The sequence below is a fragment of the Meriones unguiculatus genome, chromosome 10 (genome assembly GCF_030254825.1).
Source record: "Meriones unguiculatus strain TT.TT164.6M chromosome 10, Bangor_MerUng_6.1, whole genome shotgun sequence".
In the NCBI taxonomy this organism is placed as follows: Eukaryota; Metazoa; Chordata; class Mammalia; order Rodentia; family Muridae; genus Meriones; species Meriones unguiculatus.
Window position 1 is genome coordinate 102,363,265 of NC_083358.1, and position 144,179 is coordinate 102,507,443.

Sequence of the window (144,179 nt, forward strand, 5' to 3'; positions counted from 1 at the left end):
CCACCATCACCACCAACAAAATGAATGGGATCCTATAACGTGCAATGGGGGTGTGTGGGAGGACCCTATTGAAGCTGAGAACTTTGAACCTTCAGATTGTCAAGGGTTTGTTGCAGAATATTTGATTCCATTGTAAACCAGGAGATTGTAACAGTATGATTCATGAGACTCAACATATTATTTACAGATACCTAGGCCATACAGCTAGGCTCTTCTCTGACTAGCTCATTACTTAAAAGAACCCATTTATTCTGATCTACATTCTGCCATGTGGCTGGTTACCTGGGATCAGGCATCACGCATTTGTCCTTTTCCCCCACATCTTGCCCAATGAATCTCCCACATCTGGCTATACCCCAGAATCTTTTAAGCGTGCCAGATGTCCCATCTCCTATTTCCTGCTTCGGCTACAGACCATCACAATTTTTATTGACAGTTATTGCAGCCATACAAACACAAGATATTCTCTCAACAAGTGCCACCATCGAGGATTTGAAAGATGCAGGGGTGGTGGTTGCCACCACATCTCCCCTTAGCTCTCCTATCTGACCAGTGCAGAAGACAGATGAATGATGCAACTCTGATTGTAGCTGCTGTACCAGATGTAATGTTCTTACCGGGTGTTCTTACATCCGGTACATGGTAGGCAGTTACTGATTGAGCAAATGCCTTTTTCTCAATACCTGTCCATAAGGATCACTAGAAGCAATTTGCCTCCAGTTGGCAAGGTCAGAAGTATATCTTTACAGTTATACCTCAAGGATATAGTAAGTCTTTAGCCCTGTGTCATAACTTGAAAGGGGTCTTGATTGTGTGTCTCTTCCACACAGTATCACATTGGTGTACTGTATTGACAATATTGTGCTGGTTGGGTTAAGTAATCAGGAGGTAGCAGCCACAGTGAACTCATTAGTAATATCAGAGGATGCGAAATAAATCCAACCAAAATTCGAGGGCCCTCTACCTCAGTACAATTCTTAGAAGTCCCTTGGGGTGGGGCATGCAGAGATACTCCTTCTAAGGTGAAAGGTAAGTTATTGCACCTGGCCTATTCCGCCAAGAAAGAAGCATGTTTAATGGGCCTATTTGGATTCTGGAGACAGCACATTTTTCACTTGGATGTGTTACTCTGACCCACATAACAAGTGACTCAGAAAGCTGCTAGCTTTGTGTGGGGTCTGCAACAGGAGGAGGTTCTTCAACAGGTTCAGGCTGCTATGCAGGCTGCTCTACCACTTGGATCATATGATCCAGCAGATCTGATGGTACTTGAGGTGTCAGTGGCAGATAAGCGTGCTGTTTGGAGCCTCTGGCATGCCCCTATAGGTGAATCACAGAAGAGAACTTTGGGATTTGGGAGTATGCAGACTACCATTCTCCCTTTGAAGGACAGTTCTTGTCCTTATTGGACAAGATATTGGACCTTAGTGGAAACTGAACGTTTGATAATGGGCCTCCAATTACCCTGTGACCTGAGCTGGGTGTTATTGGACCCACCAAGTCAAAAAGTAGGATATGCACAGCAGCAATCTCTTATCAAATGAAAGTGGGATATATGTACGGGCCTCAGTAGGTCCTAAAGGCACAGGCAAGTTACATGAAGAAGGTAGCCAAATGCCTGTGGTGTCTACTCCTGTTACAGTACTGTCTGTTCCCAAGCATGCACTTAGAGTCTCATGGCATGTTCCCCATGATCAGTTGACTGAGCAGGAGAAGACTAGGGTTTGGTCTACTTGTGGTTCTGCATATTATGCAGGCACCACACAGAAGTGGACAGCTGCAACATTACACCCCCTTTCTGCGACACCCCTCAATATCCAGCAAAGGGAAACCTTCAGTGGGCAGTCATTTGGGCAGGACACATGGTATTATAGTTTGTTTGGAAGAAGAAATGGCCAGGTATGTGATTGTTCATTGCTGATGGGCTGTATCCAATGGACTGGCTGGATGGTCATGGACTTGGAAAGAGCATGATTGGAAATTTGGTGAGAAAGACATCTGAAGAAGAGTATATGGATAGGTCTCTCCAAATGGGTGAAGGATGTGAAGATACTTGTGTCCCATGTAAATGCTCATCAAAGGATGACTTCAGCTGAAGAAGAGTTCAATAATCAAGTAGGTAGGATGACCAATTGTGTGGATAGTAGGCTTTTCCCCTCAGTCATCCCTGTCACTGCCCAATGGGCCCATGAACAAAGTGACCATGGTGGCAGAGATGGGGGTTATGCATGGGCTTGACATCATAATCTTCCACTCATCAAGGCTGACCTGGCTACAGCTGCTGCTGAGTGTCAGATATGCCAACAGCAGAGACCAATACCGAGCCCCAGGTACAGCACCATTCCTTGGGGTGATCAACTCAGCCAGCAACCTGGTAGCAGGCTGACTGCATTGGACCACTTCCCCCATGGAATGGACAATTCTTTGTCCTTACTGTAGTAGATAGTTACTCTGGTTATGGATTTGCTTTTCTGTACATAATGTGTCTTCCAAAACCACCACCCACAGGCTTACAGAATGAGTTATCCAGCATCAGGGTATTCCATACAATATTGCTTCTGACCAAGTCACTTCAGAGCCAGAGAAGTGCAACCGTGGGCCCACGATCATGGAATACACAGTCTTCCCATGCTCCCCACCATCCTGAAGCAGCTGACCTGATAGAAAAATGGAATGGCCTTTTGAAGACACAGTTACAGTGCCAATTTGGTGGCAGCAGCCTGGAGGGCCGGGACAGGATGTGCAGAAGGCCGTATGTGCTTTGAATCAGTGTCCAATACACGGTACTGTTTCTCACATAGCCAGGAACCACGGGTCCAGGACTCCAAAGGGTGGAAAAGCCAATAGTGACACTCACCATCACTCCTAGAGACCCACTAAGAAATTGTCTGCTTCCTGTTCCTATGATCTTAGGTTCTGCTGGCCTAGAAGTTTTGATTCCAGAGCGGGTGTGTGTGTGGGGGCCACTCCTGCCAGGAGCCCCAACAAACACTCCATTGAACTGGAAGCTCATGATTCTCAAGACAACAGGCCAAGAAGGAATATAACAGTGTCAGGAGGGGTCATCGGTCCAGACTACCATGGGAAATTGGATTCCTTCTCCACAGTGGAGTGTGGGAGACTGCAGAGAATGGAGATGATTCATTTTCCCGCCAGGCTTATAGTTTCGAAGTTTGTCTGATGTGTGTGTGGGGTGGGGTGGGATGGCGTGGAGAGTCGTTTTCTCCCCGAAAGCCAAACAGGTTAGACCAGAAATGACGGTTGCTTTGCTGAGCCTGTCCTACTTTTCCTGCCAGAGCCCTTGTGCCGCTGTGACTGCTGCTTGGCTGGAGTCCTGCCAGTGATGACTCTGTAGGACCTACAGCGTGGCAGATGTAGCTGCTCTCAAACTGTTCGTGCCAGCTAAGCCTGTGGACTAGTGGGTTAGGCACCTGCTCGCAGCAGAGGCGTGCTGCCACTGGGCACGTGGGCGTGGGAAATGCCTGCGCAGCAGCTTCATTCCATCATGTATCCCTGGAGCTCTGAGGGTGTAGACTGTAGACAGGACAAAGCAGTGCTGAGATGGGGCGAGGCGAGGTCTGGGTACTGAGTGGCTTCCCTCCTCACCTTATTGTTTCTGTTGCAAATTTAAAGCTCAATGTTCCTGGCTTTCACCTGGTCTCTGAGTGTCCTCCCTTGACTGTCACACTCTTGATGCTTTCCTTATTGCGCACACACACCTTGGTGCAGCCAAGTGCCTCTCCGGTGTGCTGTTTGAGGCTGATGGAGGCACTAGAAGGTGCCAGTGTCTCTAACCCGCCGCTTTAACCAGTCCCTGCTAACATAACTTTATGACAGCTCAAGCTTCCCAAGGTGTGCTCAGATATTACGAACTTCCTTCCACCTCGTTTCCAAACAGTCCCAGTTCGCGATCTTTAGCCGCTCATTTCCGGTCAGCTTCTAATCATGCTGAGAGTGTTAGCATCGGTGCTATACTCACCGCCTCCCCCAGCCCCCAAACCTCAGGAAAGAATAGTCCTTGCACGATATGGGATAAAGGGGCGTGAGGTACTGGGTCTTTATTTATTTATTTATTTATTTATTTAAACTTCTTGTTGAATTTTATGTAGGCTTACGTCAGGAGCAAATCGACTCCCTAAGTCACAAGAAATCACAAAGCAAGCCCAGGCACTATGCTCCAACCCGTGTCTTTAGTTGTTTACATCCTGACACTATTATTTGTTAGGTCTCAAATCTGGCACAAACTACCTGAGGTGCCCAGTAACATATCAAAGTTGACCTGGTCTCCGGCTTCTCCCAGCATGCCTCAGTTCCTACCTGTTATAGGTTCCCCCTTCAGGCACCCTATCCTGAACTCTCCAGCCTGTTGCTGGGCCTGCTCTTCCACCAGCTGCCCTTCCTGGTATAACGCAGCCATTTTGGTTATTGTCCTTTTACCCTTTTACCTCTTTGGCCTCTTGGTCTCCTGGTCTCCTATCTCCCCTCTGTTCTCTTATTTGGACACCTCCAGATGTCTCTGACTATGCTCTCCTTCTTCTCTACAATAAACTCTCTCCTCCATCATACCTCAGAGCAGTCATGCCCTCCCTTTTTATTTCTACTGGGGTCTAAAGTTCTTCTTTCCTATGAAATTCATTCTAATTACTATACTGGTCAATCGCTTACACGTTGCAGAATTCAGTAGGAACTTTCTCCTTTCATGGTATCACTTTTTTTATATTTAGCTTCTAGAGTTCCACAACATTGGACATCTTTTCCATGAAGCTTATTACCCCCTCGGTCTCTCTTTTTGTTTGTTTTTCAAGACCATTTCCTCTGTATAACAGCCCTGGCTATCTTGGAACTCACTCTGGAGACCAGGCTGGCCTCAAACTCACTGAGATATGCCTGCCTTTTCTTTCCAAGTGCTGGGATTAAAGGCACGGACTACCACAGCCATGCTATCCCCCTTGGTTTTTTTATATAACTCAGTTTGGCTTATTTATTTTATTTTTAAGCTACTAAATGGAATTAGCATGGTGGCTTGTAAATTACCATTTAAATGTTGGGTTTCTTCTGGCCACACCTTACTACTGCTTTCTTCCTAGACTTTGTTAAATGCTTCTATGGCTTTAAACTATGTCAACATCTTGAAAAATGTCCTGTATATTGTCCTAGGCGTTGGCTTACTTTCTAAATTCCAGCTTTAAGTATCCAACTCTCTAACTTTCTAGACATTTCACAAATGTTTTAATCTCAACATTTCCAAAATTGATTTTTAAAATTGAAAAACAATTTCTCCTCTTATTTATCTTAGAAATTTTTCATGTAATCCACCAGCCAGAAATCTGGAAGTCACTTATAATTCCTGTTTTCTGTTTTTTATAATGTGGTAGATATGAGCTCTCTTATTTGACCTTCACTGCAATACATTTCTTTATACTTGAAACTTGGGGAAATAAAGTAATCATTTTTAAGCCTGCAACTGAGCAATGAATGATACGGTTTTGATCAAAAGTCAAAGTGAAAATAATGTTCATGTAAAAGATTAGGAACAGAGGAGATTTAGCCCACTTTGACAAAGAGCATCTACAGAAATCCTTTCACCAATGTGAGAATGGCAAGACACTTGAGTGCTAGCTGCATGTGGTGATACAGGACTGTAATCTTTGGCAAAGGTGGAGGGAGGCAGATCATTCAAAGCCAGCCTGAGATGCCTAGGGAGTTCAAGTCTAGCTTGAGCAGTATGTCTGAAAATCAAGAACTTCCAGGCATGGTGACACCTGCTTTTAATCCCAGCACTGTCGAGGAGTTCCAGGCCAGTCTGGTCTACACAATGAGTTCCAGGACATGCAAGAGCTATGTAAGAGACATACTGTCTCAAACAAAAACCTAAGCCAAAAAAAAAAAAAAAAAAAAAATCAACCAGCCACTCCTCCCCAATCAGTGGACTTGGAAAGGGGCAGGGAAGAGATGAGGGAGGGAGGGTGGGTTTGGGAGGGAATGAGGGAGTGGGATACAGCTGGGATACAGAGTTAATAAAATGTAACTAATAATAAAAATAAATGTCAGAGTAAGCTGTAAAAAAAACTGTTAAAAATATTAAAATATTAAAAAAAAAATCAACCAGCCAACCAACCAATCTAACAGCCAACAAGAACGAAATAAAATGGTTTTTTTTCCTCTTAATGAGAATAAAGCAAGGATGTTTCCTATGATCATCAGGAATATCATTTCTATAAAAACTCCACTGAGATAGTTTTTACAGCTTATCTTTAATTTTGAAAATTACATTAGAAAGTAGAGGGTATAGAAAACTGAACCTTGACAGGATGATAAAGTCAGTTACATGTATATTTACTGTAACACGTTGCAGTGATGAGAACAGTCTGGAGAACAATACAAATCTACACAATTATTCTCAACTGAATTTTGGCAAATTTGCAATTCAGTGCAATGAAGAAAAATATCACCTTTTCAACAAACGATTTCAGCAAATATCACCTTTCTAGCAAAATGGAATCGAACATTTGTGGACAAAACTCCCTGCCCCATGAGATCCCTTAACCTGAAGCTAACATCTTATAAAAGTGTGACCTAGGGGACTGCAACCTTTGGCTGCTCTTCCAAAGGTTCTGAGTTCGATTCTCAGCAGCTACATGGTGGCTCACCACCATCTGTGATAAGATCTGGTGCCCTCTTCTGGTGTGCAGGGATACATGCAGGCAGAACACTGTATAAATAATAAATAAACCTTTAAAAAAAATGTGACCTAAATACAAGTGAGAGACTGAAATGTAAAACTTAAAAAATAAGGAGAAAATTGTTCTCTATTTAGCACTAGGCATAAAATCGTTAGGTTTAATGTTAGAAGTAGGATCTGTAAGGTTGATTGTAGACAATCAAAATGAAAATGTTTTGCTCTGCAAAAGGCTCTTTGGAGAGGATGGAAAGATAAGCTACGGCCTGGGACAATATTACAGCTCACAAATGCAGCGAAAGGCTGGCTAATATCTAAAGTTTAAACACCAACAGCAAAAAAATAAACCATTACAATGCAAATAAAAGGAGAGACCAGTGACAAATAAGACCTGAGATGTTCAGCATGATTAGGCATGAAAGAAATGCAAATTAAAGTCACATGAGATCATTTCTACACAGCAGCTAATCAAGTAATGATATTGAACACAGATACATAAATAAACAAATGGGTTAGATTTCCAGCCCTGCAGATCATTGCCGGCAAGGCAACAGTGTTAATATTTATCATAAACAAATTTCTGTCTATTTAGGATGTCTGTGTACTTATTGACAGTCTAAATAGAGTGAGTATTAAGAGAATTTCTCACCCTTTTGGGGCACATCTGTAAACTCTGTGATTATAAGTATGCAATCGACAGTGGCCTGTTCCTGTGCAAAATTTGGAAAGCATTTTGCTTCACTATCTACAAATTACATAATAACGATGCAAAGTAATTTTGTGTTGTTGGGGAAGAATTGAGGGCATGCGTTGTTAAGACAGTATGTTGCGGATATAAACGTGTTTTTGTTTTTGTCCCAGGTGTGGGATGTGGGACTGATTCAGATGGTCCACAGCAGCAGACTGTTTGCTTCCGGCAGACTCTGAGAAGCACTCTTTGCCAGCTGTAGAGTAGTTTAAATCTTAGCAGAGCCCAGAGAGTGTGGCGAGAGGAGAAAGAACAAGGCTGCTCCTGCTTGCCTCTTGCTGCTCCTGGTTGCTGTTGTGAGACAAGAAGTTGGAGATCTCCTGAAATGATGATTGGATTAGCTCCAAGGGTCCTTAAGACCCTAACCAGCAGGAAGCAGCTAAGAGAACTGCTCTCTCTTTCCCACCAAACCTTTCTCTCTCCTACCTGGAGTTGGGGTGGAGTAGATAGAAAAGGATAAAAGAAATGTAAATAAAAGTGTTTTTTTAAAAAAGTATGCCTACAAATGTCGCCCAACATGGGGTCTCTACCTGTTGATGTAGATTTTTTTTTTTTTTATCAAACCTACTTTATTTAGGGTTCTTAAACATCTCCTTTTTAAACCCCCAACACTGGGTAGGTGGACAGGGGACGGAGTTCTCTTTGCTAATTCCCACTGGGTAGGGTCGTAGGATTCTTTCGGGGGCAATACCAGTGTCAGTTGTCAAGAAATCCAGAAGTCCAGGTAACCAGCAAATCGTCAAACAGAAGATTCAGCAGCAGAACTAACCAGCAGCAAGCAGCCCTCCTCCAAGCAGCCGCGCCTTCTTCCTCTGGGCTGTCATAGTTATACCCCCTTCTCAAAGTCCACAGGATTCAACTAATTCCATCTGGCAAAGACCACGCTCACAGGAGTGGATAACTAAAATCCCAACTTGGAATTAATAACAAAAAACATGTTTACATATCATAAACCAAAACGTCCACATCAGTATGATTAAGAAAAGTACTGACATTGGTGGATGATACAGAATTTTATTTATTTTTACATTTACTTATCTTATTCTGTGTCTATTTGCATGCGTGTGTATATGATTGCATTCAAGCAGGAGGGGGCATGCCATAGCGCCTACATAAAAGTCAGAGAACATCCTGTGGGAGTCACACTCTCCCTCTGCCATGTAGGCCCCAGATCAGCAGGTTTGGCAGCCAGTGCCTTTACTCACTGAGGCATCTCCCTGGGCATGTATGTATGTATGTATGCATGCACATATGTACATATGTATGTATCAAGAGACTGTCCTTGAATTTGTATTCCTGATGTCTCTACCTTCTGAGTATTGGAGGATAACAGGCATGTGTCACCACTCTGTATTACGTTAATACAACAAAAAATAATCCTGCTTCTCAGTAGAGACTGAAGTTGGGAATAACAAAAAGAAAATAATTTAAAAATTAATGCTTATGATTTTTTTTTTTTTTTTTTGCTTTTTTACTTTTTATTTTTCCCGAGATAGGGTTTCTCTGTGTAGCCTTGGCTGTCCTGATACTCACTCTGCAGACCAGCCTGGTCTTGAACTCAGATCTGCCTTTCTCTGCCTTCCCCAGTGTTGGGATTAAAGGCATGTGTCACCATGCTCAGCTGTGCTTTTATATTAATAGTCAGAGTTCTCTTCAGAAGATAATTTTGTTCAACAAGGAAATGTTCCTGTTGAGGATGAGGAGGCTTACATATAATCCCATCACCAGGGTGGCTGATGCAAGCAGGCCTCAAGTTCAAGGTCAACTTGGATTACATAGATACTTTGTCTGAAAGAAACAACAAACAGAATGAGAAAAAGTAAATACAAATAAATACCCCTGATGCTTGAGGAACAAATCAGTTAGGGCCTGTTGGTTTTGTTATTCTTTTTCAATGTAAGGTTGTCAGTTTTTAGAAGTTCGTCCATTGAGGCACTTTATTTATATGTGCACATTTTGTATCTCCAGGAAAAGAAGGCCAACATCTTCCCCCTTCAGTGTTTTGCTATTGCTTCTTAAGGCCACTAAGGTCGTTAGTGTGCTGAAATCAAATGGACATGGTGCGTGCAGATCATGCTGCCATTTGTCTAGGTCTTTTGACTACTCGTCAGATCTGGGGCTGGTCATTCCACAGCTGTTTAACCTGCCAGTGAGGTTCAGGCTGCTTCTCCCACCTCTGTGCTCATCAATAAGTGCAATTTGCCAGCATACCTGAGGTTCATTGTGATAGAAACTGGGAGATGACTTTGGAGCACAGCCAGGTAGGGGCCTTGCACTTTCTTCTTTTCAGCAGTGTCTGCCATGTTCTGGTGTCATGGAGAGAGGACACAGGGAGGAGCGTTAACTCCCTTAAACAGTTAGAGTCTCTCTCTGGAATAATCAATGCAAAAGGAACCACAATACTGTGATTGTATTCATTTTTTTCTTAGTTCTTTGTTTATTTGTTTTAAAACCGTGCAGCCCAGGCTGGCCTCGAACTCATGATCCTCCTGCCTCTGCCTCCTTCAGGAAATCCTACCAGCCTACACCACCACAACTGGTGACTGTATTCTTTGGTGCATAGACTAAAGGTTTTTCGAAATGGGACCTACTATTAAGATATTGGTTTGCCTTTAATCCCAGCACTACTGAGGCAGAGGCAAGCAGATCTCTGAGTTTAAGGCCAGCCTATTTTACAGAGTGAGTTTCAGGACGGTCAGGGCTACCCAGAGAAACCCTCTCTCAAAACATACAAACAAACAAACAAACAAAAAAGTTGTGACCAGGATTGAGGGAGGGGGCTACGGTCAGGATATAAAGTGAATAAACTGTTTTAAAAAAAGTTGATATGGTTGTTCCAAGCCTGTAACTCCAGAGATTGGGAGATGGAGGTAGGAGGATCAGAGGTTCAAGGCCTCCCTGAGTTACATTGCAAGTTTGTGGTCAGCCTCGGCTATATGGGACCCTGTCTCAATTTAAAACAAAAAACAAAGACAAAAGCAGCACAGTTTAATGTGCCGTGACTTGGAGATTTCATCATGAATTCTTCCCTGTGGAAGCAGGAGCTAGATGAATCCAGCATGACTGTAACAGCTGCCAGGCCTAAAACTGGACTAAGAAAGAACAAAGCAGCAAATCGGACAAAACAGGTGAGTCTTCAGATCGGAGAAGATGTGACCAACAGAATCAGAATTGAACGGTGGAGCTTCACGTAACCTGCAGCTTAAGAATGCCAGGAAGCCGTGGTTCTCAGCCCGTGGGTCACCACCCTTTCACAGGGGTCGCCTCAGACCATGGAGAACCACAGATATTTACATTACGAGTCGTATCGGTAGCAGAATTAGTTATGAAGTAGCAACGAAAATGATTTTATGGTTAGGAGTCACCACAACATGAGGAACTGTGTTAAAGGGTCGCAGCATTCGGAAGGTTGAGAACCACTGCAATAAAGGGATGAGACCATGAGCCCAGTGTCCAACGCACTTTGTTTGCGTAAGTGACATCTTACGAAATGATAGCGAAGTTATTTAGATATCTTGCTTGGCTTTTATGGCATCTAGTTTTTCACTAATTAGCTATCCTCATAGCAAGCACTGGTGCCTGGTATCTATTTATTTATATTACATTTTTTATGGAAGAGGAGAGAAACAGAGGATAATACATACCCTGAACATTGTACAATTTTTTAAATCATTATTCATACATTTAATTGGTTTGGCAACTTCTTTTTTTTTTTCAATGTGGACCCCACCTCTTCTTGCACCTCCCCCCCCCACTTCTGCATGCATTACCTACTCCCTTGCAGAAACCCTCTGTTTTATAGCTGGAAGTGGAAGAATATCAAATTCAACCAAGAAAACAAAGCATTTATTAAGTAAACAATAAGGAGCGCTGAAGAGTGGGACCTGTGTATCTCAAAAGCCCTGACCCCTGATGGGCCGGTTACATTTTGATTTATGTCAGCCTGTAATTGCCCCTGTGTGACCCAAGAGAGGATCGTGTGGGAAGTTTGTGAGATAGAGCTGAGGCAGTGCTCTGCAGAGTGTCTGGAGCCTAAATGGATGCCGTGTCCCCTGCCTCTGATAAGCAGGGAGAGTGTCCACTCTGCTCGGCTGGGAAGTCAACGGAGTTGCTAAATCTATCTTCTCATTCTGTGAGGAAGAGGGCAGATCTTAGGAGCACCAGCCAATTGTGAGTATTTTGTTTTCTCTAAAATAAGACAAGTTTTTACTCTTCTGCCCGAATTAAATATGAATGTTAATGTTGTTGCCACTTTAAATGTTCACTAAACGTTACTATGTTAACAAAAAGGCATTTTTCAGATCCTTACCCTCTACCATCACAAGTTTCTTTCTTTGCAAAATTGAGGAAGCTGATTGTTATTATTAAAGTTAATCCCTAAAAATCACTTTGCTTAAAAATAACAATTTTGTGGATACGGTGGATTGCACAGTAACTCCGTTCTTGCCCGTACAAGCTCAATGCAGTTTTGGCCTACAGTTGCGCTTAGTTGCCATTTGATTTAAGACTCTGGGTGGTCCAGGAATGATGCTCACTGTTCCATTTACTAAGTGAAACCTGTTTTTAAGAACTTACTGATACTGTTTTTAGTCTTGAAAGGCTAGGTTGTAAGTAGATTCAAAACAACATGGAATATATTCTGTATACGATATCTCTGTTGAAATTGTTATAATAAGTACAAAGACTAGATTAGGGAAATAGACCCAAATTATGTTTCTATAGTTCTGAAATATAGAATGCGTTAATTTCATAGTTTCGCTAATTTTCTAAATATTAGCATGTTTCTCTTCTGCTATCATTATTACTCTATTAAATTATTTGAGGTAATATGAATTAATAATTATTTTTTAAAACTATATGCACTACTGTATGGCTCTTTTTGCGTGAAATATCTAGACTAAATGAATGTGATGGCAGGTGTTTGGGAAAGAGGGTGGGGGTGACTCATGTTGGATTTGAGGTCTGAGGAAGGTATTAAGGTGCTTTGGAGTTATGTGGTGATGACAGTTGCATAGGATATGAATATTCTGAATTCTATAGTTAAAGCTGAATTTTATGGGTTAATTATTTGTCAATAAATTACTATCAAAACTACAGGTTAACTATATACATCGGAAAGTGCCTTCTATATTGCCAAGTACAAACTCCCATAAAGGAATTAATAAACCTTTATTTCTGTTGTTGTTCAAAGACATTCTTCTCATTTTCTCTGATTAGGGTAAATTCTGACAGGAGAACCTTAGGGCAAAGATGCATGACCATGCAAAATTGTTTCTGATGATTTTGCATCAAAGAACAGCTCTGCCCTGTAAACCACTTTTACAAGTACTGTTAACAATGAAAACATTTTTCTTTTAAAGTAATCTCCTCGGCTAAATTAATTCATATCATTCATTTATTCACAATTCATGTAGTGACCCACACTACACGAGAAAAATCTAAAAAATCTGAAATTCTCACTATGGAATCTAGTTCTCAAGAATTGGTGTTTCTTTTTCCTGTTAAAACTTTAGATAGATGAAATTCTTTGAGACCAAGTTTTGATTAAGGAGGAGAAAATGCAAAAGAATTAAGCATCTTAAAAAATATACCAATCACAATTTGTGAAAAAGACCCTTTTTAGTAAGTTATATTTATAATATATAAGTTATATATTTATAATACATATTATATTAAGAAAAAACAGATTTTGTCCATGGTGAGTTGATTATCTTGCTAAAAGGTTCTCTTCTAGCTAAGCTATTTTGTTTTAAATAAATATTTACAAAAAAATATTTACTAGTAAAGATAACAAGACAGATCTATGGAGAACTTTCTCTCTAGCAGTACAGAAACTTTCTTACACATCTAGTTTATCAATAATCTGCTTGAGTCTTTTTAAATTATATCATGTTCTGTTTACTTATCTGTGTTGTTTGTGAGTGTGTGCACAAATGTACTATAGAGTGGGTGTGGAGAACGATGGCTGGGAGGGGGTTCTCTTTTTCCATCATGTGGTATCAAGCCATCATACTTTCCCTTTCCTCTCAGAGTCTTCAGAATTAAACTATCTGCAGCTGGCAAACACCACGCCCCTCTCCGAGCCCACCTGAGGCAATCAGATTTAATAGCTGCGGACGATCTAAAAGCAGCCTCATATTCCACACTTGGTATTAAAACAAACATGTACTTACATAACATAACTGAGTTTTCAAAGAAACCAAGACTTCCACTACATGGCTGAGGCTGGCCTAGGACTCACTGTGTAGCTGAGGCTGCCTGATCCTCCTGCCTCCACTTCCCAAGTGCTAAGGTTACGGGAAGATGCCACCACATTCAGCTCAGAATTGTTTTCATAGGGAGAGTCAGTTGAATTACAGAGGTAGAGGGACAACTGACTCATGGTAGTGGAGAAACAGGCGTGCATGGTGATGTTATTGGTGGTATTCTACTCAGGGGAAATTTCATATTGAAAGTTCACTTACCCAAAGGCATTGTTCCTGCTTCATTCAATACTGTCACTGTCCCATCTGCTCTTAAAGGGGGCTAGCTCCACTAGGCAGAATGGGACACAAATTCTTGCCTTCCTTCCTTCTCTTTTTTCCCTCCCTCCCTCCCTTCCTTCCTTCTTTCCTTCCTGCCATTCTTTCTTTTCAAGACAGAGTTTTTCTGTGACCTGGACTCACTCTGTAGACCAGGCTGGCCTCGAGCTCACAGAGATCTGCCTGCCTCTGCTTCCTGAGCGCCGGGATCAAAGGTGTGCATCACCACACCAGGCCCAGGACACAGCTTTCAGACATATCACTTTTGGAATAATCTTCATGCAGGGAGAAATGTTAGCTATGGGGCTCACATAAGTAACACACCAAAAATAATTTCAGATACTCAGGCGTGTCATCTATATGTTTTTTATTTTATTTTGTTTTTATTTTTTTTATTTATTTTTTTTTTTTTTTATTTTTTATTTTTTGCTGGGCATGGTGGCACGGAGATCAGTAGTCGAAGGCCAGCCTGGGCTACATGAAAGTCTATCTCAAAAAACAAACCAATGAAAACAACTTACTAAAACTCCCGTAAAACAACAAAAACCATCTTCTTTGCTGTTTCCTTTTGAGATGATGTTTTTCCTCCTTTTTGATTCTAGGTCTCTCTATGGTTCCAGGCGGCCTCAAACTCACACATCCTCTGCCTCAGCCTCCGGAGGAATGCCGGCTCTCTGCCAGCTCCTTATCTTGTCTTGGAGGGGATAAAGCTACAAGTATGACAGCCTCTATGGAGGTCTTCTCTCAGCTTCAGAACTGTGGTTTCCTGGATAGTGCTATTTAAAGACATTTCCTTTTTGGAGTTTCTTCCCAGGAAATAACAAAAACATACAAATTACCCATAAGGACTAGGCTTAGATTTTTGATAATGTTTTTCTTATAGCTTTTACCTTTTGTGTCTTCCCATTCGAAGTAAAACTGATGAACTGCTGTCATTGTTCAAGCAGTGCCAACATTAATCTTTCACTATTTATGGTATCAGAGTGCTGGAGAAAAAAATATTTTCAAAAGACTTGGATGGTTAGAAAATGCCAGGAAAGCTATTGTTTCCCACTCTTTAACTTCCTTTGTATTCATGAAAAAGCCTCGTTTTCTCTGTGTTTCACCTTAATTTAAAACATGGTGATTTGGAAACCATTAAAATAATTTAAAAATTCTATTTCTTTATTTTGAGACAAGGTCTCATTATGTAGCCCTGCCTGGCCTGGAACCCTTTACTAGACCACGTTGGCTTCAAATGTGGAGAGATCTATCTGCCCCTCGCCTCCTGAATGCTGGGTTTAAAAGCATGTGCCATTATGACTGTGTGAACTACAACAAAAAAAATCCCCCCTCTCTCTCCCTCTCTGTCTGTCTGTCTGTCTCTCTCTCTCTGTGTATTTGTGTGTGCGTGTGCGCACGTGTGCACCCGAGAGCACGTAGGTCAGAACAGGGTGTTGGATTGCCTGGGGCTGGTGTTGTTAGTCAGTCATGAGCCTGAAAGCAAACTTTGTCCTATGGAGAGCAGTGAGTGCTCTGGGCTGCTGAGCCACCGCTCCAGTCCTAGAGCAGCGGGGACTGTTGAGAGCTGTGCTGAGTTTCACAGACACCAACAGCTTTGCTAGGAGAGTGCTGGTGCTACAGCAGAGGGCTGAGGTTTCAGAGAAGTATAAAAAAGTCACCCACAAGTATGCGTGTGAGTTCTAACCTCAAATTTGGTGTGCTTCTAATGGTTATTGCTAAAGTAATTTAAAGACTAAGCAATAAGAAATTGGCAAAATTGAATAATTTGGTGTTTGAAAAAAAGAAAAATTTCTTGATTAAAGGGGAAGTATAAGTCTCCTACAAATTCTGTAAATTTTCACTGTTTTTTTTTCTAAGAAATTGTTATTGTGTGAGAGAGAGAGATGGTGGGCACACATGACAGATATGGGTGTGTGCATGTGCCATAGGACACAGGTGGGGGGCCGATGACACCCTTGAGGAGTTGGTTCTCTTCTCCCATCTTTGCCTGGGACTGAACTCAGGCTGCCAGGCTTCTGTTATAGGCTTCCTTACCCCTTGAGCCATCTAACCAGCTCAGACTTTGTATTAACAAAATAAGCCATTGTAACTTGTTGTTGTTTTCTTTGGGACAGAATCTTGCTTTGCAGCTTGGGTTGGTCTTGAACTTTACTACTGAGTCCTGGTTGTTTTACAGTGATGATCTTCCTGCCTCTGTCTCTAAAGTGCTGAGATTACAGGCATGTGCCACCATGCCTGGCTTTACACTCTACTGTGATGACGTTCTAAGTGGTCTGTTGCAATTTGCCCCCTCAGGTTTCATTCCCAAAGTGTCTAGCATCGCCCAAGCTGGACTAGAGAATGGCAAACACCTCTGTCGCTGCATCTGACGGCTACTGTTTTGCTGATCCCACCCAGTATTATGGTATGTAATAAAAAACTGCAGTACAACTGTTAATAGAATATTTTGTGTGTGTGTGTGGCTAGATGGCTCAGCAGTTAAGAGCATTGGCTGCTTTTCCAGAAGACCAGAGTTCGAGCCCCAGCACCCACATGATGGCTCACAACCTCTGTAATCCCAGCTTCAGAGAGTCGGATACCCTTCTGTGGCCTCCTTGGGCACCAGGCATGCAAGAAGTGCACAGGCATACAGTAATGTGAAATTCTCACCCACAAAGTAAACAAATCTAAAAAAAATTAAATTAAAAAAGAATTAACTTGTAAAAATTGAAGTTAATTTTAAGGGCAAATGGAGGCGAACTTCTGTGTTAAACTGTACGTGAACGGTACAGTGGTCGTGCTTGATGAGTTTTTATTTTTTTTAAAGATTTACTTGTATTGTTTTGTGTATCTGTGTGTGTGATTATTTGCAGTGCAGGTTCCCATGGAAGCCAGAGGCATTGGGTCTGCTTGGAACTGGAGTTACAGGCATTTGTGAGCTACCGTGCTGGGAACCGAACCCTGGTCCTCTGCAGGAGCAGAACTCATTTTTTTTTTCCCCTCTCACGTATTACATCCCAACCACAGTTTCCTCTCCCTCCCCTCCCCCAGTCTTTCCCACTACCTCCCTTCTCCCTCAGGTTCACCTCGCCTCTCCTCCCCTCAGAAAAAAGCAGGCCCCCCAGGGACATCAACCAAGCATGGCATAAGAAGCTACAGTAAGACTGGACACATCCCGTCACCCCAAGGCCGGACTAGGCAACCCCGTAGCAGGAAAAGGTCCCACAAGTGGCAAAAGGGTCAGAGACATGTCAACCCCACCCTAATCTCAGCCAATAAATTAAATGAGAAATTCAAACAAAAAAAAGGCTGTTTGCTGTTGTCTTGTTTTGTTTGAAATTCGTGTTTTGTTTTGTTTTTTTTCTTTTTTTCTTTTGGGGAGTTAATTCGTCAATTTATATTGTTTCTGGCCCGTTTGTACTGACAACAGTTGTAACTGTTAGGGTTAGAGACAGGTGTGGCTCTCGACAGGTACACGGTGCTGGATCGTTCTTCGGTTAAAAGGTTAACCAGAGCTGACCGGGGTCAGCAGACTTAAGGAGCACAAAGCACATTTTTAAATTTTATTTTATCTAATTAAAAATGTTGTTTGGAGACAAGGGTGTTCTTTTAAGGTCCCTAACTGGGAAATCTGGAGGGGGAGGTGTTGTGCCCCCAAGAAGTGGGTCCCAAATTGACATCACCAAATGAGGCCAAGAGGACTGTTGTGTGTGGCTTGGGCTGGGCAGGTGTTTGGAAAGTCCCAAGAACATTTTGGTTAAGGAGCCCACAGCAACGGGCCTCGTTAAAACAGGACTAGTGGGCTGAGGCTGTGCTCATCCTGCCTCTGGGCCTATGTGCAGGATGCTGAAAGTGGTCTCTGCTAATATTGTGACAATAACCACATGCATAACTTAGGGGGGAAAAAACTCAATTAAAAATCCGGGAAATAGTCACGTTTCCTCAAGGAGAGAAACTAGATTGGTGCCTGTAGCACTAGCAACCAATGCCCTTCCTGCTGGCTCCTGGTCCACCTCTGTCCACCTCTGGGGTGTGAGCATTAGGTCTGATAGTTCCATTTACCGTGTTCCCGTCATGCTAGGCCGCAAGCCCTGTGATGTCGTGGATGTGTTGAATGAACTTTCTGTTGAGCATAAGACATCATTTTGAAGTTTGAAAACAATTATGAACTTTTGACTTTTTATGTTTTATTCTTTTTTTTATGTTAATGAAACTAGATTTTCTGCCAGAACAAGTCCATTCTGAGCTGTGTGATTTCCAAGAAGCCCCCTGTTGCCAGTATTCTGGCCCTCAGTTCCCTCCGGCTTTACCGTCCCCGTCTTTGCAAAGCCATTTCAACACTCTCGGCTTGGATCCACAGTACAGCGGAGGCGGCTGGTGTGTACGCGACGCTCCTGAATCAAGTCAGTCTGCTTATGTTCGTGATGTTGAGGACGGATTCCCTGGGATGCCAAGGTCCAGATCAACCTTTTCTTTACGCTGGAAGGGACGAGATGAGCTCTGCACGGTCTGTGGTGATAAGGCGTCAGGGTATCACTACAATGCACTTACCTGTGAGGGCTGCAAAGGTAAGGGGTAAGCGCTGCACACATCTGGTGTACACACACACACACACACACACACACACAAATGCTTTATAAAACATGAGAAATAAAACTAGGGGGAAGCATGTTAAAAGGGCCAACCTGTGTGATTAAAGGCAGGCAAATAAAATACTAAGTTTAATGTTTGTTTCTTGTTTTCTCTTTCTTTTTTCTGTTTTTGAAATAGGGTCTCAGTATGTAGCCCTGGCTGGCCTAGAACTCACTATGGAGAGCAGGTTGGCTTTGAACTCACAGAGATATGCCTGCCTCTGTCTTCTAGGTGCTGGGATTAAAGGTGTGGGCCACTATGACTGTCCCTGGTCAATTTCTTTTCTTTTCTTTTTTTCCCTTTCCTCTCTTCTCCTTTTCCCTCTCTTCCTTTTCTTCTCCTCCTCCTTATCTTTTTTTTTTTTTTTTGAGAAAACATCTTTCTATGCAATACTGACTGTCCTGGAACTCACTGTAATAACCAGGCTGTTCTTGAACTCTCAGCAATCCACCTGCCTTTGTCTCCCAAGCATTGGTATTAAGGTTCACTATTGGGTCTGTCTTTTTTTTCGTTTTTGATGAAGACTTTTACATTTCAGTGCAACTCAATACATGCAAGCAAATGTTTCCCTAGTTCAAAAAGAATTGTGGTGCTGGAACAAAACATTACATTTTATAAGGATCCGAATGTTAAGCATGACATCTTTTTATGTGGTTGATACAATTTACACACTTGGAGAAAATTTGAAATAAATGACTTCTATGATTCTAAGTCAAAAGATTTTTTTAAGTGCTTGGTAAAGAAAGAGAACAAACTGAAAGTCTGGAAGTGAGGGCCAGTGTTTGCAAAGAGCAAACTGTTACAACTGATTCTAACAGTTCTGAAGCACTCCAGCACATCATTAATCAGAAAACGTAAGGATGAGGCACTTAGCACCTAGTTTTGGATTTGATCTTAGCACCCTCAGAAACAAAATAAAACAACCCAAAAAACAGAAAAACATGAATAAATGTGTTTGTTCAGGGTAAAAATTTACCCCTAAGTCTTATAACTCAACACTTGCAAAAAATAGCCAAATGATGACGACTACAGGAAAGATGACGGCTATAGGAAATCCTGAGCAGAGTAGCTGGGCAAGGATGGCCTGCTTTTGAAATCAGTACCTCACTGTTAAAGCTGAGCTGAAGAGCCTGGCAATTTTGAAAACCTGAGCTAAGCTTTTACTTCCTTTGTTGAACTGAAATGGCGAAATGCTCTTAAGTGTCTACCAGAAGAGATATAAGGCGGGGCAGGATTACTGTACTGAATAAGGCACAAAGGAGAGAAAGGGAAGAGAAAGGCTTTCCCAAAGGGGAAGCTAAATGGAGAGGGGTAGTCTGCACGGGCATTCCTGCCCCTGTGCCCAAAATCAAACTGTGAGGGCTTAGAAAAGATACGCTTTTCTGACATTTTTATTTTAGGTAACCATGTATTCTCTCCAAGGAACCTTGAGAGAGAATGCTTTGTGGGATCTTGAGATTCTGAAAAATAGTTTAAAAAATTCTTATAGGTAATCATTTTACCGTGATAAGGGTACTCAAGTTTAATCTCCGGACATTATCATGAAAGAGACAACATCAGGATGGAATGAGTATATCAACTGGAAAGAATCACATAACCTTCCACTTGATAATACACAATTTAATACACAATAAGTATATTACAAACTATTGAGAGGGAAACCCCTTCATTTTATGGAAATAATCTGGTTAACCTGATTCTACCTAATGTTAATAAAAATAAAAATGAGAAGTAACTAAAAATATCAATGCTAAACTTTGACGACTTTTGTTGTTAGGTTTCTTCCGACGTAGTATTACCAAAAACGCGGTGTACAGCTGCAAGAATGGCGGCCACTGTGAAATGGACACGTACATGCGTAGAAAATGCCAAGAGTGCAGACTGAAAAAGTGTAAGGCGGTGGGGATGCTGGCAGAATGTAAGTGCCGTTGTGCTTGTGGTTTTGGTTTCCGGAGGGGGATTTAATTTTTCGCAGCCTTACTTCCCTGGCAGGGACGACATCGCGGTAACGGTGGTGGTTCTCCCGGGGCCAGGCTCATCCATTGCACCGGGGATGTGCTGACCTGACCGCTCTAATTTCCACAAAGGTGGGAAACTTGGGTCGTAATCTGTGTTAGTGGGAGGCTGCGTGCTCCCCTAGCACAGTCAAATTTAAAAATAATAAAATAAAAAATTCCAGCCTTACGGAGAATGTAAAGCGTTCTTCAAGAGTTATTTTGAATATTGCCGTATTCACTTCTATAAGTCCACCACACACATATGTACAGCAGCTGCTCAAATGGATGGCCCGTTATCAACTTAAGTAGTGATTTCCACGATGTGGTGCTGTACTGTATTGCTCTAATTTTGGAACCAGTCATAATTTTGTCTTAATTAGAAGTTCTTTGGAGGCTGGAGAGTTAGCTCAACGGCTATGAGCACCTGCAGAGGCTCTGTGCCCAGTTCCCAGCGTCCACATGGCAGCTCTAACTCCAGTTCCAGAGGATCCCGTTCTTCTGGATCCTCTTCTGAGCTCTCCAAGTACCAGGCATGAATGTTGTGTGCACACATGCATGCAAGCAAAACACTTACACACGTAAAATAAAATAAATCCAGATAATAATTTTAAACAGATCTTGTATTTTTATGTTACTTAGCCTAAAATTATACACTGAACTGAAAAATTATATTCTGAATTTAAGTGCAAAATTTAAAGCTAGTAGCTCCCAAAAGCCTACCTGCTATCCAACTGCGGGTGTCAGGACCTGTGCCCCAGTACCATCACATCAGAGGTTAGCGCTTTAGCAGAGAGCTTTGGGAGACACAACTCAGTCCAAAGCAACACTTGAAAAAGTTGTCTTTTATTTTATTTATTAATTCAATTTATAGACAGGATTTTATTACGTAGCTGACCTGGATCTTGCTCTGTATGCCAGGCTGGCCTCAAACTCAGAGATTCCCCCTGCCTCTGCCCTCCAAATTTTGGAACTAAAAAATGTGTGCTACCACGCCTGGCCCAAAAGTTGTCTTTTCACCTGTATCAGGACATGTCTGTACAAGGGAACTCGGAGGGACTCTATAAATTAAGTAAATCATCCTTCACTTAGACTCAAAGGGATTATGGCCAGATGAAGCAAAAGAAAATGGATGAGTTCAATCATTGTGATTGGTGAGCATGGCCTCTTCACGTTATCCATGCATCCTTGTCTTGCCACCATTGCTGTAGATCTTCCTTTACCCTTCAACTGTTCTAGTACTGTCACGATGCTCAGGTTTCCCAAGTTAGACCATCTACCGCTTAGCTATACACACAGACTCTCTTTCCACTTAAAACAAGTGAAGACAGGGTCTGTCTGAGCTGCCAAGGCTCGTATTTGGCATGTGATCTTCTTGATACAGTCTCTTGAGCAGTTGGGGTTACAGGTGTGATACACCTGTGTTACAGGTGCATCAAATACATGCCCAATATTTGATATGTTTAAAATTGGCTTCATATTTTTTGTATTCCTTTTCTCTGACAATAAATAATAAAATAATAAAATGATAAATAATAAAATAATACAGAAGGGTTTTAAGGTTTTGGTTTAAGGTTAAGGTTTTGGTTCTATACTCCAGCTCCTCATTAATTTTTATTTTATTTTTCATTTTACTAGGGTATGCTTTAAATACTTATGAAAATGACAGATATATTAATACTTGCATAGTTTTTAGTATTGATTTATGGGAGCTGCTGCTGGTCCAGTAAAGCTACAACTTGAGGATTAAACACTCTATAAAAACAACCATCCCCAGGCTGGAGAAACAGCTCAGGGATTAAGAGCACACACTGCTCTTGCAGAAGACCTGACTCTGGGTCCTAGCACCCACTTTGGGTGGCTCACAACCAACTCTAATTCCAGCTCAAGGGGACATGCCCCTGTGGCATCCGTGGGCACCTGCCCTGCTCGTACATTCCTACACACGGGCTCACATAAATAATTAAAAGTAAATCCTTAAAAACAACAAACAACAACAATCCTCAAGTAAATGTTATTCACGTTTGAAAGAGTTAAATGCTTTTTCTGGTTTATAGGAAAAATTGGCTTAGTTTAATTTGAAAATCCCAAGATAGTCTTTCTTAACCTTCTTACATAAAACCAGTGATGATAGTTATAGATAAGGCAATTCTACTGTTCTATAAAATGACAATCTATCTCACTTCCAAGATGAAATTAATGTGTGAATTTATTATGTAAAAATCTACACATAATTTGGAAATGAAAAATTACGTTTTAATCTTTGTCTTCTATGACTTTCTATGACTATGATTTTCAAGCAGACAAGGTAGCTATGAAGGGAAAAAGGAACATTAGGAAATTTAGTTGATGCATACACGCATAAGAGACGCCTATGACCTTTTACTCATTTAAGACCATTTCCATCAAATCCTACAGTGTTATTTTCTGAGTGAAAACAACAACAACAACAACAAAAAACCAACAACTGTGTGTCAACTTTGTGCTGTCCCAGGTTTGCTCACGGAGATCCAGTGTAAATCGAAGAGACTTCGAAAGAAGGTCAAGAACAAGGCTGCCCTTTACTCTGACATCCGATGGGAAGATGAAGGAGCAGACAGCCGGCTTGTATCGTCCACCACTACACCTGGAAAAGGGGCAAGCAAGGCTTTCCTTCCACACGGCCTCTTGTTTCCTCATCAACAGCACGTGTAAGAGGCATGTATAACAGGCGCCCTCTGTTTCCTTACAGGTTCAGGGCAGCATGACACTAACCCAAGAGGAACGCCGTCTCATGAATACCATAGTGACTGCTCATCAAGAGTCCATGATTCCCTTATGGGAAATAAGTACACTTGTATGTATTCATTGCTGGCAAGACATAACTTGTAATTGGTGAATGTTATTGGGAAATGACAGTAAAAACGGTTGAAAATTTTCAGTAATTATCTGAAAGAAAATACTATTCATCATTTTTATTCCTCTCTGTGGACTAGGTGCAGGAGTGTTCCAACCCTGAGCTGAGCTTTTTGAGACTCACAGAGGCAGCAGTCCTGCACACACAGGGGCTGATGAATTTTACCAAGGGACTCCCAGGTTAAACTCTCATTATTTTTTTTTAAGATTTAATTATGCTTATGGTTATGTGTCATGCATGTTTTTGCCTGCAAGTACATATTGATACCACGTCCATACCATATCGTGGAGGCCATAAGAGAGTGTAGAAACTCCTGGAGCTGGGGTTACTGATGACCATGAGCCACCATGTGGCTGCTGGGGACTGAGCTCGAAATCTGTGCAAGAGCAACAGAAGCTCTTAACTGCTGTCTCTCCAGCCCCAAATTCTCTGTTTTTAAGGTAAAGGGCTATAGTATAGCAAACAAAAACTTCTAAATGTGGAACTGGGTATACAGCTCAGTGGCAGAGTGCCTGTCTAATGTGTGTGAGGCCCTGGTTTCAGCAATGTTACTTCTGACCAAAAAAAAAAAAAAAAAAAAAAAAATCTGAATATCTGCAAAAACTATTATAATGATGTAGTTTTTTTTTTTTTTAAAGATGAAACAGGGATCAAAGAAAGTTCCCTGTACAATACTAGAACAAACCACAGTTGGCCAAAACTTTGTTATATATAACCCAGCTTTACTATATATTTACAGATACAGAAACTCTTTGTAAAATTACATTCTTCTTCAAGGCTAAAGCAACTGTGTTAGATTTGTTCTTGCCATAAGCAAAGTGTCACCTAGTCCTGATAAGAGGGCCCTAAAATAAATATTACCATGTAGAAGCAGGAATTTTATTCAGATTTGAATGTATATACAGTGGTTATTCCCAAGAAGCACTTAGGGTTGATAAGTAAATAGATATTTTCAAGCATTTGGTTGTGAACATGATGCTTGGATAATCGGTGCTTTGTTTTAAGGGTTTGAAAATCTACCCAGCGAGGATCAGACCGTACTGCGGAAGGAGTCGGAAACAGAAGTGGTGTTCCTGCACGCAGCCCAGCTCTGCCGTGTGAAAGACTCACCCTCTGCAAGTAAGAAGGAGAAAAAGAGCTTTTTCTTTCCTTTTTTCTGCTTTTCAAGACAGGGTTTCTTTGTGTAGCTTTGGCTCTCCTGGACTTGCTTTGTAGACCAGGCTGGCCTTGAACTCACAGTGATCCTCTGCCTCCCAGAGTGGTGGGATTAACGGTGTGCACCGCCATATAACTTTATTTATTTATCTATTTACTTATTTATTTATTTTCATATTTTAAAGATTTATTTATTTATTTTATGTGCTTTATCTGCATATACACCTGCATGGCAGAAGAGGGCATCAGATCTCATTATAGATGGTTGTGAGCCACCATGTGGTTGCTGGGAATTGAACTCAGGACCTTTGGAAGATAGTGTTCTCATCTCCTGAGCCATCTCTCCAGCCCTGCTGCATAACTTTAAATAACACATACATGTTAAATTTAGCAACAAGTTATGCCACATTAAGCACACACACACACAGACACACACACACACTTTTTTTGGGAGGGGTTCTCTGTGTAGCCTTGGCTGTCCTGTAGACTGGTTTATTGGTTGTTCTTCCCTGCATGCACTAGACTCTGAGGTTGCTAAAGGGAGGCCCCTGATGACACTAGTCTCTGATTGCTTGAAAAGCGTTTACTTCGTAATTTCCACAGCCTCTGATGAACTGAGCGGCGCGTGGAGGGATATGTGTTTCAGAAAGTCATTCTCTATGGCTCATTTTGGAGGGCCTTCTATACAGTCTTTCTGTGAAATATAAACTATTATATGGTTTTATGTTACAGTAACAAAAATGTTGCAGATGTCATTTTAGGAGATTGTTTTTCACATAATAGTTATGCAGGATTCTGAAGCGATACCGAATTTGTTATCTATATAATGGTTAGGAAAAAATAGCAGACTTCGTATTTTTCTCTTTTGCTAGGTACTGTGAGACCACCAAAGCCCTCAGCTCATACACTGGAGGTGCATAATCGAAGGGGTGATGAAAATGTTCGTTCTTTGGAAAACTTTTTTCAGGAAGGCTCCCCTTCTGCCACTCTAACTGGTAACATTGTACAATATAACATATTTTGGGTGGGCATGCTTCCTTTTCTCCCTTCTTTTCCTCTTATTACAAAGAGAGCGCCATGGGCTTTTCTCCTGCTTCACAGCTTTCTCTGCTAAGGGTGTTTCGGTGATGGTGAAAGCATTTGCACAGTCTATGCCTTTGTTAACGTTAGGCAGGCCACCAGTGAGCATTCTATTTGTAACCATTTTCTTATTTTGGCTACAACATGGCAATTCTTTCCCTAGTTGGGTGGGAAGCTATTTGGGGACTCCGGCTCATTCTTTGGGGTGCTTTTCACAGTTTCCCAGGATGATGATGTTGTAATATATAGCAAACATCCCAGTATGGATAGACGGGAGAGCCTTACTGTGGAAAACACTGAAACACCCAGAGAGGGGCCTCTGCAGGCCGAAGGCTCTCAGTCCCACAGTCTCCTACTTGGTTTGCGTGGTGACACCCTGCATTGTTCTGGTCTTCCTTGGTAGCAAACCTAATGAGCCCCCTATTGAGGTTCCGGCATGGGCTTCAAGGACACAACAAAGGGAACTGCCCCTGCTGGGCACCACGCCAGCAAGCCATCTGAGAGGGAAAAAAGGATGATCACAGTGCGTTTGCTTCTGTGCTACAGTCTGATGAAAATTCACCTATATCAATCCTTTTAGGTATTACTAAAGAATTTATTGCCTCATTGTCTTACTTCTACAGAAGAATGAATGATCTTAATGTAACGGATACCGAATATGCTCTGCTTACGGCAACAACAGTGCTTTTTTCAGGTAAAAACCCTGAGCCCTACAGCCCTCGCTGACGTCTGGATGGGAAGCCACAAAGCTCTTGCTTATTGAGCTACTAACCGAGGTCAAATGTACTCATTTCATTCCTTCGCAGTTTGCTCTATGGCATTCCTTTAAGGTCACTACCGTGTTTTAGTTTCTTGCATCTTAAAAAAAAAAAAAAATGCTCTTTTGCCCTCACCTTGGATATACTCTCCCAAGTCCCTGGTAGAGAAAGTTTCTTTAGGGAGCTAGCTATATTCCAGTCTGTGCTTTGCTCCTCTTACCCATGATTCCTCCGCAGTCAGATTTCATACCGTCCTCTCCAATCCACCACAACCTGTCAGTAGCTTCAGGATCTTGGCATTGCTGATCCTGCAAATCAGTTCTTGGTCCTCATTTCGCTTGACCCGTCAGCTGTGTTTGGCAGAGATCGTAAGCACTTGGAAGAGACCGAGGGGGCAGCCTGCTTCCGGTGAGCCCTTGGGCGGAGTTTTGAAGCCATGGTGCCGATCTCCGGCACGTTAGGAGGGACGCCTCTTGCTTGACGCTTCTTGACATGCCTGTAACCTGCATTACACAGTGGCTCCAGGTGGAGGTGAGACAGTCGCTTAGCATGGGTAACTCACTGCTCAAGCCAAGGAAATCTTCCTAGTTCATGCAAAGAACTGCAAAAACATGGTAGTCTAAAAAAGTTTCTACTCCAAATTAAACCACTTACTCATACATGTAGGGTTTTTTTCTGTTAGACATTTGAGTTTTATTTATTTGTTTGTTTGTTGTGTGTATATACATGTCATGCATGTGGAGGTCAGAGGACAACCTATGGGAGCTGGTTCTGTCTTCCCACCACACGGGTCCTAGCGGTTGAACTCAGATAGTCAGGTTTGGTGACAGGGTCTTTTCTTGCTGAGCCATCCCACTGGCTTTCACAGCTTTATTATTTCACTGAATCTCTGGATCATCATCCTCTCTTGATTTTTCCCTGCTGGTTGGCTATTCTTTAGGAGTCTCCTTTATTCTGTCCTCTTCCTCTCTCACAATGGTAAACATTGAAGTTGTTCTGGGACAAAGCTTTCTTTTACATTATTTCAATATTTTATGTGTATGTTTTGTCTGCATCTATGCACCATGAGTGCCTCGTGCTGCTGAGTTCAGAAGAAAGTGTCTGATCCCTTGGAACTGGGGTTACAGGTAGTTGTGACAAGGCCCAGTTTTCTTTTGCACTTCCTTCCTTCATGGTCCTATCTTGTCTCTTAGCATTAAAGGCCTGTGTGTATTTGATACTTGCAAACTTATCCATGAACTTGGTGTGCTCCTTTAGAGTCCGTTAGACAAATAGCCTCCTCAAGATTTCCATGTGACTGCCAAATTTAACAGGCCCCAAACTGAGCTCCTGAGACCTTTCTGCGTCACCCTTTCATATTTCTCCTCCACCCTACCACGCTGTATCTCCATCTTCCAAATTGCACACACAAGTTTTTTTTTAACCCTTAGTTTCTTTTCTTTCTCCTATACTCATATCACACATCTGTTCACTCAACCCTCATATACACCCAGCACTTAACTGCTTCCTGCTGTCTCTGGCCCGAGCAGCATAACTGATGCACGTTTCTAACTGGCTTTTCCAATTCTTTCCTCTATAGACTCCCTCCCTCTATTAGTACCCAGAGGGATTCTCTGGAAATGTCAGACCCTGGCATTGCTCTCTTTGTATGTGTCAATGGCTTTCTGTTTTGCACAGATTAAACCCAAAGCTCCTTCTATTATTCTTTATTGCTGATTTTTCGTCCTCTACCCAACAGCTTTGCTTTTGACATAGAAGTCTCCTGAGTCCTGCAAGTTCTTGCTATAGGTTCTACTGCTGTTGATGCATCCTTTGCCCCTTTTGTTCACATGCCCACATGATGCCATCTTTCCCCATTTTGTCAAATAATTAAGAATTACTTTTTTCTCCTTCACCATTTTGGGTCTCTGTTAATGTTGTTATATCCCTGATTAGTCTCTGCAAAATAGCTATCATTCCCCAGCCCAGAGTCTTATCTATTTCCCTGTTTACTTTTCGTGATAGCACATCATTATTTTTGCTATTTTAAAAAAATATTTTTATTCATTTATTTTTATTGATGTGTATGCCTCCTTTGTCTGTAGGGGCACTCCATGTGTGCAGTGTCTGTGGGTCCAGAAGAAGGTGTCAGGTCCCCTGGAACTGGAGTTACAGATAGTTGTGAGCCACCATGTGGGCAGGTGAATTGGAATCCAGTGCTTGGGAAGATCAGCCAGGTCTCCTAAGTGCTGGACCAGCCCTCTATTTTTACTTTTTTTTTTTTTTTTTTTCCCAAAACAGGGTTTCTCTGTGTAGTTCTGGAACTTGCTTTGCAGACCAGGCTGGCCTTGAACTCACAGGGATCTGCTTGCCTCTGTCTCCCGAGTCCTAAGATTAAAGGCTTGCCCCCACCACTGCCTGGCTCCTTTTTTTTTTTTTTTTTTTTTAATACTTTTTAAGTTGTGAGTGCCAGCTGGTTGTGGTATTTCATGCCTGCAATCCCAGCCCTCAGGAAGAGAGAGGCAGGTGGATCTTTGTGATTTCAAGACCATCCTGGTCTACAAAGCCAGTCCAGGACAGCCAAGGCTACACAGAAAAACCTTGTCTCAAATAACAAAATAAAACAAAACAAAACAAAACAAACAAACACACAAAAAGATGTTTCTTTTTTCCCCATTCCTTTCCCTGAGTACAGTATTAAATCAACATTAAGAAAAAGTTTTTTTTTTTTTTTTCAGATCGTCCATGTTTTAAAAATAAGCAGCAGGTAGAAAACCTAAAGGAACCAATTCCACAACTTTTGTTTAAGTATTCAACATTTCACCTATGAGCTTCATTGCAGTATGGCTAGATGAAGGCTTTCTACACCTTCAGAAATTCTTGGTTAGCTTATATCTTACAGTAGGGACCCATGAAGTCTGCGCTTTATTTCCTGTTGGCTGTAGGAGGATCACTACTGTTTCCAAGTTTCAGGCAAGCCCATCATAGCTGTTCTATTCCCAACAGTACTCACTGATCCTTCCCATATGACTTTATGGAAATTACTTAACTCCCTCCATTTCAGGGAGCTAATCTGAAAAATGTGATAAAAATAGAATATAGCTCAATAGAACATCGTGAAGATTAAATAAAATAACGAACAATTTAATTGGCGAATCTAATGTGTATTAGGATTCTGTAAGTACTTTCAATTTGTATTATTTAATAACTGCATTATTTTAAGTGCATTCACTATTGCCACCACTTTAAATCAACGTTAAGATAAATATGTTTTTCAGATCGTCCATGCCTTAAAAATAAGCAGCACGTAGAGAGCCTACAGGAACCAGTTCTACAGCTTTTGTTTAAGTGTTCAAAAGCGTACCATCCAGAAGAGCCACAGCATTTTGCTCACCTTATAGGGAGGCTCACTGAGCTGAGAACTCTGAGTCACAGCCACTCGGAAAGCCTTCGGCGTGGAAAACAAAGGACCCCAGATTGGTTGTGTTCTCTGAGAAATGGAATTTGCACTCACTTTATTAAAAACTTACAGTATTGAGGCTTCTCTTAAAATTTCAAAACCAAAATTGGATGACTGATTTGAAAAATGTGAAAAAAAAATCACTGTGTCGTCATATAAACTGGAGATCTGAAGGGCTCATCAGATGTGTGAAATTCTGGACTCAGCAGATGAACACCCTAGGATTCTTTTCACGATTGGATGCAAAAGAAACAATGGAGCCACGAGGTGGCACGATCCCTGTACTTGGGAGATGGAGGCTAGAGGATCCCATGTTTAAGGCAATACAGGGCTGTGTAGAACTCATCTCAGAAGAAGAAGAAGAAGAAAAAGAAAAAAAAAAAAAGAGAACTGATGGTCATGGTCAATTAAATTTTTTTTTTTTTATTTAGCTGAAAATATATAGCCTATAAATGTGAACAAAGTTAGTTATAATTAGGTAAGGCAGTTTGGATGCCTCTCGGATTAAGGACACATTAACTTAATAAAAGCTAATGCTTAGCACCTCTTTTCGTCACAGCACTTCATGAATAATCAAAGAGGAAGAAAACCTTTTCAAATTGTTTATCTGCTTCATATTTTTAAATAAGTCTATGCTAGTGAGTTTCATCATGAAAATGTCATACATGTATATTAGATATTTCTTTCTATTTACCACTACCCCATACTACTGATGCCCTCCTTGCCCCCCCCCCCCAATAGTTTCCTTTTACTTCTGTGTCCTAAAACAATAGATTCATACATGCAAGAAAACATTTTATTCTAGTCTGAGTCTGGCTTATTTTCTTTAAAAACAAAGACCCCCCCATCTATTTTTCTGCAAATGACATAATTTCATTCCTCTTATGGACTGAACTGTGTGTGTATCTGCATATATTACATTTTACTTATCCGTCCATCTAGTGATGGCATGGAGTTGGATTTTGTATCTTGGCCACTGTTAATTGGGCTGTAATAAACACAACTGTGTGGGCTTTGTGATTTTATGTGGCCCTGGATTCCTTCAGGTGTATTCCCAGAAGCGGTATGGATTATATACATGGTAGGTCTGTTTTTAGGTTTGGAGGTAACTATATAGTGCTTTTCACAGAGACTGCCTTCTTTTCAACAGCATATAAAGATTTCTTTTCCTTCACAATTTTTGCCAACATTTGTTGTTTTTTTCTTTTGAATTAAAAAAGAAGTGTGTGTGTGTGTGTGTGTGTGTGTGTGTGTGCCAAAACACATGGACTCCAGGGGACAGTTCTGTGGAGTGTGTTCTCTCCTTCCACCTTTATGTGTTTCATGGATTGTCAGGCTTAAAAGACACAAGTGCCTTTATCTACTGCTGAACTACTTCCCCTACCTCTACCCTGCCATGCATAGCCTGTATGACTTGGTTCTGGAAGCCTCACTGGGGTGAGGCTCAATGAAAAATGATAGACACAGAGACACAAGTACAGAAAAGTTGGGATCTTAGTTTCTTTTCTAGGGCTGTGATGAGACACCATAACCAAGGTAACTTATGAGACAAAGCATTTAGTTGGGGGCTTGCTTCCAGTTTCAAAGGGTGAGTCCATGATGGTCATGGCAGGTCCTGGCACGAAGCAAGTAGGTATGCCCTGGAGCAGTAGCTGAGAGTCTACATTCTGATCTACAAGTTGGAGGCAAGGGAGAGGAGAAGGGGGCTGACTGGGCCTGGCATAGGATTTGGAAATCTCAAAGCCCTTCCCAGTTGACACTCTCACCTAGTCATTTTCAAACAGTTCCACCCAGCAGGGACCAAGCAGTTAAATAGAGGAGGGAGTTGGGGCCATGCTCGTTTAAATAGCCACACGTGGACCCCTCTCACAGGGGGCATCAACCACACCACAGCCTAGAAACTTAGCACATTTATTATGTGTAGCATACGGAGTCAGGTTAGCTGGTCTTGGTCGACAGTCTCTGTAGCTGGGCAATCTCAAGATGTCGCCCCGGAGGAGGAAGCTGTGGTGCTAGTTTTTGCATACACTGTCAATATCCAAACATGGAGCACAGGATGGCTTTGCTTTTTTCATGGGTCTGAGCCATTGGTCCTTGACATGGCTGTACTCCTGGTAATAATCCACATGCACTTAGGATTTCCTCTGATTCATACTGATAAATTTATTCCACCAAAGGAAATAGCAGCAAAAGATAAAGGAACACATTTTAATACTCTCTTATGTCATACATACAAATAACTGGAATCAAACTTTTCTCTTTAGAGTACCCAGTGCAGCTTGATTTCCATAGCTGAATTTTAAAAGGAAGATCTGAAAAAAAATAATGCTAACAAGAGAAAGTTGGGTATTGTACTTGTTTCAGCACCGTAGTAATGATATATCTAGTTAACCAAGCCTGCTCCTTTGATTTCCCTCCCTTTAACTTAAGTTAAAACACACTAATTTGGCCTGCTCGTTTTATTTTCCAGCTGTCACCTCGCCTTCCCCGCCCCTGTGATCACTCATGTCCTTATATCTTGTCTAGGCTATTAAAACTGTCTCACTCCATAAACTGGAAGCATTCTTCATACCATGCATTTTCTTCCAAATCTGATCATTCCAACCCTGCTGCTTAAATTTCCTCATACCCTCATCTGTGACATCCAACCTCCCTCCCCCTCCCCCCGGTTTTTTGCCGTCATCTCTTCTTTTTTATTTCCAGTCTTATTTTCCCACCCAGTCCTCAAACAACTGTACCCTACTTCTTGATCTCATTTGACTCACGGACAGCTCCACTACTTGCCCAGCTTGTCCTTAGTTGGACGTATTGATTGTGTAGCCGCAGCAGAAGCAGTTAGAAAAATATCTAGGACCTGGGAAGTTCCCTAAGCCTGAACCTCAGCACCACTTCCGGGCGTCTTCAGGGCTCCTTAGAAACGACTCTTTTTATGTAGTTTATTGCCGCTAGCAGAGGACCCATGTTTGGTTCCCAGCACCCACATGGCAATAACAACCATCTGTAACTCCAGGTCCAAGGGATCCTACCCAGCCCTCTTATGGCCGCCCAGGACACTGCTTGCTCTTGGTGCACACAAAACACGCTTACGCACAAAACAGAAAGTAATAAATCTTTATTATTATTATTTTGAAAAAAGAAACGACTCCTTTAAATGGCCATTTGGCAAAGTGATCGTTGGCACGGTAAGGCCGTGACCTCCTCAGCTCTTCTGCCCGAGCGCCGGGAGAGCTTCCCCAGGGTTCACAGAACGCAGGCTTGGTGGAGCCTCCGAAGCCTGGCGCCCGTGGGAAGTCGCGCGAGACCCGCCCACGTGTGCGCGAGATCCCGGCCAGCTGCGGGGCGGCCCAACGCTTATATATAGCCGTTAGCGGTCAGTCGCCCAGTCGTGCGCGCGGCCTGCGTCGGGTGCGGCCGCGCTCGGGCCTTCCAGGAGATTCTGCGGTCCCGTTCCATGTTTTCCTAGAGAAGCGCTCCCGGGGCGCGGAGCCCGCCGACGGTGAGGGAGTGGAGGGCTTCCGGGCCGGGGTGTCCCCGAGTGGAGGGCTTCCGGGCTGTCGCCGACCCGCGGGGTCGAGGCCTTCAGAGGCCGCGGCCTGGGCCTTCGAGGTTGGGGCGGGGCCTGTGGCCGCGTGGCGGCCCGGGCGGCGAGGTGGTGGGACCCCGCGGGTTTTTACCGGGTAGGCCTCGGGCGCCGTGGGGCGACCTAGCTCACTGTGCTCCTGTCTTGCTCACCGAGCCTTGTGAACTCTTCCCTTCCCCCGAGGCCTAGTAGACACTATGGAGAAGCAAAAGCCCTTCAAGTTGTTCGTCCCACCGAGACTGGGCAGCAGTCAAGTGTCTGCGGTAAAACCGCAGACCGCTGGAGGAGACTCCACCTACTTCAAGGTCGGTTTGCACATGCTTCTTGCCTTCCTCTCGAAGAACGTGCCCCGGGCACGTGACATGGCTGGGTGGGGAAGGGCGCTTGCAGCCAAGCCTTAAGGCCAGAGTTCCATTCCTAGAACCCTCATGGCCAAGGACAGGAAGCAACTCCGGCAAGTTGTTTTTCCTGACCACCACGGGCACATACGCTAGTCGACACAGACACAAGAAATAAATGCTAATAAGAAAAGCATGCCTTCTCACTTTGTATGTTATAGTAATAGCTGATATACCCAAGCATTTTGAATAGCTTTATTTCCACCGAATAAAAGGCCTTACTCTGTGTTGACAACATTCAAACTTTAAAAGCATTCTTGCTGGCGACACACACCCACACACCCCTACACCTACATACCTGCACACCTACACACCTATACTTACACCTTAAAATCTTTAAAAGAATTGATGCTGTAAAATTCTGCGTAAATAGAATTTGCTTATTCTCTGGTGAAATGATTTGAAACTATTTTTAATGTTTTTATTAGTAGTAATTGTAGGTAATGAGTTTCAGTATGATATTTCCATGTATGTATATTATACTTTAAATACTGCATGGATATCAAAGGGTTTATAGTATACATATATATTATGTATATAATATATATAAGCACTGTTGAATATCAAAGTGATGTTGAAGAGAATATTTACAAGCCTCCCATTACCCTCTGATTCCTCCCCCACTAATTCTTTTATTCTTCCCAACTAGTCTCCCTTCTACTTTCATATTTCTTGTGTGTGTGTGTGACTCAATGTTTTGCATTAGAGCTGCTTACTACTGCAACATGAACACTTAACTAGTAGCCTTACCACTGAAGAAAATATCTCTCAGGATTTGAGACAATTTATGAGGAAAAATATGAGATGATTAGGAAAATTAAGATTTTTGGACAAACTGATATATGTTGGTAGTAATTGTGACTGAGCTTCTGGTAGATAGGGTAAAAGGGAAATTAACTTATTTAGTAAAATTCTAATTGAAAAAATTACAGCAGATTTCTCAGGCGAAACACTATTATTTAAATTTCTGAAGTGGTATTTTTATATTGAAATAAGGATGATGCAGTTAATATTTTAATTTTACACGTTGCAGAAAATTTCTGCTGTAGCCAAGACACATCATTGAAATTTGATTTAGTGAAGATCTCAAATTGAAGGAGATTGAAGGAAACCATATACTATTGAAATTACTGTTACTATTTTAGAATATCTATGAAGCTTTTGTTATGTAATTTATAGCTTAGGTCCATCTTTCTAGGGGAAATACATAATTAAAAATTTTGCTTTGTTTGGGTAGCAGAAGCATTTGATATTTTAACCTATATGTCAAAAGACTTACAATTACTGTGGCTTTTTAAAGTAGATATTGGATACTATAAGTATGTGTTGCATTGTTATGTGCAATATATATGTGTATTGCATGGGTATCAAAGCTGTATTGAACAGAATAGTTAAAGAACCTCTTTGTATTTCTAGACTGTCAACAAATGTACAGAAGTTGATTTTGATGTTCCATTTACAACTTCCAGTTTCTCAAAAAGTAGGGAAAACATTGATACAGGTAGGCTTGGACAAACAATGTATCAACTTTCCTAGACAAATTTTGTTATATACGTTATCAGTTACTGAAAATACAACATAGGTGTTACATTGATATTCTTGACATTCAGTTGGTTAATATAAAATAATGTTCTCATTTTAATACCAGTTTCTTATTTTTCAGATCCTGCTTTACATTTGCCCTTACTTGAACAGGTTAGTAAGAATGTGCAATACAATCTGTTAGATGTTGAATTATTTGAAGGAGAAAAAAATTGGTAGTTGTAGAATTAGCAGTCTCTTGTGCACTATAATTTTTATTACATTTATATGTATGTGCGCTTATGTGTGCTTGTATGTGTGTGGGTGTGCACATACCATGGTATATGTGTGAAGGTCATACTACAACTTGCAGACCTGTGCTCAAATCAGGTTATCATTGTGACCAGCATTGTTACTCACAGAGCCAACTTGTGTATTTAGCTGTCATTAGCCCTGAAAATATAATCTTACTGGAAACACTGAATTTGTTTTTTTTTTTAGGTTGCAGATTCTGGCAGTTGCCACTATCAGAAAGGAGTAAATGACTCTGATTTTGAGGTCAGATTTTTTTTTTTCATATTGAAATTTCATTTATTATATGAATATACCTTTTTAAGTTTCCAAAGTATTAATGTTTGCTTAATGTCTTAAAATATATTCTTTGAAGTCTTTCTTTTTGTGGTTCTGGGGGATGAACCAGAGCCTCATGTACCTTAAAGTGACAACTATTCTATAACAAAGTTGCACTGTGACTGCAGATATTTTTTTCCTCTTAAAGTATTTGAAGTGCAGCTGGTCATGATGCACATGCCTTTAATCCTAGCATTCAGGAGGCAGAGGCAGTAGGATTGCTGTGAGTTTGAGGCCAGCCTGGTCTCAAATTGAGTCCAGGACAGCCAAGGATACACAGAGAAACTCTTATCTCCAAAAACGAAAAACAAACAAACCAACCCTGAAATTTCTCTGGCATTTATAATATGATTTGGATAAAAAAAGGCAATAAATTTAAATAAAACCTCAGATATAATAGGTAATTTTCAATGAGCCTGAGGCAGTGAAAATTACCTATTACATCTGCTACTTTTCTTTTTATATTTTAAACATCATGCTCTTAATTCTCACATTCTCTAATCAAATGCTTTACGAGAGTTAACATTTATGTAATTCCTGTGAAGTGATGTATTTTAGCTTTTATTCAGTTCTCTTATTGAATCAAATTGTTTCTAACTTAAGAATTTTTCAGTCTTGATTTTATTCATTTAATGAAGTAGCATATGATGTCTTGATACTATGAAAGAGTTAATCCTGCTAGAATATAAATTGAGTCGACAATTTGTCACCATTAGTATGTGTGTATTTGTGGTAGGTAACTATAGTTATATTAAAATCTTAACTAACTTTTGGGAATCTTTTAAATAGAATTCAGAGCCAATGAGCAGACTGTATTCAAAGCTGTATAAGGAAGCTGAAAAGTTAAAAAAGTGGAAAGTGAACATAGAAATGGAACTGAAGCAGAAAGAAAATAAGTTGCAAGAAAACAGAAAGATAATTGAAGCCCAGCGAAAAGCCATTCAGGAACTGCAGGTATAATGAAGTTTTAAATTATAAATATGGCAAATATTATTTGAATCAAGTATAAAAGAAAAAAGGCAAAAATATGGTACATAGTAAATATTAGCATAGTATTTTTAGAAATAGAATATTAATTCAAAGTGAATTATATTAATTTTGTTTATGTGACAGATATTTTGAGAATAAGTCTTTTTGAACTTTCATTAATAAAAGTTATAGTTCAGATTTAGGAATGAATATAGGACAAAATCCATAATTAATGAAGGTGATTAAGGAAATAATTTTAGATATGACCAATTTAATGACCTTCATTTAGTACAAAGAGTTTAACATTTTATTAAGTTTAATTTGATGTAAGTGGTATATATCAGAATGTATTTATATACAAAACCTTGAAATGTTTGATTTTGATATTGCAGCATAGAATGTTCAAAAGCCAAAGTACAGGGAGATAATACACTTCAACATTATTAGAGAGAAATTGTGCTAAATATTATTGAATGCTTTTAATGGTAATCCAGCAAATTTTAAGCTGATGGAAGTGAAAGGTTTCTCCCTTTTTGCATTTATTTAATGTTTGATTATATGTGTGTCTGTTTGTGTGTAGGTCAGAGGAAAACTTGTGGGCTTCAGTCCTCCTGTATCATGTAGGTTCTGTGGATTGAACTCAGATTGCCAAGCATGGTGGCATATGTCTTAACTTGCTGAGTCATTTTGTACTTCCCTTCCCCTTTCTTAAAATAAAGTTTAGTTTTGTGTAGTTCAGGCTGGCCTCCAAATCACTGTATACATGAAGCTGGCACCAAATTCCTGATCCTTATGCCTCCCAGGGAGACTCATATATTTATGGAAAATTCACAAGCTGTAACAAAAATTTCCTTTATGTGGAAAGAAGAGAATATTATAGAATTTTTATAATAACATGCTAGTATTAAAAGCTTTCTTAATGATTGTACTCACTGATTTTAAGTGAAATGTGATTAACTTTTTCTATTTTGTAAATTAGTTTGAAAATGAAAAAGTAAGTTTGAAATTAGAAGAAGAAATTCAAGAAAATAAAGATTTAATAAAAGAGTAAGTAATAATTTTACTTCCAAATTTATTATTTAAATATTTTTTTATTTGTTGAATACTCTCTTATGTTATATAGCATAACAATAATAATTTCTGAGTGTGTGGGGAGCCAAGAAAGCCCCAAGTAGTTGTGGAGGGAGTGGGTAAAGTTCTGAGTGAATGTGTATTGTTTGATACGGGCACAGCCTCAGACCTTTGGGAGTGGCAAACTTTCCCAGGGTGAGGTGTGGGGAATAACAAAGCCTTCCTGTAGGCTGAGAGAAAATGTTGACTGCATGCAAGTAAGAATGTTTATGTTGACTAGTGTGTTTAAATGTAAGTAACTGTAGTTTCTTCCTCCTGGATGATGAAAGCCTGAGACTCCTTCCTACAGAGTTCTTCTGCCAAGACTAACTAGCTCCTCCTGTGTTGTAGATAACATTTATCATGTTTATTATACAAATAACTTAATATTTAAATTATTATAGAACATATTAATATATAACAAAAATATATTTATATTATGACCAAATAGTTATGTAAATAATATATTAATAAAATATTATTACATATTTATATATGAACATAATATATAAACAATACATTTCATATAAAATACAAAATATATAAATTATATTTATATAATATGAAATTATAGTAAATAAATTAAATTATTTCTTACGTACAGTACAGTTGTTGCATAGTTGATGCTGTTCCATCAGAGTGAATGCAGCCCACCTGATTCTGGCCTTTCTGTATTTGTGCCTATGTGTCCTTTCTTCATCCTTTTGTTACCTCAGGTTTCCAGGACCAAGCCAGGTCATTCCAGGTCATGGCATGAGTTTTATGTAAAAGAGAAACCCATTCTATATTTTTAGGTTTAGCAAGCAGGCTACTGATGAATAACTTCTCACTTTCTAAAATGTCAGGTGTCAGGAAGAATCATTTCCTAGAATCAAAAGCCTGAAATTCAGTATCTACTTTGGCATATTGTCCATCTTCTTGTGTCACTGTTGCCCTAGAAACAACACTTGTAAAATAGTCATCGCAATTTGAAACTGCATTTTCCTCTCAGATTTTTTTTTTTGGGTCAGTATAATAATTCATTTGTACTGAAAAATTGTATATTGAAAATTAAACCAAATTGTTCTTTATATTAATAAATTAATATGGATAGAGATCTTATTCTCACAATGAATTCTTTGTTTTGTTTTTTGTTTTTGTTCTTTTGAGACAGCGTTTCTCTTTGTAGCCTTTGCTGTCCTGAACTTGCTTTGTAGAGCAGGCTGGCTTCCTGAACTCACAGAGGTCTGTGTCGCTGCCTCCCTGAGTGCTGCTCCCAGCTATGAATTCTTCTTTTTAAAAATGTTTTCTTTATTATTATTATTATTAACTACAATTTATTCACTTTGTATCCCAGCTGTAGCCCCTTCCCTCCTCTCCTCCCAGTTTTACCTTCCCTCCTTCCCCCCCCCCTTATTTCCCTTCCCTAGTCTACTGAAAAGGGAGGTCCTCTTTCCCTACTATCTGCTATCTGACCCTAGCCTATCAGGTCTCATCAGGACTGTCTGGATCCTCTTTTTCTGTGGGCTAGTTAGGTCACCTCTCCAGGGGGAGGGGATCAAAGAGCCAACCACAGAGTCCATATCAGAGACAGTTCCTGTTTACATTGTATATATAATAAATAAATCTTTGGGCTGGAGAGATGGCTCAGATTTTAACAGTTATGAATTCTTATTGAGAAAATTAACCTTAATTTTGGTTTTGAAGGTTAGGCATTGTTTTTTTTTTTTTTTTGTCAAATTGATACAAGCTTGAGTCATCTCAGATGAGGGAGCCACAGTTAAGCAGTTGCCTCCATCAGATTGGACAGTGGCAACTCCGGTGCATTTTCTTGATTGGTTATTGATGTGGTAGGATCTAGCCACCATGGGCAGTGCCATTCTTTTCAGGTGGACTGGGCTGTATAAGAAAGCAGGCTGAGGGGCTGAAGAGATAGCTGAGTGGTCAAGAGCATTTTTCGTTCTTCCAAAGGACATAGGTTTGATTCCCAGCACCCACATGGCAGCTCACAGCTGTCTGTAACTCCATAAGTTCCATAGGATCTGATGTAAGTTCCATAGGATCTGATACCCTCACACCAACCAATGCGTATAAAGTAAAATTAAATAAATTATAAAAAAGAAAAAATACTTAAAAAAAAGAAAGCAGGTTGAGCAGGCTATAAGGAGCAAGCCAGTAATCAGCACTGTTCCATGGTTCTTGCCTTTGCTCTTGTTAGTGTGTGTGTTTTTTTAATCAATTTATTTATTCACTTTATATCCCAATAGTAGCCCCCTCCCTCTTTTCTTCCCTTTTCTCCTATCCCCCTCCCCTCCTTTCAGAAAAAGGGAGCCTTCCTACTAACCCACTCTGGCCCATCAAGTTGGTCCATCAAGTCGCATGAAGACTGAGCACATCCTTTTCCACTGTGGCTGGGCAAGGCAGCCCTGCCTGGGGGAAATGATTGAAAAGCATGCAACAGAGTTCTCATCAGAGACATCTTCTCCTCTCGCCTTACTAGGGAATCCACAGGAAGACCAAGTGCCTCTTGGCATAATGCTCTTATGGACTGTGTACAGTTTACTTTTGTTCATTCAAATGCTGATTTCTCTACTCCATTATGTATTGTGATGTTTATTCTAAGCATCTCCTATCTCAGGTTTGTGTAAACGTGCCACCATTTGTTCTCTGTATTGCCAATATAGCCAACCAGCCAATGCTGAGCAATGCAAGAGAATAGGCTGGCACATCCTGGCCTGGTGAGGGTTGGAGAAAAGGAAGGGAAAGTGCAGGTTGGATCCGTGAGGAAAGGACTGAGAAGCATCAGGAGAAATGAACTGGATCTAGGAGTGACTGAAAACCAAGTATAATGTGGGAAATCTGAATGGGAGGAAACTATACTAGCTTAAAGTTTTAGGATAGATTAATTATTGTGCAGCATTGTGTTCTAGGCTAATTAAATCCTAGTCTCTGTGTGGTTATTTAGATATACAGCTGGCTAGGAGGTAACTGCTGCTTTGCTTAAATAGAAATGAATAATAAATATTAATATTCATCCAACAGTGCCCATCAGATATGTATGGGGCCTAGGTCCAGTGCATGAATGGTCCTTGGTTAGTGCTTCAGTCTCTGCAAACCTCCCCCCAACTCCCCGGGCCCAGATTAGCTGGGTCTGTTGGTTCTTCTTGTGGAGTTCCTGTGCCTTAAGGGTCCTTTTGTCCTTCTGCATTCTGCCCAGTGTTTGGTAGTGAGTCTTAGCATCTGTTTCTATCAGTTTTTGAGTGGAGCCTCTCAGGACAGCCATGCTAGGCTTCTGTCTGCAAGCAAAGCAGAGTGTTGTTAATAGTGTCGGGTTGGCTCTCTCCCATAGGGTGGGTCTGTGATGGGCTAGCCTTGGTTGGATATTCTCTCCAATTATCTTTATCCCTGCACATCTCATATGTAGGGTAAATTTTGGGTCAAAGTTTTTGTGGGTTGGTTGGTTTTCCCCTCCCTCCCTCCTTCTGTCTAGAATGTGGCCTCTTTGTTCTCCATGACTCCCACTACTAGGGGGTCTCAGCTAGAGTCACCACCATATTCTCTCATGAGCCCACCCTGTTGTAGGTCCCAGCTAGTCTCAGAGGTGTCCCCACCCACAGTTTCTGTTTTCTCTGTAAGTCCTGTCTTCCCACCCCGTCGTTCTTCCTACATCTGATTCCATCTGTACCCCCTTTCCTGTTCTGTTCCATCTCTTTGGCCACTTCTGGTGTCTATTCTGTTTCTGAGTCTATTCACCCTTTCTGAGTGAGATTCAAGCATCGATGGTTCAACATATGAAAAATCCATCAATATAATCCACCATATAAACAAAATAAAAGAAAAACACCCCCACATGATCATCCAATTAGATGCAGAAAAAGCCTTTAACAAGATCCAACACCCCTTCATGATAAAAATCTTGGAGAGATCAGGGATACAAGGTCTATACCTAAACATAATAAGGGCAATATATAGCAAGCCAATAGCCAACATCAAACTAAATGGAGAGAAACTCAAAGCAATTCCCCTTAATTCAGAACAAGACAAGGCTGCCCACTCTCTCCATATCAATGGCAACATAGTACTTGAAGTCCTAGCTAGAGCAATAAGACGAAAGGAGATCAAGGGGCTACAAATTGGAAAGGGAGAAATCAAAGTATCTCTTATTTGCTTGGACTTTTTCCTGATTTCCCTCAATGATTGACTTTGATAAGGGCTCATAAGTCAAACTCTGGTTTTTCTAGTTGCTTTTAGTCATGGTATATCAAAGCACTAGAACAGGCATCAAGAACAGTTTAGGAAAAATTAGTAAATGAAAAGTTTAATCCTGTCTTATCTATGCTTTCTCCAAGACAAATGTGGAACTTTTTTTCTGAGAGGGTGTTCATAGTAATAGTAACTTGGTTGAGACTGGGAAGGAATTATTCAATTATTTGACAATAGCATAATCTACTTTTTCTTGATATAATTGTTGCTGAGTGATATACTGTATATACAAAATTAATGTTTTAAAAATTTCTCTGAAATTGTAACTGTTTCATAACTCAGGTATGATTTTGCTTTAAGATCAGGTTACACTTAGGGAAACTTTTTTTTCCAGGAATAATGCTACAAGACATTTGTGTAATCTACTCAAGGAAACCTGCGCTAGGTCTGCAGAAAAGACAAATAAATGTAGGTATCTTATTTTATGTGGTTTTTATCAGTTTATTACTCATTTAATGGTAGAGGCAGGAGGAGAAATTGCCTTTTTAATGTATGGAATTAATTTTGATTTCAGTGAATTTTATGTGTCTCAGATGTTACCTTTTAAGTAGTAGCTAAATTTTCTCTTTTTGAAAGGTAATAAATACCAAGAAATATATATATTTGCAGTTAATACTCATTTCATTCATAAAAGTCTGATTTAAAAAATTTTTTTTGAGACAGCATTTCTCTATAGCCCTGGTGGTCCTAGAACTCACTGTGTAGACCAGGCTGGCCTTGAACTCTGCCTGCCTCTGTCTCTGCACCACCATTGCCCACTTTAAAGTGATTTTAAGACTAGCCTTTTCTATCTAGAACTACCAAGACATTGAATAAAGAATAAGATACATAGCCATGTTCATAATAGGACATAATAATGCTGTGGGGTAGGGATGGTATACATTTTATAAGTACATTAAGTCCAATAATAGTGCACATAGGACATTGGTACTATAAAAATACAGAAGAATTGAAAAATTTCATCTTGTAATGGACCCTTTATAACACTGTAGCAATGCTGCTGTAAACAAGTCTCTGCATTGCTAGTTGTAAATAGTATATATTATGTAATATCTGATGATAAACAAGCATATTACTACTTTTTAATTTTCTAGACTATTCAGGTTTCTATTTTAATGTACTTTCATATTTAAAAAAAGTTAATTTTAAAATAGCCTCAAGCAGGTCTTCAGAGTTATTCTAGAAGAAAGCACTGTTATCTTAGGAGATGAAAGCTCTATGTGTGTTCTTGCATGTGAAAACTTTACAGTGGTACAAGATATGCGAGTAGAATACAGTGATATTTATATCTTGATACTGTGTATGCCTCATTCGTATCTTCATTTTTAAGAAGAAACTTTAAAAGTAAAAGAAAAAAAAAAGGATTGAAAATACTAGGCATGGTGGTACATGCTTTTAATCCTAGCATTTGGGAGGCTGAGGCCAAAAGATTACAAGAGTGAGGTCAGTGTGGGCTATTTAGTGAGATTATGTTTCAAAGGCCCAAGAAAAAGTATTTATAAAATAAGAATATAAAGAAGCTGGGTGGAGTGGCACAGTCCTATAATTCCAGCACTCTGGGAGGCAGAGGCAAGCGGATCTCTGATTCATCCATACTTGAGTGTCTAGCAATATCAGTTACAGGTCAACTGTTATGGCAAGTGAGTGCTGGTTCTGCTTCCTAGGGTTTTCTGTTCCTGCCTTCTGCTCGGATAAGTTGTAAACTGATTTTGCCTATATCCATGTCACTAATTATGAAGGCAGTGGCTTGCTCTGGACCTTGCTTTTCTTGGGGTCAAAGAATTTTACCTTCTTTCTTTTTTATAGAATAGAAACTTCCAAGTTTCTTGTATAATCAAAACCCAGACTATTTCTGATGCTGTTTTGAGAAACTCGGTACTGAATTATATACGTACAGAATTTCAAACATTATGTTTTTCTTAGATATAAGTATTGTTTAGATGTTATTTTTTTAGATGTTATGTTTTATATTTTAATTTTGAAGTTTTAAAATGGTAATTACAGATGAATTTGAACGGGAAGAAACCAGACAAGTTTATATGGATCTAAATAATAACATTGAGGTAAGTATTAGTGAAAATATTTTAAGTAAAAGAATTTCTAAGCAGAGTGATAGCTATAAACATTTTTGTCAACTGTAAGTGCTTAAAGATTATTATTATTATTTATTGATGCAGGATTGAATCACTAGTAAAACTCTGAAGGTTCTAAATTATGAATACTTATATTTTGTATATAGTAGTCTTTTCTGGAGGGGTGATAGGAGACATATGTAAGTCATACAAATGTATGGTCTCGCTGTATAGCCAAGGCTCACCATGTTCAGGCCTCAGCATTCTCAGTGCTGGGATTATATGTGTATAGCACCCTGCAGGATTGTAGGAGCTTCCCCCTCCTCTTCTTTTTTCTTACATTTGTTTGTATGTTCACGTGAGTCTCGGTGCATGTCGTTACGTGTACATACATGGAGGCTCAAGTTGATGTCAGGAATTTTCTTCCAGTCTCTACCATCTTATCTTTTTAAGCAAGGGTATCTCAGTCAAACCCAGATCTTGCCAACATGGCTAATCTCGCTAGCCAGCTTGCTTCAGGGATCGCCTCTCTCTGTGTTCAAGGCTGGAATTACAGGGAGGCCACTGCTGCTGCTCCGAATTTATATACATTCTAGGGAATCAAACTCTGGTTCCCTTGCTCTATGGCAAGTGATTTTGCTGCAGAACCATCTCTCCAACTCTGTAATACCTCTCATATTAACATGTTAGAAACACAGCTTAATTTATTAAATATTTATTGATTCTGTGTCTGAGACTAACACATTGTGATATATAACCATTAATTTGAAAAAAAAAGTATTTGCATTTGTATTTCTGCTTATCTTTGTTGTCTCATCTTATATCCATTCACTGCTTGTTTTCTGCTATAGTTTTGTTTTAGAGACAGTTTCTGTGTATGAGTCTGTAGACCAGGCTGGCCTTGAACTCAAAGAGATATGTTTGAGTGTTGAGATTAAAGGCACACACCACTGCACTTGGCCCTTGTCTGTTTCTGTTTCTTAGCTTTATCTAATACTTTCTGATTTTAATTCTTTGTGTTTTCCAGAACTTCTGTATTCAGTCTCTTCTGTGTGTATTTGAACTTTTTCCCCCCTAACTGCCCTAAACATCTTTATTCAGTTCTCTCTGTATTTCATTTAACTTTATTGAAGAATATTTAAAAATATATGACACTTACTTAATAAACATGTTTATTTTATATGTATGCAATTTTTTCTCATACTCAATATGAAATTTCCAGTCCTTTGGGCTTTGTGTTATATCATAAGTGGCTAAAATAGTTCCAGACAGACAATAGTCACTCAGTAAATACTTAGTGGATGAGTGAATGAATAAAATAATTTAATTTTGCAAAGCAAGATTTATCAAATGCTGAGTGAATGCATACTACCAGGTGATGCAAATAAAAAGATGAATTTTTATGGGACTGCCTCACATTAGTGGGGAAGAAAGAAACTTAATACACATAAGTCTAAAATGATAGTTTTGATACTATTTGTGTTTGTTCTTAAAATCTTACGGATTATGGCAGGGGATTAGATGTTAAAATGTATTAAGAAAATAGAGTGACAATATTCACTTTGCTGTTCAGTGTATGTGACCTATGTATTCTGTAATATTTATATGGATATATATGTAAATATATGTAGAATATTAAAAACATAATTTGTATGTATGTGTGTGAATGTCTGTGCCACAGTATGCACATAGAGGTTGGAGTTGGTTCTTTCTACCAAATGGATTCCAAGGATAAAAATCAGGCTGAAAGGCTTGTTGGCAGGTACCTTTATCAGTTAAGGTATCATATTGGCCTCACTACATAGTCGCACAGCTTATATCTTTTTAGTAAATTAGTATGTTATAGTGTTTTCAGTTTTTAGAGTTGTATGAATTTATATATAATGATTATGTGGGGAAATTTATTAATATTTTCAAAGTTTTATAAAAGCATTTAAAAAAGACTTATTTTTAACCTCTGAGCCATCTCTCCATCCCTTAATATTTTATTTATTCACTTGCAACACTGGGGATTGAACCCAGGGCCTTGTGTGCGTGCTAGGTTAGCACACCACCACTGAGCTGTCTTATTTTAAAAGTTAAACTTTGTATTCTAGAAAATGGTACTGGCTTTTGAGGAACTTCGTGTGCAAGCTGAGAATGCCAGACTGGAAATGCATTTTAAATGTAGGATTCCGATTTAAATTTTCATGTTGCTTTTTTCCTATTTATGTTTAACTAGATTTTGTTAATATTTGTATTCCTTTAATTTGATGCTCTTAACTTTTGTATTTCATATTATCTTTACTTTTGTAAGCCTCTCAAAATCTTGGTGGCAGGGAATATTTATTAGATAGTCTTTTGGTTTTAAAAGTACTTTTTCTATAAAATAAACTTTATTAAGGCTTATATTTAGGTTTTTAGAGGTGTAGTTTTGTCTTACATATGTATTTCTTAGTAAATTATTAAGATACACACATCTAATGTTTGTTATTTTTTGATAACAAAAATTTAAAAATAAATTTAAGAATAAAATTTTTATGGAAATGCTGTTATAAGAGATAGGATTTTAAGCTATAACTTTGATACTGTATTATGATTTTACTAAACAGAATTGGTAGTAAGAAAATATCAGTTTTTGTGTAATAGAAGCTTATGAGATTTAGTATAATTTTGAGATAAATAAGGAAAAATTTAGTTGGCAATGGAAAAGTTATGCAGTTATATTAAAATAAAGTTTATTTATTCTATTTTTAAAGTAAAAGAAGATCGTGAAAAAATCCAAGACCTTGAAGAAGAATATAAGAAGGAAGTGAACAACAAGGAAAATCAGGTTTTAAAAAATAACCAGCTGTTTATATTCGTTCAAAAAATTAATAATCTTAATCAGTATGTGATGTTTATACATATTTATTAATAGGTTTTCTATGCTGATGAAATGAGCCAGTTCAGGTCAGATTAAAGCATAAAGGCAGGTTTATTGGAGGCAGCTCTTGGGTGGATTCACTGTTCCCAAAGAATGAGGCCAGGGAAGTCGCCATGGGGAGGGAGACAGAGAAATGGGCAGAGAAAGAGAGAAAGAGTGTGAACACACAGAAAATGCAGAGAGAGGAAACCAAAATGTCTGGATTATATAGGGAAGCCTAGTTCCTGGGCTGGAAAGTTTAGGGTAGAGGGCAAGGTATGCGAGCCATGCCCTATAACAGGTAGGGCTAAAGGATGCTGGGAAAACTTGGAGGCCAGGTCCATTTTAGTATGTTCATATGCACCTCAGCTGCTTGTCCTGCATCTGAAACCCAGCAATTATGAGGTACAGTGTGATGTTTTGGTTTATGTCCACATTGAGTAGTGCTCAAATTAGGTTAGTTAGCATATCATATCAATCACTTAAACTTATAGTATGTACATTTAAATTCTAATTATTCTGAGAGTAATGCTATATTCTTTGTATTTGTCAATTCATAAAATACCTAATATATTAGAAAACATTGTGTTTGCTGACATGAGATAATTTATATAAAATTTTAATGTATCTGTAAATCTTTAGCCTTTTGCTTAGTCAAATTAATTTCATGATTCATGTATACACTCATTGGAAGGTTGGCCTTCAGTGGTTTTGAATCAATGAATCTACAATCATATCAATTTATATTGCTGCAAAAATATGAGAAATTTTGTGTAAACAAACTTAATGTGAAGATGAAAACTCCACATTTTACAGTTTGTTTTAAAATTTACTTATTATAACACCAATGAAAGTAAACTAAAACATTCTATTGCTACTTTCTATTAATATCACATAATGGAAGACTTGTAAATGTAAGTCTGTATTTTCTGATATTTGCAAGAATATCAATTTAGGGTTATAGTACGCTTTTTCAAGCCTTGTAGGAAGATATACATATATATATAATTTATACACATAATATTATTTATATACACATATATGTATACATATGTATGTATACATACATATATACACACACATATATATATGTTATAAGGGTTCCTGGCTGAGTGTGGTGGTACACTCCTTTATTCCTGGTACTTAGGAAACAAAAGTAGTCAGATCTCTGAATTTGAGGACAGTCTGATCTACACAGTGAGTTCCAGGACAACCAGGGCTTCATAAAGAGACCTTGTCTCAAAAAGAAGCAAAGGGATGCTGTTTTATTTCTTTCCATCTTCTCTGATTTCCAGAAGGTATCTTGTAATCATAGTTAGAGAGGGTATATATTTAAATAATAAAAATTAATTAGAAGTTCAGAAAGAGCTTTTAGAATTTTAAATTGTGATTACAGGCTTCAGTTTGTAAGATATGCTTATGTTGTGTGAGTCTTTTATATTTTAACTTTTATTTTAAACCAGATTTCTGGAGGAAAGTCTTCTTAAAAATAAAAAAAAGACATTAAAAATTAAAATTGTGTTTATTTCACAAAACGTAAAGATAGAATAAAATGCTAAGAAAGATATTTTGGAATTCTTGGTGTAGTGTTTGAGTCTATAGATTGGACCTTCTTGCTAAGCCATGTTTGGCCTGCTAGTGTTTTTTTTCTCATGGATATATAAATACCATTGTTTGCAAGAATTTTCTAGACATTCCAAATTTCTACCTGGGGATAGAAATGTGACAGATGGATGACATTATGGAGCAGAGCTTGGCATTGTAGAAAGGTCTTTTCTTTCCTGATTTGGTAACATTTTTATTCTATTGCTGATAATGCTCAGGTGTAGTTGTTTGTGTGAAGGCTGAGTTTCTTATTAAAGGTCAGTTCTCTTATTTCTCTATACTCAGTGCTTACAGTTTCTGGTGTTGAGTAATAATTATTGAGTGAATTAATCAGATTTCATTATGTAACTTTCTTTGTAAAAGTTTTGAAATGAGTAGTTTAATATTGAGTATATTATACAAATTTACTCATTAAATATTTATTTTATAAGCATGTATTAAATGACATTAGAACTTTCTTTTTTTTACAACTTTCTAAAAAGCATATGAAATAAGTATATAAAATAATTATAGGTGATAATAAATGTTAAGGTGCTAATTTTAACTTTTTTACATATACCGTGTTTTTTAAAAATTAATTTTAGGTATCACTACTATTGACCCAGAGTGCTGAGAAAGAAAATAAAATGAAAGATTTAACATTTCTCCTAGAGAAATCCAGAGATAAAGTTAACCAATTAGAGGAAAAAACAAGTAAGATTTTATATAAAAATGTAAGACTGTACCTTATGTATTTTCCATCTAATTTTTTGGGCTTTGTCACATTTTAATGATATTTTCTAGTGCTGTTATCTTCAGCTTGGTTTGGATCAGTTGAAGGAGGAGGGCATCTTTATCAAAAATATATGCCCCTATTTTTCCTTTTTTCATACTTTTAACCTTCAGTTTCAACAACATGCTCTAAAAAGACATTAATTTTCAGTTGTTTTGGACAATGCATTTTATTTTCTGTGTTTATGATGTACAGTGTGCAGTTTTGATTAATGTACATACTGTGTATTGATCACTAGTAACTAGCAATTCTGTCATCATTACTTTATTTGAATGTTGTAGTTTGCTTCCCTGTTTTCTCTGATAAACAACACGACCAAAAGAAAGTTGGGGCAGAAAGGGTTTATTTTGTAATGCTCTTCACTTGTTATTAGTGGTCATAAAGATAAACAAATGATACTGGTTTCGGAAAATAGCACTAATAAGTTCTTCTTTAGGGTCTATGATCTCTCCCAAGCTTAGCCACAGTTGTGCAAGCTGTACACTAACCCAGCTTGGTGAGTGTCTCAGAACCTCTCCCACCCATACCATTCTCACTCTCACTCCCAACCCTGTCTCTGACCATGCACACATACAGACACAGCTTGGTGAGTTCCACAGAGAATCTCCATCTTAATTTTAAGACATAGCTTTATAGTGCATAGTGGTCTTTGTTGGACATTATATATTTATCACCCCATGCTTTTCTTGCTTCTAGGATTGCTGATTAAAATCTGATACTGATACTATTATCATTGACTATATCATTGGAGGAGTTCTTTTCTGACCATGGCTAAATGTGTTTGGTTGTCCATTTTTTTTTTAACCTTTAAGGTTTACAAAATTCTATAATTTTACTGGATAAATTGTCTGAGCCTTTTTAGGCTATCTCAACTCTCTTGTACACCATAAATTTTAATTTGGTCTGTTGAACATTATCTCAGAGTTCTTAGATATTTTGGTTATATTCATTGTTTTTCTTTATTTATAGCTATCTATAATACTGTCTCTAATTCTCCCATCCCTGAAATTCCTCTGCTTGTTCTCATCTGTGATGGTTCTTTCCATTATGTGTTTTATTTGATTGGTTCATTCATTTCCAGAATTTGTTTGGTTCTTTTTCTACCTCTCAACTTTATTGATTTTTTTCCTCCTATTTTTAATTTTTCTTCCAAGTAATTGATTTTCACCCACTATGGTAACTTTCATGTATAAGTTCTGAACTGATTTATCATGTATTTCAGTTTTCACCCACTATGGTAACTTTCATGTATAAGTTCTGAACTGATTTATCATGTATTTCATATATCTGCTTATTTAAGTAATCTATGTGGCCACTGGTCCTTCAAAAGTAGTACTGGGATTTTTTTTTTTTGTGTGTGTGTGTGATATTTTAGCCATATTCCATTATTTTTGTTTTCCAGTATTGAAAAGTCATGTGTGGGTATTTCAGCTGATAGCTGTCTAATTTTTGTGTTCCTTTGTTGAGTTTTGCATATTTGTTGGAATGGATGTTACCTTTAGTCCCCCGCCTCCCCCTTTCCCTACTGTTTTTGTTTGCTTTGTTTTACATGAACCTTCCAGTTGTGTTTTCTTCACTTAGATTTTCAGGGGAATGAAACTAAATTGTTGTGCACTTTGTTTGTTCCCATGTAAAGTTCATAGACAACTGGCTAGAAAAAACATAATTTATAGTTGTTTGTTTGTTTCGTTTTTTTGGAATAGGATTTCTCTGTGTAGTCTTGGCTATCCTGGACTTGCTTTATAGAACAGGCTGATCTTGATCTCACAGAGGCCTGACTGCCTCTGCTTTCCCTGAGTGCTGACATCAAAGGCATGTGCCACCATGCCTAGCTAATTTATATATTTTTTTCTTTAAATCACTAAGTGTTTCAGTAGTGAAGTAAGGAATGGTAGAGTGGGGGAAGGGAGGGTAAAGTATGAGTGAGAAAGAATGAAGAATTAAAAAGATCTATGTATTTATTTTTAAATTTTATGTATATTGGTATTCTGCCTGATTGTATGTGTGAGGGCATCAGAACTCCTGAAACTGGAATTACAGACGGTTGTGAGCTGCCATGTGGGTGCTGGCAACTGAACCCAGGTCCTTTGGAAGAACAGCCATGTTCTTCTTTTAACTACTCCAGCCCCAAGAATTTGAGGTTTGAAAAGTTGTAGAGAAAATGTGGTATATTAGGTTTAGAGTAAAGACAGATGTGAAAGCCCTTTCCAGTGAGATGCTAGTTAAAACACAAAACTAAAATATGAAAAGTATGAAAGTACAATACAAAAATTAAATATTTTAAAAATTAAAATAAAAGGTGAAGATGAGCAATAAAACAAATGGAAGGTATTATACCTTCAGTTGATAGTCCTTTTGATAGGTAGGTATTTTCCCCATCAATTTCAAGTGGTATGTATATAGGATACTAATCTCAGTAGTTCATACAAGATAAGTCTTTGTTTGTCTTTCCAGAGAGAAGTATTTCTGTGCTGATGACTAATTTTCTGCCAGAACTTCCCCATCTGATTTCCCTAGGTACTTTGGTACTTTGGTGTCAGTCACTCAGGACCTTTTGTGACTAGGAATTTATGAAACTGTAGAGTGCCTACCAACTGGTATTTACCTTTTCCTGGTCTTTAGGATACTGTAGCAAGTTCCAAAACAAACTTCCATAGCTTGTCCAGTAATGGCAGGGAACTGAAGTGTTAGGAGGGGGTTATGAATCTCAGCTTCAGACTTCCTTACCACACTTTTGCTGCTGTCTTTTCTGTCTGTATATGGGATTTGTTTCTCCCATTAGGATATGGCATCAAGTTCTATCCCGAATGTATCTCCAGCAGTACGGATTGGATTGTTTTTCAGGGTTCTTTGGGTGCCTGGTATCCATGAACACACTTTCTTCATACATAGTCTTCATGACTTAAGAAACAAAAGATTCTGAACAAAATTATTATAAACTATTAGGATCTGTATTCTCTTTTCAGTCATACCTACTGTGATTCTTACTTTTGGTTATTTTGAGATAGGGTTTCTCTGTGTAATCTTGGGTGTCCTGGAACTCACTCTGTAGACCAGGTCAGCCTCAAACTCACAGAGATCCACATGTCTCTGCCTCCCTGAGTGCATGGTTATGATGGTTATGAGTGATGGTTATGAGCTACCATGTGGTTGCTAGGACCTTTGGAAGAACAGCCAGTGTTCTTAATCTCTGAGCCGAGATTCAGTGTAATAATTTAGTATCTGTTCAAAGTTTAGACTCCCTTTTCATTTAGTAAGCCTTATGTTACTGAAATACATTTTCTTCAAAATGCTGAATCTTATCCAGTATCTTCCTATTTTTTCTTTATATATCTTCTTTCACTTCTCTGACATTAATATTTCTCCTAACTTCTGTTATTTCATATTCTGACTGTATTTCAAATGTTCAACTTAGCAATCATGTTTTGGAGGCTTTCTTTGAATTTTATCTTTGCTTACATTCATCTCTAATCCTCTTTAAAATGTATTCTTAGATGTTTTACTATTATGTGTATGGATGTTTGACTTTATACATATATATGCACTGTATGCCTGTTAGACCTCCTGGAACAGGGCCTACAGAGGATTGTGAGTCATTGTGATGGATAATCTTGGTTGTGAACTTGACTACTGCAGTTAAATAAAACCCAATGCTCTGGGAACCACTGTGAGAGGTTTTTCTTGATTGGATTTTTTGAAATGGGAAGACCACCCTAAATTTGCATTATTTGAGTCAGAAGACTCACCCTCTTCCACCAATCTGTATTAGTCAGGATTCTTTAGAGGAACAGAATCAATTGAAAGGAATATATAATATTTAATATATGTGTATGTATATATATTATAGATATATTAAAATGAGATTTGTTAGAGTAGCATGCAGACTATGGTCAGACTAGTTACAAAATGTCTGTTTCCTTATGGAAAGGACAAGAATCCTTTCAGTATAGGGGTCTAGATGTCTTAGCTGGTCGCCAGAGGAATCCTAGAGAAACATTTTCTAATACCAAGGAAGTAATACTTCAGCGGCATAATAGTGAGCGTGAAGGAAAGCAAGGGAAAAACAAAAGTCTTTCTTCTTCCATGTACTTTTATATGGTCTGCAATCAGAATGTGTGGTTCTTATTTAGAATTTCTGTCTTAGTCACTGTCTTAGTTCACTGCTGTGAAGAGACACTATGGCCAAGGCAACTCTTATAAAAGAAAGCATTTAATTGGGGGCTTTCTTTCAGAGTTTAGTGTATTATCATGGTGGGGAGCATGGAGGCATACAGCATTGTGCTGGAACAGTAGTTGAGCTATTTCCTGACCCTGTAGACAGCAAGATTCGGGGCATGGCTTGGGCTTTTGAAAACTCAAAGCCCATCCGCAGTGACACACTTCCTCCAACAAGGCCATACTTCTTAATCCTTCAAATCATTTCAAATAGTGCCACTCCCTGTTGTATGCTTATGTATTGTTTATATATGTATATATATATTATATAGTATATATTCAAATGAATATATACTATATAATATTCAAATGAATATACTATATAATATTCAAATGAATATATACTATATGATATATATATATAATATCTGTGGGGGCCATTCATATTCAAACCACCACAGTTTCTGACCTCAGGTGATCAGATTAGGATAGGTCTTCATATCTCAAATGATTTGATTTTAGGGTGTGTCTTCCCACCTCAGATAATCCAGTCCAAAAAAAAAAAAATCTGTCACTAGTGTGCCTCCCCAAGTAGTTATATTATAGGCTTGCATTCACTGGATCTTGCTTCAAAACAGATTTGCAATAACAAGTGAAATAAGATATGATATATAGATATAAGCCACTTGCCTTTTTGACAACAGTGTATAAGCAAAGGATAAGGACTAGTCTATTAATCTTTATGTTAAAGTGGGTTTATTTGTCTGTTTTCATTCTATCGTAGTTATAAATGTAGACGTTAAAAAGGGTTAAAATGTTCATTTTTAAGGCTTTGGGGAAAATAGTCTTATCAAATTTAGTGTGTATATTTTCATTGTTCTTTCTATTTTGAACTGTTTTCTAGTAGAGGAAAAGAATTGCTATAGCAGTTAGTTTCCTTTATCCATTTCTACCAAACAATGTCTATCTATAATTTTATTTTTTTAGAATTACAAGAGGAAAACTTAAAAGAATTAAATGAGAAGAAGGACCATTTAACATCAGAACTTGAAGATACTAAAATGTCCTTGCAAAGGAGTATGGTATGATTTAAAAACTGGCTGGTATATAGTGGGTGTCACATAATCTGTTAACACACTTATTGGATAGGATTAAAATGTGTAATGACTCGGGGATTCAAATAGAGAAGACACAATCCTACTTTAAAATTCCTTCTAGTAAGAGGAATTGATTAAAAATACTTAAATATTAATAGAATGAATTAGGCTAATAAATTGTCACAGCAGTTCTAAGAATGGAGAGAACTGTGTAGGCTAACTGCCTGGAAAAACTCTGTGGAAGGATCAGAACTGTAGAGGATGGTGACTTGAAATTTGATAGTGGGTGGGTTATTCAGTTTGCCAAGGAGGGACAGTGGGAAGGAAGAAGTATGGAGGGCAAGAGGGCAAATGTATTTATAGAAGCAGATGACTTAATCCTTTTGAACATTGAGCCTTTGCATTATCCTTTCTGTTTTGCGCTTAGAGCACTCAGAAAACTTTAGAGGAAGATTTGAAGACAGCAACAAAAACGATTTATCAGCTCACTGAAGAAAAAGAAGCTCAAGTGGAAGAACTCAGCAAAGCTAAAACGACTCACTTATTGGTGGTTACTGAACTTAAAGCTACTACATGTACCTTGGAGGAATTACTGAAAACAGAACAGCAAAGGTGGAATAATTTTTAAAGAAATAAGTAGATACATAAAACTGATTTTATTTTGATATTCAGTACCATTAGAAATCAGGCATTCTCAGGAATAGTTCCCATGTATGTTTTGCCACAGGATCAAGCTATAAGACAAATTCTTAAGTGTTGGTGCAGTGATAGGATCAGTGGTTCTCAGCCTCTCTGATACTGCGACCTCATCAGAGTAATAGTTACTATAGCCTTAATACAGGTTAGCCTTAATACAAGTCATGTGTGGTGATGCCAACCATAAAATTATTTTCATTGCTACTTCATAACTATAATTTTGCTACTCTTATTAATAATTATGTAAATATTTTTGGGGTAGAGGTTTGCCAAAGGTGTTTTGATCCTCAGGTTGAGAACCCCTGTGTATGGATTATTGCCATCATAGGAATAATGTCCAGGTTAGAGAATCTCTTTGACTGAGGCCTGCAACCTTACTTACAATGTATAAATTTAGTAACTATCTTGGGATAGAGTAAATATTACTCCATATGAGATAAATTACTCATTTACCTTTAACGTAATTGCATTTTATTTAAAATTGGAATGTTAACAACTAGCTGTTTTTCTTCACTAAATGCATTTTTTATATAAAAGTATGTTGGTCTAGGTAATTATTTTTGTCCTTTTAGCTTAATTAAATTTGGCAGCATAAAGGAGAGTAATGAATTTCTTTCCCAACTTATATCCTGGGACTACTTAATTTTTCTTTACTTAGCATAGTAAGGAGAAAAAACTGTAGCTTTCCTAACTTTATTAACCTGTCAAAGCAATTTTCAAATACTAAAATTGTAAATTACGATAGAAGCATCTGTTCCAATTGCCTTATTTAATTTTTTTATTTACTAAATTAAATAAAAAATATGTGTATGGCTGTTTTGACTGCATGTATGTCTGTGTATTACATGCATACAGTGCTTACAGGGACCAAAAGCAGGCATTGAATGCCCCTGGAATGGAGTTACAGACACCTGTAAGCACCCATGTGGATGCTGGGAATCAAACTTAGGTACTGTGGAAGAGCAAAGAGCAGCCAGTGCTCTTAAAATTAACTGAACCACCTCTGCAGCTCGTTATTAATACCTGTAGTTATTTGTGTGTATATACTACATGTGCTTGTATATAAAGATCAGAGGACAACTTGTAGGAGTAGTTTTTCTCCTGGGGACTGACGCAGGTTGTTAGGCTTGATAGCAAGCCTGTTTATCTGTTAAGTCACTTCGCCTTGGTTTTATGGTTTAAGGAAACGGAACATCAGACAAGTCAGTAAGACAATACACATTCTTTTATTTGTAATTTTAAGGGGAGAATTTAATATACATTTAAATTTACATATACATTTAAATGTATATGAGAATTTAAATATACATTTAATATAATTATATATTCACTCATGCATACATTTGATTGTCATCAGTAGTTAAGATAGAGTTTTTTACTTTTTGTTTTTCAAGACAGGGTTTCTCTGTGTAGCCCTGGCTGTCCTGGAGCTTTTTCTGTAGACCAGGCTGGCTGCAAAGATCTGCTTGCCACTCCTCCCATGTGCTGGGCCTAGAAGCATGTGCCACCACTGTCCAGCAGTTATGTAAATTATAAGCCTTAAGGTTTTAGGAAGATATAATTATACATTTGTTATAATTATCATTTTAAACTTATACTGATTTTAATTTATACCGATTAATACTCAATAGTGTTTAATTACTGAATAAATATTTTAGATATCATTTGTTACATTGTGCAAGTTTTAGTTATTAGATGAATTCTGACTAAAATAATAATTTGAATTTTAAAATAATATATCTTATAAGATTGGAAAAAAATGAAGATCAACTGAAACTACTCACTATGGATCTCCAGAAGAAATCATGTGAATTAGGTAAGATTTAGAGAATAGTATACTTTGATATGTACTGATAACTAATTATAAAAAAATTGATTTTTTTTTGGTTAAATTTGTTAAACTGTTAACAAGTAGTTAAGGCCACTTACTGCTCTTGCAGAGGACTAGGTTTGGTTTTCATGTGATGCTCACAATTGTTTATAATCTTTCAGGGGATCTGATGTCTTATTCTGGCTTCTGTGAACAATATGCATGATCGTAGTATTCATACATACATGGAGATAAAATACTCATGCATATAAGATAAATATAAAAATTAGGGAAAAATCATAATTGAATATAGAATTTTTAAATCCTAAGAGAATTGTTAAGCTTCTTTATGTGGTTTATAGAAATGTGTCTAGAAATGTGTGATGTTTGTATTCTCCTTATTTTAGAATTCAAAGGGCTGAATAATCTTAGGAAAATGCCTATTACATTTCAAGTGAAGAAAATATTTGAGGCAGGATCATACTTCATGCTTCCACTGGTCTTGAATTCTTGATTCTTTTGCCCCAACCTCACGAATTCTGGAATAACAGAAATGTACCACTTCCTGGATTTGTTATTTATTTATTTATTTATTTTTCATGAGGGTCCTGCTATGTAGCTCCAACTGTCTCAGCGCTCACTGCCTAGACTGGGCTAGTCTTGAACGTGGAGCAATCTTCTTGTCTCTGCCTCCCAAGTGCTGGTATTACCAGTATGTACCATCACACCTGGCTCATATCTGGATTTTGTAGACCTCATTGTTTAGTAGTGTTGGATCATAAAATAGTTTTTAGGAAAAAATAATTCTATGTTATATAGTGTTGTTAATATTCAAGAACTAGCACACACAAAACAATTTTATAGTTTTTTGAATTTATGGCCATATAGTTAACTAATTTTAAGTCTATGCTTTGTTGATTAGTTTGAATGTCTGAAAGTTTGGACAATCAAAAGAAAAAACAATTTTTCTTTCAGTTAAAAAGTATTTTTAGTGAGTTAATATTCCTGAATCGACAGGTATTTGTATAGATTATTTTTATAATATTCTGTAAACTTTACTGTTAGTTTTAATATTTGTACAATTAGTTGAATTACTTGTACAATTAAAATAATTACAAGTAATATTCCCTAGTATTTGAAATGCTTATTTAACATCTCAAAAGTAGTTATAGTTAGGCTCTTTACTTGAGTCCCTTTTCAAAAAATATTTTTATAAGCGTGTATCAGTTATACATAACCAGCATGACATTTTCATACATTGTAAGTTTGAGCATATTTACCTTTGCTTATACTGTCTCATTCCTGGTAATCTTCTTGTTCTTTCCAACTAGGTCCTTTCGAATTTCATGGTGTGTGTGTTTTTGTGTGTGTGTGTGTGAGAGAGAGAGAGAAAAAAAAATGGGAGAGAGAGGAGGAGAGGCAGATATAGAGAGGAGGGGGGAGGGAGGGAGAGAGAAACTCCATGAGTTTCATTACAGTGTTTATAGGAGTGTGGGTAACAGTGTGTTTACCTGGAGCATGAGTACCTTATCAGTGTTCACACCACTGAAGGAAATGTCTGTTCTATCCTCTCAGATTTGGTTGAATTATTGAACCACATTTATGCTTTTCCTTTTGCAATACTTAATTCCCATTGTAGATTAATACTTGATTATCTAACTTTGTAATGTTCAAATTTATTTATAATTTTGCTTCCTAGCATAATTGTTAAAAACAGCCAGGTATGGTGGCATATGCCTTTAATCCCAGCACTTGAGAGACAGAGGCAGGTGAATCTCTATGAGTTTGAGGTCATACTGGTCTACAGGGTAAGTTCCAGGACAGATAGGACAGAGAAACCCTGTCTTGAAAAACCAACCTCCCCCGGAAAACACACACACAAAAACCCAAACAACAAAAAAATATAACCAACTAACCAACCAACAAAAACCCAAGAATAATGGTTATTCTAATTCTTTCAGAACATAAAGTATTATTTTTAAATAATTGTACTTAACTACTTTATCATTGTTGAATGTTGTTGATTATGGAATAATTTTAGTACTTTAAATATCTTTAATATGTCTTTATGACAATTTAGTTTATTACTAAGTAGCTATTATATATCATATTGTAATCTCAATATTTTCCCATACTAGCATATTATGAGAAGTTTGGATAAGGAATTTGAGAACTGAAGCAGCACTGTGTGGGGATATGAAAGTAAAACACCATGCACTTGTTAAATCTTTAATTACTATGAGAAAAAGATTAAACACATAAAACTATTAGGGGTAATGATACCCAGAATGAAGGATGAGGGAAAACTATTAGAGTAACAAGTGAAAATATGAGAACTTCTATTTTTTAAGTTATATTTGTGCTGAATAATATAAAGATATTTCTGTTTCTACTTAAAAATATAAATACTTACATTTTTAAAGTAAAATGTAATAAATATATTTATATTTAAAAATATAAATACATATTTTTCACATATTTATATATTTGAGATGAATGCTCAGGTTTCTTACTGAATGTTAATGTTGATAACAAAAGGAAGCAGAAGATAGGAACGGCTTTAAGGGAGAGTTAGAAGTTAGGAGTAAATTTTCAGGTATAGAGAGGCTTTGGTAGTTTTAAGGATGATAGAAAGTTGAACACTGTTTTCTTATTGAACATATTGAAAACACTTTGTTTTCTTATTTCAGGTTTCTTATTGAATGTTAATGTTGATACTAAAAGGAAGCCTTACTTAGGAAAGGCTTTAAGGAAGAGTTATATGTTAATAGTAAATTTTCTGAGTACTCTTCCATTGTGTAGATGTACCACAATTTCTGTATCCATTCCTCAACTGAGGGACATCTTGGGTTGTTTCTAGCTTATGGCTATTACAAATAAAGCTGCTATGAACATGATTGAACAAATATCCTTGTTATAGACTTGAGCATCTTTTGGATATATGGCTAGGAGTGGTATAGCTGGATCTTAAGTGGTATAGCACTATTTCTAATTGTCTGAGGAAGCTCCAGATTGATTTCCAAAGTGGTTCTGCAAGTTTAGATTCCCACCAGCAATGAAGGAGGGTTCCCCTTTCTCCACATACTCTCCAGCATGTGTTGTCACTTGAGTTTTTGTCTTAGCCATTCTGATTGGTGTAAGGTGAAATCTCAGGGTCGTTTTGATTTGCATTTCCCTGATAGCTAAGGATGTTGAGCATTTCTGAATACTACTCAGCAGTTAAAAACAAGGAAATCATGAAATTTGCATGCAAGTGGTGGGAACTAGAAAAGATCATCTTGAGTGAGGTATCCCAGAAGCAGAAAGACACACATGGTATATACTCACTTATAAGTGGGCATTAAATATATAATATAGGAGGATTACTAAAATCTGTACACCTAAAGAAGCTAAGCAAGAAGGTGGACCCTGGGTAAGATGCTCAATCCTCATTCAGAAAGGCAAATGGAGAGACATTGGAAGAGGGAGAAAACAGGGAACAGGGCAAGAGCCTACCGTAGAGGGCCTCTGAAAGACTCTACCCAGGAGTGTATCAAAGCAGATGCTGAGACTTACAGCCAGACTTTGGGCAGAATGCAGGGAATCTTATGAAAGAAGGGGGAGATAGAAAGACCTGGAGATAGAAAGACAGGAGCTCCACAAGGAGAGAGAGAAAAAAAAATAAAGAGCACAGGGATCTTTTCTGAGAGTGATACCAAGGACCATTCATGGAGATAACCTAGAACCCCTGCATAGATGTAGCCCATGGCAGCTCAGTGTCCAAGTGGGTGCCCTAGTAATGGGAACAGGGACTTTCTCTGACATGAACTCAGTGGCCTGCTCTTTGATCACCTCCCCCTGAGTGGGGTGCAGCCTTACCAGGCCATGGACGAAGACAATGACGCCATTCCTGATGAGACCTGATAGACATTAGGATCAGATGGAAGAGGAGGAGGACCTCCTCTATCAATGGACTTGGGGAGGGGCATGGGTGGAAAAGAGAGGGATGGTGGGATTGGGAGGGGACGAAGGAGGGTCTACAGTTGGGATACAAAGTGAGTAAACTTTTTAATAAAAAAAATAAATTTTAAATAAGTAAAATTTCAAGTATAGAAATGCTTTGGTAGTTTTAAGGGATGATAGAAAGTTGAAAACTCTATGTGTGGCAGTACAAACTAAGTTACATGAAGACCCAACATTGTTTTATTCTTGAACTAATAAGATAGTCTTCAAAGCCAGAAGTCTTTGCAGATGTTATTTTTCTTCTTTTTTTTTTAGTTCATCTTTTTTTGGTAATCTTGATTTTATATATATATATATATATATATATATATATATATATATATATAATATATATTTTTCTATTTCTTGTCTTTTTTTTTTCTAATTTTATGGAATTAAGGTAAGAGGGTAGAGCCGTACTCAGATCATTGTCTTCAACAGGTCCTCAAATTAAAAAAATATAAGCATATTTACCTAAAATGAAACTTTCTGGTTAAATAAGCTTTGCATGTGATGTTTCTTCTTTAAGTTTTATATTGACATTTCATATTTTATTGATTTGTAGGACGCTATTACAAGTTTTTTTTAAAAAATCAGAGTAGTCAGAGAAACATTCAGTAATTTTATTATATTTCAAATAATTAAAACTTGACAATGAGTAAAAGTAATATTTCAGACACAATTTAGATGACAGCCGAAAATTATTTGGAGACTGTAGGAATATAAAAAAAGGGCTGGAGAGATGGCTCAGTGATTGATCATTGGCTGCTTGTCCAGAGGTCCTGAGTTCAATTTCCAGTAGCTGTATGGTGGCTCACAACAATCTGCAATGGGATCTGCAAATAGAGTACTCATGTACTTAAATAAATAAATAAACCTTCAAAAACATAAAAAAAAAAAAAGTGGGAAAGTTGTACTGAAAAGACAATTTAAGTTAATACTGAATTCGCAGAAGTAAAGATAAGCCCTGTAAAGCACTACTTTTTCTGGTAGCAAGAAAGAAGGCTATAAAAGTGAGAATTAGAGACAAAATATGAATAATGCAAGGCCTTGGTAATTGAAGGAATTAAAAATCAGTAGGGAGTGTTTCAGAGTATCAAATATGATCCACCTACCCAAAGAATAGGGCTGAAAATGACATTGCAAAGTGCTTTTTTGTTGTTGTTTATGAGACCATAATATTATTAACATGGAGAGAGTTATTAGTTTTACGTGGAGTTAAATTATAATTAATAAGCAGGTATTTGAAAGATAATATGAGAAATCAGATAGCTTGAAAGGGCATAGATCAATCAGGTATCTTTATTTATATGGAGAAATTGGTGGGCTAGAAGATAGATTTTTCTGCTCAGAATTGGTAAATTTTAAAGCAGATGAAGGAACAGAAGAAGTGGGGATATTGAAACTAAAAGTACAGTGACCAGAATTAGTTTGAGAAAAGATCAGTTCTTTAAAGAGTAGAAGCCAGATAGATTCAGGTAGTAATGAGTTTAAAGTAAAGGTTCACACCTCATTCCACATTATTTTATGTAGATGTATTGCTGCTTTTGCTTTATCAACTTTGGGTTCTTTTGGGTATGAATTAACCTAGAAACATGACTTAATATTTATCCATTATTATTTTTGCAGAGTTGATTTGGACTCTGTAAGCTTTCTTGATGTGTTATGCTATCTCTTTTAGGGTATGTATGTTCACTTAGGAGCATAATAGTAGTAGTTTCTTTGTAGGCTTTATAGCCTGTCTAGCCATAGGTTTTTGTCCTGATAATGGTACCAGATATGGATTAGTTCTTTTGTTGTTACTTTTTCTCTTTCCTACTTTTTAATCCAGCTGTTGATACATTTTATTTTATTTTAGAAGAGATGATTAAATTTAAAAATAACAAAGAAGTAGAACTTGAAGAATTGAAAAAAATATTGGTAAGTGTACGTATTTATATGTCTGTATATCTATGTGAATTCTTTTTATTGGTTGTGGTTTTGGTTTTTGGCTTTTTGTTTTTGGTTTTTCTAGACAGTGTTTCTCTGTGTAGCCTTGGCTGTCCTGGACTCACTTTGTAGTCCAGGCTTCCGTTACAGAGATCTGCCTGCCTCTGCCTCCCTGAGTGCTGGGATATATATTCTTTTTTAATGATATCCAATTTTTAAAATTAAATTATTTTAATTAAATTATTTTTATTTTAAAATTATTTTTAATTATTAAAATTAATTTAAAATTATTGGCCTATATTTCCAAACTATATATATTTCATACTAATTTTTCTACTAAATATAAAAATTTTACATTTGCTTTTGAATAAAGCTTCAGTTTTGTATGTAACTATTTTTTATAGAATTTTTATTCACTATCTTGGTATGTGATGTTTATAATATTTAAACATTTTGATAGCACACTTACAAAAATAAGAGCAAATATGAATAGTATGGTATACCACAAAGATTCAGTGAACAGTGGACAATACTTGTTCTGATCTTCCTGAAATTGTTTTCAGTCACTTTTTTTCTTTAGTGTATTGGCTATAGATTTGTCAAATATAGTTTACACTGAGGCATTATCCTTCTATACCTGATTTATTGAAGGATGCTATCATGAATAGATATTTAATTTTATCAAAGGCCTTTTCTGTGTCTTTTGGAATGATTATGTGATTATTACCCTTGATTCTTTTTATGTGCTATACAATATTGATTGGCATATGTTGAATTATTCTTGCAATCCTGGAGTGAAACCAACTTGATCATGGTGCATGATCTCCTTGATGTGGTATGAATTTAATTTGTCAGTATTTTATTGAAGTGTTGAACTTACACTTATTAAATAAATATTTGGACTTTAGTATCTTTTTTGTCGTCTCCTTATCAAGTTTTGGAAGTAGGGTAATATTGGATTTGTAAAATTATCTATTTTAGAGAAGATTCTGTGGACTGCTGAGAATGCATATTCAATAGCTATTGAATGGGATATTCTGTAAATATTTATTAACATTTGATCTGTGCAGTCTTGCTGCTTTTTTTTGGTCTAGATGACATATCTACTCATGGAACTGCGTGTGGAAGTCACTTACATTATTACTGTATCTTGGTCTGTGCATCCATTTGTCCAGTTGATTTTGTTTTATGAAATTGGACACACAAATGTTTGTTGCATATTTTCAATCAGTATATCTTCTTGTTTGATTGTCACCTTTATTAATTTGTAATGACCTAGTTTTTGGCTTGAAGTGTGCTTTTTTAGATACTAGTATACTTCCTTTTGCCTTTTTTCAGTTTTTACTTGCTTAATATGTCAATTTATATTTTTCCCATTAATTTATCTTTGCCAGTTAAATATGCTTCTTGTAGAGAACTAACAGTTAAAATTTGTTTTTTATTCCAATTATTTAGCCCATATATTTTCAACAAAATGGGTATAAACAGAAAATGTAGAAGGCATTTTGATAACATGAACATTCAACAAAACAATAGTAAGTTCTCAGCACAGTGGCAGGCACACCTGTAATCCCAGTACTCTGGGAGGCAGAGGCAGATGGATCTCTGTGAGTTCGAGGCCAGCCTGGTTTACAAAGTGATTCCAGGACAGCTAAAGCTACACAGAGAAACTCTGCCATGGACCAGCCCAGTCGGATTCCCAGCGTCTGTAGGGAACAAGGCTCTGGACAGGAAGACGCGGTTTCGGCGATGAATTGACAGATAGAGACACCTTGATGGTTTTGACTCTGCTGCATTTTACTGAAATCAAGCTAGTATTTTTATAATGATTTCACAAAAAGGCACCTTAAAGTTGGCATACTTCCCAGAACATTTAGACTTTTACCAAGAATACAAAGTTTAAATTTTAACATAGGGGAGTGCCCACAAAAGATCTTGGCCTAAAAACTTTTGATTTGAAGCAGACAAAGGGAAAGAAACCTCAAATGCAGTTTCATTATTGCTAACCAATGAAGAGGAAAGTAAGGAGATAAGTCAGATGCCTGCCAAAGTCTAAACACTCCTTTGTCAACCATCCTCCCATATGTCCTGTTAAAGATTTATGATCTTCCCTAGGAACAAGACAATAAGGGGGGCAAGCTTGAGCCAGCTGTACTTTTCATGCTATTTTTTTCCTAAGAAGGAGTCTATTATTTTTTTACTATTCTTATAATGCCTGTTGATACTGAATCTGATTTATTACTTTTCTTAAGCTTATTCTTTTTATATTTTATTCTTATTAAAGCCTTTAATAATTTACTAATGATAAATTTCTTTGTAAAATTAGTTGTGCTATTTCAGGAGTCACAGAGAAAAATAAAAAAGCTCAAAGTTCCATTCCCAAGACCGCGACCGAAAAGCACAGACATCTCAGAACATGTCTCTTTGCCAGGTGGGGGGGCTTCTGTTAGGGACCTCCAGAGAGCATAATCCTGAAAGACTCATATCTCTTAGTCTGAGTAGCACTATCTATTGATATGCTACACCAGATGCTGGAGTGGGTATAGCAAAACTCTGTATCGGAAAAACAAAAACAAGAATGAAACAAAATAAAAATGAAAAGAAAACAGTAGTAAGTCATCTACTAGGGCCTATGATATCCTTAGTCATGGGCTTTTCATCAGCTTTACCACACCAGGCATGAAATCCGTTCTTGGTGCAGGCCTTATACCAAATCAGAAAGTTGGTTATCCGTTTAACAGTTGTGTTACACTGTGCCTGTAGACAGATCTTGGTAGGTAAGTCAGTATTTTAGTATGCAGGGTTCAGTGCTGGGAGAGAGACAATTGATGTCTTTTCACCCAGGGACCTGTATTTTTCTATCCCTTCTAATTAAAACTGTTTTTTTTAGGTTGGAAGATTATAGGCTTCCATATAGATTTTTCATGTACTATCCATTTTGGTTAAACCTTCTGTCACCTCTCCTTTTTCCATCTCCACTCACCATTCAAGACTGATTTATCCTTAGTGAGTGTGTTCATCCTTCTCTTTATTCTAAAATACTCCCTCTGGTATCCTCTGTAGAGATGGCTTAGTAATAATAAATTGTTTGATAATGATAAATTTTGTTTCTCCTTCAGTTTTTAAAAATATTTATTTTTTATTTTATGTGTGAATGTTTGCATATATGTATGTGTACCATATACATGCTTAGTGCCTGCAGAGACCAGGAGAAGGCATCTGATTCCTTTTAACTGGAATTACAGGTTTGTGAGCCTCCATATAGGTGCTGTAAACTATTCTATTTCCATACTGTTTGTATCCTCTTTGAAGTCTTAGGTTACTTTTACAAGTAGACTTCTGAGTTCTTTTTTTCTGGCATTTTAACCATTTTAAAATTGATTGGTTGATTGATTTTGTGTGTATGTGTGTATGTTTGTTGTGATGATATGTGAGTGCTAGGGATCAGACTCAGGTCATCAGGCTTGTGACAGATGACTTCTTGCTGAACCATTTTATCAGCTAGTTCAAATTCATATACTTTGATTTAGTAATAGATTAGCTATGATCTCTTGTAGGTATTATATTGCCTTGATTTTTCTTTATTATGTTTGTGTATTACCATTTCTACATTTGTTGACACAGATATTTCTTCTGTCTTTATTTGGGGATCTTCTTAGTGAGCAGTCTTTTGAGGCTCAGTACTGCTTGGAGAATGGCGTAAGCAAACTGCTGTGGCAATTGTAATATCAAACCAAAGTAGATAAGGAAGTACACTTCAAATTTATTAAAGCCAAGCCAGGCAGTGGTATCACACACACGTAGGAGGCAGAGTGGCTCTTACACAGAGAGACCCTCTCCCTCTCAATTCCCCTTCCCCAAATTATTATAAGCCAATACAGTACCACTAGTGGCCACAGAATATAAAATAACAAAAAATTAATATAGAGTTAGCCATAAAGTTAAAGATAAGTAGGATAGCAATAAAAATAATAAATACATGGAATAAAGGAAGGGAACAAAGGAAAAATGAAAAGGGAGAAAGATTAAATAAAAGAACAGGAAAAATGAGAAAAATGTTAGGAAGTGGTGGGGAAAATAAGTATTAAAAATCTAATGGCACAGTAAAGAAAAAACATGGAAAAGGTTGATGAATGTAAGAGGAATAAAAAAACTTATAGCATTAGAAAGGAGAAAAGAAAGCATAATTGGACAAAACAAATACAGACACCCCCCCCAAATAAACACCTAAAGTCTATCTGATAGAGATGAATCTCAATTATCTTCAACTCAAAAATGAAATAAGAACTAAGATGGACCTATTTTCAAGTACTCATTGTCCTACCAGATTTAAAACTGGATCTATGTGTTACAGGCATTGAGTACTTGTGCTGTGTGAACTGTCAGTCTCTTTTCTCTAGGGCCGTCTGGCTTACCTTTTGGATGAACTTCTCTGTCTTCTTTCAGGGCTGGAGCATTGCATTGCCCATTTCTGTTTGTTGCTTCTTTCTGTGTTCTTATGTTTTTCAGCCACCCTTTGTGGTTTCCAGTGCTCTCACAATTATTCCTTTGTTGGAATAAAGCCCAACTTTGTTATCCTCACCTTTCTCATTTATCCTGTCCCATGAAGATGATTTCTGTTTTACCACAGAAATCTCAGTTTTTAAAGAACCATATATATATATTTTGTTCCAGGGCTCTGCACATCAATTTTTTTTGTTAAATTTTGTTTTTGGATTTTTAATAATGACTGTTCTTCTCTGTTGAAGCAGTTTTATCCATGGAAATACACTGTAGTGCTTTATATTAATTACTTCTTTGAGCAATTTAATTTTTTTCAGTATATATGTAATTTGACAATCATGCTTTCCCCCCTACTGTTTTTAGGCAGAAGATCAAAAACTTTTAGATGAAAAGAAACAAGTTGAGAAGCTTGCTGAGGAATTACAAGGGAAAGAACAAGAACTAAGTTCCCTTTTGCAAACCAAAGAGGTTTGTTACGGATAACCTTGTTTACAATGTTTTGTTAAGAGACTATAGATTTATAAAATAGATTATGGTATAGCTATTTGCTTTCAGAGAGATTTCTTCATAAAATTCTTTTAAAAATGTGTTCTTGTTATATTTAATATACTAATTATTGATTTAAAATATACTTAGGTAACATTCATATTTTAATGTGGGAGAGAAAGGTTAACATTCAGAATACAGCTTAAGAATAATGTTATGGTTTATAATAATTCTACTCTTGATGTCTTTTAGTATTTCTTGATATATTTAAATGTTAGCCCTTATTAAGATGAATTCTTAAGATATTCTTATTGTGCTTATATTTAAAAGTTACCTTTAAATTTAAAATATATTTGTAGACCTGTAAAAGATTTAGAGCTGCTTTTTTATAATAGTAAGAACATCTTAGTCTGTAAGATACTTCCTGACCTCACTGATATATTTTCCCTTACTAATATAAAATTTTAGGCCAGATTTGGTGTTGGCACACTCCTTTAATCCTAATACTACTAGGCAGAGGCAGGCAGATCTCTGTGAGTTTGAGGCTAACCTGGCCTGAATAGAGGATTCCAGGCTTGCCAGGGCTATATGATGAGATTCTGTCTTAGGAATCTTAGGAATGAAATTCTGTCTTTTCTTAGGAAAAGAAACAAACAGAAACATATACTAACAATGAGCAAAATTAATTAATTTTTAAACTAATAATTTTAATTGGAATTAATTATTTGGTAGAATAAAATGCTAAAAATTATGTGTAAATTTAACTTTCCTGTCTGAGCTTTCAGATATCAAAATAGAATTTACTTGTATTGAATTTATCATGGCTAATTAAGAAATTAAAATGATTATCACATTGTCTACTTAAATTTAAAATATTTAGCTGGACATGGTATGTGTATCTATCTATAACCCTAGTACTATGGAGGGAAACGCAGGAAAATCAAGACTTCAAAGTCAGCCTCATTTATATAATGAGTTTGAGACCAGCCTGGGCTGAATGAGACTGTGTCTCAAAAAAATTTTTTTTAATATCCTGACAAATTTTCCCAAAAAGTATCATTTAATTACTCAGAGCAGCCATATCTTCTTTTTATTTTATTTTCTGAGAAAGGGTCTTACTCTGTAGCTCTGTATTTCCTGGAAGTTACTATCTAGACCAGACTGGCCTTGATCTTACAGAGACCTTCCTGTGTCTGCCTTCCCAGTGCTTGGATTGTGCTACCTTGCCTAGCCTAACTATATCTTTGATATGAAAAAAAAAAAAAACAACAAAAAACAAAAAACAACCTGGTAGAACATCTGTCATAAATGTATACATTTATTTTACAGAAAGAGGTCCATGATTTGGAGGAACAATTAACTGACACTAAAACAAGTGAACAGAATTATTTAAAACAGGTTGAAGAACTGAAAACTGAGCTTGAAAAGGAGAAGTATGTTTTTCACATATCTATACAGTTTAATTGCTAAGCTTTATAGTAAAAGTAAATAATGTTTACTATTTATTCATGTAAATGGATTTGAAATTGAGTTTTATTCCTAACTAAAGCCGGGCATGGTGGTTTACAATTGTATTGTCAGCACTCTGGAAGCTGAAGCAGGAGAATTATGAATTGAAGAACTTGGCTTTGTAGAGATCTTTTTATTAGAAAAGAAATAATTTACCTATTTCATTGCTAAAAGAAGTTTATATCATTTATATAAAAGAATACATAAAGTTAAGTCACTTCATATCAGTCTATAGTTACCTCTTGCTGTTTATGAGTGTTGGTTCCAGAAACCCTGAAGATACACAAATCTGTAGATACTCAAGTCCAAGTGCAAACAGCATAGTATTTACAAGTAAACTATGTATATCGTCTTATAAGTAAGCTTTAACTCGCTTCTACACGATTATAGTACTGAATATAATGTAATGCTATGTAAATGTTTGTTTTATTGTATTCAGAAAATAATGGCAAGGAAGAAGTTTATATTCTCAATCCAGACATTTTCCTGAGTAGTTTTAATCTCTAGATGGATAAGTCTGTGAAAGTGGAATTTCTATATACAAAGAGTGTAAATTAATTTTGGGAAGGCATTTAGTTTACCATAAAGATAATTTTTGTGGTTCTGTTTTTTTTATTATTTCACAAGTTTGTGTTGATAAAATTTCAGCATATAAATTTATTTCTAATATTATCCAAATAAAGTATCCAATGGAATGATTTCACTTATTTAGCAGGTTTAGTTTGAGAATAATGATTTATCATGGAGAATTGAGTAAATTTAAGTACATGTTGGTGATAAACATGTATTTTTATCTTTTTTCTATTTTTCTCTTTTGATTGCTTCTCATGTCTAAATTAAAATGGTCATTGAAATGTTAGGTATAATGCCTCATGTCTAGAATCTTAACATTTGGGCAGCTGAAGAAGGGAGGACTGTTGTGTGAGGCCAGCTTAGGCTATATCATGAGTCTGAGACCAACCTAAAGCCTTACCCTTTCCTTATAGCTCTATTCCCTTCTTCTGATATTCTTTCAACAGTGATTTTTTTTTTCAGGAGACCGTGAAAACATCCATTTATTAAAAAAATCCTCATAACAATGCAGTGGTTATTTATATTTTAGTATTAATTTATATTATCCTTGGTGTATTTGCTCTTTAATCTCTCATTGCTTAGCGGGAAAAAAGCTTTATTTCCTCTACTGAATTTCCAATATTATTAAGTAGGAAGTTGCAGTAGATGCTCCTAAAATCACTTAGTGATGCTACACACAACACTGCCTTTATTTAAAATTGATACCAACTTCGCCTAGTAGTAACAATAATTTCTTTCTCGGTATGAAACATTTGAGACCTTGTAAGAATGATTACGTTTTAATTACAAATAATTCCTGGTTCAAGGACTGTTCTAATTAAATTTTCAGAAGTTTGAAATAGAATATTAGAGGTAGAACAATTATGTGAAGAAAATAATATACCCTTCATATTTTTTAGAAGAAAGAATAAGAGTGTAGGGAATATACAAAGAAATAGAATGTGTGACATAATGAAATGTTTATATGGAAACAATTTTTATATATTTGAACAAATAATGTAATGAAGCAGCATGAAACTATAACTTTGCTTTAAGAATTAATAGCCAATATTATTTATATCCTGCCTTTTCCTTTCCCTGAAGTTATTTTGAATTAATTTTATATATCATTTCATATTTAACTGTTCCTATATGACACGTTTTTTTAAAAAATAGACTTGAGAATACTGAATTAACTGCAAATTGCAACATGCTTTCCCTTGAGAACCAAAAATTGGCACAAGAAACAAGTGATATGGCTCTAGAACTCAGGAAACATCAAGAAGATATCATTGTAAGTTGACAAAGTTATCAGTGACTTTGTTTTCTTACCTTCAGAATTACAAGAACTTTAAAAAAATATGATCTCTTGAGTACCCGTTGAGCTTTAAAAGTGTCATTATTTTAAAGCTGATTCTTTTTTTGAGGAAAGCTGCTTATTCTTTGATATGGTAATAATGGACAACAGAAAATAAACTAATATATGGACTTTTAAGTGTTACCAATAACAGGTTTCTATGGAAGATATAATAATGAATAATTTTGTGATTCTTCTTCAAGAATTAATATAAAAATAGTAAGTGTTCAAATATCTTAAGCAAAATAGTATGTCATATTTGTTGATAATGGAATGAAGTATTATTGGAGTTCATGAATTCACTCCTGATAACAACATTGATTTTTGTCCTTGAGAGTGGAATTATGAGTTTCATAATTAGTGATTAATGAAACATTATGAATAAAGTATACAGGCCTCAAAGTACCTCTAGGAAATTAAATATATTTTATTATCTTTTATATATTATTAGGATTGTTACTAATACAAGTCTATAAAGCAGAATTATACAAATTAAATAGCTCACTATAATAGTTTACATTCTATTGCTGTGATAGAACATTATGAAAAAAGCAACTTGGGCTGGGGAAAAGAGAATATTTGGGTTACATATCTCAAGCATAGTCCATTATGAAGGGAAGTCTTGGCAGGACCTAAAGGCAGGCACTTTGAGGCAGGAACTAAAACAGAGGCCATAAAATCCAGGACACCTGCCCAGAGGTGTCATTGCCATCAGTGGCCCTCTCACATTAATCATCAGTGAGAAAATGTCTCACAGACTTGCTTACAGATCATTTTTTTGTTTGTTTTTGGAGACAGTGTTTCTCTGTGTAGCCTTGGCTGTCCTGGAACACACTATGTAGACCAGCCTGGCTTCAATCTCACAGAGATCTGCCTGCATCTGCCTCCCTAGTGTTGGGCTTAAAGGCATGTGCCACCATGGCCCAGTTATAGGTCATTCTTATGGAAGCAGTTTTTTTTTTTTGAGGTTCTTTCTTCCCAGATACTCTAACTTGTGTCAAGTTGACCAAAATATAACCCCCACCCTTATGTTCCTGCTTTTTTGTATAACAATAAAATTTATGCTGACAGATGAAGGTTTTAGATATTATGTTCAGCTATATTTTTGTTGAAGCAAAATGATTAACATAAGCATTCCTGATTGTCTTCCTAGAATAGCAAAAAGCAAGAAGAAAGGATGCTGAAACAAATAGAAAATTTGGAAGAAAAAGAATTTCATTTAAGGCAAGAGTAATGAGTTTATCTTTATCTCAAAAAGATTTTAGAATTTTTTCTATTGTTGAATATTATATAAAGTAATAATATTAAATATAAGTTAATGTTTTAAAATCCTGCCTCAAACTGAAATTATAATTTTATAGCTAAGTAATTAAAAACAAAATTATTTTATATTTAGTATTGAAACAGTAAAATTATGTCAAGAATATTTTAAAGCATAATAAACCTAATTATTTAAAGCTAAAAAATTATGCTAACTACGTCTAGAAAACTTAGAATAAAAATATAAATCAACTGTTATGCTAACTACGTCTAGAAAACTTAGAATAAAAATATAATCAACTATTATATAATATTAGAATATTTGTTTACTTTGTTTTAAATAATATATTTAGTTTTTATAATTTATTTAAATGAATAATTTTCCATTTAGTATTTTAAGCATTATGTTTCTTGGTGTTTTTTACAATAATTTATTCGTATAATAACAGTAATTTTTTATTTTGGATATTTACATTTTCCAGTTTTTCAGTATTACAAACAATACTGAAGTAAACAAGGCATAAATGTATTTTTCTTTTATTTTAAATTTGAGAGAATGGCTTTTAGTTTAAATTTATTAAAACCATAGAAATAATGACTGCAGTGACTTGGTAATTAACTGGTTTATTAGTTGTAAATTGTGAAATTCAATCACAGTCATGTGAAAACTCTGATTTCAAAATGTTTGAATTGTTATATGGTATCACTAATTTATTGATAATGTAAAACATAAATAGCTCACAATTTTCATATTTGAAGTTACTACCTTTTGTATAAACTTTGAAAATTTTCAAAATTTGCTATAAGATTTTTTCTTTGTAAAATTTTTTGCAAGTATCTATACTCTTTAATCTTTTTTAAAATTTTATTTTATTAATTATACTTTATTCACTTTGTATCCCCCCATAAGCCCCTCCATCCTCCCCTACCGGTCCCACCCTCCCTCCCCCTTCTTCACGCATGCCCCTCCCCAAGTCCACTGATAGGGGAGGTCCTCCTCTCCTTCCTTCTGATCTTAGTCTATCAGATCACATCAGGAGTGGCTGCATTGTCCTCCTCTGTGGCCTGGTAAGGCTGCTCCCCCCTCAGGGGGAGGTGATCAAAGAGCAAGCCAATCAGATTATGTCAGAGGCAGTCCCTCTTCCCATTACTATGTAACCTACTTGGATACTGAACTGCCATGGGCTACATCTGTGCAGGGGTTCTAGGTTATCTCCATGCCTGGTACTTGGTTGGAGTATGGGTCTCTGGGAAGACCCTTGTGTTCAAATTTTCTGGTTCTGTTGCTCTCCTTGTGGAGTTCCTGTCCTCTCCAGATCTTACTATTTCCCACTTCTTACATAAGATTCCATGCACTCTGCCCAACAGTTAGCCATAAGTCTCAGCGTCTGCTTTGACAGTCTGCAGGACAGAGCCTTTCAGAAGCCCTCTGTGGCAGGTTGCTAGGTTGTTTCCTGTTTTCTTCTTCTTCTGATGTCTCTGATGTCCATCCTCTTTGCCTTTTGGGATGGGGATTGAGTGTTTTAGTCAGGGTCCTCTCTCTTGATTAGTTTCTTTAGATGTACAGATTTTAGTAGGTTTATCCTGTGTTATATGTCTATATGAGTGAGTATGTACCGTGTATGTCTTTCTGTTTCTGGGACAGCTCACTCAGGATGATCCTTTCCAAGTCCCACCATTTACCTGCAAATTTCATGATTTCCTTATTTTTCATTGCTGAGTAATACTCCGTTGTGTAGATGTACCACAATTTCTGCATCCATTATTGAGTTGAGGGGCATCTGGGCTGTTTCCAGCTTCTGGCTATTACAAATAAAGCTGCTACAAACATGGAGCAAATGTCCTTGTTGTGTGCTTGAGCCTCTTTTGGATATATGCCTAGGAGTGGTATGGCTGGATCTTGAGGAAGTGCTATTCCTAGTTGTCTGAGAAAGCGCAAGATTGATTTCCAGAGTGGTTATACAAGTTTACATTTCCACCAGCAGTGGAGGAGGGTTCCCCTTTCTCCACCAGACACATTAAATCGGTTAGAAGAAAACGTGGGGAAAACTCTAGACCTCATTGGCACAGGAGACAACTTCCCGAACAGAACACCAACAGCACAGGCTCTAAGAGCAACAATCAATAAATGGGACCTCACGAAACGAAAAAGCTTCTGTAAAGCAAAGGACACTGTCAGCAAAACAAAACTCTGCCTACAGAGTAGGAAAGAATCTTTACCAACCCTTTATCTGATAGAGAGCTAATATCCAGTATATATAAAGAACTAAAGAAGCTGAAAAGCAGCAAACCAAGTAATCCACTTAAAAAATGGGGAACAGAGCTAAACAGAGAACTCTCTGTAGAGGAATATCGAATGGCAGAGAAACACTTAAAGAAATGCTCAGCGTCATTAGCCATTAGGGAAATGCAAATCAAAACGACCCTGAGATTTCACCTTACACCCATCAGAATGGCCAAGATGAAAAACTCAAGTGACAACATACTCTTTAATCTTTTAAGGGCTTTATCATTTACTTTTGACATAAGCATTAAAATAGCAATTCTTTATCCATTTTACTTATAGAATTTCTATAGCTTGTTCTCTTTAATTTTGAGTATTTTTTGTTTATAAAAGTTTTAAAATTTTCTATTTTTCCCTTTGTGAATTTATATCATTGCTTTTATACTTAAATATATGGCTTCCTTGAATTCACATACTGTTCCTGTTTTTTTATTGTTCTTTCAAAATTTGTATACTGATATTTTGCTTTTCCATTTCTTTTAAAAAAATACAAACATTTCAGTCCATCCGATTACTTGCAACCACATCTGTGAATTTATGACATGGTATTTTTATTATTTTCATATGGTATTTGCATTATTTTTAGTAATTATTTGAAAATTTTATATAATGTTTTGACCATATTCACCTTCTTCCCCTAAGTAGTCCTAGAACCACCCCCATCTCCTTACCTACTGAACTTCATGTCCTCTTTTGTTTTTCTTTAAACTCATCCATTCCAATTTGTGATGCCCAGAAACTTATGTTGAGTGAAAACCTGGAATGTGGTCAACCACATTAAGAGGTGATACTCTTAAAGAAAATGTACTGTCCTCTCACAGCATCTGTCAGTTGTCAATAGCTCCTAAACTAGGGGTGGGACTTGTTGCCTACTTCTCCTCTCCATGCTGGGATGGAGGTTTTGTTCTGCTTGAGGTTGTATAGGTCTTATGCATGCTATTAACCACTCTGAGTTCATATATGCAGCTGCCCCGTTGGGTCTATTTCCCTGTAGTCATCCACCTGTCTGGCTTCTACAATGACATGTGAGCCTTGGGAAGAGGGTGTGTTATACAGATGTCCCATTTAGGGCTGAGCACTCTGCAGTCTCTTATGCTCTACATATTGACCAGTTATGGCGGTCTGTGTATTAACTGCCATCTTCAAAGAGAAGCTTTTCTAATGGGGTTGAGAGTTGCACTTAACTATGAGTCTGGTTAAGTCAGTAGAAGTCAGTTTAATAGTCTGTTTGGCAGAATAATAGTGATGGGAAAATAATCTGAGGAGTGGATAATGAAAATAGTGACATGAATGTTACGGGAGTAATCAACCATATTTTGATTGGATTTAAGGACTTCTCCACAAGATAGAACTCCTGTCTGGCACCATTACCAAGGCCAAGAATCCATAGCTAAATAGTTTATAGGTCCTATGGGAAGGGCATATGTAGACCAGGTTGGACTTGAACTTTCTTTGTCTCTGCCTTCCAGTTCTGGGGTTGTAGGCATGAAATCCATGCCTGGATTGATATGCAGTTTGACTGTTATTTTCTAAGTCTGTGTGTGTGTTTTAAGTTTTTTTTTTTTTTTTAACTTGGGTGAGTTGCAAATACTGTGTTTTCTTGTTTATATTTACATTGAATTTTTGTTTATGTTTGGTTTGAATTTTTGTTTCTTATATTTGGTTAAAGAATGTGCTCTTGAAAACTTATATTTTAAATTATTTGAAATCTTTAGACCTAATACAGCTTTTCATAGAATTGTTTAGAATCTGGGCATCATGTCACATGTGGTGGCACATGCCTGTAATTTCAGCACTAAGGGAGGCAGAGGCAGTTGGATATCTGAATTTGAGGATAGCCAAGGCTACACAGAGAAACTCTGTCTCTAAATAAATGTTTGTAGATTATATGAGATATTATGAGTAGAGTTGAATACAGTGTTTGATACAGTCAGTGCTTAACAAATTAACAGTTAAGTATTTTCCATATTTATAAAATCATCTTTTGCCATATCTGTTATGATTGATTTTGTCCTTTTTGCTCAACTTTTTTCTTCAAAAACAGCTGTTATTTACAGGTTAGATATCTGTGCTTAAACCATTGTACTTCTTTTGGTTAAAATATGAAATCAAACTTTAAAGAGATGTTGTTCGTTTTTTTTTTCTATGGTTTAAAAAAATTTAAATTCATTCACTTAGTTTTTGAGACAAGGTCTAAAGTATGTAGCCCAAAATGACCTTTAACTGATCTTCCTGCTTCAGACTCCCAAGTGCTGGTGTGTGATAGCACATCTGCAACAAGAGTCTTTTTGTGTATATACTATGTGAGTGTGTGGAGGCCAAAGAACAACCTTCCATGTCTTCTTCAAGTACTGTGTACTCTTTCCAGACTAGTGACATCAAGTCACCACGTAAGTTAGGCTGGCCAACAAGCAGTCCTTAGGTTCTGCCCTTTTCTCCTCTCCAGCACTGGGATTACAAGTAAGCCCAACAGTCCCTACTTTTTCATGTTGTTTATGGGGATAACGCTCAGGTCCTTTTGTTTACAAGGGAAGCACATTATCCTGACCTATCTCCTTAGCTCAAGAGAGTTACTTTTAAAATGATATTCAGATTATCTGAGTATCTACTTTTAGTATGGGCTTACAGACCTTTAAGTATAAATTTATGGACAGTGAATGTATTGATTGTAAATTTGTACTCATTTCTCACATTGGTGAGATAGTTCAGTGGTAAAGGTGCTCATCACCAAGCCAAATGTTTTGTGTTGAATCCCTGGAATCCAGAGGGTGGAAGGAAAGACTGACCTATAGAAATTGTCCTCCGACCTCCATAGATGTGCTATTGAAAGTATACATTCTCTTTCTCTGTCTTTTTTCAATAAGTAAGCAAAGTAATAAATATATGTGAAAGATTTTAAGAAAAATTTCAGATAAATTATATCCTAGATTCAGTTTTTGAAAGGTCAAAAACTGACCAATGTAATAGTGATACAAAGGAAAACTACAATTAGAAAAATATATTCAGGCTGGAGAGATGGCTCGGTAGTTAAGAGCACTGGCTACTCATCCAGAGGTCCTGAGTTCAGCATCCAGCAACCACATGGTAAGCTCCCAACCATCTACAGTGTGATTTTTGTTCTCTTCTGTCTGATGGTTTGTTCTGTCATGGGGGCATACATGCAGATAGATTGCTCATATACATAAATAAAAATTTTTTAAAGGTAAAAGGAAAGATTTCTTCAAGTGTCTGCTGAGAAAAATCACCAGTATTTTTATCTGTAATATATAAGATTTTAATGAACGTATTTTAAAAAGAGTAATACATGAACATAATATAAAATTCCAAGGGACAAAAGAGTTCCTGGATCAAGAACAACATCTTTCTTTTGCATTTTGCTTTTCTGCGGTCTAGTTTCCCTCACCCAAAGCATCACTGTTCTTATGTTTCTGGAGATTCTCCGAGCATTTATAATGACACATATAAATGTAAATATCATTAAAATAAATTGTACTTATGTTACTAATTTGTTTTCCTAATATTTTTATATATGTTAGAATGACGACTAAGAAAAGATAAAAATGAAATATTTCTATTGTTTTCTTAAAAATAGGAAAATGATGACAAGGGTGCATATAATTTAAAGATAAATATGTATAGTAAGTTAAATATGGGACTGGAAATGTGCCTATTAATAGCCATGCATAAAAGTTAACAATCAAAATGAGAACCTAAACTTAGAAAATTAATAAACAATTAATAAATAATCTTAGGAAATAAAATGAAAATATGGTTTAGATTATGATATTATTCTTGCGTTTTCTTTTAGGGATGAACTGGAATCAGTAAGAAAAGAATTCTTACAGCAAGGAGATGAAATTAAATGTAAACTGGACAAGAGTGAAGAAAATGTATGTTATATTTAATAATAGGTTAAATTCAAAAATTTAAATCATAAAAGCAATACAGACAATAAAGTGACAAGTACTATTGTATAAATAACTGGTTATCTAGGTACTAAGTCGTTAACATTTTAAATATTGATTAAGGCTAAGCATGGTTACACACACCTTAAATCCCAGCACTCAGAGAGACAGAGGCAGGTGGATGGCTATGAGTTCAAGGCCAGCCTGATATACAAAGTGAGTCCAGGATAGCTAAGGCTACACAGAGAATCCTTGTCTCAAAAAAAAAAAAAAAAAACCAAACCAAACAAACAAACAAACAAAAAAAAAACGATTAAGGAAGGATAAAGAGACAGTTCACTCATAAAAAGCACTTGCTATTCTTGTCAAAGAGCCCCTGGTTCAGTTCTCAGCACCCACATGACTCACAACTGGCTGAAATTCTAGTTCCGTGAGATCTAATACTTTCTTCTGGATTCTGTGGACACTCAACACATGTGGTAATATACATACAAGTAAGACACATAAAGTCCTTATGATAGGGGCTAAGTTGGGTTTTTTTACTTATGATATATATTTGTATGAAATAGTCATAACTCTAAGAATTTTTAAAAATCTTCATTAAAGTTTTTTTTCTATTTTATGTTCATGGGTTTTTGCCTGAGTGAATTATCTGTGCACCTTGTGCATGCTTAGTGCCCATGTAGGCCAAAGATCCCCCAGAACTAAAGTTACAGATGGTTGTGAGATGTCAATATGGCCTGGGAAATGAACCCAGGTTCTTTGGAAGAGCAGCTAGGGTTCCTTAACTACTAAGCAATTTCTCTAGCCCCAGATTTCAGTACTTAATTTTTATTTACATTTCTAGGATAACTTAAAGGCTCATGCTGTGATAATATTAAATATACTAAAGGTTTGTGTTGTTTCTTGAATATAGTTTCAGTAAATCGAGATTACAAATCTCAAAACTATGAGAGTATAAAGTATGTCAAATGATTATATAGTATAGTGTATGTAGGGTGAGTGAGAAAAGTTATGCCAAAGTTGAATAATCATGTTTGATTATGAAGGCTCCTTCAATCAGTATTAGCTAACACCAACTATTTTCCAGGTAGTTCTAGGTGCTGAGTTTAGATATCATTTACTTTTGTGGACAGAAGTGGTCTAAAGTTTTTATCGGGGAGGTAAAACGTTTTAATACTTGAGGATGGAATGAGGAGAGATGAAAGACTAGAATCATTTGGAAAACTACTAAAAATTCTTTTAAAAGCACTGAAAAAAAACCCTGAAGACTCTGGCCTTGTTCAGCTTATTATTTCTAAGCCAGTCATTTTGACTTATAAATAATTTGAACATAATTGCAATAGAATTTACAGTAAAGGAGTCTCTTGAGGGAAGGGCACTAGCAAAACTATAACTGGTCTTCTACACAGTAGTATACTACTGGAGCACACAGAAAAGGCATTTAGTCAAGACTAAATCTGGGCATGCTTATAGAAGAAGAAACATTTAGTTGACTTAAGTTAACAGAAATTAGTAGAAGGTAAAGTTTAACATGCAGAAGAATATTGAAAATTTTAAAAAGTCACAAGTTATTTGGGAAACATGAAATTATGAAAGACTATCACAGATTTAAACAAAATTTATCGTGGCTGAGAGATGGAGGTTAGGGTGGTAAAGGGAGGTTAGGGAAAATGGGTAAAGTTGAAGATGGATATAGAGAAGAATGGAGAGATGGGGCTAAGTAATATAAAATATAAAACCTCAGTAGCTTGTATTTAGGAATTTAAGGATAGTGAAGAGTTCTGACTTGAGAATTGTTATATGTATCTTTTAGAAAGCTGTAAGGCTGTTAGAATTGTTTTTTAAAAAAACTGACTTTGAGGGCTTATGATGGATCAGACTCATTTAAGGTTCTGTATGTTATTTTACTTAACTGCAGTTTAAGTATGGGGACTTGGGAGATGGAAGAATTGGTCAAGTGTTTACCATGCAAATACAAGTTCAGATTCCTAACACTCACATAAAAAGCTGAGCGCAATGGCACAATGTCTGAAATCCCAGCATTGGGAGGGTAGAGACAGCATATCTATGGAGCTCATTTGCTAGTCAGCCTAACCAAATTGATAAGCTTCAAGTTCAGTGAGAGGTCTTATCTCACATGTACAGTACAGACATGCATGCATACATGACCACACATGAGATAAAGTGAGAGAGATGAACAAAGAATTTAAAGAATAATCTGTCTTGTTAATGTAGAAAATATTAGTGATAAGGGGACTGGAGAGATGGCTCAGCATTTAAGAGTAAGTAATGCTGTTACAGAGGACCCTAGTTCTACCGCTCAACAGCTGAGAAGCTCACATTGTTTATAACTCTATCTGTGGGGGATCTGACATTGCCCTCTGAACTCCCCCACAAAGACACACATGTACATGTAATTAAAAATAGTAAGAAAAAAATTTTAAAATAAAATATCAGTAATTAGGCATGAAATTGAATGTCTGATATATTTCTATTTTAAGTGATTGGATTTCACTTTACCAGTTAAAAGCTTCCAGAAGAAAATTCAAATTATAAGTATTTTTAGATAGTTTGCTTGATATTTGCATTAGTTACACTCCTCCTTTCTCAGTCCACTACTTTAGTTATTTTGTACATGCTTTACCTATCTGACCTTTAGTTTCCTCATCTCTTAAAATAGAAGTAATAATACCTATTCTTTAGATTTTACTGGGTTGTTATAAGATTTATATAAATGCTTCTGTTAAATATATTTAAGAGATATAATTTATGACATAATTTATGACATATAATTTATGCTGGGTGGTGTACGCCTTTAATCCCCACACTCAGGAGACAGAAGCAAGAGGATCTCTGTCAGTTCGAGGCTAGCCTGGTCTACAAAAGCAAGTTCCAGGATATCCAGGGCTACACAGAGAAAAAAAACCCTGTCTCAAATATATATAATAATATGTATTATTTATGCATATATATTGTGAAATATTAAATAAAGGTAGTTAACATACATAAAGGACAATGAAACAGACTAGATAAGCTGATAAGTATTTTTGTAAATATGTAAAGCTATATTTTCATTTCTAAAATACACAAGAAAATGAAAATTTATTAGTATTTTAAATATGATTTCAAATAAATTTTTCTTAGGCTCGAAGCATTGAATGTGAAGTTTTAAAGAAAGAAAAGCAAATGAAGATATTAGAAAATAAGGTATTATCAAATTATGAAAAATATTTGGGAATAAGAACCTGTGTAGATAGATGACTGGATTTTGAAGGACCAGCCTTTCTATTGTTTTCTTTTAGAAGGCTTTGAGGAATAATACAGTGGTTTTATTGGTACTTTTTAAAAGAGAATCTGGATTCACCAATTTTGAATAGACCTTTAAAGAGCAAAATTTTTACAACATTCAGCTTTCTCTTTTCTTCTCTAAAATTTTATATTCATAAGTAGCTACATTCAGTGCAAATAGTCTTAAAATGACAAGATGCTTCTAGAAATAAGCTGTTTTGCTCATTTCTAAAATTGAGCTGCAGAAAAATTTCTGCTCATTTTATTTGAAGTGAATTTTATTTATCTGGGTTTCACTTTCTCTAATCTTACTATACAACTGTTCTATACTTAATCTTCCATATAATGAGTGATTGTCTGGAAAATGTAGTTCACTGTCTGAAGCCCTGACCTCTAACAGATAATCAGCATCACTTTTTTCAAGTGGAGAAAAAAATTGTTTCAATTGGTAAATGAAATAGTTGTGGATTTTTCGGGAAGCTCACCATGAGGAGGCCTTTCTGCCTAAATAAAATGCATGATATTTTAATAAATAAAAATTTTATATAGAGATAATTTTCACCTGTTATTGAGGTTTTGTTTGTTTTTATTTATTTATTGAGACAGTCTTACAGTGTAGTCTTGACTGTCTGGAATTCACTGTGTGGACAGCTGGCCTCAAACTTACAAAAATGGGCCCAACTCTACTGTCTCAGTGCTTGTATTTAAATGTCTATGTTATCAAGCCTGGGACCAATGTGTCAAATCAGTGTAAATATCAAAGACATGCTTTCTAGTATTTTCTATAGCTTTTTTAAAATTAACTTTTCTTTTGAAACTGTTCTCAATATTGGGCTTTGGACATGCAAAATTTTAGATAAACCACTTGTAGCCAGGCACAGTGGTATCTGTGTAATCCCAGTTTATTGGAAGTGAAGATAGGAAGACCGTGGTCTGAAGTAAGCTTGGGAACATAGTGAGACACTCACTAAAAAAGAAATCACTTGTAAACATAAAAAGCAACGTTATATAAATTAATTTATATTCAGAATCTTAACTATGGCCATATGTAAATATTACAAGAAAAATATTTAACAGTATTTGGTACTAATGAAGGAGACTGAGGTGTTTTTGCGTGTGAGAGAGACAGTTATTTTTCTCTAATGGATATTAGAACAATTTATATATTTGATGTTTTAGGGCCTCTTAGAAATCTGTTCTCATTTTATGGTACTTAAGATGTTCCTTGGAGTAATACATTTTAATTTAGTTCTGCATGTAGTTGGATGAAATAACCACACTAAGTAATATATTAAAAAGTGGCTTAGTTGCTATTTCAGGAAGAGGAATTAGAAGTCTGAAGAGGTAGAATATATTATGCTTCGCTTCCAGATTTAATAACACGAGACTCTCAAAAATGATAATGAGAGAATCATAAGTAATGAAGAAGACAATATTTTATTGTTGCCTTTGCTGATGCTTTTCTCAGTCCTTCTAGTAATATGACCCAGCCTTCTGCATAAGGATGATCAAGGGGCATATTTCACTTAAAAGTTTAGTTCATGTTTATCAAATAGATTAATAAATGTCATGTTTATATACTCATGTTTATAAAAATGTATATTTTTATATCAACAGAATGGTTTAAAATCATAAAAAGTAAGCCTTATATTACTTCATGTGATACTTTATTAGTTTGAGATTGCTTGTTTTGATCAGAATATTAATTTTTAAAATAATTTTGCAGTGTAATAATTTAAGGAAACAAGTTGAAAATAAAAGCAAGTATATTGAAGAGCTTCAACAGGAGGTAGGTTGTTTTAAATAATATAAATGTTCCCCAAATCATCCCAATGTTTTCACTATTGTTTTAGAGAGCAGTGATTTAATTTCTAGTGATTTATTTATTTAGTTTCTTTTTAATTTTTATTTTTTTATATTAATCACAGGTTATTTAGTTTACCAAGGCTCCTCCTTTATTCCCTCCCAACCCCACCCTCTCTCCCTCATCTCCCCGCTGCCCCTTCCCAAGTTCACTGATTGGGGAGGACATCCTCCCCTTTCATTTGACCCTGTTTTATCAGGTATCTTCAGGACTGGCTGCAGAGTCTTCCTCTGTGGCCTAGCAGGACTGCTCCTCCCTTGGGGAGTGGGGAGGTCTAAGAGCCTGCCATTGAGTTCATGTCAGAAATAGTCCATGTTCCCCTTACTAGGGAAACCCGCTTGGTTACTGAGCTACCACGGGCTACATCCGAGCAGAGGTTCTAGGTTATATCCATACATGGTCCTTGGTGGAGTATCAGTCTCAGAAAAGACCCCTGTGCCCAGATATATTTGGTACTGTGGAACTCCTATCCTCTCCAAGTCCTACTAACTCCCCCTTCTTTCATATGATTCCCTGTACTCTGCCAAAGGTTTGGTTATGAGTCTTAGTATCTGCTTTGATACACTGCTAGGTAGAGTCTTTCAGAGGCCCTCTGCGGTAGACTCCTATCCTGTTACTTGTTTTCTCCTACATCCAATGCCCATCCCATTTGTCTTTCTAAGTGAGGATTGATCATCATACTCCGGGTCCTCTTTCTTGTTTTATCTTCTTGAGGTGCACATATTTTAGTATGTTTATCCTATCTTAAAGATCATCCTGAGTGAGGTATCCCAGGAACAGAAAGACACACACGGTTATATACTCACTTATATAGACTATAAGATAGCATAAACATATTAAAATATTTCTAGTGATTTAAGTGTAAGTCATTGACATTCTAAATCTTTTTTGTTGTTTGTTTTTCGAGATAGGACAGCCTTGGCTGTCTTGTACTCCCTTTGTAGACCACGGTGGCCTCAAAGTCACAGAGATCCACCTGCATCTACCTTGCCAAGTACTGGAACTAAAGGTGTGCACTATCACACCCTTCTAGAGTGGGTCTCAAATCCAGTTAGTAAGCCTTAATACTAACTATGATAATCTTTCTATAGAATAAAACCTTAAAAAAGAAGAGTTCAGCAGAAAACAAACAACTGAATGCATATGAAATAAAGGTATGTTACATTTTTATTTTTGTTTTCTTAAATACTAGTAGATATGTGAGAACTTAGAAATACTATACTATTTATAATTTAATGGCTATGCTCAGATAGTATATATTTGGGTTGGAGAGATTAATTCTTATGGGTGTGATATGATGTTTGTTGTGATTTAGCTGGGTCAGAATAATTTAAACAACTTAAAAATAAATGTGAGCATGCTCTATGTATATGTGTGTATGCTATTTTATTTTTTTTTACCTATATTGTAAAGCAATTAAGCATAGAATCTGTATATTTTTTCCTTAAAATTTTATTTCATTTTGATGTTTATCCCCTCCCCCAGTTCTTTCTAGGTTTTACCCACTCCCCTGCTCACACATCTTTGTTCTTTTTTTTTCCCTTTGAAAAAAACAGAAACCCTATAAAAACTGAAATCAAAATATGTAAGGAAATGGCACATAAGACAAAAAAATGCCCAAGCAAAGTATGATTTAAAAAAGGCTTATAAAGATATATTTGGATTCATTTTGTATTCACCAAGTACTCCTGAGTAAGGAGCCTGCCCTGCAGTGTGTTAATACACCCAGTAATACTCCATTGGAGAAATTTTTTTTTGTTTTGTTTTTCCTTTGTCAGTGAGTATCAGTTACAGATAACTTCTTGGGTAGGGGTAGAAACTTGTGTCCACTTCTCCCTTTTAGTGCGGGACTCTGTCTGCCTTTTGTGTGCTTCCACAGTCTCTGTGGATTCATATTTTCATCATTTCTATTGTGCCTGGCAGACATTGTTTTCTTAGAGTTCATCCATCACTCTGACCCTTACAATCTTTTTGCCTCCTCTTTCTCATGAGTCTTGTTGGGGAGGGCTTTGATGAAGACATCTCATTTAAGACTGAGTGCTTAAAAGTCTCTCACTCTGCATATTCCCAGTTGTGGGTCTCCATGTTAGTTCTTATCTTTTGTAAGAAGAAGCTTCTCTGATGAGGGGTGAGCGAGGCACTGATCTATAGGTGTAGCAGAATGTAATTAGAAGTCATTTTTTGTTATTTTCCTTTAGCAACATAATAGTATTTACTAGGTTTTCTCCTAGGACTATGCTTCAGGTTCTTAACTTCTTTAGTAGAGTTAGGTATATATTCTAGCTCCTGGAGTGGGCCTCAAATCCAGTTAGAAATTGGTTGATAACTTTCATAACATTTATGCCACTGTTAGCACCAGTATATCTTGTGGGCAGGTTACTGTAAAATATGATTATCTTGTTGCACAAAAGGGTTGATTGAGACCTATCATTTTGTAGAAAATAATAAGCTCATGATGTCAGGGCCAAATTTTGTACTATATTTCCTTAGCCAAAGATTGATACTAAGTATTCAATAAATATTTTGAATCTTTAGTGGAAAGCAGTCGTCGTCAACATAATGAATACTTCGATGAAAATAAAGCATTTTATAATATCTTGAAGTAGTACTTGAAAAAAGAAATGTAAAGATGGTCATAAAAAGGCAAATAAGAGTTATGATCTTCTGAAGACTATAGAAAAGTAGTCAATAGATATATTCTATAATTATGCACCAATTTCTAGAGACAGAAATTATCAAAACTATTCATAGCAGTATTATTACTTAAAATAGCCCCAAATTGAATACTATACAGATATCTATTAGTAGCATGAAAAATCATTTAAGAAATGACCCTAAAGCAGCATAAAAGTTGGACTTTGAGCTGAAAAGTAGAATATATTATGAAACAAAAAAATTGTAGTATGAAATATTTTATGTGCCTGGTATTGTTGGCCTCCCTTCTTGGATGGAAGAATATTCTGGTACTCTGAAGCATAGGAACCACACAGCTCTGAGGGAAGAAATTATTCCTAATGAAACTGTTACAACTTTGAGGAAAAATACCCTAGGACTCGGGGGCCCAGGAACTACACATCTCTGAGGTGGGACAACTACACATCTCTGAGTGGAAGGACATTCTGAGGTACAGGAGCACATGCACCACACAGCTCTGAGAGGAAGCCCCCTCAGCAGAGGCATTGTTGCTCCCAAGGGAGGGTATCCTGACCTGAGTGGAGGAACTCAGGAGCCTCAGTCCTGCTCCACTTCTTCATTTCTTCCCTTCATTGCTTTTTTTTTCTTTGTTCGATGAGAGAGCCACATCAAGTAATAAATCTCTGTCTTAAAAGAGAGAGTCACATCAAGTAATAAATCTCTGTCTTAAAAGAGATTTATTGGAGGAATGAATCCAGGAGAAGGAGGGATGAATCCAGGAGTGGCTGCTTATACTACTGGGAGAAGACAGCAGGGAACTGAACATCAGACAGACTTTATATAGGATTTCTTACGGGTTGGAGCTTTCCAGGATAGAGATTTCCAGATAGAAGATTGGTGGGATTTTAGGTCTTGAGCTTGGGGAGCTCAGGGATTGGTGGGTTTCCTGTTCACATATTGGTAGGTTCTCCTGCTCAGAGATTGGTGTTTTGTGTGTTTTTTTTTCCCCAGACTTTTTATCTATTAATAGGTGGGATGGGATGGGTCCTATTGAGGGCTGGAGATGACCTTTGTTGCAGTTATAGAGGGGCCAGGCTGCTGGATTTTCCTCAAGCATGGATCTGGCCATTTTACTGCCTTGAGGGTTTACAGAGTTTACCAAAGGAGGCCATGGCAATAGGCTGAGGCATGAGAGGTTGTCCCCATAGACAGCTCCCTTGATGACAGTAGGTTGAGGCAGGAAAGGTCATTATGGACAGCACCTGCTGAGGAGGTGTCTCTCCTCTGACAAGAGCTGCCATTTTGACAGCCCCTGTCTTGGCAGCCTGGGGTGGGAAGGAGGGTCTCTGGCTTTTGCAGTGCACTGCAGCTGCTTTGCTCCCCACAGCAGAGGTATTGGGATTATACCATACAACACAGCACAACAAAGAAATGACATATATAAAATGATTTAGGAAATAAGCTGTTACAATAGGAGTTTTAACACAGAAAAAAATAACATTAAAATATATGATACAGAAAGTATTGAAAGAATCTCTTGAGGCTGAAAATGACATTAAATCAAAATCTAGATTAGAAGAAAAGCATCAGAAATGGCAAATACTAAATACACAAAAACAAAACAGGCTTTATATCCCCCCACTTTAATTTTTAAAGGGATATATACATTGCTGCTTAAATTTTTTTTTTAAAAATTAGCTATTAGGGAATTTATAAAGCCTATAACGTCTCTATAGTACCTAAGACTTGGAACATTTTGGAAGAGGGCCAGAAAGATTGTAAAATCTAGAGGATCAAGGAAGTTTGCTGAGAGATTGTGTCTTCTAGTAGCATCAGAAGCTACATCCATCAAGTTTCACTAACATAATTACCCAAATGGGAGCTGAATAAAGATGACACTAATGAACATGCCAGATTGGATAGGGAAAAACCCATGAGTCCCCAATTCCTAAAGAAAGAACTATAGGAAACTGAGGAAAGCCAGGAGTGGGAGTGTTCTTCTAGACAGAAGCGTACACCAATTGGTTGTTCAGTGCCAAATGGGGGTCAGCCTTGAAAATATACATACAAAGAACATTATACAGACTAAACAGGTTATACTTATAAAACTAGATATGTATTATGTACATATACACACATGTATGGATGCAGTGACAGTGGAAAAAGAACATGAATTTTAAAGGAGAGCAGGGATAGGTAGGTATATGGTAGGATATGGAAGGAGGAAAGGGGAGAAATGTTGTAATTATAGAGTTTATAAGGTTTATAATGTCTATATAAGACAAAGGATGGAAAAAGCAAATATAACTTTTTTATATATACGCTTAAAATACATACTTTGCTTATATATACTTACATATATTTTGCTTCATTATACATGAAGTAGTACACAATTTCTCTGTGTGAGTGTGTCTAAATATATGCATGTGTGGAGGCCACAAAATAACTTGAATGTTTTGTAAATATGACTTATGTACCTTCAGATAAATTGTATTTCACATTTGTTCAGTGAAATAGTCCATTAGCAAAATTATTAATTATGGTTTTTAAAGTTATATTGTTTTGATTCTGTATGTTAAAATTTTTTCACATGAGTATAACATTCTCTTTTTTGGTACTTCAGTTTTATTGTAAGGAAACATTTTTTGTGTAGTTATTATGTTTCTATTTTTTGTCTTTTTGTGGTTATTAATAATTTGAAACTCAGATATTCCTCAGTTGAGGAATAGATACAGAAATTGTGGTACATTTACACAATGGAATAATACTCAGCAATTAAAAACAAGGAAATCATGGAATTTGCAGGCAAATGGTGGGAATTAGAGAAGATCATCCTGAGTGAGGTATCCCAGAAGCAGAAAGACACACATGGTATATACTCACTTATAAGTAGATGTTAGACATATAATATAGGATAATCATACTAAACTCTGTACACTTAAAGAAACTAATCAAGAAGGAGGACCCTGGGTAAGATGCTCAATCCTCATTCAGAAAGGCAAATGGAGAGACATTGGAAGAGGGAGAAAACAGGGAACAGGACAGGAGCCTACCACAGAGGGCCTCTGAAAGACTCTACCCAGCAGTGTACCAAAGCAGGTGCTGAGACTCATAGTCAAACTTTGGGCAGAGTGCAGGGAATCTTATGAAAGAAGGGGGAGTTGAAAGTTCTGGAAGATACAGGAGCTCTACAAAAAGAGCAACAGAACCAAAAAATCTGGGCACAGGGGTCTTTTCTGAGAGTGATACTCCAATCAAGGACCATTCATGGAGATAACCTAGAACCGCTGCATAGATGTAGCCCATGGCAGCTTAGTGTCGAAGTAGGTGCCCTAGTAATGGGAACAAGGACTGTCTCTGAAATGAACTCAGTGGCTGACTCTTTGATTACCTCCCCTTGAGGGTGATGCAGCCTTACCAGGCCACAGAGGAAGACAATGCAGCCAGTCCTGATGAGACCTGATAGACTAGGATCAGATGGAAGGGGAGGGAGGAGGACCTCCCCTATCAGTGGACTGGGGGAGGGGTATAGGAGAAGAAGAGGGAGAAAGGGTATGATTGGGAGGGGAGAAGGGAGGAGGCTACAGCTGGGATACAAAGTGAGTAAACTAATTAATAAAAAATAAATTAATTTAAAAAACATTTAAAAAGATGGAACTTATATATATTTCATATATATTTTTATATACTTATAATTCATTTAAGGTTACCTTTATCTTTATCAATACATCTTGCTTTAGAACTCAAATATGTAGTCACCCCTTTTCATATGTATAATACTATGATTTCATGATGGGTGTGTGAAATAGACAGAAGTCATAGTCTGCTGTTAGGTGTTAATTTATTTTTTAAAGTTTGAAAAGATCTGTGTGTGTGTGTGTGTTTGTGTATGTGTTTGTGCATTGTGCCACATGTTGAGATCAGAAACATCCGCAAAAGTTCTTTTATACTTATGTGGGCTCTGGGGATTAAACTCAGGTGGCTATGCTATGGCTTAGTGGCTCAGTTCCTTATCCAGCTGAATCATTCCTCTTGCCTTGCTATTCATAATTTAAAGTTTTAAATACTTAAATGTAATAAAGTTGAACATTCAACATGCCCATGATCCAGACATTGCAATATTATGTATTTATCATAGTAAATCATTGTACATTCTACCACAGATATTCATAAGAACATACGATTATTTAAAGTGTCTTAAGAATAATTAAATATCTAAACAATCTGTTATATATATATACATATATATATAATGAGTAATGAAATACCAGAAAAAATGAACAAACTATAGTATTTATACACATAACTCTTTGGTCCAGGCTTTGAATGAAAAAAAGCAAGAGAAAGAATACATATATTGAAAATATTGTATAAATTTCAAAAACAAATAGTATTTGAGGAAGTATATAAAACAGAACATATAACCCAGTGAAGTGGCATTTGCTTGTAGTCCCAGCACTCAGGAAGGCAGTAACGGGTGGATCTCTGGTCTACAAAGTGAGTCCAGGACAGCCAAGGCTACACAGAGAATCCCTGTCTCAAAAAACCAAACCTTAACCAACCAACCAGACAACCCCCCCCCAAAAAAAAAAGAGCTTATAGTGTTTGAGGAAACATATGAAACAGAAAAAGTATTAAATAATACTGGGTTGACAAGATGGCTCAGTAGCTAAAGGCAACTGCCACTAAGCCTGACAACTGGAGTTCAATCTTGGGCATACATGATACAAAGAAAAACTGATTCCTGCAAGTTGTCCTGTCTTCCACATACATCTGGCAGCACACTTCCCCTTTCTCCACATAAATAGATAAGTGTAATAAAAAGTTTAAAATATTACTAAAACAGTTCTTAAGGATATTTGTAACCAATTTGAGGAGGCTACATGGGAAACAAAAGAAGATGAGCCAAAGCCATTGTTGATATCGGTAATATCTGTACCTTAAAGTGTCTTCTGGTTGACTGTTAATAATATGTATGCCTTTCTGATGGAATTCTTGTCCCCCTGCTGTGACATATTTCTTCTAATTTATCTCCCAGGTAAAGTGAATCTGAACTGTAGGTGCTAATTCGGGGTTCTTTGTCTCTCTTGATAATTATTATATTTGAGGCATTGCTATACAATTTACATGAATATGAGAAAGCAAAAAAAAAAATAAAAGCATTCTTTATAAAAACTGTAGAATATTTTTTAATGCATAGGGTTTCAGTCAGAAGAGCTACTTTATCATTAAAATGAATTAAAACTTAACCAACTAAATAGTATTATGAAATTTATTAAGGACGGGGCATGGTGGCACATGTCTTTATTCTCAACACTTAGTAGACATAGGCAGAAGTAGACATATTTCTGTGAGTTCAAGGCCAGCCTGATTTATATAGTGAATTTCCAGGACATACATAGAGAGACCCTGTCTAAAAATATGAGAAAAGAAGATTAAAAAAGAAGAAGAAAACAGCAGGGTAAGAACCCATAACTGTGAGAAAGGCCCCCACCTTTTTTGTAATAAACTGCATTTGCTTGTGGTTGTACTTGTGGATGGTGGTGGGAAGGAATCTTTGGGTATAGACTCACAACAGATGCCAAAGAATTGTCTTAAGATCACCTTATTCTGCCACTGGTGAAAGACCTGATTTTCCTTGGTGGTTTTCTGCTTTGATTTCATGAAAATAAGTTGTAAGTTAGCTGATATTAACCAAATGGAATGTCTTGATTTAGATCCATTTTTAAGAAACCTGTGGGCACTGCCAGGTTTACTCTGTAAACTCCAAGACTTTTTTTTTTTTAAAGCCTGATCCCAGCCCTCTCCCTTCTCCCAGTCCTGTCCTCATGCCCCCTTCTTCCTCTCCTCCCCTTTCCTTCTTCTTAGTAAAAGGGAAGCTTCTAAGGGGTACCAATCTACCCTGGCACCCAAGTAACAGCAGGGCTAAGTGCATTCTCTCCCCCTTAGGCCAGACAAGGCAGCCCAGCTAGGGGAAACTGATCCAAAGTCAGGCAACTGAGTCAGAGACATCCCCTACTCCAGTTGTTAGGGGACCCACATGATGACCATGTTGCACATCTGCTACATATGTTACAGGGGGTCTAGGCCCAGCCTATGCATACTCTTAGGTTGGTGGTTCAGTCTCTGTGAGCCTCCATGTGCCTAGGTTAGTTTACTCTGTAGGTGTTCTTGTGTCCTTGACCCCTCCAGCTCCCTCAATCCTTCCTCCCACTTCTTAAAACTCAGCTTGGCCTGTTGTTTGGCTGTGTGTCTCTGCATGTTTCCATCAGCTGCTGGGTGTAGCCTCTCAGAAGACAGTTTTGCTATGTCCTGTCTATAAGCATAGCAAAGTATCATTAATAGTGGCAGGGGTTGTCTCTCTCCCTGTGGTGGGTCTCAAGTTGGGCCATTGGTTTGCCACTCCCTCAAAATCTGCTTCATCTTTATCCCTACACTTACTGTAGGCAAGACAAATTTTGTATTGAAGGTTTTATGAGTTGGTGTCCCCTCCCTCTATTGGAAGTCCTGCCTGGCTACAGGAGGTGGCCATTTCAGCCTCCATACCCCACCCCACCACTGTTAGGAATCTCAGCTAGGGTCACTCCCATAGACTCCCTGGAGCATCCCTGTCCTAGAGATTTCCACACCACCACCAATTTCCATTCTTTCTCCAGGTCCTTCCCTCCTCCAATCCCCCTCCCACCCATCCCTAATCTTCCACCCAGTTACCCCTCTCAGCCCCTTTCCAACACAGCTTCCTCTCTCTATCTACTTCAGATGTCTATTTTCTCTTCTGAGTGAGATTCAAGTATTCTCCCTTGGGCCCTCTTTGGCTTCTTTGGCTCTGTGGGTTGTAGCATGGCTATCCTATACATTATGGCTAATGTCGACTTAAAAGTGAGTACATACTATGTGTGTCTGTGGGTTACCATACATTGTTGCTTATGAGCTCCTTTCTGGGTGGGTTAGCCACAGTGAGTTTTTTCTCTTCCTGTAGCTACTATTGCTGCTCTGTCCTTTTCACCTCAAGGGACGTGGTGTACCGTTTTTATTTTTATGCACCTTAATAAGTTCATGTATATAGTATGTTTATATGTTTCACTTTGAAGGAAAAGCATAAAGCTACTCAAAGATTGGATTCAAAGTTTAATTCAAGCTGATAGAATTTGATGGAACATATTAGTATAATCTTGTACATATTTTTATGGAGCATTACTTATAATTTTTAACTAATTATGTTTTGAAATGAAAACTATGGCCATTTATATTCTATTGCTTGGTAAGACTAAATACATATTTTAAGAGTCAAGATAGACTGTGAAAGATGAAACATCTCAGTCTATGAAAAAATGTAAGAAAGTGATTTATTCTTAATTTCCATGAATCTTTTAGGGTTTACAAAACTACAAATGAATAATATGGAATATTTTCAAGAAATTTATGGAATTAACTAAAATTAATGTTACTTTCTTATAGGTCAGTAAATTAGAGCTGGAACTAGAAAGTACCAAGCAAAAATTTCAAGACAGGACTGACAACTACCAGAAAGAAATTGAAGACAAAAAAATATCAGAAGAAAAACTTTTGGGAGAGGTAGAAAAGACTAAATATGTTAGAACTTACTGTGCTAAAAATGTTTGTTGTTTCGCTCTAAATTGCTGGACGGTGGTGGTACATACCTTTAATGCTAACACTGAGGGGGCAGAGGCAGGCAGATCACGGAGTTTAAGGCCAGTGTAGCCTATAGAGCTAGTTCCAGGACAGCCAGGGCTACACAGAGAAACCTTGTCTTGGAAAAAAAAGACCTAAAAAAATACTGTTAACTTTTAAATTGCTTTTAATAAGTTTTAATATATGTATAATGGCGGCCTCAGATGTAGAAAGTCTCATTCCAAGTACTGAAGTATTGAGTAGCATGTAATTAAAAACTTTTAAGTATTTATTAAAGTGTTTATAATACATTTTGCTTTTTTAATGTGGTATAAGAGCCAACACCAATAAATGAAAAAAAAATTTTTTTTTCTTTTTAATTTGATAGGTTGAGAAAGCCAAAGCAACTGTTGATGAAGCGGTAAAGTTACAGAAAGAAGTTGATTTACGATGCCAACATAAAATAGCTGAAATGGTAGCACTTATGGAAAAACATAAGGTAATTTAAAGTAATAAAATTATTACTTAAATCATACTTCTATTAAAATGTTTAGTTTTGTTTTGTCTTTTTCAAGACAGTGTTTCTCTGTGTGAAGCCTTCGCTGTCATGGACTCACTTTGTAGACCAGGCTAGTCTCGAACTCACAAAGATCTGCCTGCCTCCCAAGTGCTGGAATTAAAGGCCTACGCCACCACCACCTGGCTCAAGGTAGTCTTCTGATTTATCAGAAAAGTATTTTCTGTGCAACAGTAACTAATTATAACTGGAATATTATTGATCCCCTATTTCTGTAGGTTCAGATCTTAACTATTCAAAGCTGAGCTAAGGTGCCATTTTCTCTAGTAAATATCTTGTTATCATTTATAGTAATTAGAAGTAGTCATGTTTTCTGAGTTCTTCTCGTCATCTTATAACACTTATCTTTTATTAATTACATTCCCAGGATATCTCTCATTAATATTTGTATTCTCTACATGTATGTAACATTTACCAGACTGAATAAATTCTTAAAAAGAGAATAAATACGGTTGTGAGTCTAGCCTTGAATGACTGATCCATTTCTTTAGCTTGGGAAAAGACTTGATATTTGTTCTGAGTACCTTTTATTTTTGTATTGTTTGAATAATTATTTTTTCATGTAAACTTCATTTTCGTTCATATTTGGAAAGGAATTAGGTTGTTCTCACCTGCTAATTTTTAAAAATTGGTACCAGAATTTAATATTACTATTAGGTAATTTATCAATAAGAATTTGAGTGCAGAATTTAAATAATATTATAGACTAATAGATTTAAATTTGGCATCTTTCAGTCCAGTACAATTTATAATCTGTATTGAAAAGTTGTTTTGCCTTTGTCCAGGGAGAGCCCTTTTAAACTGATAGGCAGGTCTTTTAACTTGACTTGAATAGTCTGATTGCTTCCATTTTGTCATGACAAAAATTTTAAAGGCTTGTATTGTGTTTTCTGTCTTAGATTTGGAGTCAGTCACTTTTCTAAGACCCTTGGTGTTATGTTCATATTGAATAAGAATCTCACTGTATAGCCAAGGATGGCCTTGCACTTGTGATATTCAAGTTCCAGCCTCCTGAGTAGTAGATTTATGGACATTGTGAGCTTAACCAAATCAGCTTTACTTCTTAAATGATGAAATTTAATGTTTCCAATTAAAATAACCATTTCTTGTTTTTGTGTTAGACATTGTCCTAAACTTATCTATGTTTCACTGTTTAGATTGTTAGACTATCTATGATAAATGAAAATACATATTTGTTCAAATTTATCATGATACTTTTCCTCTGGTGTAGCATACCAATCTTATAAAATAAAATCTATTCCATTTTAATATGCCTAAAATACCTTCTTTGTTTAATACAGCACCAATATGATAAGATTGTTGAAGAAAGAGATTCAGAATTAGGACTTTATAAAAGCAGAGAACAAGAACAGGCATCAGTGAAAGCTGCTTTGGTAAGATACAGAACAAATATCAATAAAAGGCAACTCTTAAAATAACCAGCATTAAGGGAAAGAATGACACTAAGTACAGCCATAATATTTGATTTGTAGAATCTAAAAAGATTTTACCTATTTTCTAGTTGAATGCTTTTCCAATTTATTTTATGTTGTAGCCTAAAGTGTCTTTTCAACATAAGTGTTAAAAAGTCAGTTAAACTAAATTGAAAGCTTTGGTGTTTAGGAAGGGAGAGTGGTTGGTGTAATAAGAGAATACGGGTGTGTGTGTATTTGTTGCACGTGTACATGTGCTGTTTTTGAGATTTAGAGAAAACTGAAAAACATTGAAAGTTATTTACATTGAGTCTAGTTATGTTCCATTATCAGCTTTCATATGTATGATTTATTAAAGGACATTTTCTGAGTTAATTCCTTCTAGAGTTGAATTTATCTGAAGCTCTAGATTACAGTTTTATTGATTTGAGAAATATGTAGAAGCACTTACACACTTTTTTTAATCTTTTTTTTCTTTAGGAGACTGAACTATCTAATATCAAAAGTGAACTTGTATCCCTTAAGAAACAACTTGAGATAGAAAGGGAAGAAAATGTAAGTTTTGTGGCATTTCATATAAAATAATTGAAGGATTTTGGTATAACTTTATCTTTTATAAATGTCATATTATTAAATAATTTGAAATTTTGGGTAATTTAAAATTTTTTCTTTACAATTTATTCATCATATATCTCAATTGAAACACCCTTCTTCAACTCCCCCAGCTCCACCCTCTGGAGTCTCCCTCTTCCTCTCATCCCCTTCCCCTAGTGTACTGAAAGAGGGAGTTCTCCACAATTGCCATCTGCCCATAGCTTGTTAAATCTCATCAGGACTGCTTGGATCCTCTTCCTCTGTGTCCTCACAAGGCTGCATCATCAGGGGTGAGTGATCAGAGAGCAGTCATCTGAGTTCATGATAGAGGCAGTCCCTGATCCCCTCCCTCAGAGATCCACACCGAGACTGAACTGCCAATAGGTCATATCTGAGCAGGGTGTCTAGGTCTTTTCCATGCACAGTCCTCCATTGGTGCATCAGTCTCTGCAGGACCTCTTAGTCTCAGATCTTTGAGTTTTGTTCTCTTTGTGAGGCTGCTGTCCCCTCCATGTCCCTCTAATCCCATCCCTTTCTTCCTCCATAAGACTCTTTGCGTTTTGCCTTAAGTTTGACCCTGAACCTCAGCATCTGCTTTGATTCCCTGTTGGGTGAATCCTTTCAGAGGATCCTGTATAGTAGACTCCCATCCTTTTTTCTTCTCTTCCACTGTTTCTGGTTTCTATCCTGTTTGACATTCGGAATGAGATTTAAGCATCCTGCCGAGGGTCCCCCTGAGTGTTTAGCTTCTTTAGGTCTGTAGATGGCTATTCTATATTATACAGATAATATCTGCTTATTAATGAGTGGATACCATGCTTGTTTTTTTGTTTCTGGGTTACCTCACTCAGGATGATCTCTTCTAGTTTCATCCATATGAAATCATCAAAATTTAATGATTTTCTTGTATTTAATAGCTGAGTAGTATTCCATTGTGTAGAAATACCACAATTTCTGTATTCATTCCTACACTGAGGGACATCTAGGATGTTTCCAGATTCTGGCTATTATGAATAGAGCTGCTAGAACATAGTTGAGCAAATGCCCTTATTGAATGGTGAGGCATCTTTTATGTATATGCCCAGGAGTGGTATAGCTGGAGCTTGGGGTAGTGCTATTCTCAGTTTTCTGAGAAAACCCCAGATTGGTTTTGGAAGTGGTTGTACAAGTTTGCATTCCCACCAGCAGTGGAGGAGGGTTCCCATTTCTCCCGTCCTCTCAAGCATGTGTTGTCACTTGAGATTTTGATCTTAGCCATTCTTATGGGTGTAAGATGGAATGTCAGAGTTGTTTTGAGTTCCATTTCCCTGATGACTAAAGATGTCAAGCATTTCTTTAAGTGCTTTTTTGGCCATTCTATATTCCTCTTTGAAAATTCTCTGCTTAGCTCTGTATCCCATTTTTTAATTGGATTATTTGGTTTGTTGGTGTCTGATTTCTTAGGTTCTTTATATATTCCAGATATTAGCCCTCTATCGGATGTAGGGTTGGTGAAAATCTTTTCCCAGTCTGTAGGCTGTCATTTTGTTTTGCTGTCAGTGTCCTTTGCTTTACAGCTTTTCAGTTTTATGAGGTCCCATTTATTAATTGTAGATCTTAGAACCTGAACTGTTGGAAATTTGGGTAGTTAGTAGTTAGAAACTACAGCTTTTCTCTTTCCCCAACAAGTATTTAACACATTTCATGAAGAATAGAAATGCTTTTAAAAATGCTGTATTGTTTGTTGCAGGATGTTTGATCCCATTGTGAACCATAAAAACCAAAAACCTGTTTTTTGTTTGATGTGGTTCAGTCCTGATAATACACTTTTTAAAATTTATTTATTTTTATTAATTACAGTTTATTCACTTTGTATCCCCCCCCCCCATAAAGTCCTCCCTCATCCCCTCCCGGTCCCATCCTCCCTCCCCCTTCTTCACACATACCCTTCCCCAATAATACACTTTTAATACAAGAACTTTCTGTTTATTGTAAACAGGTGATTGTGGTGTGGCTGAGCCCTTTAATTCAAGAGCTTTCTGTGTGCAGGATTTATTAACTCTGACTGGTAGGTTAAGAGGCAGAGCAGGAAACCAGCTGACAAGGATTAAGCTAAAGGAGTGGCTTTGAGTTGAAGGGAACTTAAGACATCATGGAAAAGAAGGAGCAGCTTTGGGCTTTGGCTTTTTTTTTGCTCTCTAGGGCTTTTGGCTTTTTTCTCCTGTGATGTTGAGTGAGCTGAGTAGAAAGGGCCTTTTCCTTGTGGGACTTAAGCTGAATAGGAAGATTAGCCAAGTGTGTTCTCTGCCTCTCTGAGCTAACAAGTTTTCACCCCAGCATCTGGTTCCTGAGTCTTCATTGGTAAAATCAAACAGTTGGAATATTTTTTCTTTATAGCAACACTGTGTTTGTGTTTGAGAAATACTTAAGAGCATGTATTTTCTTGCAAAGGGTCCAAATTCAGTTCCCAGTACTCACTTCAGGCAGGTCACAGATTCTTATAATTGCAGCTTCAGAGGGAAATCCAATGCCTTGAGCCTCTGGGCACCTGCATTGGAATGCACACACCCAATTTAATCAGGTACACATAATTACAAATAGGCCTTAAAAAAAGGAATACTGTCCCATGGTAAATGCTTGTATGTTTAATATGAGTTTTTAAAAGCCATTTATAGTTGTAGAAAATGACTCACATTCTATGGTATTTTGTATTTTGCAAGGTGCTATGACTCATACTTAAAATACCAAATCTACTTAAAATTTTTTTTTGTATGGCAGATACTCTGTTAAGTATAACTAACTTAATAATTATTAAACAATGAATAAAATATCATCTTTTTGTAATCATTAGGTTATTTAAGATGATATAAGAAAGAATATCTAGGATTCAAATCTAGTTGTGTTTTGCATGATCTTAAAATTTGTTCTATTAACTCTGCAACAGTCTGGTAAAGTAGTTTCAACTTGAAGCCTCAGTGACTTTGTTAACTTTATTCTTTACTTAAGTCTTTTATCCTTTATTTTATGTGGAAAAATCTCACACAACTTACGGGTTAAAATGTCAGTTTATTGTATTTAAGCATTCTCATACATACATATTTATATGTATACACAAATTTACTTTCTATTATATCACAAGCTTTTAAGCTAGGATTATGTTGTATCTTTGGTTTTTTGAAATGTGTGTATTTCTAATAAAAGTTAAATAAGTGAGTAAATTGATTTCATTTCATCTTAAATAACAACACTGATACTTACCTTTATATAATAGTTTCAATAGAAAAATCCTTCTGTGTCTTTACTTTTTATTTCTTGACTAAACTCTGAGCTTTCTTAAAATTTTATGCTTATCTTGTTTTGAGATTCTTGGGATTGAATCAGTTTTTCTCTTTAATAAATACAAATACAATGTCACTATATTAAAAAGTCTTAAAAATATTTTTTAATCTTAATCAAATGTTTAGGAGTAGCACTTAATACTATTTACTATTTATATATTTGACCTAATCATTTCCTCTAAGTTCTTTGGTGTCCCACTGTTTCTTCTAAAATATAGGGTTCAGTCTTCATGTATTTATGTAGGAGTTTTGTTTTGTTTTTTGCTATTAAAATGTCTGGTTTTATTGTGTTTTTGTGATGGGACACAAAAAGTAATTGTAGTTATTATTGCTTTTTTTGTTGTTGTTTTAGAAAGAGTTAATTTGTGGCCTACATTGTGATCTACTTTAAGAATGTTCAGTAGGCCCCTGAAGGAATGCATAAAGTTCTGTATATGGTGAAATATTTTTTATCAACTAAGTCTGTTTGATCTAGGATATAGTTTAACTCTGAATTTTTTTTTTAATGGTTTCAACTTTGGATGGCCCATGTAGTGGAAAAAGTTGGATATTGAAATCACTCTTGTGTGAAAGTCTGTTAACCTTTTATTGTTGTGTTTGTCTTTTGAAATTGGTTCCCATATATAATTGCAGTGTTGTAATTATATATTGGTGCATACATAATTATAGTGTTATATAGTTTTGATGATTTGATTTTTTTTCTAATGTATAGGGATGTTCTTTATCTTTTTTGACTCATTTTTGTTTGACCTGTATATTACCAGGTATCAAAATAGATATACCAGTTAGCTTCTAGCTTCTGTTTATTTGTATATTATTCTTCAAATTTTGACTTTCAGAAGGTGTTCTTCTCATGTGTTTACCTTTTAGCTAGTTTTTAGACCCAATTAGCAAGTCTGTATTTACTTATTGGTCTATTGAGGCTGTTTACATTTAAATATTGAGGGTTTTTTTTTCCCCTTTTACTAATTCCAGTGATTTGCTTGCTGTTTTTGTATGTTTTCTTTTTTCTCCAATTAGTATTAGTGCTTGCTTGTTTATTGTGATGGGTATGATAGATTCCTTCCTAGCTAATCTTTTCCTCTCATGTAATTTATTCTTTCCTGTGCTCTTTTTCATTGAAGGCAGCATTTTCCCTCCCATGTGTATAGTGTTCTTTTATCTACTGTTGTGCTTGCTGACTGGGTGGTCGTGAATTGCATTAGTGTGTGCTTGTCTTGACATATACTTTATATGTAAGTTTAAAAATGTAGTTTTTCTGGATGTAGTGATCTTGGTAAGCACTTTTGGTGTTCAAAATATATCTTTTCAAATGTTTCTTGGCCATTAGAGAGACAGACACTTGATATTTCCATCTTTGTATATGAGTCAGCATTTCCTCTTACAGCTTTTAAATATACTTCTTCCTTTCTGTTTTTGACATCTTGAGTATAGTGCCAAGGAAAAGTTCTTGTCTGGTCTTGTTTATTTGGGGTTCTAAATGCTTCTTGTGTTTGAACATGCTTTTCTTACTCTAGACTTGAGAAGCTTCTGCTATAATTGCATTAGTATTTGTTTCAGGTTCTTTTATCCCATGAATTCTTAGGTTTTGTGCCTTGTTCTTACCCCTAAGTTCTTAGGCATTGTGGTCATGCGTATTTTTTCGTAATTGATATTTGAATGTATTTCATCAACCTTGTTCTTTATCCCTGATAATCTTTCTTCTTGAAAGAATTCTGCTTGACTGAGTCTTTACATTACATTTTAAAATATTATGCATTGAATTTTAATTTCTAATATTTGTTTTTTATCTGAATTTGTTGCTAATTTTTCTTTCACATTTACCTGATTTTTTAAAATCTGTATTACTGATTTTCTTAGACTTTTGCTGACTAAGAGAATAGAAAAATAACAAAGAAAAACAGAAAAAAGGTATAATTATGAGAAAGTTTAGAGGTAAAATTGGATAAAAATAAATGCATAAGGGTATAAAAATAAAAGTCTGGTATTCCCTTTGTTCTTGGAAAAAAAAGGGTATAAAAATAAGATAAAGTAAAAATATTAGTAAATGTAGACATGGCAACTAAGGAAATGAAGCAGAAAAAAGAAAATAGGAATTTAGGAATGAAAACATTGTTTCAAATGGCTAAAGTACATGAAACTAGATGAGTATATGGAATAGAATAACAAAAGTATAAAATGAAATTTGAAATATAGTAAAGTAAGAAGAATCACGCTAAATATGTAGTTAAGAATTAGAAGGGATGATAAATTGCAAGGATAGAAAAGGATGCAGTATTAGAGTAGGTTCCTTGTGAGTCCTTAAAAATTGGAGGCTGCAGGCTATTTGCAGGAGGGTGGAGGTTAGTTGAACTTTCACTAATCACTGGTAAGATAGTTTGAGTATTATATGTTCTAAGAATTAGAATCAGCTAAGAGTTAGTGTTTGGTTACCCATAAGTCTAGTTTTATTCTCAGTACACAAGTAGTAGGATAGGTACAGTATTTATTTGTGATATTATTACAGATATTTCAGAATGCTTCCATAAGGATACCATTGTTCTTTGAAAGTTGATGTATAAATACTGGACACAAGGACTCTATTTTTCTACTTTGGTATCTCAAGTTAGTCTTGTTTACTGAGACATAATTTAGGTACATTTTACTTATTTATATTAGATAGGGCCATTATTAGGCATTTTGAAATTAAGGATCCATGATCAATTAGCTACCACCAGAAATATATTTTGTATATGAGCTGGTTCATACCTTTGAAACACATTGTATCAGCTGACTGTACTAAGGCTCTATACCAGAAAATTTCATAGTTTTAGTGACTGTGTAAGCTGTGAGAATGCTTTCTCTTTACTCTAGGAGCCAGTGTGTCCCTAGAATAGATACAATATTGCTAGTTTAACAAATATACTTTGTCCTAGAGTAGATCCCAGTTGTCAGTATAACTTAAGACTAACCACTTGTAGATGATACATAATAAGAAAGATAAATATATTAAATCAGTTTAATGCCAGATTATTTCATAGTGAAGTGAGTTCTTTGGTTGTGGGAAAGATAGCATGGTGTATACAAGATGAGTAGTTCAGTGTGGATAGATACTGGCATAGGTATGAACAGGCAAAGAAAGTTAGACTGTCTAAAGTTCTTGACATTAGGAGAATTCAGATTCTAAGACCTTTATGCTTCCTGGAGGCTATCACCAGTATGTTTTATATATGACTGTGCTATGTCTTACTTAAGGTTTTCATTGCTGTGATAAAGACCATGATTATAAGCAAGGATTTATTTCATCTCACACTTCCATATTATATGCTGTTATCAAATGAAGTCAGGATAAGATCTCAAGCAGGGAAGAAATCTGGAGAAAGGAACTGATGCAGAATGCAGAGGCTGTGAGGTGTGCTCCATACTGGCTTGCTCTTCATGGCTTGGCCAGCCTGTTTTTATGTACCCCTAAGGACTACACTACCCAGTCATGGCATCACCCACAATGGGCTGAGCCTTTCCACATCATCAGTTGAGAAATGTACCCAGAGGCTTGCCTATAGGACAACTTGGTAGGGACATTTTTTTTCAGTTGAGCTTTCTTCTTCTAAAAGGATTCTAGCGGTGTCATGTTGATATAAAACTAGCCATCAGCACAGTACATTTTTAGTTCTGTAAGCAAGACTGGCATTTTTCTTTTTGTTCCCCCCCCCCCAAGACAGAACTTCTCTGTGTAGCCTTGGCTGTCCTGGATTCGACTTGTAGACCAGGCTGGCCTCGAGTTCATAGAGATGCACCTGCCTCTGCCTCCCTGAGTGCTGGGATTAAAGGCATGCACCACCTTGTCTGGTTAGGTCTTCTTTTTTAACTGCAGAATAAACCCTATAGTCCAGCATGTTATACCTTTAACATAGTCCTCATTTTTTCTTGACTCTTTCTATGTGCATACTCTTTTCTTTTATTTTTATTAATTACAGTTTATTCATTTGTATCCCAGCTGTAGCACCCTCCTCCATCCCCTCCCAGTCCCATCCTTTCTCCCTCTTCTTCTCCTATGCCCCTCCTCAAGTCCACTGATAGGGTAGGTCCTCCTCTCCTTCCATCTGACCCTAGTCTATCAGGTCTCATCAAGACTGGCTTCTTTGTCTACCTCTGTGGACTGGTAAGGCTGCTCCCCCTTCAGGTGGAGGTGACCAAAAAGCCAGCCTATGAGTTCGTGTCAGAGATGGTACCTGTTCCTATTATCGGGGAATCCTCTTGTACACTGAACTGCCATGGGCTACTTCTATGCAGGGGTTCTAAGTTATCTCCATGCATGGTCCTTGTTTGGGTTATCAGTTTCAGAAAAGACCCCTGTGCCCAGATATTTTGGTTCTATTGCTCTCCTTGTGGAGCTCCTATGCCCTCTAGGTCTTTCTATCTCCCCCTTCTTTCATAAGATTCCCTGCACTCTACCCAAAGTTTGACTGTGAGTCTCAGCATGTTTTAATACCCTGCTGGGTAGAATGTTTTAGAGGCCTTCTGTGATAGGCTCCTGTCCTGTTCCCTGTTTTCTCCCTCTTCTGATATCCATCTCGTTTGACATACTCTTTTCTTCATCCAGAGTTAGATACTGTTCATTGGGCTGGAGAGAAGGCTCAGCCGTTAAAGGCTAGGTTCACAATCATAAATATAAGATACTGTTTATTAAGTTTTTTTTTTTTACCTTTTGGAACTTTTTAACATGATTATTTTTTCTTCTTAGCATATTACTTTATATTTCATCTTTATTTTGTGTTAAAAGTTAGTTCATTATTCAAAGAACCATTAAAGTGTACTTTTTTAACATCTATGGGAAATGCTGATTAAATCTCTCAATATAGATCATGATTTGGATTTTTTTGCAACTCTTAGTTGTTTAGTTACTTGTCTGTATCCCTTATTCTGTATTTTTTTTCATCCATTTCTTTTTAAAGGTAAGAAAGTTGAGATTCAGGCCTTAGAGAAACTCACTAATGATTCTTCAGAGGTGCATGAGAGGGACTAGAACTAAAAGATAATCAAAGCCAAATAATGACTCTGTAGAAATGTGGTTTTTCTTTGTTAATAATTATTAGAAAATATTTTGACAGGTTTGTTTTGTGTTACTAGTAATGATTGTTATATAATTTGCTATTTGTTTTTAATAGGAGAAACTAAAAATGGCAAAAGAAAACACAGTTATTCTCAAAGATAAAAAAGACAAGGTAAGAGTTGTATGTCATTCTGTTTTCATTATAACCAATATATTTTCAGTCTAGAATGTTGAATCTACGTCCTTGTGTTTTTTAGGCAAATGTTTTATCACTGGGATATGTATCTCCAGCACCAACTAATTTTTCAAACATTTATTGAGAAATAGTTTTTGTTGGTTACAAAAAGAAAAATAACTTTAAAAATATACCATTTTATTTCTAAAATTATTTCTTGCTATATTAAAGGCAATAGGTAATTTTTTAACATCATTTTGTTTTGGAGATTTAGAGATGGCTTTAATGTAATTTAAAATTTTACTCATTTTGTGTGTATGTATGTGTGTGTGTGCCACAATGCCTACACAATGCCTATGAAGAAGTCAGGACAATTTGTGGAAGCTAGTTGGTTCTCCTTTCATCATGTACGTCCTAGGGATTTGGAAGAAGGTCAGCAGGCTATTTGCTGAGTTCCCTCCCCATGCACAAAAAAGAATAAAATAATAATTAAAAAATAATACAATTTTGTATTTGTAAAGCTCCTATAGTTGAAAGAAGTGTCATTGTGGGGAAGAAGAGTTAATCCAGAGCCTTTAAATTTACCAGTTTTTGGGTTAAATTGTAACTTTTTTCATAATGATGTGGTCTATTGCTATGAGTATAGTTACATTGAAGTGAGAAACAATAGTCTGGGAATAACTCAGTTGTTAGTCTTAGCTAATGCCTCAGCTGTGTGACCTTTGCATTAAGGAAAGAGAAGGAAGTAGGAACCTGTTTGTGAATACTGAGTACTTTACTTTCCTAGAGGCTGCACTAGACACTTGAAAAGATTATCATGAAGAAGTTATCACCATAATAAAATTGACAGGAAGAGTCCAGTCAGTGAAATATCTACTGAGATGAAAAATACTTAATTACTGATATTCTTTTATATAGAATGTTCATATAATTAAATTATATATTAAATTTTCATAGAGATAGACCAATTCATGTTTAATTCTCTAATATATACTTATATCTGTTATCAGATAGATGAGTAAATGCTATATCTTTTATCGGGGGAGTCTTCATGTTCTATATGTTTCAAAAAGAAAAATATTAAAGAATTTAAGAAATGTAACTAGGCTTTTGAGAATTACACTTTTTCTAGTCATACTAGAATATCATAGACCTAATCTAATCATTAAATTGATTAAGCCTTTCCGATTTTGGCTGTTATTTAAATTCTTTGTGCCATTATTTTCTCATCTCTAAGGGGATTTTTTTTTTTTTTTTTACTTATATCTTTAGTTTATTAGGAGGATCAAGTGTGATGCTTTTTGTAAACCATTTAAAATAATCTTTGGCATAGAGTAAATGCTGTATAAGGTAAACACTACAAAGAAAGGATTAGTGTGTGTTCTGCATCACTTGAAGTATAACGTTCAGAAAAATTGTGTTTACAGAAATATGTTTCTATAATTACTTCTGGATTATGAAGAAATATGTACTCTCAAGGTTTTTTTAAGCGACCAGATAAATGGCATTTCCCTGACATGGCCACAAGGTGGTGGAACAGTGACTTTAAATTGCCACTCAGAGATGTAGTTGGGGAAAATTTTTCCTGGAAAAGCTAGTTTGGAGATTCTAAATATGTCCTCTGATGAATCCAGAGAGCAGGAAAAACAAAACAAAACGGAAACATAAACTTTAATCAAAATACATTCAGTTATAGTTATAATATAGAAATATGTATAAAAAGGATACAGAAATGCAATTAAAAAAAAAGTACATTTAGAAGGCTAAGACTGCTTTAAGTTGAAAGACAACCTATTCTATATATGGAGTTCCAGACCATATCTCAAAAAATTTCAAGAAAAATGAAAAATTCTTAACTGCTGGAAAAATTGTTATAATTATAGATCGATAGAATGAGAGAAAAACCAAATCATTTTCACTTAGTAGATTGATTTTCTAGATAGGCAAATTTGAGTCTGCCAAGACAGCAATATACTCAGAGAAGAGAATATTGTATGTTCCTGCTTTAATGGTTTTTTAAAAAAATACTAACTGCAGTCACTTAAAACTTTTTAACCTTTATTTGTTTACTAACTGCAGTCACTTAAAACTTCTTTCTTTCTTTATTATTTTTTTATTTATATCTGTTTGGGTGTTTTGCTTGCATTCATGTCTTGCAGTGAGTGCCTGAGAATGCCAGAAGAGAGCATCAGCTCCCCTGTAACTGGAGTTACAATTGGTTGTGAGCTACCACGTGGGTGGTGGGAATGAAACTGGGATACTGTGGAAGAACATTCCGTGCCTTTTGCAGTTTCTTTTACTTTTTAATCATTCACCTTATATCCTCTACTTTAACCTCTCTAAGTTCAAATACCAAACTTTTGAAATATTGTACTTTAGTTTTCTCTCTGTGTTATGCACGTTTGTGTATCTGTTAATACTTAATTCTGTTAGTTGAGTGGTTTCCAGTATTGAATTTGTGGAGATAATGTGGCCAAAAAAAGAGATAAAATAGAACATGATGTACTTGCCAATCATATAATAATCTACTAAAGCAATATTTAACTATCTTGAGAGCCTAGGATGTAGCTAAGTCATAGGGAACTTTTTTAGCATGTGTAAGGCTCTAGCTTTGATCCCAGCACTCTGCCGTTCTCTCTCCCTCTCTCCTCCTCTACCTCTCTCCCTGTGTGTGTGTTTTACTAGGAAGATTTTTATCTTTTGCTAGGTTATATATAATGTATATGGAAAGAAATTATGACCAATTTACCCTGTGAATGGCTAAAGGAAGCTGCATACAAAGATAGAATTGAGAAAAATCATTGGGTTGAAATAATGGCAAAGTATTTAGAGTAAACTTGTAACATATTTACTCTCAATTGGAGCAAATGACTATTTTTCAGGGGTTTTTTCTGTTGCATTTTTTCCTCACTTTAAAAGTTGAATGAGACTGTGTGAGTTTGAGGCCAAAATGGGCTTTGTAAGGAGACATTTAAAAAATAAATTAATATGGTTTTATTCACTTTTGTCCAATGTAGAAAATACAGGTATCCTTACTGGAATCACCTGAAACCACTTATTGGAAATTTGATTCTAAAACAACTCCTTCACAAAATAAATCTTTGATTTCCTCATTCGTGAATAGCAGCAAATCCAAAGATAATGGAGATTGTCTGTGGACGTCTGCCAAAAACATTTTATCTACAACAGTTACAAAGGTTGGTTGATAAATTTCTAAGATAATAGTAAGTAACTTTTTAATAAAAAAGGTTTTGGTATTACATACCACAGATTCATACACGTATAAAACTAGTTTTTTGCAAAGACCATTTTTTTTTGTTGTTGTATCAGCTTGAAATGGTTTCATTTTTTAAATCATTTTTTTCTCGTTATGTCCAAACCTAATGGCATCTTGGGCCTATTCCGTAACTTGTTCATTTTCCAATGCAGAGTCTTGAATCTGGGAAGTCTGGTTCTGGTTTGATGCTGTACAGCACTACTATAGTTACCACCACTGCTATTTGTTTTACTTCATTTTCTGCCTTTTATTTAGCAGTTGTCATTAGCAAGTGATAATTTTAGCTGTCTTCCACATGTTTCTTTATTTTGATTTTTTTGAGATATGGTTTCTCTGTAGTCTTTGCTGTTCTAGAGCTTGCTATGTAGACTAGGCTGGCCTTGAACTCACTGAGATCCTTCTGACTTTGCCTCTGCAGAGCTGGGATTAAAAGCATGTGCTGCCATGCCCAGCTCACATATTTATTTAATATGCAGGGAACTCACACAACCTTGGCACACTGACTATATGCAGAATTTTATTCTGTCAACCCCTCTTCCCTCTTTTTATATGCCATTCTACTCTTGAGTTTCTTCTATTCAGCTGAGCACAAGTATAGCTAAATAGATTTGTTATCCAAGTTCATAATAATAATGAAAATGAGGAAAGTGCAGGAACTCAAGGCAGGAATCGGGAGGCAGGAACTAATGCAGAGGCCTTGGAGGAGTGCTGCTTGCTGGTTTGATTCCCATTGCTTGCTCATCCTGCTTTCTTATACAACCCAGGACCACCTGCTCATGGTAGCACCATCGCCAGTGGGCTGAGCCCTCTCTTTATCAATCGTTAATCAAGAAATTTCTTCACAGACTTGCTTATAGTCTAGACTTTTGAAGGCATTTTCTCAATTGAGGTGTTTCCTCTTTCTAGATGATTCTTGTGTCAAGTGGACGGCTAATCAACCAATGTGGCTGTAGAGCTTAGAAAAGCCTTTATATAAATTATTCATAACCACATTGTTTGAAATGTGTAACAATATTAAAGAATAACTTCACTTCTAAAACTTAATCGAAATAAAGTACAGATCTTAATTACCTTAAACTGAACACACTTTATAACCAATACTCAGATTAAAATAGTTTTACTTTATTTTAGGAAAGCTCCAATTATTACTCCTTTCAAGATCAGTTATTTATCTCAACTCATGTAGCACATACTCTTTTGTATCTATATTTCTTTTATTGAATATTATGTTGATGAGGTTTATCCGTGTTGTTGCTTAAAGTTATATGCCATTTTTACTAGTATAATAACATTCTAGTGTGATTGTGTTAAATTTTTTATCAGTTGTTACTAATAAATATTGGGATAGTTTTCAGATTTGTTTTTATGAAAAGTATTATCAAAATTCTAGTTCCTGGCATACACATTTTACTTATATATGTACAAAGGAATAAAATTGGTAGATTGTGGAGGTACATGTATTTTAGTATATACCACCACTCATTATTTTAGTAATTTAATCAATTTAAAGAATTTATGTTGATTTAATTACTAAATTAATTTACTAAAAATTACTAAATTATAAGTGGCAATGTATACTAAAATGCATATGTCTTTATAATCTAGTAATTATGCCTAGAGTCAATGAACGTGCTAATGCCTCTTATATTTTTAGCCTTTTCATTATAATCATTCCTAGTGGTTACCTTATTTATTCTTAAATAAACTAATTGTAACTGATTTTGTATTTTCGGAAGCTTGCTAAGGGATATATAGAAGTTGTGTGTATCTTTTATCCAGATTTTCCCACACATTTGTTAAAACCAAAAAGCTTACATTAGTATATTATTTACTAATTAAACTTGAGCTTTTACATGGATTTTACAGGTTTTTAAAATCTTTTTTTCTATTTAAGGATACAGTTAATGTAGCAGTTGCATTAAATTGTCTTATTTCTTTATTGTTTGCCTTTTTGAGACAGCATTTTGTATTGTAGCCAAGACTAGCCTGACACTTGGTATGTAATCTGTGCTGGTCTTAAATTCCTGGCATTATAGAGGTGAGTCATTATGCCTGGCTTCTGATCTTAATTTTTAACAGAGGTTTTTGTGGCTACAATTTTCATATAGATTCATTTTTCTACATCTCAGTGTGTTTTCTAGCTTCCTTGTAACTGTTCTTTTTAATTTTAAAGACAGGGTTTCTCTGTGTAGCCCTGGCTATCCTGAGACTTGCAGCATAGATCAGATTAGCCTCAAATTCAGATCTGCCTGCCTCTGTGTCCTGAGTGCTAGTATTGAAGCCATGTCCCACCATACATGGCTCTTGTAACTCTTAACTCATTATATATTTATAAATGTGCTCTATGCACATATTTGTGAATTTCCCTAATATCCATTTCATTGCATTATAGAATCTTTTAAACATCATATTTCCTAAGCTTCTGTTTACTGATTGGCTGGGGTTTGAAAGTCACTAGTCACTATATTTCCTGGTTATGAGCTCATTTGTTTTGGAGGTCTGTTTGTCTACTTACAACATATTTTGATAGACTGAGCTCTTTTTTAATTTTTATATTAATTACAGTTTATTTACGTTGTATCCCAGTTGTAGCCCCCTCCCTCCTCTCCTCCCAATCCTGCCCTCCCTCCCTTATCTCCTTCTATTTCCCTCTTTAAGTCCATGGATAGGGGAGGACCTCCTCCCCTTCCATCTGGCCCTAGCTTATCTGGGCTTATCAGAACTGGCTGCATTGTCTTCCTCTGTGGCCTGGCAAGGCTGCTCCCTCATTCAGGGGAGCTGGTCAATGAGCTACCCACTGAGTTCATAACAGAGACAGTCCCTGTTTTTCTTACTAGGGAAACCCACTTGGAGACTGAGCTACCATGGGCTACATCTGAGCAGGGATTCTAGGTTATATCCATGAATGGTCATTGTTTGGAGTATCAGTCTCAGAGAAGACCTCTGGGCCCAGATATTTTGGTTCTGTTACTCTTCTTTTGGAGCTCCTGTCCTAGACTGAGCTCTTTAATGTGCAATTTCTTCCTCTTGTTTTGCTGAATAAGAATGTAGCTACTTCAAACTTATTTTTTTTAGTAGCGTACATAATTTTCCACTTTTTATTGTTAATTTCTTTGCTATTAGACCTAAAGTTGGTCTTTTACGAATAACATATAATCCACATCTTTTCACAAAATTTATTCTGCTAGTCTTTGTCCTTTAATTAGCGTGATATTGACACTGAATTAATTACTAAGATAGGTGGAATATATTTTTATCATTTTATTGCTTATGTTAAATCTTACACCTAATTTTTTTCTTGTATTTCTTCTTTTAGGTTAAGTAGGTACTTTTGTAAAGAGAATTTTATTTGCCTGGTTCAGTTGTCTCTGAGGCTTACTGCCTCCTTCTACCAACCTAGGTCTAGTCCTGCAAACTTCTAGCCTCTGAACAGTTTAACATAGGTATAGAATGATTTCAGCTGCTGAGACTTAGTGCTTAATAAGCTCATCCTTTCTTGTTCTTACTGAGTTCTGCTCTAGCTGGTCCAACTCAGCTGTTCTGGCTCAAATTCCTCTCCCACCTAATTTACTCAATCTGGCTTCTCAGCAACTGAATTGTTCTCCTTAGCCCCAAACTAACTCCAGCAATCTGCTCTAATCTCCTGGGTCCTTATTCTCTGGCTGATTGTCTTCACCTGAGTTCTCTCTTTGCAACCAGCCTCTATCACTGTCTCCACAAAATTGCCTCCTCTCCCCTTGTTCTCGGTGTTGCTCCCTTAAGCAGCTTCCCTGTCCTCTCTGTTCTCATGAGAGTTGGGTGTATCCGATTCTGTCAAATCTTTCTCATTTATCACTTTTCCTGCCACTCAATTAGACATCACTTTCAAACATGGCTGCTTCCTTCTACAAACTAACTTTATGTTCATTGTTTGGGATTAAACGTGTGTCCAACCACATCTGAACCTAAGCTTTTCTTTACCTGATACTCGCTCTATACAAGCTGACCCTAAACCCAGATCTGCTTGCCTCTGTCTCCTGGATTAAAGGCCTATTTGGATGCCAGCTGGATCACACAGACCTACAAGGTCTTTGGATGTGATCTCATGCCATAACAGCCAAGTTCTGAATTTAAATTTCTCTACATGCCTTTTAGAGTGAAATTTCAGTTTTTTTGAGGTTTTATTGGTTTTAGAGTCATTGTTTGGTGATGCTTTGACAAATGTAACACCATAACTTTAAATGATTTAATTTTAGTTAGTATTAATGTGATTTCAACAGTATTGTATATTAATTATTAATACACTATATATATATATTGAGTTTTCTTTCATTTGTGAAAGATACTGTTACTGATGGTTTGGGTCTGTCCCAGGTGTTTCCAAGTTCTTGGCCTCTTATCTAAAGAATTTAATTTAAAATAAGGCCTCACACAGATTCTAAAACAAGCAAAGTAATCTTATTTGGAGCAAAGTGATTATTGCCAAGTTACAGAGGGATCCATTGTCAAGACTGACAGTGGCAGAGACATATAGTTAAACTTAGGGCAGAGGGCAGGGAGTCTTATGGAAGAATGGGGGGATAGAAGGACCCAGATGGGACAGGAGCTCCATAAGACCAACAGAACCAACAAATCTGGGCCCAGGGGGACCTGCGGAGACTGATGCACCAACCAAGGACCATGCATGGAGAAGATCTAGGACCCCTGCTCAGATGTAGCCAGTTGGCAGCTCAGTCTCCACGTAGGTTCCCTAGTAAGGGGAGCAAGGCCTGTCTCTGACATGGACTCTGTTGCTTGCTCTTCAGTCACTTCCCCCTGTTGGGGCAGCCTGGCAAGGCCACAAAGAAAGAGGATGCAGGCAGTCCTGATGAGACTTGATTGGTTGGGTTACTTGGTAGGGGAGGAGGCCTTCCCTTTTCTGAGGACTAGGGGAGGGGAAAAGGGGAAAATAGGGAGAAAGGGCGGGACTAGGAGGAGAACAGGGAGGTGCCTATGACAGGAATGTAAAGTGAATAAATTAAAAAAAAAAAGAGTCCTCATTTTTTTGCAGTGCTCAGTGCACATTGGATAAATAATAATTTCTTAATAATAATTGATTTATTTTTAAAAAGACTGACAGTGGGCATATAAGTGAAAGTACTCAAGGGTCAGACAATTGTTCAGGGTACCCCCCTCATGTAACTATTTTATAACAAATGTAAATTATTTCACAGGTCCTCTCAACAAGCATCATTTCATACTGAAGAAAACAGTTCATTTAACCATTAGCAAAATACCATGTGAAAAATACTGTAAGATAGTAAAATACATACATAGTGCCACTGTCTATATAGAGGAACATTATGAAGCTTACTGGATGAATCATGATATATTAAGATTATTTTAGCTTTGATACTGTATAGTGATCAATCCAGCAAATTAGGATGTATACTATCAGATGTGTATGTCTTTATGTTCATCTTTTCTTCAAAAAAATTGAGAGAGTTGCAGCAATGACGTGGGACAAATTGCTTCTACTCCTAAGATATTTGCTTAATTCAAGTTTTGCTTCCTCTGTTAATTCTTCCAAAGTCATCCAGTAGTAAATAGTACAGTAGCAACTTTACAATTTTTGAATTATTAAGTAAAATACTTTATTAAAAGATTAACGTTTAGAAAGCCTATAAGAATATTATTTACACTAATGAACATTTTCACAGTTTGAAAAAAATACAGGTTATTGCTGATGACTGTTCTTCTTCCTTTACTGGAACTTCTTCCTGGCATAAATACATGGACACCTAAGAAACTTCCACTTCTGGTTAACTTAGAAACTGGCAAATTCACAAAGAAAGCTTATTTTGTAAATACAGAAGAAACATTTTTATGAGAGACCCCCTCATAAAAACACAGAACCAACCATAACTGTGCAAATAAAACAGTTTTACTGAAAGGCTTATATGGATCATTGCCTTTGAGATTCCTGAACATATTAATAAAAGAAGTTTTTCCTATATCTGAAATATGAGTTCACTGATTTTTATGTTCCTCTTCTGTTTTAAAGAAAATAACTATGTCCTGCTAAAGATGGTTCTGATACTGCTGTATAAACCTTATAACAATAAATATTTAAATTTCTGTTATATAGCTTATCTGCTGGTTTTTTAGGTAAGAGCAAAAAAAAAAAAAAAAAACCATTTTCTGGGAGCTGGAGAGATGGCTCAACAATTGAGAGCACTGGCTACTCTTCTAGAGGTCCTGAGTTCAATTCCCAGAAACCACATTGTGGCTCACAACCATCTATAATGAGATCTGGTGCTCTCTTCTAGTATATAGGTGTATATGAAGATAGAGCACACCTATACATAAAATAAATAAATCTTAAACAGACAAAACGCTCTTCTTTGTCCACTGTTTCCTATGCCTCACTTCCCCAAAGACAAATCTTGGCATTTAGAAGTCTTGAACTAGGAAAGAAAGCATCTTTAAAATAGACTGTGGAAGAGAGGGATGAGTCTAGAACATTAGTTATGTAGGTAGGCTCCCTTTTGTTATTCCTGAGCCTTAATAAAAACCTCATCTAAACTACAGCCCTGTCTCATCTGTGTGATGACATGAAGGCCCAAGTTATGCCATGAATAGTTGAGATTAAAGGGGAGAGCCTGAATAAAGTTGTGAGGAAGAGGATAAAGCTGAGATTCAGAAGCTGTACACAGGAAGTGTTGTCACAGAACAGAGGCCTGGTGCAGGGTTGCTGCAGAGTGACAGCTATAGCACGTCTCAGTGAGCCACTAACCCTGTCTCAGATACGCTGAGCCACAATATTTGTGGTACATGGCAGGGATACTTTGCTGTTTCAAGACATAGTCTCACTCTGTAGCTCAGGATGACCTCATGGTGATCCTTCTTCCTTAGCCTTCCAAGGGTTGTGATCTCAGATGTGAGCCATCATGTTTGGTCAGGGATTGACCTTTTGAAAGTGTTTCCGAATGATATATTTTTCAAAATGTCTTTCCTAATCATACAGCGTTAACATGCTTCTTTTTCAGTCTCACAAAGGAAAAGTACAGTCTTTCAGAGGTGATACTGCAACATAGTGAACATAGAAAGAAGTGAGAATCTATCTTAAGTCAGACATTAAAATTTTTGGAAATGAAATACAGTGCCACCTTTATCATTAAATCTTTTTATGCTTTTGAAATTATTATTGCCATTACTTAAATTTTTAAAAATTCAATGTATATGGCTGTTTTACCTGCATGTATATCTGTGTACTACTTGGGTACAGCTCCTATAAAGGTTAGAAGAGAGCATTGGGTTACTTGAAATTGAGGTAAAAATTGGTTATGAATTGCTGTGTGGGTGCTGAGAATGATCAGTTTCTTTTTGTGAGGTTCAAGGGAAGTAGTTGGTTACTAAGAGGCACAGTGTAGGTAGTTTTCTTTTTCATTAATAAATTTGGTCATATATCCATTTTTCCTACTCCTTATTTCTTTTCCCTTAATTGCTACAGCCTCTCCAGCGTCGTCTGTGTAGCATATCAATAGATTGTGCTACTAGACGGGAGATATGTTTTCTTCAGGAATAGGCTCCCTGGAGGTCACTGGCAAAAGAACCCCAGCATGGCCACCTAAGCCAAAAAGACATATTCTGAGAGTCCCATGCTTCCTCAGTTGCAGGGTTGGATTGATGAGCTTTTTTGCTGTTTCTCTATGATTCTTTTTTTTTTTCTTTTTTCCTTTTTTTTTCTTTCTTTTTTTTTTTTGTTTTTTTTTTTCCTTTTTTTTTCTCCTTTTTTTTTCTTTTTTCTTTTTTCTCTCTATGATTCTTAGAACAGCACAATTAACTATTCAAGGAAACACATTTCTGATAGATTACTAAAAGCTTTAGCAAATAAGAGTGGAAGGAAAATAAACTTTTAGGAGAGGTAATAAATCAGATTCAGCATCAGGAATTGCTTGTGGAAAAACCAAACATTGTAGGTAATAAAGGGGCAAGAGTTTTAGGTCTTTCTAAAGAAAATATTTAATCAGGATTTGTCAGGATGAATGCTCTAGATATTCCCACTGCAGTAAAACTACTACAAAACCATTACCAAACATGTTTATGATGAGGCAGAAAGAAGATAGGCAAACATAGGAGGTCAGAAGGTTTTATATTATACTATGAGTTTTAGCTCAAGCATCCTATCTCTAAAGGAAGATTGTAAATCCTTAGCAAGACAAACAAAAGGAATTCCTTTCAGTGCTTATCTCTAGGGAGGATTGTAAATCTTTAGCCGACTTGGCTCGGAGGGCAATGGCAGCCCCTGACCTTCTCCTCACTAATTAGCAGCAATAGAACTACGTAAATAGTCACGAGTTTAGAGTTCTATGTTTGCTCTGCTTATAAGCTTTTAAAAGCCAAGAATTTTTGTAGACACTGCTTCTACCAGGTTACCCTTTCAGTTAAAATGTAAACTTCGTATTGTTGGTAAAAGTCTGAATGTTCCGGGAAGTATGTCAACTTCAAAGTGCTTCTTTATGTAATCACTATATAAGTGTTAGCTTGACTTCAGTAAATCGCAGCAGATTCAAACACTTGGTGTGCGCGTCTGCCTGTCAATCCACCTATCTGTGTCTAACTTGATATCCGAACCTCTGATTCCCTGTGGTTGTGGGACTCGACTGGGCCGGTCCGAGGCACTTAATGCTTGTAATTTTAAGTTTATGCACACCCAATTGTACATAGGTATGAGATCGTAAGTAGGGGGATTTTCTATCAAAAGCATCTGCATTAAATATCTATTTAAAATGTCTGTTTGTTAGGTTTGCTAAGAACGGAATCTTATTGCTACAGATTCAAATTGACTTGAAGTGCATGACTTATACTGGCAATGTTGTCTGGGTTGACCTCAAACTCATCATACTCCTTCTTCAGCCTGTTGGGATTATATGTATATTCTATCACCTTAAGCACTTATGTATGTTTTTTTAAAACATTTTTTGCACAGGAATATACCGTAAAGACACCAACTAAAATGAGTATCTGTCAAAAAGAAAAGTATAAACCTACTGGAGGAAGTAACAAAAAGAGAAAAACAGTCTTTGAATTTGATGTTAATTCAGATAGTTCAGAAAATGCTGATCTCTTGGTAGGTAAAAATATTATGAAAAACTACCATTTTTACTTGGACATGTCATTTTAATTATTTCTTGGCGTAAATGTAAAACAATATGTATGTAGTATATACCATTGTGATAATGAAATATAGCAAAACTGTCACAATGTAGAATCATGTTTTCATGTCATTTGACAGAAATTACGGTTCAAAGAATTTTTCTCTAAATTTCAGAAAACACACTTAAGAACACAGAATGCCAAATACTTGGCATATGTGATGACTAATCATTGTCTTGGTTTTTAGAAAAATATTACAAAAGAGTTTTTACTATATTTAAAAAACATAAAAGTAGGATTAATATTTTTAATTTTCACAGCTGTATCTGTTATTAAGGCTCTCATCTTTTTTTGCATATTTGTTGTTTTGTTTTCCACCACTATTGATTGATATTTATATTACAATACTGATTGACAACTGTAACGTTCTGTCACTTTTAAGGAGATATGTAGTAAGGATAGCAAGTTTAAGGAAGCTACTATTTTTATGAGTGTTTACTCCAATTTAAAAGGATGATAACGGTTAAATAACTAAACATAGAATAATTTAAAACAAAGAGTACTGCACTAAATTGAGCAAAAACCTTATTTATCCTTAGTGTCAAAATTCTAGTGAAAGTCAATTGTTTATTTTTTTCCCTTTCCTCCTCCTCCTCCTCCTCCTCCTCCTCCTCCTCCTCCTCCTCCTCCTCCTCCTTCTTCTCTCTCTCTCTCTCTCTCTCTCTCTCTGTTTTGTTTTCTTTGTTTCAGACACGGTCCTGGAACTCACTGTGTAGAGTAGGCTGGTCTCAAACTCAGAGAGGTTTGCTTCCCTCTGCCTCCCTGTTTAATTATTTCCACTTACAACTTTAAGATATTTGAAGCTTTTTATTGCTCAGGAGCTGTTAATTTGTTGTTGTGGAATACTGAGTAGTTGAACATTAGAATCCTGTTATTGAAGTTGATATGTGGAGTTCCTTTTCCAGAACCCATAGATTAACATCTCAAATAATTAAATTGTGAACTAGAACCTATTTAAAATGTTTTCCATAGATTAGTTGAATTATTTATTGTAACAATTCATTCTGTAAAAGTGTAGAGAATGTTGTCAGTTTCATTTTACTGTTGAGGAAATTATAAAAGTTTTTTTTTATAAGATCACACAGTAAGGCATGGAGCTAAAATCTGAATATAACGTGGTACCATAGCTATGGAAGTCATAGCATATAATAGCTTCCAGAGAAAAATGCAGTCCTAATGCATACAAATGTAATAAAAATGTCTAGAAATATCCTGAATTTTGGAGGTAAACATTTCAGTGTTGTAATCCTTCCGTATATCTACCAGAGTAATCTTTCTTTGCTACTATGATATATCTTTAAATTATTTTGTTTTCATTTTTTAAAAGATGTATGCATTGTATAAGTGAAGGTTATAGCTCAGTGATGGTATTTATCTAGTATTGGTACCCTGGCTTTAATTCTCAGAACTGCAAAACTCTTTAAAATTAAAATGAACAAAATTATTGTGCATGACCTTGGGAACATGATAAAGTGGGATGTACCAAGAATCTCCCCCTCTCTCTCTTAGGCAACAGTTGTTCTGGCAGGAATGAAATGAAATTAAATGTTTCGGATCTCTGGAATCTTATTTCAGTTCTCTATCTTCCAAAGGAAATATTGACAAGCAATTGTTTTTTGGTCAGGTTCAGTCTTAAATGGTAGTGGCTAATGTTAATACTGCAGTCAAGCCACAGCCCTGTACCAGTCAGTTACACTTGTGTTTCTGGCATAGCTCTCTAGAGTTGCATGCACAATAAGTACTTAGCTTTTAAGTCTCAGGGTGTTGTAGATAATTTAAAAGTATGGGCTAATAATGTTTATTATTATCCCTATAATTATTGTGGCAGAATTATCTAACTCGCTATTATAGTCAATAAAGACACAGGTATACCTGATAGATTATAGAATAGCTTTATTTCACCTAAGGGAGGGCAGTTGTTACCTCCTCAACTACCTTAACCTCCCAAGCCCCCATCCAGTGCCACCTGCTCTAATAATTTCTAACTGGCTACTTCCCATCCATAATCTCAAAATACTTGCTAATGTTCATCTGGGTTGCTTTCCTCCATACCAATTCAACTCTGTCTCCTCTCCATGCTAACCCATTGTGGCTCCCTCCTTTCCAGTTTCCTACTTTCTCATGATCCTCCTCTCCCCAAAGCCCACAAACTTTTTTCACACCTACCCTATTCACCCTGCCCAGGCATGTTGGCATTTTATTACTAACCAACCAGGAATAACTTTAGGCAAGGTTTACACAACAAGAACAGGTGTTTGGGCAGCAACCAGATCTTGGGGGCTAGTAATTAGCATCAGAATATATAGAACCAGACCAACTGCCAAATTAGGTGCAAATGTTACAAGCCCTATTTTCCTTTTTTTTTTTTTTTTTTTTTTTTTTTTTTTTTTTTTTTTTTTTTGCCACTCCGCTTTTCTGTCCTATTTGTTTCTGCCTCTCATTGTCCTCATAGGTGATAGGTTGACAAGATTTTAATAACTTAATATTGATAGTAACTGTAACATTGTATTTTTGTATTTTTCTTTAAGAGCATAGTTTCAGAGGAAGAGACATCAAACAGGCTTTACAAAAATAATTCACTAAATTCTCATCTGTTGGTCAAAACTCCCAAACAGGTAGCTGTTAAATTTTATTTCAGAAAGCAAAATTTAAATGCTGATCTCCTTTCCTAAACATATTAAGATAATGTTTTACTTTATTTTGTATTTAGACTCCTTCATCTCTATCAACTCCTGCATCTTTTATGAAGATTGAAAATCTGAAAAAAACAAGAGAGGACCGTTGGGCGGCAGTTGCTAAAATTGATAGGAAAAGAAGACTAAAGGAATCAGAAAAGTTATTTGCTTAATTTTAGAAAATCAGTGTTGGTTATAGAGACTAATAACATTTCATAGTTAACTTTTTTATTATTTCCCAGAGAACCAAACTTTACTCAGGAATTCAGACTTTCAAATTAACTTACATAAATTTTTTCGTGTATATGTTATTATATTTTGGCCTAAATATAAAATAACTATAGATATGTTACTTGATTTTTTAAGTTATATTTGTTGCTTTTACTTGCAGTGGATATTAAAGTCTGAAGTTTTTTTTTTTTGTTTTTGTTTTTGTTTTTGTTTTTGTTTTTTCAAGACAGGGTTTTTCTCTATAGCCTTGGCTCTCCTGGATTCAATTTGTATACCAGGCTGGCCTTGAGCTCACAGAGATCGCCAGTCTCTGCCTCCTGGAGTGCTGGGATTACAGGTGTGTGCTACCATGTCTGGCTTAAGTTCGAAGTTTTTTAACTTGAAGTTTTGTTATTAGAAATGCATTATTGAAATTTATAATGTATTCTTTACTATTAAAGTATTTTGGATGCAAATAAATATTTCTCATTGATTTTTGTGAGGGTGTCTGAGTAACTAATCATTATAATTTTGAGAGTTGTGAATGATAAATATTGTTTCTCAGAGATTAAATTGATGGGGATATCACTGTTAATATTTTGCAGTAGTTTTAGTCATTGGAGAAATTTAAGAAGAAATGGAAGCAACTTTTGCTGTTAAGTATAAAAAGCTCAAGAACTCCTTTGAAGGACGAAGATAAATGGAGTAGTTACCGGAGAGGGAAGTACAAGGCAAAATATTTTATAGAATGCTTTACAATAGGCAAGGGGTAGAATTTATTGGATAAATAAACTGTAAAACATTAGGAAGAATAGACATTTCTACAATAGTAACAGGTAAGAAGAAGTAATATATGGCACAGAGTGATGGTAAATGAATGGAAGGTTGTAGGGTTTTTGGTTTTACATCTCAAGTTTCTTTAATAGTTGTATAGTTGTCCTGGTTGGTTTTTTTTTTTTTTTTTTTTTAGTTTGACACAAGCTAGAGGCATCTGGGAAAAGGAACTTCACTTGAGAAAGTGCTGCCACCAGATTGCTTGTAGGCAAGCCTATAGGGCATTTTCTCAATTAATGATTGATGTGGAAGGGCCCAGCTTACTGGAGCCAGTGCTACCCCTTGGCATGTAGTCCCAGGTAGTATAAGAAAGCAAGCTGAGGCTGGGTGTGGTGATGAACACCTGTAATTTCAGCACTTGGGGAGGGAGAGGCAGGCAGATCTCTGTGAGTTCCAGGCCAGCCTGCTCTACAAAGTGGCTGTCCTGTCTACAAAACAAAACAAAACAACAACAAAACAATAATATAAGCAAGCAAGCAAGTAAACAGTCCCTGCTTCAGTTCATACCTTCATATTTCTACCTCAATTTCCCTTGATGATGGACTGTAAGCTGAAAGGTAAAATCTTTATCAAAGTTGCTTTTTGTCAGGGTCTTTATCACAGCAATAGAAACCAAACTAAGACAGTGATGGAGGACTTAAGATCATTTACTAAGAGTACAAGGGTGAAAATGTTGAAGATTGAGAGAAGAGTAAGTATAAAAGGTTTAAAGGAGGACAATAAATTAACTATTTTTAAAATGAACATAAAATAGTTTTAGAGCTTTGTCTCTCTCCTCTCCTGCTTGCCCCCTCTCACTATGCCTCTCTTACTACAGGAATAGCCAGTGTCCTTAACCACTGAGCCATCTCTTCATCCCCTTATTCAGCTGTTTATAAACAGTACTCTTAGAAAATACTGAAGACTGTTGTTATAAAGAAAGAAAAACCCGAAGTCTTTTGATTTGACCAATGAAAACTCAGGGGCCAGATGCTAGAGTGAAACCTGCTAGCTCAGAAAGGCAGAGAAAGCACGAAGCTGACCTTCCTACTCAGCTCATGACCCAAAGGGAAAAACCAAAAACAAAAAACTAAAACCCAAAGGCCAAAAGGCCAAAAGCTTGCTAGCTCAGCTGAGGGCACAGGAGGAAAAGGCCTGCTGGCTCACCTGACCGCACAGGAGGAAAAAGCCAAAGTTAAAAGCCAAAGATTACTTCTCCATGCTGTCTTTAATACTCTACTCAATGCCCCTCCTTTTTACTTAATCTCTGTCAGCTAGTTTCTTGCTCTGCCTTTTGACTTAGGGTTAACTTTATTAGATCCTGTGTACAGAAAGCTCTTGGATTAAAGGTGTGTGCTAGGGCTGAACCACACCAAACAAGAAATAGGTTTTTACAGTTTCCAGTTTTGGGGTTCACAATGGAATAAAATATCCTGCAACAGTAGTCCTCTTTGGACTGTTGCTATATTTATAACTACAAAAGATGAATGCATCTGTTACTTCATCAGGTTACTTTGGGGGTCATTAGGATAGTATTGGTAAATTTTGGAGGAGACAAGTTGGCTTGGTTTTGTTTTTTTTTTCCTGTGTGTGTGTGTAGCTTGTGTTTTTGCATTTGCATCTGCCTATCTTGGGTTAGATCATTGGTCAAGTTTTTTGTTTGTTTTTTTTAATTCAAATTCTCTTAGTGCATGTGTTTGCACTTTTCAGGAGAGACTAGGTTGTAGTATAGTTTTGGTGATGTTTTTGTCTGTTAGGCTGTCACCAGCTCTATCTTCAGTCTGTCCCTTGTGGGTTCTGCAGAAACCAGCTACCCAGTAGTTATCCCACTCTGATAATAAAATAGCAGGTGGCTGTGAAGAGACACTTAAGTACTAACTAGTTTGGGGAATAAAGAGGCTCTGATGGTACTGTTTATATTAATATTTTAGCATGAATGCAAAGGAAGAGGTAAACAGTCATGTGAGACTAGTGATGAATATTAACATTAGTAGATGCTATTAGGTCTCAAACCTGGAACAAATAGCTGAGTCCCTGTTTAACTTATTAAAGTAGACCTGGCTGCCAGGTTCTCCCAGCATCCCTTAGCCCCTTACCTGTTACAGGGTTTTTCTCACTGGCATTCTCTACCCCTTACCCTAACCTTCTCCAGCCCATGTGCTGGGCTGCCCTTCCCCCAACTGCCTTTCCCTATATAATTCAGTCATTTTGGCTACTTGGCCCTTTCCCCATTCATCTACTTTTACTCTCCTGGCACTCCCCTCACATGTCCCACTTCAGGGTTATGTTTATGCTGAACCCTTCCAGATGCCTCTGGCTACACTTTTTTTATGTACAATAAACCTTCTCTTTCACCATACCTAGAAACAGTAATGTCCTTCCTTTTTTATTCCTTTTCTTTTTTTTCGTTCAGATATGAAGTAGAGGAGAGCGATACACACAAGGGTGGGAATAATTCAGGCAAAAAGAGAAAAAAATGGAGTTTTGGTTAATGCTAGATTACAAAGAAGAGGTAAAGAAATGTACCCAGAAATCATAAACCAGGTCTCTCTCTGGGTTTCTAGAGATTGTAACAGTAGTGGGGTGGTTATGAGAAAAGAGAAAGGAAGAAAAGGAAAAAAACAGGGAAGAGACAGACACAAACACATGTGCGCGCGCACACACAGATTGAGAGGAGAAACAGCAAACCATAAAAGGTGTGAACAGTAGGGAATGGTATTGGTGTACTACAGAGCCCCCCTGAACTACAGTGGAAATGAAATAGCTGTGAAGGAGGAAGGAGAGCTGGTTAGAGATAACAAGGTAATGTAGTGGGGAAGGAGAGCTGGGTGGAAATACAAGAAAATGAGAGTTTTAAGCTTGATCATTTAATTTTGAAATTTTTATAAGAACTATACTATTACTAACTTTTTTAGAAGTTAAGAACATAATTGTTTTAGGGAGAAGCTTCTATTTTTGGCTTGTTGGAAGCTCCTTTTGTTTTGAGCTACTATTAAAGGATTGACTTCATTTGATTAGGAGGTTGAATGAATTGAGCTTAGTGGATACCTTCTATGTCTCTCTTGCAGTGTCTTCATGCTCTATCCCACTCTGACTTTTACAGAGCAGCTAGCAAAAAGGATTCTGTTGTGAAGGGATAAATTTAATTTAGGAGACTATTAAAAAATCCCGAGTATTTTGATGAATTCAATGTCTACTTTGTGAAGGAAACACATTAGCTTTTAATGGAACTAAATTTGTTACCATATTGAATGCCTGATGTGGCTTTGATAGTAGCCTGTTCAGAGTTTTTCTGAGCCAGGTTTGATGGTTGCAGACCTTCAATCCCAGCACTCAAGGAGGCAGAAGCAGTCAGATCTCTGTGAGTTTGAGGCCATCCTACTGTACAAGGTGAGTCCAGGACAGCCAAGGCTACACAGGGACACCCTGCCTCAGGAAAAAAAAATTCCCTCTTGTTTAGTTATTGAAGCTTATAGAAGCCTTATATATACAGGAGCTATTGGTATTGTCTTGAGATTTTATTACATTTTGTGTGTGTGTAGATGTGCCACTGCACATGTATGGAAGATGGTCCTCCTACCATTTGAGGTACAAAAATTGAACTTTGGTTGTCATGCTTGGTGGCAAGTGCATTTTCTTGCTGAGTCATCTTGCTGGCCTAAAATTTATTGCTTTTATAATTAGTGATTTTAGTGGATACTATATCAGCTTTGAAGCAAAAATGAGTATCTTTTTTTTAAAGTGGCAATTTATTTTTATTTTTAAATAATTTTATACATTTATTTGTATCCCAGCTGTAGCCCCCTCCCTCATTTCCTCCCATTCCTACCCTCCCTCATTTCCTCCCATTCCTACCCTCCCTCATCTCCTCCCTGCCCTTTTCCAAGTCCACTGCTAGGGGAGGTCCTCCTCTCCTTCCATCTGTTCCTAGCTTATCTGTTCCTAGGTATCTTCAGGACTGGCTGCAATGTCTTTATCTGTGGCCTAGTAAGGCTGCTCTTCCTTGAGGGACTGGGGGAGCTCAATGAGCTAGTCATTGAGTTCATGTCAGAAATAATTCTTGTCCCCCTTACTAGAGAACCCATGTGGATACTGAGCTACCATAGGCTATGTCTGAGCAGGGGTTATAGGTTATATCCATGCATAGTCCTTGGTTGGGAAAACAGTCTCATCGAAGACCCTGTGCCCTGATATATTTGGACCTTGTGGGGCTCCTGTTCCCTCTAGGTCATATTAACTCCTCCTTCTTTCATGATTCCCTGTACTCTGCAGAAGGCTTAGGTATGGATCTCAGCATCTGCTTTGATACACTGCTAGGTAGAGTCTTTCAGGTGCCCTCTGTGGTAGGCTTCTATCCTGTTACTTGTTTTCTCCTACTTCCAATGTTCATCAAAAATGAGTATCTTAACATTGCTTCTGAGCCACAGACTTTGGAAGAGTCACAGAATCCAGAAAAGGACTTGCTGGAGGTAAGAATAAAAGAAGAATGTAGAGTTTGATTTTTTTTCCTGTACTGGGAATTATGATGGTTTGAATGAAAAACATCCCCTATGCTCTGGGGCATTTGAATGCTTGGTTCCCAGTTGGTAGCATTGTTTAGGGAGGCTAATTGGAAGAAATTGTCTTTGGAGACAGGCTTTGAAAGTTTAAAGACTTGCACTATTTCTGGCTCACCTTCTGTGCTTTAAGATGTGAGCTCTCAGCTTGCTACATAGCCATCATGCCTTCCACTTCCTGGCTATGTTGTATTCTTATCTCCCTGGAACTATAATCCCAGATAAAGTGTTCCTTCTGTGCTTTGGTCTTGGTACTTTATCATAGCATAGAAAATAACTAATACAATGATGGAGCCCAGGACTTCATACATGCTAATAACCAGACAAGTTACTACTGAGTTACATCTCCAGCCAAAAACAAACAAACAAACTGGATTTGAGGTACTATTGGTCATGTATATTGTCAGAAGCATCATAGCTATCCATGTGGAGATGTTAGAGAAATCTTGAATACTCCAAGAAGGGTTAGAATTTGGTAATTTTTTGGCATATAGGTGCCATTTAAGGTCTTGGGCTAGGGCTTGCAAGATGGCTCAGAGGTTAGCAGTATCTGATGCTCTTGCCAGTTTTGTTCCTGGCATCATCATCAGTAGGCTTAAAATTACCTATAACTAGTTCAAGGTGTTCTGCTGCCCTCTTTTTGTCTCTGTGGGCTCTTGTATACATGACATACAACACATGCGCTCACACACATGCACGGTCACACAGAGACAGAGACAGAAGACAGACAAAAACAAAAAATTCTAAGTCTAAAATCAAGTCTTAGACTGGAAGCACACCTTTTGCAGGTAATGAATATGGAATAATAGAATAGGAAGGAGTTAATACTGGAGAAATTGTCTTTGGAGACAGGCTTTGAAGCAAGAACGTCTGACAAAAGGGGTTACCTATGAAAGAGGAGCTGATAGAGGATGGGAAAAATCTAAAAAGTAGGAAATTATAGAAACCTAGGAACAAAGTGATATCAAACCATCCTGAGTGGCCATACCTAAAGGCAGAAAAAAAAATCATTGGATTGAGGGTTATCTAAAATAATATATTTTCTTACCTCAATGACTTCTAGCCAAGTAGAAATATTTTATGTATAAATAAATCACTTATAATTAAGTAATTTGACAGTAGTAGTCCTCAAAGGCTACAAGAAAGGTGGCTGCTAATTTACATAATTCATTCAGGGCACTTAAGAGATTGACTTTTGGACATAGAGGACTATACAGTTCAACTGTATAGTTGAACAAGATCAGTAAAACCAATGTAGAAGAAATAGCAATGTAAAGAATAGAATGAGATGAAGAGTAGGAGAACCAATCTTCATTTACTTATGTAGGACTGTGGTGTCAGCTGTTGTGTTGCAGTTTTTGTTTGGAAATGGAATAGTGTTTAATCAGGGTAAAGCGGACTTTATTGTCTAAGATTTCGTCTTTTGATATTTAAATATTCAAAGATCATAAAGTATAGTTCTTTAATCCTGCCATCCATTTTCTTAGGTGAGTAATGAACTTATTTTAGGAAGATTACTAAGGATAACAGGCAGGATAAGGCTATTGTAGTTATCAACATAGTTCAATAAGTGTTGAAAAATTCTTAGATTCTTTTGGATTAGGCCTAATGCCTGTCCTAAGACAAATATCCATAACTTCATTACTCTAGCTGGTAATAAAATGTCTTCTACTTAATATAAATATAGTTTAATGATGTCAAAAAAACCATGTTGCTTTGCTTGATACAAAGGTTAGAGATATATTATTCATAATTCAGGCAGCCTGAATTCAAACATAGTAGTACATTAAGAACATCAGTTGACAGGTCAGCTGTGGGTTAAAAAACAGAAAATGTCAAAGGAGAAAGGTAAGGCTTAACAGCATTTCAGTTATGAAAACAGAGTTTCTGAAAGGAATAAAAAGGTCATTGAATTTCAACAGATAAGTATTTTGAGGACTATAAAAGCAATTAAAAGAGTGGGACATCTCTGTGACAAGCTGGAGACCTAAGTCAGGGTAGGCTTCTGGGAGTACATGAGGGGAGGAGGGATCAAGCAAAGACTCCTAGTAGCAGAGACCATAGAGACTGAAGAGGACACCCTCTAACTAGACAAGTTTCCTAGTAGAGTGCGGGGAACACCAACCCGCTCACAAAACATTTGATGCAAAATTTACCCTGCCTACTAGATGTGCAAGGATAAAGATAGAGCAGATAGAGCAGAGATTGAGGGAATACCCAACTGATGCCTGGCCCAACCCAAGACCCACCTTATTGGAGAGTGTCCACCCCTGTCACTATGAACGATACTATGATAAGTCTGTAGACACTACAGAGCTTGTCAGAGTTGTCCCCTGTGAGGCTTTACTCAGCAATGCCTCAAAACATGCTGAGACTCACAGCCAAGTGAGTAGGGAGTCTTGGGGAATAGTGGGAAGAAAGAAAAGGACCCAGAAGTGACAGGAGCTTCTCAAGAAATACAACAGGGCCAACTCACCAGAGACCAGAGGGCTTGCTGGGACTGTGGCATCGACAGGAGGACCATGCATGAACTGTACCTAGACCCCCTACAAAGATGTGGCTGATGGGCAGCTTAGGCTTCAAGTGGGTCCTCTAGTAAGGGAAGTGAGGACTGCATCAGACGTGGACGCACTTGCCAGTCTTTTGATCACTTTCCCCTGGTGGGACTGCCTTGCCAGGCCACAGGGGAAGGACAGACTCAGTCCTGGTGCAACTTGATAAGCTGGTGTGGATAGGAAAGGGAGCTCCTATTTTCTGAGGAAAAGGGGAGGGGTGAGGTATGAAGAGAGGGTGGGACTGGAGGGGAGGAGGAAAGGGGCTACAAGGATGTAAAATGAATAAAATAAATGAGAAAAAAAGCAACTAAAGTTAGGAGATAATTGTAAAACATTACCTTTAACCTATACAGACATATGCATAACTTGCATAAATACAGAAATATTACCATATAATTAATCATTTTATAAATAAAAGTTGAAAATATATTATTTGACAAAATGTATTTTGTAAACAATCTTGTTTCATAAAACTTTTAAATTAGAGCAAGTTGTCTATTCTATCCATTTTAAATTACTTTTTAATTTTAAAATGTTATTTGCTTCATATAGGTTTTTATGTAGTTGAAAGAAGCCTCTGTTTGAGCTATGACTTGGAAAAAGAAAAATAAATCATTTTTTTCCAATGACTTTTTATAAAATTAATAGTATTTAAATGACATACAGTCTCATAAGTAGCTTTTTTCACCAAAAATGTTTACATTGCTGAATTCTTCCACTCTTTGCTAAATTAATAACTATTACATTAAAATGTTCTCTGTCCTTTATAATGGTATCTGAGGATTTTATCAATTACTCACTAAAAATCATTACAATTTATTGGATTATACTTAATTAGAAAAACTGTTTAGTTCAGTCTACAGGTGACAAGAATGTATTAATAGTACAGCATTATTTAGCTGCCCCTAACTGCCTACAAATTCCAAATAAATTTATTGGAGTAATAGTATAATAACTGGAAATAAACATTATATATTTTAATGGGGGTTGGCTACAAGGTCTTGTTTTGTAAACCAGGCAGGCTTCAAATTTGTAGTGGTCCTGTTCCTCTAAGTGCTGGTGTTACAGTTTTTCACCATGACACCTGATTTTAGTATACATTTTGAAGGATACTTGGTTCTGAACTGTTAACAAGTTATCTCTAAACTTTAAAATATTAATATTTTAGCTAGCATACAAAATAGTTTCACATATGACACTTCACCTACATATATATAGTTATATAGTATATAACTATACTTTACCAATATTCCTTTCCCTGTTGCCCTTTTTTTGTCATTTTTATTCTTACTGGTTACCTTCTTCCTCTCAAATAGTCTCTTCTGCTTTCATATAATATATATTTAAACCTAGACTCCACACATGAAATAAAATGTGGTATTTTCCTACCTTTCTCTTTCTCCTCAAATGTTGTGAATGCCTCTGAAAAAGATGGGACTATAGTGAGTTTTAATACATTTGATTCACTGTTCAAGGTGAGACTTCAGAGGAGAATTGGTGTTTATGAGTCCCCTAGTTCCAAATTCATTTTATAGACTCTTCTATTTTCAGAAACCTCTTCTCCATCTTGGAAGTACTCCCGATATCAGCAGTATCCATATTACTTGATTGATAATCCAATGGCTTTTTTTTTTCTTTTTTAAAAATTAGTTATTTATTATTATTATATACATGCATATAGTGTATTTTTATCACATTCCCCCACTTTCTCCTTCCAACTTTTCATAGATTTCCCCTGTGGTTATTTGAATGAGAAATGTCCATATAGGCTTGCTTATTTGAACACTCAATTCCTGGTTAGTGGCCCTGTTTGGGAAGGTTATGGATTTTTTAGGAGATAAAGCCTTGCAAGAAGAATGTCACTGGGAGCAGGCTTTGAGGGTAGTTGGGCCTATTGCTGGAGATGACACATATCTTATTGAGCATGGAGAAGTTGACATGGTGCCCAGTAGAGCCTTCACCCCTAACTAGAAGCTATTCTGCCATGTTACCAGAGGAGAAAGGCTAACCACCAACCTGGCTACAAACCCTGTGTTCTACAGTGGTGACCTATCCTTCTCCGTCCACTCCCCTTCCCTTAATGGCATGATTCTCCGTGATCATAACTGGTTGCCTGAGGGGGAGAGTGAGGCAGGAACAGCCTGGGGCTGTTGAAGACCTCAGGCCGTGGTGAGTGTGCTGAGAAACACATTTCTCAGGAGTCAGGCTTCATTGAGCAGCTCGTTTAATTGAGGGGAACAAAGGCAACTTAAGCCTTTGGGAAGTGGGTAGAGGCTTTCAGGTACATCTTTGGTTCCTTATTTGTATGAAGAAGAATTCCAGGGTTTCCTGTACATGACCTTATAAGGAGAAAGGAAGTTTAACCTGTAGCCTGGCCACCAGGTGGCAGAGGTGGGGGCTGAAAGGCTACATGTGCCAGGACATGCAGGCCCAGGGCAGGGAGGGAAGAGTCCTGCTCCTGCCAGTCTCAGGATGAGATTTTTGGGGTTTGGACATGCCTTGACCTCACTCTTGCTCCAGACCAGCTCCCCTGGTACATGGCTCCCTTTTAACCCACAGCGACCTACCTGCCTGACACGGTGATACAGTTGCAGCACAAATGTGGGAATAACCAACCACTCTGGTTAGATTTAAGGCCCACTTTACAAGATGGAACTTATGCCTCACACTGCTTGGATGGCCAAAAACCGGAGATTAGACAGGCCATGGGCCTAGAGGAAACCCAAATACTATGGGTATGCTAAAGGAACATACCAATAAAATGACTCAATGATATTCTGCATCTCATTCAGCCATCAGAAAAGCTTCCTTTTGGAGTACATAGGAAGAGACACAGAATTGGATAATGTGCAAAGATTGAGAGATTTTGGAATACTCAGTGCTAAGTGGGATGACTTCATCACACTTTTCCTTTCAGGACTTGGAGCTATGTGGATGAGAAAGCAGGAAGAGTGTAAGAGCCAGAGGAGATGGATGACCACAAGAAAAGTATCTTCAGACAACAGGATTGATGCACATAGGAACTCACAGACTATGGTAGCATGCACAGGGCCTGCACTGGAACAAGCCAGACAAGTGAGAGTAGAAAAAAGTGGACATAGGCATACGTTAAAAAAAAAAACAACAAAACCTCATATTTACATTTTTTATATCTTTTTCTCCCTATTCCACCCCAATGCCTTCCAACACCCAACACTAGGTAGAAGAAAGGGTTAGTAGGAGAGGGGATGCAGTTTTTTTCTTTCTTTAGGATTACATAATTTTAAAAATTTATTTTTGATTATTATAGTTTATTCACTTTGTATCTCAGCTGTAGCCCCCTCCCATTCCCACCTTTCCTCCCTCTTCTCCCATGTCCTTTCCCCAGTCCACTGATAGGGGAAGTCCTCCCCTTCCATTTAACCCTAGCCTATCATGTCTCATCAGGACTGGCTGCATTGTCTTCCTCCATGGCCTGGTATATAATATAGGATAAACACTAAAATCTATACTCCTAAAGAAGCTAAACAAGAAGGAGGACCCTAAGGAAGTTGCTCAATCCTCACTGAGAAGGCAAATGGGATAGACATTGGAAGCAGGAGAAAACAGGGAACAGGACAGGAGCGTACCACAGAGGGCCTCTGAAAGACTACCCAGCAGGGTATCAAGCAGATGCTGAGACTCATAGCCAAACTTTGGGCAGAGTATAGGGAATCTTATGAAAGAAGGGGGGGGGATAGTAAGACCTGGAAGGGACAGGAGCACCACAAGGAGAACCAAAAAATCTGGGCCCAGAGATCTTTGCAAAGACAGATACTCCAACCAAGGATCATGCATGGAGATAATCTAGATCCCTTGCTCAGATGTAGCCCATGGCAGCTCAGTCTCCAAGTGGAATTTCTAGTAAGGGGAGCTGGGGCTGTCTCTGACATGAACTCAGTGGCTCTTTGATCACCTCCCCTTTGGGGGGGGGTCTTTCTTCACTGCTTCCTGCTGGTTAGGGCCGTCATGTTTCTTGGAGCCAGTCCAGTCCTCATTTCAGGAGATCTCCAACTTCTTCTCTCACAACAACAAGGAGCAGCAAGGGGAAGCATGAGCAGCCTTGTTCTTTCTCTTATTCTTTCTGGCCTCTGGCATTTATTCTCTCTGTTTGGGCCTTCTTTTACTTCAAATGTGGGGAAGCTCACTAAACCTGGCTGATTTGGGGCAATAACAGCTGGCTTTGTTTCAGTCTGCCTTTTTCTAGAAAGAAGCAAGCCGAGAAGGTAATATGCTGGGGGATTTGGCGAGAACTTTGCGTTTGAGGTTCCTGTTCAATATCTAGTTGGAGACATCTGTATTGGATATATGGGTTGGGGCTCAAACATGTTCTGGGCACGTTTTAACATGTTCAAGCATGTTACCTTAGATATGTGAGGGGAGTGGGTGTATTGTTTACTTTCCTCATTGCTGTGACGAAATACTGGACAAAAGCAACTCGAGGAAGGAAATGTCTCTTTGGGCTTACAGTTTGAGGGTAAAGCCCATCATGGTGAGAAGACATGATGTCAGGACACAAAACATCTGCAGCCAAGAAGCAGGGAGCCGTGAGTGCTGGCACTCAGCTCCCTTTCTCCTTTGTTTTCTGGTTGGGACCCCAGCCAGTGGGTTGGTGCTGCCCATATTTAAGTAAGTCTTTACACCTCAATGGACCCAGTCTAGAAACCCCCTCACAAATACTCTCAGAGCTTGTTTTTCCCCTAATGTTCTTCCCATAGGTGATGTTAGGTCGTGCCAGGCTGACCATCAGCATGAACCACCACAGTGGGCCTGGCGGATGACTGCTAAGAACAAACCCCTGGGCTTCTGCTATGAGGTGTGATCTTTTGAACAAATGAGGTAATGCATTCCTAGATACCTATCATCCTCAATTACAGGTAATTTTAAACCCCAAAACAAATTCACACATATATAGTGAGAAAAGTTGATTGCATTATGAGTTGATTATTCCTTGCTTACCACTGATTACAAAATTTCCCAGCTGAATCTTTTATTGATTTTTAAAAAAGTAACAATGTTGTTAATGTCTCTTAAAAAGAAAAGTGTTCAGAACAAAGATAAGAAAAAGTTAGTTTGGGGCTGGAGAGATGGCTCAGACGTTAAGAGCCATCTAACCTAAGGTCTCGAGTTCAATTCCCAGCAACCACATGGAGGCTTACAACCATCTATAATGAGATCTGGTGTCTTCTTATGGCCTGCTGGTACACATGCAGGCAGAATATTGTCTTAATAAATAAATAACTCTTTAAAAAAAGAAAAAGAAAAAGTTAGTTTTTAGTAAGATCAATAGCACATGCTGGTTAGCTGCTGAGAAGTAGTTACACCTGTTATTATGAGTACAATTAATTCTGCTCATATTATTCACCAGAGAAATATCTAATTACAAAGAGGTTATATAAAGTAATATAAGTAGCAATGAAAAATGTTATACTGAAGAACAGAGGAACTGCTTGATACCAGGAAGCCCTGATGCTGATCTGGCTTTATACCACTATGAATTTTATTACAGGAGATGTTAACAATTCTTATTAACATGTATATATGACCTTAATTTTAAAATGTTTTTGAATAGACTTTAGAGAACCTATGTAAATTCATATAAATTTCGTGTATTAGGGGCTTTTATCTGTTACCAAAAGAGAGAAGCAAATTGACTTGTTCCATATTTAAATCAAATTTGTCATCCACTTAGGAGCTTTAGAGGAGAAAACAATCACTCACATTAGGGCCAGTTCTACTTGAGTTCTATGTATTGGTTATGGAACAAACATTAGAAGAAGTTAGGCAAACAAATGGCTTACTTTTAAATGGCAGGTCATTCTAGTCAGAGGTAACTATTGATTTGCAAGAAAATCTGCTGCCCCCAAATTAGAATTTCATGGAAATGGAGAATATTAGAAACTAGAAAAGCACCTGTCCTCTGGGGAGGAGAGGATGTTAACAAATCTGTTTCATGTTATAATGATACTCCTCCATTGAGCTACTTAGGATGAGTGGGTAGGTTTCTTTCTTTTCTTTGAAAATGAATTAAACTTTTAATGTAAAATAACAGATTTCAAAACTTGTTTTTAAGCTAGTCTTTGCCTGCAGCTATCTGTAGAATATCCAAGTGTTTAGTAATTTTGGGATGAATTTAATTATGTACTCTAGGGTTTCCATTTATGTATACAACTAACAAGTGTCTATTGAACACCTAATGTGTGGGTTTTGCTAATTTTATTTCAGAGAGTACTATGGTGAGTAAATGAGACAAAGCCCTTCACCTTTAAGAAGCTTACATTCAGTTTTGCAGGTGAAGACAAAGAATACACATTAGTAAATAGTAAACAAATTGCTATCAGGAAATAATACATGCTATTAAATGAGGGGATAAAAATGACAGAAAATGTGCCCTTTTAGATGTGGTGGCTAAGGAAAGCTTTCATGAAGTTGAGATGATAAAGAGGAAGCCATTCCAGATAAAATTTGATGAAATTGCTCTTCATAAGGAGCAAACAGGAAGACTAAAAGCCCTGCTGTAATATCAAGTTTGAAATGCTCAATGGAATACGGTAAGTTGAAGAGGGTGCTCAGGTGTGTGGTGTGGGGAACAAAGACGTAAGTAGGTCATTTGTACTACTGGACTTTAGAACAGCTTTGTTAGGTATTATTGAACAGTAAACTTCCTGTATTGGTTTCCTCTCTCCAACTTCTGACTGTCTTTAGTTTGTAGACTTTGGACTCTAATCTTCACATGGTAGTGTCCCATTTATGTCTTTGTGTCTAAATTTCTCCCAAACATATCAATAGGACATGTTCTCTTCCAGTATGACTTAGTCTTAATTGTAATCTGATATACTAGAAGTTAGAATTTCATAGAACTGTGGAGTTATGCAATCCCTCATACTGCATATATTTAAAATGCACAGTTTCATGAGATAGATACATCCTGTGAATCATCTTAAATCAAGGTAACACATTTTTCCTTTCTACCAGTCCTTTGCCTTATTGGTAATCCCTCTTTCCCTTATCTATCTACCTTTCTCCAACCCAAGGCAATAATTACTTTTCTTTCTGTTTATAATTATTATTATCAGAATCAGAGAGCATGTATTTGCCTGTTGGATCTGGATTTCCTCGCATACAATAACTATTTTGGAAATTCATTGACTTCATTGCTGTGTCAATGGTTCATTCTATTTATTTTTGAGAACTGTTCTGTTATATGTGCCATGACATTTTTGTCACTGAATGACTATTGGGTTGTTTCTAATTTTAGTTCTTTACAAAGGCTTTGTGCATTTTTGCATACAAGTCTGTGTATGCAAACACATGCTTATGTTTTTCTTGAAGAAATGCGTAGGAATGACCAAGTTATTTGACATATGTATATGAGCTCGTGTGTTAAATATGATACAAGCATAACAAAGGAAGGAGGTTAAGAATTGAGAAAATACAAAAGAAGTAATGTTAAGTAAATGAAAAGTAGAAAGGGATTTGAGAAGATTGTTATGGAAATGAAATAACAAGAGATTAGAAAAATGGTAAAAAACAAGAAGTGATTCCTAATTATGAGAAAATTCAAACAAAAATTAAATAAGCATAGAAAAAGGAATAAAACAACATTTTTTTTTCAAATAGCAACAATAACAAATGCCACTAACAATACAGTAGAGGGGGAAAGGGAACGAACACAGAAGGCTTCTATGAAAGAGAGAAACAAAGGGAAAAGAACAAAGATTGATAAGAAAAACTAAATAAAATTAGATAAATGTATGAAGAACAAAATGTAATAATGTATAATTGAAAGGAAGCACAGAGTGTGTGGGGTGTGAGAAACCCCTCAAAATAAAAATAATAAAGGCTAAGGCAGCTTCTTCCTGGCTCATCATAAACTGTAAACTGCTGGTTATATGCATGGAAATGGGGAAGGTCAGTGGAATTGTAGATGCTTGTCTTTGCTATTGCTTATCCTGGGTTATGTAAGTGTCCATGTCTACCAGAGCTATCTTTGCTTTAGTAGCTTCTCTTCTTTGCCTACAAGGGGCCTCTGCTGGCCATACTTGGCTTTGCAGTCTGTGGGCTGGGCAGGTTCCCTTCCCCTTCCTGAAATGGCTACTGTTCTTGGAGGTGAGGAGTTAGTTTTCAATTATAGGAGAGAGTGAGAAATTGAGATCTGTGCAAGAGGAGGACCTACCTTTGTATTTTTAAACCTTTCTGAGTTATCAGCCACTCTGCTAGAGAGATGTGATGGCAGATATCAACCAAAAGCTCTGGAGCCTCAGCTCTAGTGGGTGATGGGTGGATGAGAAGAGATGTGAGGGCCATGGGCTTGTTCTAGAGGCAGTACTTCTGGCCTTTTCACTAGGGACCCCTGGACTTTTGGAAGCAGCTTCTGCTTCCTTAAATAGCCAAGTTATCTTTCAAAGGTGTTTAAATAATAGTGTGACTATCTTACTTATACTTACCTTTCTTGTTGCTGTTTCCAGTGCTTTTCAACCCTCAGGGGGGATCTTGATTTACAATCTGGCATACTTCCCCTCTGTGCAGGCCCACTGCAATAAATTCAATTCTTAAAGATTGTGTCTGTATCTGTATCCCCTATGTGTCACCTGCTACCTTCTTTTATTTTTTTTATTTTTTTTTTGGTTTTTTGAGACAGAGCTTCTCTGTATAGCCTTGGCTGTCCTGGCCAACTTTGTAGACCAGGCTGGCCTTAAACTCACAGAGATACAGCTGCCTCTGCCTCTCTGAGTGCTGGGATTTCTGGTGTGTGCCAGCACACCCGTCTCGCTTCAGTTTTGAGAATTCTGAGTTGACAGAATTTTTCTTTCAGCACAGATGATCCATGTCTTCAGGCTTTATCATTCCCACTAGAAATTGGCTCCTTATCTTTTCCACATTATGTGTAATTTCCTGTCTGTTCTTTTTTTTTTTTTAACAAAAAAAGCTTTCTTTCTTTCTTTCTTTCTTTCTTTCTTTCTTTCTTTCTTTCTTTCTTTCTTTCTTTATTATGTATACATTATTCTGCCTGAATGTGTGCCTGCACGCTAGAAGATGGTGCCAGATCTCATTATAGGTGGTTATGAGCCATCATGAGGTTGCTGGAAATTGAACTCAGGATCTTTGGAAGAGCAGCCAGTGTTCTTAACCACTGATCCATCTCTCCAGCCCTGCACTCCTGCCCATTCTTCAGGCTTTTCTCATTATTGCTGGTGTTGATGATGATATGTCTTAGTTTGGGTTTCTTTCACTTGCTTTGTTAGAGTCACATCAAGGTACTTTATGTTATTAGTGGCTATTATGAAGGGAGTTGTTTCCCTAATTTTTTTCTCAGCCCTTTTGTCTTTCATATACAGGAGGACTACTGACTTTTTTTGGTTAATTTTGTATCTAGCCACTTTGCTGAAAGTGTTTATCAGCTGAAGGAGTTCTCTGGTAGAATTTTTGGGGTCAGTCATTTATACTATCATATCATCTGTGAATAGTGATACTTTGACTTATTCCTTTCCAATTTGTATCCCCTTGATCTCCTTTAGTTGTCTTATTGCTCTAGCTAGGACTTCAAGTACTATGTTGAAGAGATATGGAGAGAATGGGCAGCTTTGCCTTGTCCCTGATTTCAGTGGGATTGATTTAAGTTTCTCTCCATTGAGTTTGATGTTGGCTATAGGCTTGCTAGATATTGTCTTTACTCTGTTTAGGTATGTGCCTTGTATCCCTGATCTTTCCAAGACTTTAAACATGAATGGGTGTTGGATTTTGTCAAAAGCTTTTTTGGCATCTAAGGAGATGATCATGTGGTTTTTCTCCTTTAGTTTGTTTGTATGGTGGATTACATTAATGGATTTCTGTATATTGAACTACCCTTGCATGACTGGGATGAAGCTTACTTGGTCATGGTGAATTATATATTTTATGTGTTCTTGGATTTAGTTTGTGAGTATTTTGTTGAGTATTTTTGCATCAGTGTTCATAAGAGAGGTAGGTCTGAAGTTCTCTTTTTTGTTGGGTCTTTGTGTGGTTTAGGTATCGAGGTGACTGTGGCCTCATATAATGAGTTTGGTAATGTTCTTTCTGTTTGTATTTTGTGGAATAGTTTGAAAAGAATTGGAGCTAGCTCTTCTTTGAAGGTCTGCTAGAATTCTGCACTGAAACTATCTGGCCCAGGGCTTTTTTTGGAAGGGAGACTTTTGATGACTGCTTCTATTTCCTTGGAGGATATAAGGCTATTTAATCAACTTTCCTGATCTTGATTTAATTTTGGTAAATGTACTCTATCAAGAAAATTGTCCATTTCTTTTAGATTTTTCAAATTTTGTGGCATATAGGCTTTTGTAGTAAGATCTAATGATTGTTTGGATTTCCTCAGTGTCAGTCCCCCTTTTCATTTCTAATTTTGCTGATTTTGATAGTTTCTCTCTGCCTTTTAGTTAGTTTGGCTAAGGGTTTGTCTATTTGTTGATTTTTCTCAAAGAACCAGCTCTTGGTCTCATTGATTCTTTATATTGTTTTCTTTGTTTCAAGTTCATTAATTTCAGCTCTGAGTTTGATTATTCCCAATCATTTACTCTTCTTGGGTGTGTTTGCTTCTTTTTTCCTGGGGCATTTAGGTGTGCCATTAAGTTGCTTGTATGGATGTCTTAAACTTCTTTCTGGAGGCACTTAGTGCTATGAACTTTCCTCCTAGCACTGCTTTCATTGTGTCTCATAAGTTGTGCCTTCATTTTCACTGAATTTTAGAAAGTCTCTAATTTATTTTCTTATTTCTTCCCTCACCAAGCTGTCATTAAGTAGAGAGTTGTTTAGTTTCCATGTGTATTTAGGCTTTTTGTTATTTCTGTTGTTGTTGAGGTCTAGTTTTAGGCTATGGTGGTCTGATAGGATGCAAGGGATTATTTCAATCTTCTTGTATCTGTTGAGGCTTGCTTTGTGCCTAACTATATATGGTCATTTTTTGAGAAGGTGAGGTGCTGAAAAGAAGGTATACTCTTTTGAGTTTGGGTGAAAAGTTCTGTAGACATCTATTAGGTTCATTTGATTTAGGACCTCTGTAAGTGTCATTATTTCCCTATTTAGCTTCTGTCTAGATGATCTATCCTTTGGTGAGAGTGGAGTGTTGAAGTCTCCTGCTATTAAGGTGTTGGGATCAAGCTTTAATAATGTTTCATTTATAAATTCAGGTGCTCTTGTGTTTGGGGCATAGATGTTCAGGATTATGATGTCCTCCTGGTGGATTTTTCTTTTGATGAGAATGAAGTGCCCCTCCTTATCTTTTTTGTTTAATTTTGGTTGAAAGTCTATTTTATTCGATATTAGGATAGCTACTCCAGCTTGTTTTCTGGGTCCATTTACTTGAAAAACATTTTTTCCAGCCCTTTACTCTGAGGTAGTGTTTATCTTTGTTGCATAGGTGTTTCTTGGATGCAGCAGAATGTTGGATCCTGTTTCCACAACCTTTTGTTAGTTTGTGTCTTTTTATTGGAGAGTTGAGTCTATTGATGTTGATAGAAAATAGTGACCAATGATGTTAGTTCCTTTTATTGTGGAGTTGGTGGTGTTACTATGTTTCTTTGCTTGTTTTCTTTTAATTTTTTTGTTGTGAAGTTATCTACATCCTGTGTGTTCTTGGGTGTAGTTGATTTTGATTTCTTTAGATTGGAGTTTTCCTTCTTGTATCTTCCATAGGGCTGGGTTGCTGTGTAGATATTGTTTAAGTTTAGTTTTGTCATGGAATATTTTGTTTTCTCCATCTATGTTGATTGAAAGCTTTGCTGGATATAGTAGTCTGGGTTGGCATCTACCCAGACCCTTCTGGCTTTCATAGTTTCTGTTGAGAAATCTGGTGTGATTCTGATAGGTCTGCCTTTATATGTTACTTGGCCTTTTTCCCTTGCTGCTTTTCATATTTTTTCTTTGTTCCATAGACTTAGTGTTTTGACTATTATGTGATGTGAGGAGTTTCTTTTTTGGTCTAGTCTATTTGGTGTTCTGTAGGCCTCTTGTATGTTTATGCACATCTCTTTAAGTTGGAGAAATTTTCTTCTATGATTTTCTTGAAAATATTGGAATCTTCTTTTTTGTCTATTCCTATTATTCTTAGTTTTTGTGTTTTCATGGCGTCCTTGATTTCTTGCATATTTTGTGTTTGGAACTTTTCCGATTTTACTTTTTCTTTGAATGATGTGTCAATTTCTGCAATTGTATCTTCAGCACCTGAGATTCTCTCTTCTATCTCTTATATTCTGTCGGTGATGTTTACCTTTGTGGTTCTTGATCTTTTCTCTAAGTTCTCCAGCTCCAGGGGTTTCTCTGTTTGTGTTTTCTTTATTGATTCTAATTCTGTTTTCATGTCTTGCACCACTTCCTTCCTGTCTTTCCATGATGGCCTCTATTTTTTGTTTGTTTCCTCTCTATATGCCTCTCCTTGTGCTTTTATTTGTTTGGCTGTATTTGCCTATATTTCTTTGAGAGCTTTGTTTGTTTCCTCTTTATGTGCCTCTAATAACTGGATAAGCTTAGATTTAAGATCATTTTCCTGTGTTTCCAATAAATTAAAATATCCATTGATTTTTGAGGTTGCTGGTAAAGCCATAATATCCTGATTTTTGTTGGATGTGTTCTTATGCCGACCTCTAGCTATCTGCTTATCTGTAACTTTTGCTGTTTGGTCCTGGAGTCTGTACTTCAGACTGGGTCTATCTGTCTCTGGTGTCTGGAGTATTCTTCATGAAGAAGAGAGAGGTCCACTGGTTAGAGAATGGATATTGGTGTTTCACCTGTAGCTAAGGGAGGAAGGTTGCAGGCACATGTGCTCAAGTGCAGACATTTGTGTGGAAGTGTGCCTTGAATGACAGGGTGCTAGAACATACAGATGCCTGGAAGGGTGGAGCGTAAGCACAGGAGGGGTGCGGGTGCCATTCACTGGTGCAATGCTCATGTGCAGGTGCCCTGATTGCCTCAGTGGCCCACAGGCCTGTTGAACTATCCTCCAGGTATTGAGCTCTCTGGGTTGTACCATCTTGGCTCTAAGAATTGTTTGCCTGGGCTCCTCCGGGGGAACAGGGACTTCAATGTTGAGAATGCTGTCCCAAGGATTCCTATATTGCCCACAGTGGTGGAAGGGATCCGATGTCTGGCTGCTAGCATAGAGGGACCCTGGATCTGGGGCTCTGCAGACACTCGCTTGCAGGTGCACTCACTCGCTTGCAGGTGTAATTGGAAAGCAAAGGGGTTTCTCCTGTTCTCCACTCTCAGATTTGTGCCCTCAGAGACAAATGAAAGTATAGGAGGTTGGTCAACTCAGTGGTCTCCACTGTTAGGCTGCTGGGCAGAGAGACTCATACTTGGGGCAGCTGCCTCTGCTGTCTCAGTCACTGAGCACGGAAGCTCATGCTTGGGGAAACCGCTGCCACCTCTGCTGAGCTTGGTGGCCTGTGCTTGTGGCAAGAGAAAGGGCAGGGGGTTTGAATATTCACCACTCTCAGGCCCCAGAGACATCCACAGATGATTTGGAACCAAACTATCCCAGCTCACATGTTGTCCTCTCTCATCCAGGAAGCCTCAGTGTCGATGTTCTGCTTGCTGCAGCTGCTCCTCCACTCACCAATTTTAGAGTTTTGGATCCTGTGTCCCTCAGTGCTGTGCTGGTCACTGCCATCTTGGACTCCCCTCTTTATAATTCTTATACTTTGAGTCATTGGGATCTTTGGATCTGACTTACTATTTTTGTAAGACCTGCGTCTTAGTTAAGGTCTCATTGCTGTAAAGAGACGCCACGACTAGGGCAACTCTTATAAAAACAAAACAAAACAAAAGACATATAATTAGGGCTGGCTTACAGTTCAGAGCTTTAGTTTACTATCATGGCAGGAAGCATGGCAGACATGCTGCTGGAGAAAGAGCAGAGAGTTCTACATGTTGATCTGAAGGCAGTGGCAGGATGCTGTGTCACCCTGGGCATAGCTTGAGCATATGAAATCTCAAAGCCCACCCCCACCGTGGCACACTTCCTCCAACAAGGCCACACCTACTCCAATAAGGCCACACCTACTCCAACAAGGCCACACCTTCTAATAGTGCCACTACTTATGGGCCAAACATTCAAACACATGAGTCTATGGGGACCATACCTATTCAAAACACTGTAGTCTGGTGAACCATGAAATCATTGCATTTTCATTTTTTTTTCTGTGTTCCTCTCCTTTGAGGACTTTAATTTCTTATATGTTTAGAATAATGACATTTTTCTGAATTCATCAAACTTTAGTCTTCTTTTCAAATTGTTTTCACTGTGTATCTCATTTAGAATTGCTTATATTAAATACCTTCAGTTTCATTAATCTTTTTCTTTGCAAGATCTAAAATATTATGTACAATCTATCCATTACAGCATATTTTTAAATGAAAAATTGTTGCTTACATCTTTAGAAGTTAAGTTTTGTCATTTATGCCTCTACTTAATCTTTCATCTAGTTACTTGACTTTATGAATATTGCTTATAATATTATGCCTAGCCTTTTGTTGTTATTGTATATTCTGTTATGTATACCAGTTCTGGCTAAATTTAAATTAATCATTTTTTCTTCATTATGAATTGTACTTTTCTTTTTCTTGCATTCCTAGAGTTTATTGTTTTTAATTGAATGTCACACATTATAGATTATATATTGTTGAGTGCTGGATATTTCTGCATTCCTATTGGTATTGTTTAGCTTTGTTCTATAGGTTGCTATTTGGAAACAGTTGATCTTTTTGAGCTTTGTTAGAAAAGGCCACGAGAGCATTTAGTTAAAGGCTAATACTTCCCATAATTGATGCAAAACCCTCTTCAGTCCCCACAAGTTAGGAAATTACCACAATTGCAGTTTGACAAGGGTCCTGTGTTCCTCATCCTGGATGTGTCTACATGGTTCTGTTTCTTTTCAGGATTCTTCCTGCCTTTTAGCTAGTTTCCTCAAATGTATACATCAGTCGTTTTTTATCTGAGTACAAAAAGAGATCCTCTGATACACTCCAGAATTCTCAATGTGCATCTCTGTTCTTTCCAGTGCTCTTCTGTGTAAACTCATGGTGCATTGGCTTTCATGGACTCTAGGGCATCCCTTATCAATCTAGAAGTACTTTTCTTTATGCCTTATTGTTTTTTCCTGTACTATGACCAAGACACTGTCTTCATG

At 37.0% G+C, this 144,179-nt stretch overlaps 2 protein-coding genes across 2 annotated transcripts; both read left to right on the forward strand.

The window, feature by feature from the left end:
• Window positions 1-11,458: 11,458 nt before the first annotated feature.
• LOC110558454 (bile acid receptor-like) lies at window positions 11,459-31,061 on the forward strand. Its single transcript, XM_021653354.2, is given in 12 exon segments — window positions 11,459-11,597; window positions 16,247-16,355; window positions 18,148-18,498; window positions 20,340-20,480; window positions 23,051-23,193; window positions 23,288-23,392; window positions 23,532-23,631; window positions 24,458-24,571; window positions 25,480-25,602; window positions 26,268-26,381; window positions 29,703-29,876; window positions 29,879-31,061. Coding segments are annotated over 11 exon segments (1,497 nt in total). The 5' UTR covers window positions 11,459-11,597; window positions 16,247-16,291; the 3' UTR covers window positions 29,947-31,061.
• A 2,586-nt stretch (window positions 31,062-33,647) lies between these two features.
• Window positions 33,648-121,042, forward strand: Sycp1 (synaptonemal complex protein 1). Its single transcript, XM_060393292.1, has 32 exons — window positions 33,648-33,769; window positions 35,279-35,363; window positions 35,526-35,557; window positions 35,885-35,941; window positions 36,803-36,967; window positions 37,962-38,029; window positions 42,669-42,742; window positions 44,339-44,397; window positions 46,503-46,572; window positions 47,145-47,218; window positions 49,480-49,588; window positions 54,810-54,904; window positions 55,347-55,531; window positions 57,364-57,431; window positions 63,265-63,326; window positions 68,202-68,306; window positions 69,654-69,757; window positions 71,562-71,679; window positions 72,896-72,966; window positions 79,095-79,176; window positions 82,339-82,401; window positions 84,209-84,271; window positions 85,438-85,500; window positions 94,439-94,555; window positions 95,001-95,111; window positions 96,491-96,583; window positions 97,103-97,177; window positions 105,681-105,737; window positions 108,758-108,937; window positions 117,968-118,108; window positions 120,723-120,809; window positions 120,905-121,042. Exons 1-32 carry the CDS (start codon window positions 33,662-33,664, stop codon window positions 121,040-121,042), a joined length of 2,979 nt encoding a protein of 992 aa, XP_060249275.1. The 5' UTR covers window positions 33,648-33,661.
• Window positions 121,043-144,179: the final 23,137 nt, after the last annotated feature.

Coding starts and splice junctions, on each gene's coding strand:
- Sycp1 (XM_060393292.1), top strand. CDS start 33,662: ATGGAGAAGCAAAAGCCCTTCAAGTTGTTCGTCCCACCGAGACTGGGC. Junction 38,030..42,668: donor AATAAAGATTTAATAAAAGA/GTAAGTAATAAT, acceptor TTTTTTTTCCAG/GAATAATGCTACAAGACATT. Junction 69,758..71,561: donor ACTGAGCTTGAAAAGGAGAA/GTATGTTTTTCA, acceptor TTTAAAAAATAG/ACTTGAGAATACTGAATTAA.